The 107,344-nt window shown below is 48.7% G+C and overlaps 1 protein-coding gene across 1 annotated transcript; it reads right to left on the reverse strand.

Annotated features, from left to right (window-relative positions):
* Window positions 1-32,995: 32,995 nt before the first annotated feature.
* LOC119454608 (uncharacterized) lies at window positions 32,996-70,922 on the reverse strand. Its single transcript, XM_037716496.2, has 5 exons — window positions 70,751-70,922; window positions 64,952-65,101; window positions 48,286-48,501; window positions 37,907-38,040; window positions 32,996-33,579 (listed from the first exon to the last, which is right to left on the reverse strand). The coding sequence occupies exons 1-5, from the start codon at window positions 70,914-70,916 to the stop codon at window positions 33,526-33,528; spliced, it is 720 nt and encodes a 239-aa protein (XP_037572424.2). The 5' UTR covers window positions 70,917-70,922; the 3' UTR covers window positions 32,996-33,525.
* Window positions 70,923-107,344: the final 36,422 nt, after the last annotated feature.

Raw genomic sequence — 107,344 nt, forward strand, 5'->3', positions numbered from 1 at the left:
AGCAGAAGAATTCTATACTGACCTGTACAGTAGCCAAAACAGCCAAGCTACTTTCATTCGAAATAGTGATGAACCGGATACAGAAGCTCCTTCTATAACTAGCGATGAAGTTAGAAGGGCCTTGAAAGACATGACCAGGGGAAAAGCGCCTGGAGAAGATGGAATAACAGTAGATTTAATCAAAGATGGAGGAGATATCATGCTTGAAAAGCTTGCGGCCCTTTATACGAAATGCCTCACAACTTCAAGTGTACCAGAGAGCTGGAAGGACGATTCCTTCACGTGTGCCTTTAAATGTTTACATTCTTATTCTTGTTTTCGATCGCCCAGTTATCTGTATGTATTGTGTGCGTGTGAAAATAAAAATTTGTTGTTGAAAGTAGCGGTGTGTACGTGGAATTTTTTTTCTCCGTCCAGTCACGCTGCGCTGTGTTATCATGTATCCTACCCGACTAGCCCGCCAACATGCCTTACCTGACAAAGTGTTTGAAATTATGTTCTCACACACTCTGAAATAAATTGTGCTTGAAAATGCAATAATGACACCAACTTCAAGGTCACTGCTAGACTTGGTGTTCCTCTCAAATAAATTAAATGACTACACTCTGACAAGATGTACAGCCTCGACGTGTCTGTCCGAGCAACCATACAGGTAAGAGCTTTGTGCCAGTAAATATTAAGGAGTAGGCGAGAGCTAACAGCACTTCAATCAATTATTTTTTTGGGAGTCTCAGTTTTATGCTTTCGAACGTAGCTCTGATACTAACACAGTAGAGTAATTATGACATCCTTCTATATCTATGGTTACGGAGAGAAAAGACGTTTGACAATATATTTAAACGATAAATACAACGGACAGAAGACAGACATACAAGGAGAAGCCCGTGCGCACGACTATCGGCGGTCGTCGTCTTTGTCAGTCTTGTCATCATCGCTCGCTACTGCAGCGCCTCGTAGCATGACCCCCGGCGGCGAAGGCGCTCTCCCGGCGCGTTGTAGGTTCGAGTGATATCGCTTCAGTCGAGCGACGTCAACGATATCGGAGGAGGATCGTGGTTTGGAGGTATCGAGAGGTTGTATCACGTAGGTCACGTCTGTCACTTGACGCCAGACACGGTACGGGCCTGAATAGGACGAAATCAGATTCTCCCGAAGACCAACTCGCCGTGCTGGTTTCCAAAGAAGCACGATGTCACCAGTGTTGAAGTGGGCATCGCGGTGACGAGCGTCATATTGACACGTATACATGTTTATCTTTGACCGGTGGCCGCTTTCCAGATGTCACGTAGTAGTGACGCTGAAGGAAACAGTCGTAAAACTGTGTATGACGAAACTGATTCTTTATTGGGCGAACCTGTGCCCACAAAAGCAAGCTACACTCAAAGCACAACGAAAGCGGCGATCACAGTCGGCGGTCGTCGAAAATCTGATCTGCGGCGAAACGCGTCGGCATTTATACCTGAGTCACCGAAGGTTCCAGATTAATCCCTGATGCCCGCGTGTCTTCCAGAAAGTTCTAGACAATTCGCGTCGCTCATACGATCAGATTACATGAGTGTCGGTGACAATAGACGAAGAATAGAAGCATCGATAACGTTCGAGAAGCTTCCGATGCAGCCGCGTCCTGCGCCGAGCGATAACGTTTAACACTTGTTAGCCGGTGGAAAGCGGCCACCGGTGAAAGATAAACATGTATACGTGTCAACACCCTCCCCTACCCTCCCCAGTACCCTCCCCAGTACCATCCCCTCCCGAAAAGGGGAGGGGAGGGTACTGTCAATACCCTCCCCTCCCCTTTTCGTAATCTGACCGACGAAAATGTTCGTCCACTCCGTCAGATCCCGTACCGAGTTTCGGCGCGCGAACGCGAGGCCATAAGGCAACAAGTCGACGAAATGCTACGCGACGACATCATCCAGCCGTCCAAGAGTCCGTGGGCGTCCCCCGTGGTGTTAGTGAAGAAGAAGGATGGAACCCTACGTTTCTGCGTCGATTATCGTCGCCTCAACAAGATCACGAAGAAGGACGTATACCCCCTCCCACGGATTGACGACGCCTTGGATCGACTTTACAACGCAAAGTATTTTTCGTCGATGGACCTCAAAACCGGCTACTGGCAAATCGAAGTCGACGAGAAGGACCGGGAGAAAACTGCCTTTATAACACCAGACGGACTGTTCGAGTTCAAGGTCATGCCGTTTGGTCTTTGCTCGGCACCTGCGACTTTCCAACGCGTCATGGATACAGTACTGGCAGGCTTGAAGTGGCAGACATGCCTCGTCTATTTGGACGACGTCGTTGTGTTTGCCTCAAGCTTCGAAGAACACCTGCGGCGCCTTGAAACAGTTCTTCAAGCAATCAAAACCTCCGGACTCACGTTGAAGCCCGAAAAGTGCCGCTTCGCATATGAGGAGCTCTTGTTTTTGGGCCACGTCATCAACAAGTCTGGAGTGCGCCCCGACCCTCAGAAAACTGCGGCCATCTCCAACTTTCCTCCGCCCGCTGACAAGAAGGCAGTGCGTAGATTTCTTGGACTGTGCGCCTATTACAGGCGCTTCGTCAAGAATTTTTCACGGATCTCTGAGCCACTGACGTATCTCACGAAGGCCGACGTCGAGTTCAAGTGGGAGACTCCGCAAGTCGAAGCATTCGAAGAACTGAAGCGACGCCTGCAATCGCCGCCAATACTTGCGCATTTCGACGAAAATGCCGATACCGAAGTCCACACCGACGCAAGCAGCGTAGGACTCGGCGCCGTGCTTGTGCAGAGGACTGACGGACTAGAAAGGGTTGTAAGTTACGCTAGCCGGTCGCTATCGAAGGCGGAAGCAAATTATTCCACAACAGAAAAGGAGTGCCTCGCCATCATCTGGGCTACATCAAAGTTTCGCCCCTACCTCTATGGCAGGCCCTTTAAAGTTGTGATCGACCACCACGCCTTGTGTTGGCTAGCTAACTTGAAGGATCCTTCAGGTCGCCTCGCACGATGGAGCCTGAGACTTCAAGCATTCGACATCACCGTCACTTACAAGTCCGGGTGAAAGCACTCTGACGCCGATTGTTTGTCTCGCGCCCCCGTCGAACCGCCGCCACAACACGACCAGGATGAGGACACTTTCTTGGGACCCATCAGTGACGACGAATTCGCCGAACAACAGCGAGCCGACTCGGAACTAAGGAGCCTTGTAGACTACCTGGAAGGCAAGACCGTCATTGTGCCGAAGGTGTTCAGGCGAGGATTGGCGTCGTTTTTCTTGCAAAACGACATTCTCCTAAAGAAGAACTCCTCGCCTCTCCGAGCCAACTACCTCCTCGTGGTACCCTCAGCATTGCGTCCAGAGGTTCTGCAAGCTCTCCATGACGACCCAACGGCTGGACATCTCGGTTTTTCCCGCACTCTCGCGAGGATACAAGAAAAATACTACTGGCCTCGCCTCTCTGCCGACGTCGCCCATTACGTAAGGACATGCCGAGACTGTCAGCGACGCAAAACACCGCCGACAAGGCGAGCCGGACTTCTACAGCCAATAAAGCCACCTCGCCGACCGTTCCAGCAGATCGGGCTGGACTTACTGGGGCCTTTTCCGACGTCGACGTCCGGGAATAAATGGATCGTCGTCGCTACGGACTACCTCACCCGCTACGCCGAAACAAAAGCCTTGCCCAAAGGCAGTGCCGCCGAGGTAGCCCGTTTCTTCGTTGAGAACATCCTCCTGCGTCACGGTGCCCCAGAAGTCCTCATCACCGACAGAGGCACGGCCTTTACGGCAGAACTAACTCAAGCCATCCTGCGGTACAGCCAGACAAGCCATCGCCGCACCACCGCCTACCACCCGCAGACGAATGGCCTCGCCGAGCGCCTAAATAAGACCATCGCCGACATGCTGGCAATGTACGTCGACGTCGAACACAAGACGTGGGATGCCATCCTTCCGTACCTGACCTTCGCATACAACACGACCGTGCAAGAAACGACGCACATGGCGCCGTTCAACCTGGTCTACGGAAGGAACCCGGCAACGACGCTTGACGCCATGGTACCGGACGTCGCTGACGAAGAAAATCTCGACGTTGCCACTTATTTGCAGCGTGCCGAAGAAGGTCGACCGCTCGCCCGCCTGCGCATCAAGAACCAGCAGAGGACCGACAGCCGACACTACAATCTTCGACGACGCTACGTCGAGTACCAGCCCGGCGACCGTGTTTGGGTCTGGACTCCGATTTGCCGACGAGGACTTAGCGAGAAACTGTTGCGTCGCTATTTCGGACCATATAAGATAATCCGACGTATTGGCGAACTGGACTATGAGGTCGTGCCAGACGGCATTTCGCAATCACAGCGGCGCCGGGCACGACCTGAAGTCATCCATGTGGTGCGTCTTAAGCCTTTCTACGCCCGCTGACGACGTTAGGTACTTTGTTACTTTGTTATTGTTTTTTTGTTTGTTTATTACGCGTGCTTTTGTTTTCGCTTTCGTGTTTGTAGCATCGGGACGATGCTTTTTAAGGGGAGGGTATTGACACGTATACATGTTTATCTTTCACCGGTGGCCGCTTTCCACCGGCTAACAAGTGTTAAACGTTATCGCTCGGCGCAGGACGCGCCTGCATCGGAAGCTTCTCGAACGTTATCGATGCTTCTATCCTTCGTCTGTTGTCATCGACACTCATGTAATATGATCGTATGAGCGACGCGAATTGTCTAGAACTTTCTGGAAGACACGCGGGCATCAGGGATTAATCTGGAACCTTCGGTGACTCAGGTACAAAATCCGACGCGTTTCGCCGCAGATCAGATTTTCGACGACCGCCGACTGTGATCGCCGCTTTCGTTGTGCTTTGAGTGTAGCTTGCTTTTGTGGGCACAGGTTCGCCCAATAAAGAATCAGTTTCGTCATACACAGTTTTACGACTGTTTCCTTCAGCGTCACTACTACGTGACAATATGTGTGCCGCTGCTTTTCCTGGGAAGTGGTCAGACACAGGCGTGCAATCTCATGTGCCTCTGCAGCTCTATAGATATGGCATCACGAGCATATTCTGACGTTGTATGGAGAACGGCTGGGAGAATCGTGTCCAACGGTAGTTTAGGGTCTCGTCCCTAAAAGATAAAAAATGGGGAGAAACCAGCAGAATCATGGCGGGCGTATTGTAGGCGAATGTCACAAACGGCAGAGCGGCATCCCAGTCACGGTGGCTGGTAGAGACGTACATGACGAGCATTTCTGTGATAGTTCTATTGAGCCGCTCTGTGAGGCTCTTGGTCTGAGGATGGTACGCCGTTGTAACTTGTACTTTGTAGGGCAGGTGTGCAAGATGTCCTGGACAACCTGCGAGATAAAGTAGCGGCCCCGGTCGGTAAGGAGTTGTCGGGGAGCGCCGTGGTGATGTACCACAGCTTCGAGAAGGAAGTCAGCAACGTCGGTTGCGCAACTGGTAGGGAGAGCCCGTGTGATTACGTACTGGTGGTGTAGTCCGTAGCAACTGCTATCCACTTGTTCCCACTAAGCGACAGAGGAAAGGGCCAAGCATATCAAGACAAACGCGAAAGAATGGCTCAGATGGTACTTCAATGGAGTGAAGACGACCAGCTGGTAGGGCTGCTGGTTTTCTGTGCTGCTGACAAGATTTACAGGAGGCGACGTAACGGCAAACGGAACGGTAAATACCGGGTCAAAAGAAAGAACGCCGAACACGGTCATATGTCTTTCAGACAGCCAGATGACCGGTGGTAGGAACATCGTGCAACTCTGTGAGTTCAGTCTCACGCACATGCTTGGGAACGACCAGCGGCAGTTCGGGGCCATTAGGGTGCATGCTCTAACGGTACAATACGCCATCTTGCACTATCATCAGACATAGCAGACAAATGCGTTCCAATGCACATAAAGACAACAAAACAGCGAAGTCCTTATATTAATCAAGATATAGTCAACGAAAATAATTAAGAGACTGCGAAAAAAAAGCGCACCACATCAGTTGTCATATCCTGTCCAGTTGTCACATGCTACAAAAAATGCCTTAAAAAGTCGCAGTTTCGCCGGAAAGACGAAGCCTGGATTGTGATAACAATTAGTAGACAGCTATACGAAGTAAATATAGGAATTTTATCGGCCGTATAAACTTGTAAATACTCGCTTACTAACTAAATTAACATGCACGGTGTCACTCGTGCACAGGTAAACATGAACACATCTCGCTCGATGACCGCGGAAACTCGCTGTCAAAGACCTGGAGTGAGGAAGCACGGCAGCAGCAGCGATCGATTTGACCCTCATGCTGCCTCTCGCTTCAAAGCGAACTAAGCGGCGAGAACACCGCGCACACGAAGCTATCACCACTCCGTGCACTCTGTCCCCATCGCAGATCGCTTTCAAGATAAGGTCCATGCGGCCGCGCCATACGCATCCGCCGTCGTAGTAGAACGCCCCTCCCTCCCCTCTCCCCGGTGGCTTGTGCGCGACGGAAGATGGCGCGCTTCCCGTCCGCTTTCCTCCCTTGCGCGCGCGAGATTGAGCCACCATCGTCGGCTCACCCTCGCACGCTTTGACTCGTACATACCGCATACGGCGCGCGGCGACTAAGTTATCGCACTTGTACTTTATACGTAACATCACGGCGACGCCGCCGGCAAAAATTCGCCTGGAGTGTCTATATAACTGCTACTGCAATAAAGCAAAAGAAAGGCCGCAAGGCGTTCTGCGCGGCTCTATGGGGAACCATCGCTGGCCAGGAGGCGCTACGGCAGTTTGGGTGTGCAGCTGAAATATGCTTACACCATCCCATAGGGAGGCCACGAAAATGGTACCACATTTTGGATGATAACAGACGTGCGGCTGCATCAACGTTTGCTTTAGCCCTATGCATCCAGCCAAGCTCTGGCAATACGGTCATACCGATGCGCGCTGGAGAAGCGCATGCGCTCATGCGTTATAGCACGCCGGTTCCCAGTCAGGCCAAAATCTGGACACATGTACAGGGTCGTCCGGGATCGAATCCCGGCCACGGCGGCCGCATTTCGATGGGGGCGAAATGCGAAAAACACCCGTGTACTTAGATTTAGGTGCACGTTAAAGAACCCCAGGTGGTCCAAATTTCCGGAGTCCCCCACTACGGCGTGCCTCATAATCAGATCGTGGTTTTGGCACGTAAAACCCCATAATTTCATTTTACGAACACGGCGCCGCGTGGCCACGTAGGGTGCCTCGATGCCAGCGCCGCCGTTCGCGCTGGCATCGAGGCACCCTATGGCCACGCTCCGCGGAGCGCCAGCGCACACGTCGCGGCCGAGCATCGAAGCTAAGCGGCGCAGGCGCACAGGGGCTTGGAGGTGGGGCTTCGTGTCGTCTGCTAAATAGGGATGGTCGATTAAATGTTTTAATCGATTAACGATTAATCGTTCGTCGCTTTAGCGTATCATCGATTAATCGATTTCGATGCGGGGTTTTTCGTCGATTAATCGATTAATCGACTTTTTTTTTCGGGCGCTTTAAAAAGGCTGAAACACAGTTATCTATTAACGCAAGTACCTATTTTAACGCTTGAAAGGTGGAACCAGGAAAAGACATACAAGCGTATAAATTTTGATAAAGAATAATGTTTAATTTGTTAGAAGTCAACTATAATTGCCACTAGGGACTAGTGAAGGAATAAGCAATATACAGAGTGTTCATATCGACACGTGCGCTTGTTTATATCTTTCCCCGGTGACCGCTTTTCACCGGCTAACAAATGTTAAGGTGGTGGTCCCACTCCGGCGGCACCAGCCCCCCGTTTCGAGTACTTTTGGAGCAACCGTGGTGGCTCTTCTATATACTTAGGATATAAAGTTGTCGTATATGCCATAAAAAGCCTAATTATTGTAGATTCCAACTATTTATATTATAAACAAATTGAATAATGTGATTTAGAAATAAATGTTCAAGATCAAGCATGATATACATGGTTTTTGCGAAATGTGTCTCAGTTGTGACCATATTTAGAAGAAGCTACCGCATTTACTGCATTGCGGCTTGCTCTGTAGCTTTAAGACATATTTATCTATTTCCTAGACGCAGCAAAATAATGTTGAATTTTTACTTTTTGGATAATTTGCTTTTGAAGATTGCCAAATATCGCAACTTCTGTTGTAAACAGCCCGGCCACTACATGCTCTATAGAAAGCTAAATTTTGGACAATTAGAGTTCAAGGAATTTCCATGTAGGACGCTAAATTTCATTCATGTACCTTTATTAGTTTTACACCACACCTTCGTAGCTTTAGTACCTTCTCGCAAAAATGGGCAAAAGTAGGACCAGAATTCTAAATAGTGCTTATTTTCGGTCGCATTATTAGGAAAGCCAAGTAAGGTACATAAATGAAATTTTGCATCCCAATTGGAAATTGCTTGATCTCTAATTTGTCCAAAATTTAGCTTCCTTGAGCGTTTAGTTGCCGGGCTGTTTGCAACAGAAGTTGCGATATTTTGGCAAACTTCAAAAGCAAATTATCCAAAAAGTAAAAATTTAACATTGTTTTGCTGCGTCTAGGAAATAGATATGTCCTAAAGCTACAGAGCAAGCTGCAATGCAGTAAATGCGCTAATTTCTTCTAAATATGGTCACACCTGAGACACAGTTCGCAAAAACCATGCATCTCATGCTTGTTCTTGAACATTTATTTCTAAATCACATTAATCAATTTCATAATATCATCTATAGTTAGAATATACAAGAATTAAGCTTTTTTATGGATTATACCACAACTTTATATCCTAAGTAGAAGAGCCACCGCGGTTGCTCCAAATGTACTCAAAACGGGGGGCTGGTGCTGCCGGACCGCCACCTTAAACGTTATCGTTCGGCGCAGGAAGCGCCTGCATGTATCAGAATTTTCTCGAACGTTATCGATGCTTCTATCCGTTGTCAGTTGTCACCGACGCTTATGTAATCTGATTGTATGAGCGACGCCAATTGTCTAGTACCTTCTGGAAGACACGCGGGTACCAGAGATTGCTCTGGAACCTTCGATGACTCATGTATAAAAGCCGACGCGCTTCGCCGCTGATCAGATTTCGACGATCGCCGATTGTGTTCGCCGCTATCGTTGTGCTTCGAGTGAAACTTGCTTTTGTGGGCACAGGCTCGCCCAATAAAAAGTCCGTTTCGTCATTCACAGTTTTGCGACTGTTTTCTTCATCGTAACTACTACGTGACAACTACTACGGAATTTTTAAAAATCGCCTGTGGCAGGTAGCATAATTCTTATCGTTGAGCGGTGGACATTAGCAGCACGAGCAATCGAAATACATATTCAACCAATTAACAAAAATTGACTAATGAACTTCTTGGTTAATTACTTTATGACACATATCGCAATTTACGAATTGTAGCCGGTGAGTTTGCAAGACGCATCTACTTGAAATGAATTTCCAGGATGACACCAGTTTCGAGATACTATTTCTCAAAGTGTGGGACGAAATACATGGACGTTACAGTTACTTTTGTGCTTCAATGCATTTTGGTAAAAAATTAAGTGGAACAACAGTGCATTTTTACGGCGAGTATGATGGCGCATATCTCCAAACTGGTGTCATTCTGGAAATTCATTGCAAGTGGATACGCCTGACAAGATCACCGGCTACAATTCGTAAATTGTTATATGTGTCGTAAAGTAATTAACTAAGAAGTTAATCAGTGATTTTTTGTTAATTAGTTGAATATGTGTTTCGATTTCTCGTGCGAATTTGCGCCTCATCGAATAACCCAGCTCAATGATAAAATTATGCTACCTGCCACAGGCGATTTCTAAAAATTCCGCAAAACTTAAAAATGAACACCCTGTATGTTAAAAAAATGTGGTTGATCCCTCTTATATAGGAATCGGTATAGAACACGAAAGTGAAACGTGTCTTCACAGAAGTAGTGTAATGTTTATTGCACATTGATATATAATGTCTATTGGTGTTTTGTGGCTAAAGCGCCCTTAGGCGTTGATGCACCCACGCTGACGCCTGGTGGCACGTCTCCTCCATCACGACTGCCAACTTCGATGACCATGAGCAACCGTCGTGCATATGGAAGCTGCACTACGCTGCACACGCTAGCACAACGCGAAAGACGAAGCACGTAACTGACACACTAATACAACGCGCAAGACAAAGCACGTAACTGAATCGTCACCGAGTCAAATCAGCGCGTACAGCGCGTCGTAATTGCAGCCTCCGCGATCAACTTCAGAAACATTTTCAGAGCTAATTGCGGAGGCCACGCTCCGCTGTGCTGAGTACGGTGAACGCCACCTAAGTGGCGTTGGTAGTGCTTCTTGATGCCAGCGTCCCTTCGAATGCTGGCATCGAGGCGTCGTAGTGCTGAGACCACCGAAGCGTTCACTGTCGGTGCGCGTTAGTGTCATAATGCAGTACTTCTCTTTTATTGCGATAGCAATTATATGGACACTCAAAAGCAGATTTCTGCCGTCGGCGTCGCCGTCGCCGTCGCCGTGAGGTTCCGTATGACGTCAATGGAGATGAAATCGTGACCGCGCGCCGCCGAACGCTGTATGTGCGAGTGAAAGGGCGCGAGGGACGCGCTCTTTCACGGGGAGTGAACGCACGGCGGAGAACAAACGCGCGTTCCGCGCCGTGCTTGCTTAAGTGCTGCAGAAGTAGGCGTCTCTTTCCTCCTTTACAATCACCATATATGTGGAGCAAACGCGCCTTCTTCCGATGCGCGAGAGGCCGTGGGGGAGGGAAGGAAGGGGGAGCGAAGGGAGGCGACGTTTAGCTGCGGCACCAAGTGCCTATTTATATCAGAGGCTCCGGCAACAGTCACCAACGCCGCACGCATTTTGAGCGAACGCGGGCAAAACACCGACGGCGTCGACAACAGTTCTGCGCGTTGCCGGTGCTGCTGCATGTCCAAGTTTATACAGCTGATAAAGCTAATATCATTACTCCGTATAGCTCTCTACAAATTTGCTATCGCAATTGATGCTTCACCTTTCAGGTGAAACTGCGACAACTTTTTCTGCTCGTAGGCGGCGGCACCGCCCCGAGCAAGAGCGCGGGTACACGGAGGAGTGTTAGATATATAAGGCGCGTCTGTGTAGCTCTCTGCAAATGCGTTTGTGGCGCAATGGCAGAGAGCTACACGGAGGAGTGTTAGATATATAAGGCGCGTCTGTGTAGCTCTCTGCAAATGCGTTTGTGGCGCAATGGTTCGCCAAGGTTGTCCTATTTCCCCTCTCCTTTTTTGCATGTTTATTGAAAGCTTTTGCCTAAGTATTATAAACCGCAGTACAATTAGTGGCTTCAGGCTACATGCATCTGAAGTACGCGTTCTGGCCTATGCAGACGATATAGGTGTTTTTTGTTCAAATCTCGAAAGTATGGCGGAGGTTATTACCATTGTAAAACGTTTTTGTCAGGTAAGCGGCAGTGCAGTCAATTGGGGAAAATGTATTGGTTTTTGGCATGGCGATTGGGATCTCACGCCACAGTTTTTCCTAAATGTGCAGTGGGTAACAACCCCGGTGAAGTATTTAGGCGTACCCTTAGAAAATTACACCGACAGTGATCCCTATTGGAGGAGACAGACAGAAGAAATCCGAGAAAAAGCCGCGAAATGGAAGGGCAGAGATTTATCAATCTTTGCTCGTGCAACGGTTTGCAATTTGTTTTTCATTAGTAAATTGTGGTATGTGTTACAAGTGCTCTACTGTTCTCGAGTGAATGTGCAGAGACTTCATCGAGTTTTTGCCGTGTTTATATGGGGATCCACATGGGAACGAACAAGTCGGAGTGTTCGTGATGGGGGCTTAAGCTTATCGCATTTATTTCTGAGACAGCTCGTAAATCGTTTTTTGTACCTTCGAGATGTTCAGGATCCTTTCCTGCGCACAGTTTGCCAGGTACGACTGGTCAGTGCTTTGCCCAACTTTGTCATCTCTTCCAATAAAATGGAAGGTCGACTACAGGGTTACCTTAAAGAGGTTGTTGAGTCGTGCCGCTTCCTGGAGGCCCGTTTCTCGATTGAATATTTAAGCGCAGTATCTCGTAAAAAATTGTATAATGATTTATGTGATATTGTTCTCCCAATTCCATTGTATCGGACTCATTTCTCGGGCGGAAAGTGGCGCAAGGTGCTGAAACGTGTAAAAAGCATGCCTGTGCGTCCTGGGGTGAAAACCTTCTTCTTTAAATTACATGCAGGCGTTTTGCCAGTTAAGACTTGGCTTTCTGATAAGGGATTCTTCGTTCCGTGGGGTGACCACTGTTTCTTGTGCCGGAAACCTGAAACTATTGAACACGTGTTCCTGGAATGCTGGGATGGCGTGTTCTTCTGGGATGTCCTGCAAAGGACCTTAAAGAAGGATTTCCCTTTGGATGCACAGGGAATAAGGTACCTAATGGTTGATAACGAGGATGGTTTTCCATATGATATTACAATGTTAATGGCTCTGCATTGTATCTGGACGTCACGCATGGCTGTTCGCCATGCAGACGTTGATGCTCGCCCTGCAATAGAGTACTTTCGCGAGTCTGTAATTTCATTTCTCGAAATGGAAAAAGTGAAAAAATGTGTACCCGATTGGGTGCCCCGTATGGAAGGCTTGTTACACATGAAACAGTTCTAAAATTATGATTTTGTCACTACGTCGTTGACTGTTGTATCAATGCAATAAAGAAAAAAAAAAGCGTTTGTGGCGCAATGGGTTAAACGCTCGGCGATCTATCGTCGCGGACCGAGAGGTCGTGGGTTCGATTTCCAAATTTTGCATGTTTGTGGAACTTTTTCTTCTGGTTTCTTTCTTTGTATTATGTTCATGTACATTGTAAGCTGACGTATTTCCGTGACGGAAATACGTCAGTGAAGTCTTGGTGGACCCCGGCATAAAACACTTTCGTGTTAAAATGGCGCTTACTGAGGAGGGTGGGCATGGAGGAAGGAATAATTAGAAGAGAACATCGCAGCACGACTGACATCAAGAAGTAATGGTGCAACACGTGATCGCCACATCAGAGCGCGCGGTAGGTTTAATGCTGCCGGGTGCAGGGCAGCAGCGCAGCTGAACGGGTGCGCACTGATTTGAAACTGCTGCGAACCTAACATTATCGGCCAATACGTTGTCACTCAGGGTCACGTGTTGACCCTACTGCGAAGTAAAAAGCGAAGGAAGTCGCTTGACGGTGAGTTCGCTTGCCAAGACTGGCTGCCTCACGTAATGCTCTCGCCTAGTTTATTTCTTCCTCCACGGGGGCGGCCTCTCTCCGGGCCCCAGGCAGCCTGTGTGACGTGCGCGTAAAGCGGGGAAGCGCTTGGCCAGCTCGACATGACTCGGGAAAACAGTCGACAGTCGCTCTCGGTCTTCACAGCCGCGCGGTCAATGCTCGTACTCCGCATTCTACAGTACGATTTCAAAGTTTTCACGCCACTTTAGTCACTGTCTGGAAAACGATTAATCGAACTGCTTTAATCGATTAAACCGATTAAATTAAAGGTACACATCGATGACGATTAATCGTTTTGCGGCGTACTTTTAGTCGATTAATCGATTAATCGTTCATCGATATTACCATCCCTACTGCTAAAGTGCGCGAGCGCGCTGTGCTTTAGCAGACAACAGACAGCACAAACACAGCTCGCTCTCGCGCTTTAGCAGACGCCAGGAAGCCCCGCCTCCAAGCCCCTGTGCGCCTGCGCCGCTTAGCTTCGATGCGCGGCCGTGCCATGTGCGCTGGCGCTCCGCGGAGCGCGGCCACGCGGCGCCGTGTTCGTACTAATGGCGAATTCCATTGGGAGAACAGGAGCAGGGCGCCGCGCAGTGCGGAGGCGGGCGACAGCGCAGTGAGAGCAGGCACACTCGACCCGCCACTGGAATACGGCATGCATTCGGAGAGCAGGTGGGAGGGGGGCGTGTGAGGAGAAATGCACCATGTGACTAAAGCAATCGACGTCCCATTCTCTTCAGGAGAGCGGCAAAACACGCGTGATCGTCTTGTAATCTGTCGGGCGTAACCATGTCACCGTTTGCGGCCACGTACTACATACTTTTGTGCAGCGCCGACGCATCCCACAAAGTGTCCGCCTGCGAAGGTCATCTGAAACTGCAACTTGAATCTGAAGTTGAGCTCCAGCAGCTTTCGCTGCTGTCACCGTCGAGCGTCTCAAGCACTTCAGCAAGGCGACAACGCTTTGCTGCCGCTGTCCCCCGCGCATCCAACGAGAAGCAAGGCGGACTAGAAATGCCAGGATCTGTCGCTAAATCGCTGCGAAGCTCGCTCGTATCACCGACGTCAAAAACAGCGGTACCAAAACACCAACTACACTTGGCTGCCGCCGCGCGCGCTGGCTGAAGCAAAGTAAAAAGAAATGAGGAGGATATGACGGTTTAAGTCACGTGACTTCCTCCGTACTCCGCTTTTCAGGCGAGAGCAGTCCGGACTGCTCCCGGCTGCTCTCGGCGCAGCGAAACTGCTCTTGTTCTACCACTGGATGACGGCGCTCACACTCCTGTTCGACCACTGAAACACGTCGCCTCTGGAACGAGCACTTTCAGCGTGCTTTTGAGTGCTCCTGTTCTCCCAATGGAATTCCCATTAAGAGTGGGCGACCCTGTACATCAAAGAGTAGTGGTGAAATTGATGACGCGAAACCACAGCATGCGCAGCTGAAAACTGTTTCCACCGCTCGCTAGGTTGTGTGTTACGGAGCTGCTGCTGGCACGCGCAGTTTCAGCGCTGGTTGCCTCTACAAGGGCCAACAAGGGGAAAGACAGCAGGGCCACTTTTTTTCCGCTTCCAAGAGAATGAAAGGTATGCACCTTTCATGCAGTCGTTATGTAGTGAATATTCCCTAATCTTAATGAAGCGGCTATAAGACGAAAAGAAGGCTCTTCCATACGTGGTCTGTAGTGTGTAAAGACATTGAAGCTACTTATAAAAAGCAGCTCCTGAGTTCAGTGATAGTAACTAACCAGATGACGGAAATAGTCCGTCGTTATAACGTATCTCGGCGACTGCTGCTTTGTGTTCTTGAGGGCATAGAAACTTGATAATTTATTTCTGCTGGAAATGTTTCAACGCGTGCTACACGTCCGAGGTGGTTAAGCTAGAGAACACTGTGCTTGCCCGTTCTTGGTTAAACATTGCAGGCCGCCTGGAGCTTCGCGTGGTGCGGAAATCATTTAAAGGATCACTGCACAGCAGCAATAAACACTGCAAGCGCTGTTTTCTCGCGTTGTCTAGTACGGCGCCGGGCACATTTTACGACACGCATCTTCTGTATAACCGAACAAACAGCCTGCTTTTGTCTTCCTCTTTATGAGATGTTAATTTGATATATGCGATATTTACGGTTGTTAAATGAGGACTAAGCAGATAAGCAGATTTTGCTGAGAACGACCAAGTTTACCTTCGCAGCAAGTCGACGCTGTCCCGCAATGCATACGAGGGTGCTTAAGTCGGCACGAACCACGCGGCTCCGGTGAATTGAATTCTGGGTTTTACGTGCCAAAACCACCATTTGATTATGAGGCACGCCGTAGTGGGGGACTTCGGATTAATTTTGACTACCAGGGTATCGTTAACTTGGCCCCGCTGCACGGGACACGGGCGTTTTTGCATTTCACCCCCTTCTAGATGCGTCCGCCGCAGCCGGTATTTGATCCCGCGACCTCGTGCTTAGGAGCGTAACACCATAGCCGCTAAGCCACCGCCGTGGTTACGCGCTCCGGTGTTCAAGCAAAGTGTCTTCTCCCCGCGGTGTAGCACGAGTTCTTCTATAATAGGAAATGCTTATAGAAAGCTGACCAGTGGCTTCCAACTTTTGGATGCTAGTCTATCTGCAATAGTCATTCTGCAGAACGAGGAATACAGGGATTAAATATAAAGTTTAACAACCTAATCCGTCAGTGCTTCATGTACAAGTGTATGAGGAATTCCTGGATCAAGATAATTTGACTGTAAAAAAATGATAACAAATATTTTGAGACAGCTGTTGAGAAAGCAGCAGTGCCAAACCGGTTACTTCAATTTAGTAGCAGTTAGAATAACAACTTGGCTTGTTAAATTTCTGTGCCATATAATTAGCATAAATCCCGCAACAAAATATAGTGAGTTGACCCAAATGAATTCAAAGCGCTGTTTTGTGGAAACTGCTGAAATTTGTTCCAGCAAATTTGCTGTGTGAAAGAATGTAACTTATTACCTCCATCTTTTTTTCACAGCCTACAGCCCCAGCATGTGCAACTCCACCTCCCCTGAATCACTGTTTCGTCTGTGTCAGGATATGCGAAGTGTGCCGTCTTCATCCTTTCAAATGGTCTTGCCCACTGATAGTTTTATTACGATAGCAATTATATGGACACTCCAGGCGCATTTCTGCCGTCGCCGTTGTCGTGAGGCTCCGTATAATGTTCAACGGCGATAAAATAGTCACCGCGCGCCGTATGCTGTATGTGTGAGTGAAATCGTGCGAGAGTGAGCCGGCAATCGCGGCTCAATATCGCGCGCGCAAGGGAGGGAAGCGGGAAACAAGCGCGCCGTCTTCCGTCGCGTGCACATTCCGAGGGGACGGTAGGGAAAATTGGGGGCGGGGGGGGGGGGGGGGTTCTACTCCGAGCGGCTGCGAAAACACGGCGGACTGTGTCCCCGACGCAGATGGTTTTCAAGATACAGCGGCCCGCGCGGCCGCCGGGGCCGCCCGGTGTAGAAAGCGCCCCAGCGCTCCCTATCTCCCCCCTAAACCTTGCGGCCCGGGCGGGCCGCTGTATCTTGAAAGCCATCTGGCAAAATAGCGTGACCTCACTCCAGCGTTTCAACAGAGAGTTTCCGCGGTCATCGAGTGAAATGTGTTCATGTTTGCTAATGCGCGCGTGACACCATGCTTTTTTATTGAGTTAGTATGCCTATGTTTACCCGCCCGAGTCCGGCCCGGTGCGTGCATGGCTCAAAGGGAGACCGGCCCGGCCCGGCCTGGCCTGAAAAAAAAAAATTCTCCTACCGGACTTCCAGGCAGACGATGCTTCACGCTCCAACTGTCCGTACGTGTTTCCAGCAGTTCGAGATGTACGACTTTCCTCGAGGATACAGAAATTTCCTCACCCGCCAGCGTTATATCGCTAACCTTCAAAGAAAGGGCTTCAGCCCCGGTACGTCGGCAAGAGTGAGTACCACTCTTTACACAATGATAAAGGGTGTCGCGCCGCTTCCTGTCATAGTAAGTAGGTTTCGCGCACATTATCTACACTGTAACACATCTCTACCCCATCTGGCACGGAAATTTACGCGCACTCTTTCACCAACGGGTCAAGAATAAGTTAATGGGCGCACACTTGAATATATGCGCGCTATACAGGGTGATCAAAGTTGACAGGTTTCAACAGCGGAGCCGTTTAAGCTTGAGTTCCAGTCGTGTTCGGCAACCGCTCAAAACTCGGTGCAGCTATGCAAAGCGAAGTGGAGAGAAGGAAAGGCTGAGGAGCGCTCCTCGTGGTCCAGGTGTTTGGGTGAGGAGGCGACCAATAAGAGGCCGCAGGCGCAAGGAAAGGCGATGGGTATAGACCCTTTCACTGTTTGCAAACATAGGCCCTGCACGGCTTCTGGTTTTGCCCTCTGACGTGCTGCTAAGTGTAACTGGCAAAGACGCAACCATGCGTTAAACCATAGAAGACTGATAAGGCACGTGACCGGAAGTTTCTTGGGGGCGGCGCGCTCGCTGCTGTTATCGCGGGCATGAAACCGTCTATAAGAGAAGGTGTTTCTGTGCGGCGCGCCCTTTCATATAACGAACGTAGGGAGCCTACATTCAAGCGCTGTTTTAGGGTGGGGACAACACCAACATATTGACCGCTATTTACCGCCAAATTTGGTGGGTAGCCATTTTGATCCCCAGTCTTTCTGCCTTTTTTTTTTGTCACGCTCTGATGTACTCATGTTAGCACGCGATGTATTAAATTTCTTTAATTTAGTTTTGCGCCAATGCGCACAAGAAACCTGCATACATCTTTAATATACTAGTTGCATTTTCCTTTTATTTTAACACATCAAACTTACTTTTCTATTGCATGTCGTGCGACCCATGTAAAGCAACAAGTTATAAGGCACGATGGTGTGCATGTGGTAGCATTATCTCACGCCAAGAATGTGAACTGCATTAAGCATTGTCGTTGCCTTCCAGTTGTACATAATATATAAAGGGTGTTTTTCGAAGTGTGCTGCAATAAAGACTGTCCTTACTAGTCTGTTTAAGTAAAACGTAGACGTGCCGTGTACGGCACTCAGACGCACCATTTGTCTCTGGCTGCTGAGGCCAAAATTTATTAAAAGAAGTTAATTAATTTCACGTCACCAAGGGTTGCGAGAAATGTGGTCTGTCGGCTGGTCTTGCGCCATTTTGGTCCCCACATTTAACCCTCCAATTTAGCTGGCGGCGGCAAGTACCATTACAAAGGCTGTCACCACCCTAAACGGCGTTTCATGTCGGCTCCCTAAACGAACGCGCATTGCAGCACCAACGAGGCAACGCGCAGAGCTGCTGCCGACGCCGTCCGCGTTTCCCCGCGTTCGCTCAGAACGCACGCGGTGTCCGTGACTACAGGCGATGCCTCTGTTCGGCGGCTCGGCAGGTTTCGACCAGAGAACTGGACACTCGTCGAGTAGCGTCGGAAGTCGCTGTCTCTTCTCGCCTCGCAACGTTTCAATATAACTGCCTGTTGTAGATCTGTGTTTACTTATGTTTACGCAATTGCATCACGTGCCGCGTGCATCGTTACATGCACATGTAACACTCCGTGTAACTAACACAGCTTCACTGTTCGACCACGGAGTGGAAGGGCCGGTGATTCTTGTTTTTAAAGACGATAGTCTTTCTTGGGGAACTTAAACGCTGAAAATTTGGTCTGTATGTCTGTCTGTCTGTCTGTCAACCGATTCAGCCACCCGGCCAAAGTTGGACCACTTGCTTACCGCCCACACTACTTAAACTGGTACGGCTGTTCATACTTGTGAACGTTATCGATCAAAAAGTAAATATTACGCATATCTGAGGCGCAACATCACTAGGTAAGTATTAGGAGGTGTGTTCCTTTAATAGAAAATACATAGATACGTAACTCTAAAGACCCTAGTTTCTCAAGCTGCGCTGAAAATGCCATGCTATGCGCGCCGACGAACGACGTCTGCCACGAAGGGAGGGAACCCTCTGCACAAGCTCGTGTTTCCCCGAGTGCGCGCCGACGAGCGCCCTCTGCCATGGAGGAAGGAAACCCTCTGCACAAGCTCATGTTTCCCGATGTATTGCCAGATGGCGTCCATGTCTCACGCAGCGCCTCCTCAATTTTATCAATGCCAGCCAGATGCGGCCGATTCCGCCTCCTCAGTTTTATTAATGCCAGCCAGATGGGGCCGATTCAACATAAAGGAAGCGCTGTCTGAGGCAGGGCAAAACATAAATGGCCGCTTGATGAAATACAACCCACTCTACAAGACATGCCCAGACAACGCAGGGAAAAGACCGACGACCAAATTGCAGCGGAGAAGCGCCGGCGTGCCGACGCTCGTCGTCTGAAGCGTGCCCAGGAAACGTCCGAGCAACGAGCCGAGCGGCTAGCGCAAGGAGCTCGGCAAGCGAAAGCGAAGTGCCTACAACCCGCGGGTTGTAGGCACTTCGCTCCGTTCCGTTTGGAACGGCTCTCGACCCCGTCTTCCAACGCGGGCTAAAGAACGTGGAAGTACTGAAGTACGCCTCCTACTTCAGCGTACACAGACCTCTGCTCTGCTTGGTTGCCAATGCGTCGGACGACGAGGGATGTCATGGTGACACTCAGTGTGCCAGTGGTACCAGTGCCACTGTGGAACGTGATCGTGCCTCACACCCTGGCGTCACCGGAGACGGGAAGGCGTCTACTTCGGCGCACCGGAGACGGGAAGGCGTCTACATGCGCACAGCCATTGACCCTTCCACGCAATAAAATAAATTCATGTCTCACAAATGGTTCTTCTTTGCAAACTATCATGCTATACAGTATAGCACACGCGACCAAAACATTGCTGACATATCGTGGAGGTACGAACACATGGCATGCCAGCAGTGATAATGCGGTAAAATGAAATCTGTTCAAACAAACCTCCATTGCATTTATCATGCCAGGACGGAAATGGTACGAGAACAGCATCACGGGTGGCCGCGGATCAGACCAGCACTCATGTAGTACGGCCGGCAGAAGACTATCGTCTTTCGACGACATTTACAGCGAAGCACGCAGATACGCGGCCATTTTTTTTATTAGGCGCTGAGATGCGTTGCTGAGACGTACGTGAAGACCTCTACAGTAGGGTTATGTGGCGAGGGGGCAGTGGCGCACCCAGGATCTCTGCAAGGGGGGGGGGGGGGGTTGACAGTTTGCCATACCATCTAAACAGCACTAATTTCAGTTTCTTCACGGGAAATTGTCAAAAAATGCGCTTTTTGCGAGTGTACAGACGATTGCGCGTCTTACATCTTAGTTGCAGTATTCAAATGCGCAAGGAAAGAAAAGGGGTTAAACAAAAGGGGGGGGGGGTTAAGTCAGCCTGAGGGGGGGGGGGGGGTTACAAACCCCGAACCCCCCCCCGTCGGTGCGCCATTGCGAGGAGACACAAGGGAGATGATAAGTATCGCTGTTAGCAGTGCAGTTCACAAAAATTGCATAATGAACTTCTGACTGGCTGCAGTAAGCAGGCACGTTTGTATTGATATGTTAGAGGCAGGCATGTTTCTAAGAGTTCCACTTGGCAGAATTCTTATAGCGTATCCAGTCTTCAAGATATATCGAACTGCGAAGTTTAATTGCCGTTTGCATGATTACGCATGCGTGACGATCGACCGGTGCAAAGCTGCCGACCACTGCATTAAAAAAAGAGAGAAAAAAACTCGCCGCATATCCACGAAGTGAATGATGATGAGTGGGCGAAGCCTTGTGATCAATGCAGTAGCACGGCGACGCCGGCAAGCGGACTCAGAGGCGGCGAGAGTGCGGGAAGCGGCGGCAAAACACCGGAAGCGTTCTTTAGCTCAGGTTGGTGGCGCCCAAGGAGGTTTTAAAAAAAAAATGCTGGAGTGGAGCTGCCGTCTCAAAAGTGAAGCCGGACCGCCGCCATCTTACCATAGGCAAGCAATAACGCTAGGAAACAGTGAGGAATATACGAAGCACTTTCTTCCCACTCTGTGGTGTTTTTAGGAGGATAATTTATCCGTGCAGATATCGTTAGATATCTTCCTTTCTGTAACTGGTTTCAGAAGAAAGCCTTAAGCTATTTTCAAATTTTATGGCACATCATGATATTAATGCACAGCCAAATGTAATATTTTAAGCGAAAGGTTCGAGCTTTTAATTTCAATTTAGCCGAGCATTTGCAAGAACTGACCAAAAGAACGTGAGCTGCTAGCGGATTTCAGCTATCACGGCCCTCTTTCAGAGTAGAAGTATAGGCAAACTGTGGCTTCACCTGTGCTGGTAAGAAACTGCGGGGGCTGCCACTCCAGCAATTTTAAAGACGATAGTCTTTCTTGGGGAACTTAAACGCTGAAAATTTGGTCTGTCTGTCTGTTTGTCTGTCTGTCACCCGATTCAGTCACCCGGCCAAAGTTGGACCACTTGCTTACCGCCCACACTACTTAAACTGGTACGGCTGTTCATACTTGTGAACGTTATCGATCACAAAGTAAATATTACGCATATCTGAGGCGCAACATCACTAGGTAAGTATTAGGAGGTGTGTTCCTTTAATAGAAAATACATAGATACGTAACTCTAAAGACCCTGGTTTCTTAAGCTGCGCTGAAAATGCCATGCTATGCGCGCCGACGAACGACGTTCCCCGACTGCGCGCCGACGAGCGCCCTCTGCCATGGAGGAAGAAAACCCTCTGCACAAGCTCATGTTTCCCGATGTATTGCCAGATGGCGTCCATGTCTCACGCAGCGCCTCCTCAATTTTATCAATGTCAGCCAGATGCGGCCGATTCAACATAAAGGAAGCGCTGTCTGAGGCAGGGCAAAACATAAATGGCCGCTTGATGAAATAATGCGGTAAAATGAAATCTGTTCAAACAAACCTTCATGCCAGGACGGAAATGGTACGAGAACAGCATCACGGGTGGCCGCGGATCAGACCAGCACTCATGTAGTACGGCCTGCAGAAGACTATCGTCTTTCGACGACATTTGCAGCGAAGCACGCAGATACGCGGCAAATTTTTGATTCATCGCAACTTCAGCGCATCGGGAGGAAATGTGTTTTTCCAAATGACAGTTCATTTCTGTTTGAAAGCATGAGGTGCGCGGTACTGTAAAGGACATTTTTTAAACCTCCTTCGTGGCGCCGATACTCGGTTCAAGCGCGAGCTTCGCGAGCCCTCAGCTCCGGGTCCGCATGCCAGCGTTGCCGTGCTGCTACAGCTTCACGAACCCTCAGCTCAGGGTCCGTTGCCGGCGTTGCCGTTTTGCTGCAGCTTCCCGCGCCTTACACTCCGGACCCGCTTGTTGTCTGCGTCGCCGTGCTGCAGCAGCTTTGCGAGCCCTCGACTCCGCTTGCAGTTGAGCCGCCACTCTCGCCTTTTCATCCATAGCGGGCGCGCCGTTATCAGAAGCGACCGTTATCATCCATGGCTGAAGAGACAGAGCACGCGTCGGGAACGACCACAGCACCCCTAGCGGACTCCATGCAAACCAGAGCTACGGACGACGAGGAAGGGACTAGAGGTGTGCGCCGAGACGTCGGCGCGCCGCCGCCGACTGTTCTCGTGGCGCCGCCGACGCAAACTGATCGGCGCGCCGCCGCCGCTTTTTCTCGGCGCGATCGGCGCGCCATTTAAGTAGGAATAAAATTCTTTTTTAAAGTAAATGCAGCTTCATTTGAGATTTGTGTTGTCTTGTTTAAGTCTTTTCCCTGTCTCAGGCATAGAATCATAGGGGAGCAATGAAGCAACATAAAACAAACAAAAGCAACCCTGTTCTCCGCGCATCTGCGCATGCGTGTCGTCACCAGTCAGCGCAACGTGGGATTCCGAAACTCCTTTCAAAACCGCAATATAGAGCGACGAGAGGAAACAGCGGCCTCAGAACGTCGGAATGACGACTTGACAGTCATGGGTACTCTTGTGTATTCATGATAACTACAGCCTTTGCAAATCTTGCCTCTGAATGAAATTGTTCGATCCAATCATTGTTTTGTTCCCAGTTTGTTCGTTTCCTAAATAAAAATATTTCTACATGTCTAGTGCATGGTGCTGTTTCTTTGGAACATTCATATGAAAAATCGAATGCAACGACACCGATAGCTGCAGTGAATAATAAATCCGTTTCGACGTGCAAGTTAAAAAAAAAAGCTTTTTTTTCCCCCTGAAGTAATTGTGCATCCTCCCTGCATGTCTACTAATCCGCACTTGGTTCAATCAACCTGGTGATGATGAGTTATCAAATAGAGCAAATTTGTTTTGAACCGGATCATAACAAATCTCAGCTGAAAATATATTCACCTGAAGCACAAACAAAAAAAGTATTTTGATTCGTTTTTCTTACGGGAAAAAGGCCGTTATATGAAAAGTTACTTAAGCAAAGGGTCACTAATATTCAGAACAAGTGATTTCACTAACTGTCCGGTCGGGAATGTGTGTTATAGCATCTGGTCATTGGTTGACTGCTTAAGAATTGAACGCAGCAATAGATGGTCATAGAAGAGTTCTGTTCTATTATTTATTTATTTTTACATAAAGCATTCAGGACAAGTGGAAACAAGATTAACATATCTAGAGAGTGTCACGTGCGTCGGTGCTGGCTTAGCAATTCTAGACGAATTCACTGACTATTTGTTCAATGGAACAATATCTCATATAAACCGAGGCATAGCGAAAAAGAACACAATTGCAACTACGACGCAAAAAATAAGCAAGGTTCGGCATATTCGTGGGGGATGAAATATACAAATACACTTTACGCGCCTTCAGATATGTGCTCAATGTTTTTCCAAATGTGTTTGCTAAAAAGCAAAACATTATCAAAACGTTTTGTGTTTCTCACTTTCAACGCCTCTGTATTCGGTCCTCTCCACAATTATTATGAAAAGCCCAGAATTTCAATCAGTTTAGCAATGAAGGATGTAGCCAAACAGCTCTTTAAATTTGTGGTTTCGGTTCCCACCGCCAACGAAAAATGGAAGTGCGCCACTGCCGATCAAATACCCGGCGCCGCGCCGGATATTTCTAGAAGGCCCTAAGGTGCTTCGCCCCTAAAAAGGTACGGCCTGCCGTGTCAGGCGGGCTGCAATGGGAGCGAGCGTCCTAGCCGAAGTTGCAATCTCGGCCACTTGGCTGGCCCGAAGGCGCCACTTGCGCCACGGGCAACGGCGTTCCTCGCGCTTTTTCTACACCGTGTCCAGACAACAGTCCTTGACTGGTGGCTCCACTACAGATCACGCCGTTTTCGATGCACGCGGCAGGCCGCACTTTTTTTCTTATTCAGGGGCCACGCTTATACATCGATTCTATGGGGCACGTGGCGGGGCCGCGAAGGCGTCCGAATTATCGGGCATGTCCGAAGAACGGCCATCCGGAAAATCGGTCGCCGTCTGTAACATAATTACCCCGTTCCAGCATTGTTTTAGAAGGGGGCTTTCTGCAGACACCCAGCTGATACCAATTCATAGCTTTCTATCGATTCTGGATAAGTCAGGTCAGTTTTACGAAATATTTTTGGACTTTACGAAGGCATTCAATTTTGTATGCTATTCAAAACTATTTTTAAAGCTTCAACGTCTAGGCTTACCAGAATTAAGAGATACTTCAGATTCGCTGACATAATCAGCCTTGCATGCAGTGCACGCAACTGCATTAGAACTGGGAAGGTACCGCTCGTTACAAAAATAAGTAGCGCCACTTACTGGCTTAGTAAGTTTATTCTTCCGCAGCCGAAGGTTCATGCAACTTCGCTGCTCTTCGAGACAGAGACCACTGGGAATTACGCACTTTCACTGCAGTTCCCAAGATACAGTGAAATCTCGATGATACGAATCTCACGGGATCACGAAAAATATTCGTATTAGCCGAAATTCGTATAATCGAAACACAATTAAAACTAGCTAAATTAAAGAGTCGGAGGTGAACTCACTCAGGCACGCGCACATAAAAAGCATTTACAGTATAGATCACTTATAACGTAACTGTTTATAGTGCAGAACTGGCTACAACGGGACCTTTTGCAACTCCCGCTTACGCTCCCATAGAACTCCATGTATACGCATACCGCTTACAGTGCAGCCGCGTGAGACGAAATGCCGGTTATAATGCGGCTTCCGCTGGAAAATCTAGCCGACAAGGGCGGTTGCGAGCACGCTTCTCAACGAGGTGCGCCCACCGACGGGAGAGGAGATCAAAGAAGGCGATGCGGAGGAGGAGCATGAGATGTGGAGCATGAGTCCAAGGGCGATCGTCACCGCGCGCCGTATGTGTGAGTGAAAGCGCGCCTTTCGCGCGGGGGACGCGCGCCTTCACGCACGGAGAGCGAACGCACAGGGGAGAGCAAACGCGACTTCCGTCACGGCCGGGCGCGCCAGTCGAGCCCGGCCCTGCTTCCGTCGCGCGAAAGGCCGGGGGGGGGGGGGGGGCGACGCTGTGCTGCGGGGCACCAAATGCGTATCTTGCAACCGGGCGCAAGGGTAACTGGCGACGCAATCTCCCACAGAAAGGAGCAAAGCGGGAAGGCAGCGCAGGAGGGAGGGAAGGAGGGAGGGGGGGAGCTTCTACTCTGCCAACAAATGCGTTCTTGTACTTTGTACCTGTGCCGGCTGTCGGGGTTGTCGCGCGCACCGTATCTTGAAAGCGATCTCCACACGGCTCTGACCTTTGTATGCGCGGTGCTTACGCCCCTCAGTTTCCGTTGAAGCGATAGACCGCACGAACCTTCGCTCGCTGCGGCGGCCGCGCGCAAAAGCAAGAAAAGCGCCACCGCGTCAAACTCTTCGCGCCCAGTCGCGGGGCCTCCGCGCTGTCCGGCGCCGCATCCGCGCCTCCGCACCGAAAGAGCACCGATGCGCCTCCGCACCTTTCGCGGCCGTCGGTCGGGCGGCGTTTATTAGTATCAACCGACGCAGGTCGAAAATATATTCGTAACAACCGTTCTCTAGCACATTGCAAAGTAATGAGGCTCAGCCGGGACCACAGAAAAATTCGTATAATCCGGAAATTCGTATTAGCCGTGATCGTATCATCGAGATTCCACTGTATATAGACACTGCATGGACAAGCTTCTGTAACGGGAGCCCAAGCAGCCGCCTCACAGCACGAATATCGCTCAGCGCCATATTGACCCTTTTCGCGGCAATCCCACGGTCGCTGCCATGTTTGATCACGTGGTGACGCGTCCATTACTTGCCTCAGCTGCCTCCGTGTTTACAATGCAAGCGCGCCACGCCGGTGCGGCGCTGAAAACCTCCGTTTCGACGTAGACGGTGATTGTGTGGACGCCACGAAGCTTTGGCCACAGCTTTAGAGGACATGCAAGTGCTCATTAAGCCTTGTCCAAACAGTGCAAGCAGCTTATACGGTGTGTCCTTCCTTCTTTATTTGGCAAATATTTGTAAGCAGCAGCTTGTCATCTTTCTGACTCACTAAAGTTCCTCTGTTCCTCAATGCGACCCCTATATCAGCCTAATCGCTTGCGAGGGTGCTCTGCTGCGATTGATTTGTTCTTGCTGGGCACAAAGCATGGAATGTAAATGTTCTGTACTTCGTGGTAGCTTGTAGCAAAGACGTATTCTCGCTAACCCTAGCTTATTCTGTGGACTGTCACGAAATGTTCAGCTTCCAACATTCGTATCTTGTCCATGTAGTCGCCGTCACTCATGCTTCGGCACATTGATTCAAGTGTGTGCCCACTCATTGATACGTTGGCAATAGGGTGGGCGTAAGTTTGTGTGCGAGTAGGGGTGGATGTACGTGTGTAGATAACGTGCTATAAACTTACTAAGCCAGTAAGTGGCGCTACTTTTTGTAACGAGCGGTACTCACTCTTAAGTGCCGACATTCTGAAGTCCTTTCTTTGGAGGTTAGCTATACAGCCCCTGCAGATGAGTTCACTTTTTTTGAAGCGAAAGCTTCATTACGCTACCTCGGGCAGCCGTCGGCGACTCAACAGTTTTCAACTTGAGAGCTAGAGGTCAAACCACAAGAGAGCATTAAGGCGCGTTTATAGTCCGACGTTATTGGCACGTGGGCGAGCGCCATCAGACGCCGGGCGTGTCGGAGCGCATTGGCCGCGCGTCAGGTTACGTTGCCGGTGCCAATATGTCGAACCATCAGTCGAACTATAGCCGCTGTTGTTCTCGCCAACGTGACATAACATGTGCGCGTGTTCACACTACGTCGGACTATATTTAGGCCTTTACGGAGCCCTGAAAGGAGACATTGCCGCCATTGCCCAAGTAGAGTTCGGCCCGGCTGTGTATTGCAACCAAGTCTCACTACTTTACTGATCACCGCAGTGTCTTCATAGGCATAAAAAATGATGAATAAACACTGTATTCATTGCAAACATGCCTGTACATGATTGCAAAACCACACCTCGGCCACAGCTCGACAATGGGCCTAGCGAGGGCAGTGAAGCTTTCTATATCAACCAGGGTTAACCAAAGCTAAACCACACCAATTGTTTTTATCCTCGAGGAAAGCCGTGCATCGCGAAGGGCCGGCAACACAGGCAGTCCTTGTGTAAGCGGTGACACAGGTTGATTCCATTCCTTAATATGCTTATCACTATTTTTGCAGTTATCGCACACGTCTTCCCTTTATCGTCACACATTTTGCAGCATGAATTGAGCACAGTGCATTAGCGAACCCCTAGTTGCATTTCCGACAGCTGATCGCCCAGTAGCAGGGCAGAAGCGATAATGGTTTCGTATTCGTGCGCATTCGCTGAAGCAGCGTATGGCGCGCCGCCGAAAGCACCATCTCGTTCCTTTAGAGTAAACTGCTTCGCGAAAAGGGTCAATAGGCAGGTTCTCGTGGGCTAACACAAACACAGGCACTGCCTACAGGTGGGGGCTGGCATTTCCGTTGCGGTATGGGAGTTCCACAGTTTAAGCCATAGAGCAGGCATACGCATGTAACGGGAGACCTGGCAGCAACGTCACGCGTGAGTAAGATTCTGCGGCGTGTTCGTGGTTAGTGGCTCGGCAGTCATTTGCGTGTGTTCGCTGAGCATGCCATTGCACTGGCCAGCTACATCGAGGTATGTGATCTTGCAGCAAGATAGCCATGTGGCTTTCTTTGAAGTGTTGAGCTGCGTGTTCCAAAACCTGGACTAGAAAACTGGGGTGGTAACAGTTTCGATTGTTGATTGGGACGCTACTTAGAAAAGACATGTCACATATAAGAAGTGGAAGTCGAGTAGGTGAAAAATTTTTTTTTTTTCAGGCGAAGCTGGGCCGGGCTGGTCTTGCTTTGAGTCATGCACATACTGGGCCGGGCCCAGGCTGAGAATCACGGCCTGTGCAGTGCTCTGACGTGTCCCTTCTGCTGATAGTTAGTAGCCCAGAAAGGCGACGATGACTGCACCAAGAAGAATTCGTGGCTGCAGACGACGTCATCGATGAAGCGGTGGAAGGATTGTCCTGCGTTTCCAAGGCAGAAGCTCATGAACGGAAACTCGAACAGACCAAAGGGCGTAATGATAGCGGTCTTCGGGATGTCGTCCGGGTTGACAGGATTTTGCGAATAGGCCTTGACCAAATCAAACACAGACACGACAGGCAGCGTTGTATGTGGTGTTCAAAGCCCTGTACGTGACAAACGGGGTACATGTCGGGAATGGCGCGGGTGTTGAGGGTACGACAATCTCTGCAGGGTTGCCAGCGAGCCGTCTTCGGTATGAGGTGAAGCGGTGGGGGATTCCTTCGTCGAGCATAGAGTCAAACTCTGCTTTGGCAATGAGCAGGCGGTCTGGAGCTAGGCAACGGGTGTGGCAGGAAACCAGAGGGCAACCTTCGGTGGTCTGGATGTAGTGTACACAGTTGTGACGAACCACGCGTGGAAACCCGCTGTTATTAGCCAAGTCATAAAATTCGGCGAGAAGGATGTAGTAAGGCGATAGGTTTCCAACAGCAAGTACCTTGACGCTGCGCTCATTGGTCATATGCTGGCCTGGCGAAGAGTTGTGTCGATGAGGCGGTCGTGACAACAATCAGGTCGTAGGTTGTAGTATGCGAGGAAGTCGGAACCAATGATTGGCTTGTAGACTTAGGACTTTCAGAGGGACTAGTAGTATACAGTATAGACCACTTATAACGTAACCGCTTATAGTGCAGGACCGGATATAGTGCGGTCTTTTCACACTCCCGTTAATTTTCCCATAGCACTCCATGTATACATGTATTGCTTATAGTGCAGTTGCGGGAAACGAAATACCGGTTACAGTGCGGCCGCCTGGGAGTACGGAAGTCAGCGGAGACGGCGAACGCTCCCCTCAAACGGGCGCCCCAAGAAGTGCTCGAGGAAAAAGAATGACGAAGTGGAGGAGAAGGGCACGTGGTGCGAACGAACAGCCAGTGAGGCTGAAACCAGAATATTGAGTGCGAGTCGTGAAATATCACGGCGCGCATAGCGAGCGAGGGCCATGAAACTGCCAACACCGGCCGAAGCTCGCTTCACGATAACGGCAGTAAACGAAACTTCGGAGAGCGGGCGGCGCCGGCACAGCACGGCGAAGGGCACACGCGGCGACCGTGGAATGTGAGGGAGGAGGGCGCCAGGGAAGCGGATTTCGCCTCGGCAACTAACTTCGCCGCTTCGGTGGCTCCCCTCAGCCTCCCTCGTAACTCCTTCACTTTCGACTGTCATCGTGCGCGCTCGCCGCCGTGCAGGCGCCGCCGCTCCAGCCGGCCCAGTGCCAGCTCCCCGAAGTTTCGTTTTCTGCCGTTATCGGGAAGCGGGCGTTTGCCGGCGTGGGCAGTTTCGTTGGCCGGCCTGGGACAGCGCCACTGCTTCCCTTACGGCCGCAGCGTGCAAGGTCAACATGTCACTAGAAAGTAGAGGAAGCATAAAGGATAAAGAAGGGTTCACTGCCATTTTCTACGCGTGGCTAGGGTAGCGTGGCTGAGACGTCGGCAGGTACACGAATGTTCCGGCGCAACGCAGAATCGGCGACCTTGCGATTTGAGAGAGGGTGAAATTACCGCCGCATTTTTTTTTTTCCGCGCGCGACATTGAGGGGTCTCTCCTAAGCTTTTACTCTACAGGCCGTTTCACATGTTGCGACTGGAGCGAAAAAAATTGGTGCGATCGCACGCGTCGCAATGCGATTTTTGGTGGTGCCGAAGCAATGCCGGTCGGAGGCGCCGCCGCGTGAATTATTTCAAATTAACGAGATTCGACTGTAAATTGAAAGCAAACGTTCTAGCCGCATTCCTCGACTGTCGCATACGCGTGGCGGCTCGGTGCACATGTTTTGCATATGTGCGGGCCTTGAAAATTGTTGCTTTGGTTATAGTGCGGTACCACTTATAGTGCGGATATTCGCGACTCCGGCGACTTACGTTATAAGCGGTCTACACTGTATATATGACGATTTAAGAGCGAAAGAAAAACAGACCAAAAATGTGGGCAGCTTGCACTAGTGGTGCAAGGCTGAAGTAAACAGCGGAGCTGGTGATCGAACTAGCTTCTTCCAGGTTTTACTAGGCTTGGCTAAGTTTTGCTAGGAAATGCTAAGTGCTGCTAATCACGGTACCCCAAATCGGCTTGCCGCAGACGCGCAGATTCTCGCTTGGCCGCGCGATGCACTTAAAGATACAGCGGCTTCTTATTCGGGTGTCCAGAGCTTCTTTGTTCGTCCGATGTCACGCCACAGAGTCAACAAGAGTTCTGCCGCCGTCGCGGGGGATCCGAGCTTTATCTCCCCGGTGCCGTCATGGCCAAGCTGCGCCTCCACTCTTGCCGGGGCATGGCTGGTCGAAACCTGCCGAGCCGCCGCCTGAGGCGCCGGCTGCAGTCATGGACACCGCGCGCGTTCAGCGCGACTGCGGGGAAACGCGGACGGCGTCGGCAGCAGCTCTGTGCGTTGCCTCGTTGGTGCTGCTACAATTTCTTTCTCTCTCCAGAGCATAACGCATGCTACGCGCATGCTCTCCTTCCCTCTCCTTAACGTCCCATGTCAAGGCAACATGTGCACGGCACGGAGAGGAGGCGAAGCACACACCGCTCCGCGAGGTGATTGCTAGGGAACACGCGGCGACGTTATCACCAGATGCAGTTTTTTGTTCGCACTACGCGACCTCATCAAGAGCTTAAACAGCTCCACTGTTAATAAACATACAGACACACAAATAAACAGCTGACAGTAGTGCTTGTCAAATGTCTACCATTTTCTTTTGTAACGTGTCTGTTTTTTTGCGCTCTTAAATCATGTCGCAGACTTTGGTGATGACGAAGTTCCAACAAAAGCCTCGATGTATATTTTTGAGTTGGATACGCGAATTTGCAGTCCCTTGATGCACAAATAGTTCGGCTTCAATTGTTCCAACACAGATAGTTCAGCTTTAACATATTAGAGCGATAGCGTAAAGAGCCCTGTCACGCAGAAAGCACGGCGTCGCCGCCGTTGACTGAACAAAAATTGTCTACTAATCGCAGCGTGGTGTGTTTCTATCAAACACAGAGCAGTACACCGCTCGGTCCCTTGCAGCACCATCAAATGGTGCTTGCCACCGCGCATCTGCAGCACCGGCCATACGGGGAAAAGAAAATAAAGAACCAGAATGCTCGCCTTCGTGCATAGCATTCACCGCAAGCGATTTCCGGTAAAGATTACGGCTGCACAAGCTGCAGTTCCTGGAAGCATGAGAAGCAGTCGGGGACCTTTAATGCTATTGGGCCTCCCAGGGAAATGTCGACTGAACCAGAAAACGTCCCAGGAACATACTGGCGACCTGCACTTTCCAACAAAAAGTTGCTCCCTAAATTGTTACTCATTAATTTCTCGGCAACAGAAGTATAATTAACCGCTTTTTTTACTGTAGCATTTGGCATGTATGAGCTAAATTTCAGGCACCTACAACCATTGCAGATGGTATGTGCATGTTATTGGTATAACATATAGAGACATTACAGTCGAGATTCCTTCACCTTCACATGGACATAGTCATGCATTGGGCAGAGAGACGTTTCTCCCAGAGTTATGAATGTTCAACCACTTTTCATATTGCTAGAAAATGGCATCACTGCCACCTACAAAGTTTTATAGAGGAAACCATGACATTAGGATCATTCATCCCTTAAGCCACCATTGGAATCATGAGTTGCATGCTTGTGGCTTCAGATGTTTTTGCGTATCTCTTGATTATATTTTCTAAAATTTTTCAAGCAATCATATATATTTCTAAATGCATGAAGGGCGAGTTCATATGCACATGCTTAAATTGTGAATTGTTCAGGTTCTTGTAATGACAATAAAGTAGGAGGTTGTAGTATGCGTTGGAAGTCGGAACTGATGATTGGCTTGTAGACTTCAGCGATGACGAAGCTCCAGCAAAAGCCACGGTGTAGGTTTTTGAGTTGGCTGCACAGGACGACATATGTGTTTATTATGAGGGGGCAAGGTTGTACTTGCCAACTCCCCACCCCCCTAATAAAATAAAAATCGGCGAAGGCCACTGAGAAAACTTTCCAAGAATACTGCTGTACAATATGCATGTACAGCATATCGCAAATTAAGTTACACCATGTGGCCATCGCTGACAATGGCCAGCAGGCCATTGTCAGCTTTTGTGATAGGAAGTATGATGATAGGGAGCAAAAGCTTCAGTATGTGCCCATCTATTTTTGTATGATTACATCATGCAGAAAAAAAAGAGAATAAGAGTTTTAGGTTTTGCACACCTAAAATTATGGGACGCATACTGCTGAATACACAAAAGAACACTAGAGGAGTGCAAAAGAATGCAAGCAGGGCAAAGAAGCTTGGGTGCGCTAATTATTGGACAGGTCCAATGGAACTATGATAAACATCTTTATTACATAAAACCATACAACCATGTACAAAGTGTTAAACATGACCAGAAACAGTACACCAATATGCAACATTTTGTCAGTCATGTCATACGAGACGCAAAGTGTTGCAAATGAGCCTAGCAAGAACTGGTCTACCTGCAAGCATAGCTTGCTCTGCATATTATCGGTATATGGTTCCCCACCTCGGATGTTTGCTTTAAGTCCTTTCTTTCATTTTTTTTCTTTTGAAAATGGGAGGGAGGGGGGGGGGTAGGAGGGGAGAGAACCTTGTTATGCATGTAGCGTGCATTTCAGATTTCGGGTCCAACAAAAAACGAGAAAACTGGTCCACCTTATTTTGCGCAGAGGCAATGTCCTAGATGGGTGAGGAAGGGAGGTTCACTAAAGGAGCAGAGATGGCTACTAACGCAATCTACTGGGACAAGGATCTGCTAATGCATGTGGGAAACTTAGAAGCGGCCAAGTTACAAGCACCGACGTGTCTATCTTGTCTGTTCATTTACTCATGCTCAGTTTGTCTTCTTGGAACCCTCGGAGTAAGGCGGTGGTGGTCCTTCCGGCTGCTGCGGTTATGAGGATGAAAAAGAAAGAAAAAAAAGAGGACTTCAATGAACGTGCCAAGAAAGGGTTGGTTGCCAGAGAGCACAGCGTTGGGCAAAAGTCTGAAGACTACACATTATTGTACGAAACATTGTGGAGTGGTTCTATTGACCATATTGAAAAGCTGTTCCGTAAAACTACCCCCAGCCCCTACAACTGAATCCATGCAGCTTTGAAACTGGCTACATGCTTGGACCTGGTAGGGCATGTTGACATTCATTACTTCTTCCAAGATAGCATCCTTCGGTAAGTGTGGGTCTTGACCAACCAACAATTCCCCCGACATATATTAGTCTAATGGTTTTGAATGCTGAAAAATGTGAGACCATTAAAAGTGCGAACTGGGCACAGTAAGTTCACAGCAAGCCACTTTTCGGTAGCTCAGACAGAAGGATGCAAAGCCACCAGGTACCTATAGCATTCTTACAGTACAGTATAGACCACTTATAACATAACCGCTTATAGTGCAGGAGCGGATATAGTACGGTCTTTTGAGACTCCCGTTAATTTTCCCCATAGCACTCCATGTATATGCATACTGCTTACAGTGCAGCCGCGTGAGACGAAATACCGGTTATAATGCGGCTTCCATGGGAAAATCTCGCCGACAAGGGCGGCAGCGAGCACGCTTCTCAACAAGGTGCGTGCTGCCGGCCAGCGTATGCATTATTCAATGCAATCAAACTCTCGTTAATTCGGACTTATTTGGCCGCACATTGGTTAATTCGGACTACTTTCAGAGCTCGGTGAGCGCCGCAAATGTGCCACTCAAAAGAGCAAGAACGGTGCTAGAATCAAACCGAAACGAAGCGGCGGAGTCTGCATCGCCACAGCCATCAGTTGAAGACGTACGCATGATGTACATGAATGACAGCAATGCCGGAACGCTTCGAGCCTATTTGTGTCATTAAAGCCTGTATTCTTGCGTTTACTGCCGCGCATAACACCGCGTTGGCCGCGGGCTTTCGTAACTGCGTAGTCGTCATCCACGATCGTGTCGATAGCGGCCGCGGTTGTGGTGAACAGTAGTTTCGTTTTTACTCGGTACGTGCGTCGGCCGCGTGCCTAAAAAACTGCGTAGTCGCCATCGATGATCACATGGATAGTGACCGCGGTTTCGACGGCCAGTTGCAGCGACTGGACGACTCGGTGCCTGCGTCGGGCGCGTGGCTTCAGCACCGTAAAGTCGCAGTTCATAATCGCGTCGATAGCAGTCACGGTTTTATCCGCAGCGGTTGCGGCGAACAGTAGTTTCATTTTTACTCGGTACGCGCGTCGGCCGCGTGCCTAAAAAACTGCGTAGTCGCCATCCATGATCGTATGGATAGCGACCGCGGTTTCGACGGCCAGTTGCAGCAACTGGACGACTCGGTGCGTGCGTTGGGCGCGTGGCTTCAGCACCGTAAAGTCGCCGTTCCTAATCGCTTCGATAGCGGTCATGCTTTTTTCCGCAGCGGTTGCGGCAAACAGTTGTTTCGTTTTTACTCGGTGCAAAGCTGTCGAGCTTGAAGAGCACCGGCTACATCGCGATTATGTTTTCGCCCGCTGACTGGAGAAAACGTAATCGCGATGTGCGCGCGATAGTACAAAGCGTGTCTACATGCTTGGTCTACATGTTTTGCATACGTACAGGACTTGAAAATCATTGTTTTGGTTATAGTGCGGTACTGCTTATAGTGCAGATATTCGCGACTCCGGCGACTTACGTTATAAGCGGTCTACACTGTACAAGGAAAGCCAGACTACTGGCTCTGTTACCCAGAGCTGCTCGGCAGTGGCACTGACTTTTCAGTGTTGTCACACAGTCTGGACTGCTGCACAAACTCATGGAAGATGTCCAACAACTTGAAGTACCTCGTTCTCTTTACTACAGATGGTACCTCACTGCAAAGAGGCAGATTTCTGTCCTTGATAACAAAGAAATGAAGGTGGTTATTCTAAAGGCTGGTAGCTAAGGTGGCTAGAATTGCGTGAATATTCATGTTCCCCATTTGTCAAACTTGAATTGTAACAAACGTGCTAGATAAGCAACGATGGAATTGATAGACAGGTGTAATGCAAGTGAAAATGGCGATTCTAAAGTTGTGCCTTTAAACACCCCGTACACATGCTAGTACATGGACCCAGTTGACTACTATTTTGGAATCACTTAATTAAACTGCCAAAATTCACTGACCAGGAAAGAAATGGTGAGAGTACTCATATTTCTGAGCAAGGGCTGCACCCCTAAATTTGGTCCCCTGAACATTTCATAAACAACTTAACGTATCGGCTGCGCCGGTTTTCTCCCACACGGGCACCCCGCAGCTGTGCCGCAGTATCTCCACACGGCACCGATGCAGTACAAAATGCATGTCGTTCTCTTCGTAGGTTGCGATAAAAGTTGACAGTCTTCTGGCGGGAACCTTCCTGACATAACCATTGGCATCTTATGAAATTAGTTACCCGGTGCCCCATGCTTTGTGCCACCCCGTGTGTGCGAGGCATGTCATTCCCACGTAACCCAAAGAGTATGTAGCTGTTCAACTTATTCGAGTATGTAGTTGTTCAACTTATTCACGTTCTGCCTGACAACCTCCGGAGCTTTTCCATATGCAATCACCTTTGAACAGCGTGTTAGTGGCGTGGCACATACCAGCATTCAGTTGTTTGTTATGCCGGCTTCTCCTATCACGGTGCACATATGCATTTGTGCAACATGCCATTGAAGGTGTTGTGCACGGGCTTGGCACTTGATATGTATGGTACAAAGTTACGGTATGAATATCATAACATCATCAACCAAAAGCTTTGATGTGATCACCTCAAGGAGCTAGTCGGCCTTGGCACGAGAGAAGTGGTGCGCTCACGGCCTAATGGTTTGAATCCGAGGTTTGAATCCCGCTGCCGGACGCATTTGAGTTTGAGTGAATGCCGGGCTACTCGACATGAACCCGACCAATGACCGATCGACCGACCCAGGCAAAACTATAGAATGGCAGGCAAAGAAAGCTTCGCTTAAAATCTAGGCACCGAACAGCAAGACGCCTGGTAGCAAACATCGAAGCACCTAGAGTTAATATGCTGCCTGTATAGAGGTAAACCTGGTTGAAAAAAGTGGCAACTGTAAGGATGCCGCCATGTTGCTACCTCCAATTTTTTCTAACGCCAAAACTAATGAAAATATGATGCAAAAACAAGCATTTACATGCATCATGCACGTATGGACAATATGTAGTGACTCATTCGGCTTATTTTGAGAAGAATCCGAAGGTTATTTATAAAAATTTCTATCTAAAATTTACAGTGCGTGAAAGACCGTTCGAAAGCGCCTAAACTAGATGGTGCTGTAGTGCCCACTGACACCGCAAGGCTTCCAGGGACACTGTGGTCAGCGTTCTCAGCCGGCGCCTTTATGCCGGCTGCAGAAGAAGCGAAAAATAAAGATGTGCAGCGCGTGCTCCAGGCGCAAGCGCGGCACGTGCAGTGTTGTTCTGGAAGCTTGCCACGCTGGAAGGCAGCTGCCGCTCGACGCCTTCGCTCTTTCTTTCTGGGGTTTTACGTGCCAAAACCAGTTCCGAATAAGAGCCACGTCATAGTGGAGGGCTCGCGGGCCGCTGTCACGTCCTGCTACAGTGCCACCATACCGAGGAAGACTCCGGATCGTGTTGATTGTGCCCCTAATCTGAATCGCATCGTCTGTGCCTGCTCACCTGCCCAGCATGGCAAACATGGCGCCACCTTTGTAGTTACAGATTACAATGCAGGGGCGCTATGAGGAGCTTTGCCTCTAGAGTTGGCGATATTAACTCCATGCGCAGTGACTGCGGATGCCAGCAGACCGGCACGAAAGAGTGCTGGTTCAACTCTACGAGATAATAAAAATAGCGGCGGTGGTGGCTTTGGTTCCTAATGCAATTAGCATTCTTTGCCTACTCCAGCCATGTTGAGCCTATCTATCGATCTACCGACTTACGCGACCAAGTGGTCATCTGCCAACCGTAGGTTGCCGAGATATTCACCGTTGATCCTCCCTCATAATCCTATCCAGATTGAACACTTCTTCAAAGCATGCAGTGAATAGCATTGGAGAACTTGTGTCTGCTTGCATGACACCTTTCTTCATCTGTATATTTTAAAAGAAATCACCATGACGGCATTGCGACAACGAGCACATACCTAGTGGCCCACGCTAGTAGATAACTTGGTTCACTAGAACGACTTAAGATGCCAGACAGGTAGATTCAGAATGCCTAAGGCAGGCAAAGAATGCTTCGTATCAAAATATTACAAAGGCAAACTGTGGCTCACCGGTGGTGCACTGGCGTTGGCCTGGTCAAAGGATGGCGGGGGTGCGGCCGGCACATACATGTAACCCGGGTTGGCCGGGTTATAGTAAGCCGAGCTCTGCGATGCCTCAGCCGCCTTGGCCATGGCTGATGCCGCTGCGAGGAGATCACATCAATCTGTTGTGTTTTCCATTCAAAAGAAGTGGAGGAACATGGGGGAGAACATGCTAAAAGAATCTTCAACACTGTAAAGATCAAGCCGGTCCCAGCTGACAGAATAAAGCCATGAAAGTTTGCACAGTTAGAACACGGCCCCATACAAACATTGCCATTTCATAAACTTGCATATTGAATGGTTTACATATGCAAAGTACTCAAAGGAGACAAATACATACTTTACATCTTATTCTAGAGCTTCGTTTCCCTCATGTTTTCTTCTAGTAACAGCTAGCGCTTTGAGATGCCGAGTTAGACTGCACATCCTTAGGGAATGGCCCGTATTTTTGTCAGACAGATGCCTACAAGTTGTGGTTCAGACAGTCTATAATGCTATAACATTAAAAAAGATCACAATTTGGATCACAACCACTTCTACACACCAAAGAAACCAATTCATAGGACATCTCGTCACAAACACACAGACCAACAAGCACAGAAGACAATTGAAGGGACCACCTAATGACAAATTATGCAGCAAGGTAAAACTTTGCTTGTGTACCATCAGCAAACACTTCATCACACTGAATCAACAAACATGGAAGAGTACCGCTCAACCCCGATGTGACAAACAGATGTATTGAAGTAAATTTAAAATTTAGCTGGCCATGCTCAATTTCGATGGAGTACAGTCAACGATCAACTTTTTGAATGCTTTCACCGCACCACCATGTTCCCCATCGAGCCAATGCATAAGGACGTCTAAAATTTACAACACTGAAACCTTTTGCCATTCAATTTTGCAAACATTTTGTCGTGACCTAAGGTCCGAAATGCCATTATTCGAAGACACCACTGCCACCATTTTGATTATCTTGCAGCGTCGAGCCGCTGACAGCTGTAGCCACAAGGGCAAAGCTAGACCTAGCTGCTTGCACTTATATTTCACTGAAAGATTCGCCGCTGCCAATAATGGTGCCGACTCTGCCTTTGTCATCCTTGCGGATGACTTTGAAGCATGGAAAGTATGGCATGAGCCAAGCGTTGCACAAAGCAAAAGTCAGCATTACTGCAATACAGAACTGTTATGCGGTCAAGCATATGCAATGTAATGAGGGCGAAGCATACCAATGACAGAAAGAGGCCGGTGTCACGGGACACAGTATGTACAGTCAAACTCCAAAATAACAAACGCAATTTAATGATAATCGGGATGTAACTATTTTTCCTTTGCCTATCTTAATTTCATTGAAAACTGAATTTTTTTTTCACGTTTTACCAAAGTAATCGTGGCACAGTTTTGACTGAAATGAAGTTTTCAGCCATTTCAAGCATTGACTTGGAGCCAGTACAGCTGTTAAATCTGCCAAGAAACTATTAAAATGTTGGCTGAAGCAAAAATTATTTGCAAGCATCCTTCCACATAAAACACCATCGAAGCGCGTGGGATGCAGTACACAGAAAACAGCACTGCACCATTTGCTGCGTTAGTAAACAACTTGCAGAGGCCGCAGGGCACCCGGCACCACAAGAGCTGCCCAGCACCCAAAAGGAGAGCCGACGATTCCTTCAGCGCAAGGGGCATGAGGTAATGTGCGGTAACGAGATCAAGCACGTGCTGGGGGGTGAGAGGAGGGGGCCAGGAAACACGCCTGCCTGCCCTCTCTCTCCCTAGCGCACATTTCCGCCTCCACGCTGGTCGTGGGCCACATGCCCTATTATGGAGGTCATCCACAGCAAGTGCAAAGGCCAAGCCGAGATGGCTGGTGCCTTGATACGCACTGAGTTCGCGCTCGCATAATCTCAAGTTTCCGAGACACCGTGCTAAACGTTTGCTCACATTGTGACACCAAGTGTTCATCGAGTGAGATCTGCTCATGTTCGCCCGAGTGTGCGTGACACCAACAAAAATCTGAACCTTACTTCGTGTAGTTGTCCCTTTGCTATCGCCATCAATGCTCCGCCGTTCTGGTAAAACTGCAATGTTTTTTTTTTCTGAGACAACTCTTCTATTTACACTTTCGTTTTTAATTTGTGAGCACCATGTGATTACGACTAAGGGCACTAAGCTCGGTCAGCGAAGGTATCGATGATTTACAGCGCCACACAATACAACACATGTAAATCTCAGATGCCACGAGCCACACCAATGTATTGCTCTAAGCTTGAACTGCACTGTACGTGTTGGCACTCATACCCACGCTATTATGGCCTGACCTTGTGATTTGTTTACAATTGCTTACTGACGAGATACTGTATACGAGGAATTTTTTTGCATTTAATTACTTTAACCTCGAACTTTAACCTCGATTTGTGGTTTAATGAAGTTTGTGACTGCAAGCACAACTTAGTTCATACACGCATGCACCCACCCTCTCCTGTCACAGTTCGAGCACTAATATGCCTAACAAGTGTACTGGCAGGGCTTCAGAGCTATTTTGAGTGTGCTTGTGGCGATTTCTGCTTTTTTGGGCAGTAAAGGGCATGCATTCATTTTTTTCAGGACATTTTCCCAGCCCCTAGTGTGGTGTCCGGCCTATCGCCACAGTCCTTAAAGCGCAGGTGTGCAAAACGAACAAAAGACGTGCGCCGCGACCTCTGCAGGGGCTTTTCTCAACCAGCGATGCAACGACGAACATGTGGCAATAAACGTCGCTTCGACCCTGGAAACATGTCTGCTCCTTCGCATGAACCACGCAACACAAGAACTCGGGACCAGGATGGGATTTGAAGACGTCATTCTTCAGTTTGGAAGGCAAGTGTTTCCGAAATTCACTCAGTGAAGAAGACTGTCTTTTTGCAGTGTGCGGAGCCTGTGACTGTCGTCATGACTAGGGCCGAGGCAGCAGTGAAGCAACTTTGCTGGGCGACTGGGCTAGCTGGAACCCTTCGACGAGTCCGCCAGCGATTGGGCTTCATACGAAGAGTGGCTTACGTCGTTCCTGATTGTCAACCGAGTACACGACGGTGACAAGGTACACGCCTTCTTGAGCCTTATCGGTCCGAAGACCTACAGGTTGTTGAAGTCATTAACAGCTCCAGAACTGCCTTCTACGAAAAGTTTTGAAGACCTCAAGAAAGTTTTGAGCGACCACCTGTCCCCGAAGCAGCCCATCATTAGAGAGCAGGCCAAGTTTCACCGGTGGTGTCAACGAGAAGGCGAGTCCTTATCTAGTTATGTTGCCGAGCTTCGTAAACTGTCGCAAACGTGCGAGTTTAGAAGCGCCCTTGACGAGTCCCTTCGGGACTGCTTCGTGTGCGGCCTGCTACGAGAAGACATTCAGCGAGTCTTTTTCACGGAAGATAGCAAGCTTACGTTCCAGAAAGCGGTGGAGCGGGCTCTTGCAATGGAAGCGGCTAAGAAGAGTGCTGCTGAGGCACGTGGCACCGACACCGCGGTTGGCCATGTGCACGATGTGCAAGCTGAGGCGCAGAAAACATGCTGGTTTCGCTGTGGTTCGCCAAAACACATGAGCGAAGCATGCCCTTCACTTGGACGCAACCTGTTTCAGTTGCAACAAAAAAGGGCATATCCAGAGAGCCTGCCAAAGTAGTGGTAAGACATTTCCTAAGAAAAAGCACATGAAACAGAATGTGAAGATGCCGACGGTTGTGTCGCGGAAAGCTTCGACCCTCAGTCTAAACGGCGTGTCGGCAGCTCAGCGCGATCCTGTCACCGTACAGATGACCATCGACGGCGTCTTGGTGAACATGGAGCTAGACACGGGAGCGGCTGTTTCCGTCATGTCAAAGACGCAGTTCCGTCAGCTCTTTCATTCGGCTGTACTCGAGCCTACTACAGCTAAACTTCATATCTACACAGGGGCACTGGTGCGACCTCAGGAAGTCTCTTCGGTCAACGTGCAGCACGGCGACCATTCTGCAATTCTTCCACTCTATGTCGTAGACCACGAAGGACCACTTCTACTGGGCCGGGAGTGGCCAAACGCCGTCCAGCTGGAGTGGGCGAAAATCTGGAACCTGAACAACATTACAAGGTCAGACATTCCTACTCATATCAGCGTAAAAAAGAAGCTAGATGCATTGCTGGCCAAGTACCAACCCCCTTTCAAAGACCAGTTAGGCACGATAACGGAAGAGTGCGCTGAACTTTTTCTTAAACCTGATATGAAGCCGAGATTCCTAAAAGCCAGGAATGTTCCGTTCGCATTGCAAAAAATCTTTCGACGCTGAATCGGCTAAAATGAAACAACTGGGAATCATATCGCCTGTTACAACATCAGAATACGCTACGCCTGCGGTACCCGTATTCAAGCAAGATAGTAGCATACAGATTTGCGACGACTACAAGACGACCGTTAACCCGTGCCTTAATGTCGACCGCTACCCATTACCGAAGGTGGACGACCTGTTCACAGCCTTGTCGGGAGGCAAGCATTTCTCGAAGATTGATCTCAACCAGGCCCATCAGCAAGTGGTCATGTCTGAGTTGTCAAAACAATACCTCACGTTGAATACACAGAAAGGATTGTTTGCTGTTAATCGACTCGCGCTTGGAATTTCGTCCGCACCTGGGATTTTCCAAAGAATAATTGACACCATGCTGAAGGGCTTACACAGGGTTTGCTGCTACCTAGACGACATTCTGGTGACTGGTAAAAATGACGAAAACCATTTCATCAATCTGGAGGCTGTGTTAAAACGACTTCTAAGAGGTGTTCCTGTCAAGAAAGAGAAGTGTTCGTTTTCCCAACAGAACCTTCACTATCTCGGACACAGAATCAGCGCACAAGGCATCTCGGCAACGATGGAGAAGGTTGACGCACTCCTCAAGGCTCCAGCCCCTAATGACAGGCAGCAGCTGCAGTCGTTCCTGGGAGTCGTCAATTTATACGGCAAGTTCCTGCCTAACTGAGCAACGGTGGCGCAACCATTTTTCAGGTTGCTATGTAAAAACCCCCCGTGGTGCTGGAATGAGCATTGCCAGGAAGCATTCACTAAGATAAAGGGCTTGCTCACCGCCGACTTTGGCGCACTATGACCTGTGCAAACCATTGCAGCTATCATGCGACGCATCGAACTATGGTTTAGGCGCGGTTCTTTCCCATATGTTAAGGATGATGGCAGCACAAACCGAATTGCTTTCGCATCGCATACCTTGACCGATGCCGAAAATAAATACAGCCAGCTTGAGAAAGAGGCCCTTGCAATAATATTTGGTGGTAAGAAGTTTCACTTCTACATTTACGGTCGTTCGTTCACATTAGCTGCCGACCATAAACCGCTTCAAAGAATCTTGGGCCAACAACCGGCATTCCGACTATCGCAGCAATTTGCAGCGCTGGGCTGTCACACTGTCAGCTTACCGGTATTCACTTTTCAGAAAATCAAGCGAGAATGCTGAAGCCGATTCCTGTTCACGCCTCTCGCTATCGATTGTGAAAGACGAAACGCAAGAAAGAGAGGAAACGTTTTATTCATTGTGGTTGCAATCAATGCCAGTTTCAAGCCAGGACATTGCTCGAACAACAGCTCGGGACCCCTTGCTTTGTAAAGTGATAGATTTCATAAATGTGGGGTGGCCAGCGTCTGTGACTGAAAAAGATTTGAAGCCTTTTTTTGACAGCCGCAACAAGCTCACACTTAACCAAGGCTGCATCATGTTTGGGATGCAAGTGATCGTGCCGGCAAAGTTGCGCAACTTGCTGCTGGACAAACTCCACGAAGGGCACCCAGACATCGCGCGGAGCAAGCAACTGGCGCGCAGCTACTTGTGGTGGCCGTCCATCGAGGCGGACCTCGAGCATAGTGTCAAGGCCTTCGTAAGTTGTCAAGATTAATGTTGCGAGCTGTGCAAAGCGCCCCTGCATCCTTGGTCTTGGCAGACAGCACCATGACAGCGCGTACATATCGATTTTGCTGGCCCCTTTTTGCACGCATTGTTTCTTGTAGTCGTGGAAGCGCACTCCAAGTGGCCGGAATTGTTTATTATGCACTCGACTACGTCAGATGCTACAGTTGACAGATTAAGAGAGCTGTTTACACGGCTTGGTTTCCCAGAAACCATTGTCACTGATAACGGCCCGCAGTTCACTTCCGAAGAGTTGAAGCTTTTTGTAAAGTTGAAGCTTTTTGTCATCTCGTGCTTACAGTGCCGTATCATCCCAGCTCAAACGGGCTTGCAGAGCGTTTTATTCAGACAGTTAAAAATGCTCTTCATAAATCTAGCGGAGTGGACACATTACATCTAAGGCTTCACAAGTTTTTGCTTACCTATCGCAACTCGCCCCATGTGGCAACAAAGGAGTCACCAGAAAACCTGTTACTAGGACAACGGCTGCGAAATCGACTCGATGTTGTCAAGCCAACAGTGGGAGGAGGTTGCATATGATCAGTTCAAGCAATCCGTGGCTCGCCCACGTCATGATCGTGACATAGCAGTCGGTGACCAAGTGATGGCTCGCAATTATCGAGGCAGACCAAACTGGGTCCCTGGTGTTGTTGTGGGGCAGTTCCAGGCCCTTTGTCTTTTACCGTTCGTGCTACCACCACACCCAGATGCAGTTTCACCTGGCGTCGTCGTCACAAGGACCAGCTGCTCACGCCGACCACGGATCCGGACCGTGAGGCATCTGATCAGGAGGGATTCGAGTTCCTGGCGTTTCCACCAAGCGTCGACCCAGTAACATCCTCCACTCCTACCATCAGTGGTCCTGCCGCTTCGCAAGACATCCAGACGGCGGGTGCAAGACACTACGCGACTAGAGACCGTCGACCACCGGACAGATATCAAGCTGGAGTTTAGCTTGTTAAACTAGCCAATATAAAAGGGGAGGCATGTGGTGTCCGGCCTATCGCCAAAGTCCTTAATGCGCAGGCGCGCAAAACGAATAAAAGGCGTGCCCCGCAATCTGCGCGTGGGCTTATCTCGACCAGCCACGCAACGACGAACATGTGGCAATAAGCGTCGCTTCGCACCTGGAAACTTGTCTGCTCCTTAGCATGAACCCCGCAACAGAACACCTAGGGAGTTTGAAAAATTGGACGTTGATTGTATTCCCTCACTATAACAAAATGAAAAAAATGTCACAGTTTCCCTCTAAGGGCGAAGCAATGAATGCGATAGCAACACAGCAATGTCATACGAAGTAAGGTGAGCGGCTTTGGTAGCAATATGAATTGTAGTAAACATGAGCTGATTAAGTAAGCAGGAGTGCTGCGGCGTAAGTAGACCGACATGAAGAGAGACTCGATGACCACGAGAAGGCGCGTGTGAAACGGTGGTGTTGATGAGAAGCGCTTCCCGTGGGCAGCGCGCGTGCGAAGGGACACACCTGTAGCGCTGCACTGCCGATCCGGGCAGCATTACATGTGTAGCGTGCATTGGAAAATGTGGCCCGACTGTTACTAACTGAATGAACAAGCGTGGTGTGAGCGCCCACAAACAAACATGAATAGATCACACTGAATGACTGCAGACGACTGTCAAGACGCTGGCAGCAAGCCCATACGCTGCAGCGGGCGAAGGTACGTGCGGTCTATCGCTTCAACAGAAACTGAGCGGCGAATGCACAGTGCATAAAGGTCAGAGCCGTGTGGAGATAAGAGACGGTGCGGCGAGCGATGAGCGCGGTTGTTGGCAGAGTAAAAGTGCTCCCCCCCCCGCCCCCTGCTCCCTCCGGCGCTGGCTTCCCGCTTCCTTGCTTGCGCGTGGGAGAGATAAGAGACGGTGCGGTCGAGCGACGAGCGCGGTTGTTGGCAGAGTAAAAGTGCCCCCCCCCCGCTCCCTCCGGCGCTGGCTTCCCGCTTCGTTGCTTGCGCGTGGGAGATTGAGTGCGTTCGCTCTCCGTGATAGCGCGCGTCCCCGCACGCTTCCCGGAAGCTCGGGCATACGGCGCGCGGTGAAGATTTTATCTATACGGAACCTCACGGCGACGGCAGAAATCCTGTTGAAGTGTCCATATAATTGCTATCGCAATAAAATGTGGAATCTGACACGATATCGGAAATATAGACAAACCCACTTACAGTAGTATCTCGATGATACAAACCTCTCGGGACGGCGCAAGAATTTGTATTACCTGAAATATTTTATCACACAAAAAACGAAATAAATTGGGAAATTCATGGTTCGTGTGACAATAAGGTGGCTGACTTGCTCGAACTTTATTTTATATTTTTTCCGCAAACCTAAGACCTTCCTTTATCTCACGGCAAAATACAGGAACTAATGCGCAGCAGAAGTTGAGAAAACTGCATTTTTTTAGTGATGTCTTCGAAATTTGGAAGAAAATCGTGCTTTGGGAGGTGTTATCGCAACGCCATCTAGGTAACATCATAAATCGGAAATTCACATAGCCACAGAACTGTCTTTCCCCATGCAGAAATACAGTAAAACCTCATTAATTGGAACTCCAAGGGGCCCGCAGTTTATTCCAATAAAACAGAGTTCGAACCAATGACAGCCCCTTTAAATGTAGCGGCCAATCAATTTAGCGGTGCAGTGCAAAACCGTCACCGGGCTCGCAATGAAAAAAGTGTTCTTTTCTCCATCAGCGTGCAACATGTACCAGAAGATGTCTAGATTCTGTATAAAGTGCCAGTGCGACAAGATCGCGCCTCGTGCGCATTTGCTGTGGGTGCAAGAAAAAGCGTGCGAGGGGGAGCCGAGAAGGATGGTGGCTTGATGTGCACCGTAGAGCACTGCACGGGCCGATTTTTGCGGCCCGGGCCCGTTTTTACATTGGGCGGCCCGCCCGAGCCCGATCAAAACTTTTATGGCGAGACCCGGGCCCAGCCCGGGCCTGGAAATAATCTACGTTACCCGCCCGGCCCGGCCCGCCAACCCTTTACCTTAAGCCCGAGCCCAGCCCAAGCCCGACTCGAAACTGGCCCGAACCCGGCCCGAGAGCGAAAAATACATGTTTTTCAGAGTTGAGAAGCCCGAGAATAACTCGCAGAAAGCCCGGGCCCGCGTCAAAAAACCCGAGCCCGGCCCGGGCCCGGGTCAAAAAGCACACGCCGTGCCCGAGCCCGGCCCGAGACCGTGAAAAAACTGCTCTACCCGGCCCGGCCCGGGCTTTCGGATAAGCCCGACCCGTGCAGTGCTCTAGTGCACCGTACTCCCACGTGCCCAATATTGAAGATCACGTGATTGGGCATGCACTAAGTAGGTGAGCGCTCGCACGATAGCGTGATTAAGCACATGCTGGGGACTCCTTCCCGATTCTTTAAAGCCGGACTGGAAAGGAGGGCACACACTGCTCTGCTTGCTCCAGTTTCATCTCGGCTTCCAGCGTGCTTTTCCTCACCATTTTCATGGCACACAACAATAGGATAGCTAGACGGCGTCTCTGGCTCGGGTGTGTCAAAGCAGTGCATAGGAGTGAGAGGTCTTGTTCGAAATAAACATATGATTTTCAGAGCTGACATTTTCAAGAATTTTTCTCTATTCAAGTGCACAGGACTTCGTCAGGACCAAGTTCGAAATATCAGTCAATTTGAATTATGAGATCTTGAATTATCAGGATTTCACTGTAAAAGCAACAAAAGCGAGCACGAAAGGCAAAACTAGTGTCACAATTTGTTACTGCAGTCACGTGATGAACAGGAGCACTCTCATTAGCAGACACGCATTTGAATCACTGGTGCGCTTGTTCCACGCACATTTTGGCAGCAACGAGCTGTGCACTTCGCATGTTCCGAAGGCGACATTTCATGATCTGCCTAGTTATCTTGAATTTCTTTCTTTCCTGCATCTTAGCTGCTGTATGGTTTTGATAAGGACACGATTTGAGAAAAATAAGGAAATCTGTACTTTTGTTAGGGTGGAAAAGCTACTTCATATCATGCATACTTACGGGTGCAAAGGTAGCAATGCAATGTTTTGAATTGTTATCAGGTGCCAAAGACAACGAAAGGCGCGGAATACCGGGATACGGCTACCCATGGAAGCAAATGCTGCCAATCTTGCTGACGCAGCAAGACTGTGCGACGGAGCTGGCTTCCTCACCAGCTCCGTCGAGGATCGCACGGTGGCTTCATTGTTCATATCACATGCCGTGTTGCGAAAAGCAGTTCGCAACATAAGAAATTTAGCACAATGTAAGCTAATAAAATTAGGCCGGGACTTCTGGAAAATTTAAATCATACCGAAATTTATATGAGGCAATCGTGATTGTCTCACCGAGATTCTTCTGTATAACAACACCGGTTTCAACAATATGTAGGATGTAACAATGAGCAGCCGTGGCACCGCAAACTTTTATGACCGATCCTACTCACACTGGTATGGTCCAGCCGGCTGGGCGGGAGGGGGTCCGGAGTAGCCGGCAGCCTGGGGCACGTTGAAACCTGGCGCAGGTGCGGGAACGTTGGGTGGCACCGCTCCGTTAGGGTAGCTCGGGGGTGCTCCTGCTGGGTAGCCGCCAGGGTAGTACTGGGGGGGACCATTGACGCCCGGGTACGGGGGTGGCATGTCGCTCATGAACACCGAGTTGGCTGCACGAAATGCATTAGGGGTCAGAGCCACCAGAAGTGCATCCTCGGAGTGAGGCTGGTGTTACTGGGCCATGCCACTTTGGAGCAGCATTTGGAGCAGAAAAAATGTGTTTTGGAGCAGGTTTCAGAAAGCAATCGCAAGAATATTGCTGTAGCCTTTACATTGGGCAAGTTGTAAGAGCAATAAATGGTAGTTTTTCTTTACATCGATTAAGACATTCAAAAATGACATCACTGCTTTGTTGCTTTTCACTGTAGACTGTGACAAAGTAGTGGTGCCCAAAGGTGTTCGTAGAATGTTTGAAAGGTGCAGTCTATAGAACCCCACTTTCATGTGGCAAAGCATACATAGGTCAAACAGGGCGCTGCCTCTATCAAATTATTAAAAGATCATAAATGCATGCGTCAACAGCTGCTTGTGTCAAGCAACCGTGCTTCACACTGCAAAATTTGTTCCTGCACAAAAAATTTCAAAACAACTGTTGTCACCAGCCCTAATAAAAAACTCTAGTGAAATATTGGAAACTCGGTGCATACAGGCTGAGGCTGTCACGTGCATAAGTGCACCACCTATCTTGCTAACAGCACTTGATATAGAGCTTGCAAAAAACGTCACGTAAATAAATAAATAAATCATACACCTGACAACAGTTACTGATTTATTGTACGGGCTGTTGTGTCAACTTGTTCTTCCAATTTCGCGCTTTCCCTCTCATTTTGTCATCTTCAGTAGAACATCCATTTGACGTTCTGGCGCAGGCCTAAGTCCAATTCAGCACAGCAACAAGCACTTTTGAGACAGTGTCCAACACACATCTACAGTCGCCGATCGATAATTTGGACTCAACGTGGACACCAAAACGTCTGAATAAAAGAGTCCGAAATACTGGATTCCCCCATTATGAATGACTTTATTCCACAAGGGGCCAAAAAAGGCATGCCGTTTTCCCAGATCGTCACTCTTAAAGATACCTTCAATTTCACGTGACTACAGTGCAAGATACATCGCCGTCCTGAGTGGCAGCATTCTTGGCACAGCCCGCCATCTTATCACTGTGCGGAAACACTGGCGCCCGTCAACGCGTCCGGTGCTAGTCAAACGACATATTGCAAAAACAAAAGTAGCTTTCGAAAGTGATCCTTCATGAATACAGCCAAAGTTTGTCAACACAAGTTGCTGTGCAGACATGCACTTGCCCTTGGCCTATATATTCCTTGGCTGTGATTTTCTAGCAATGCCTTTTATGCTATTCCTTTTTAGGTTTTTTGTGCTTTGTCGGTGGTCAGGGTGATGTTCCGGATGCATTATCAACAGCATCAGCCGGCCATGAACAACGAATGATAAGAGTGGCATATAATCGAGCAGAAAAATCGCTGCCCGTATCTCGACCACTGTCCATGCGTTGCTGCCGACAGACGAAAGTACAGTCAGTGCATGCACTGAATTCTCATGAGCAACTACAGCTTAGATCACTTATAACGTAACCATTCTCAATGCAGAACTGACTACAACGCCAGCCTTTTCTGACTCACGTTTACCCTCCCATAGAACTCCATGCATACGCGTACTGCTTACAGTGCCGCCGCGCGAGACGAAAGAAAGGTTATAATGCAGCATCCGCAGGAGAAAAGCGTGGCAGCGAGCACGCTTCTCAGTGAGGTGCACCCGCCGATCGGAGAGGAGAGCCGTTGCTCGATGCGGAGGAGGAGCATGAGATGCGGAACGAACGAATCAACTAACGAAAAAAAAAGCGGCAGTGCAATGCGTGTGCGCAGTGGTTGCTTAGGCAATGAAGAAAACTTTTGCTCGGCTGCTTATCAGCAGTGTGCTTTGCACTGAGCATGGCTTCAATTTCTGTGCACCCGTGGGGATGCGTGACGTGAAGTGCAGATATCGCGCAAGCGGCACTGTCAGTTTAAGCAGTATTCCGCAAATTTAGTTTGGAGCTATTAGGCTTTATGAGCACTTGTGAGGTTCCACCGTTCGCACCAGTGTGTGCACATACAAACTTGGCAGGCATTCGTAGTAGCTGCCACGGCTGATTGCCCGAGGAACCAAACTCCGCTTCGTGCGTGTTGCTGTCAGTTCAGCCCGTGCGCGTGATCGCATGTGCAGTTTCTACACATGCACGTGCACCTGCCCGCGCATGTGCCTGTGTGCATGAGTAGTCTCTATGTAATCGTCTCTCGCAATGGCATGCCGCCCAGCACTCCTGCCAGCTAGGCCTAACCAGCGCGCCTCGTCGGCAACCAAAGTTGTCGTTTGGTGCTGAGTCAATGAAATGCGTTGCGATGGCTGTATGGCACACGGAAAGCAGAGAAACCACCTTGATAATGAAAGTGACGATGTGCACGGGTAGCACTCGAATGGCAGCAAATTGGTCCGCGGTCCCCATGTCTTCGACATAGTGCAGACACCGATCAGTGCGAGAAATCGGATGAAACACTGTCATCATCATCATCAGCCATTGCAGGACGAAGGCCTCTCCCTGCGATCTCCAATTACCCCCGTCTTGCGCTAGCCAATTCCAACTTGCGCCCGCAAATTTCCTAACTTGATCACCCCACCTAGTTTTCTGCCGTCCTTGACTGCGCTTTCCATGGCGAAGACAAATACATGAGTAGCAGTGCTTGTCTCCCGCAGGCTGACAGCAATAGACCGCACACTGGATGGGAGTGAGATTGACCACCTATGTGTAGAAATACTGCCATAGACAAGAAGGCACACAGCGTCTTCTTCCTAAACGAATATAGGCCACCAAAAAAGCTTGCTGAAAATTTTGATAACGTCATCAGATCGGCGCTCAAGGAGGCCTAAAACAACACTCTACTTTTCTAGGTGACTTCAACACGATGCATCCGACTTGGGATTACATTACATCACTTCAAAGAAAGGAAACTCCATCCACTCGCTCATTCAAAAACATGCAATTACACTCCTACCAGACCGACTCTCCAACCAGAGTGGGGAATATTATGTCAAAAGACAAGTGTCCGGAGCTTACTATGATCAAGAGTCACGAAAAGGCCATATGGAGAAATACGAAAAACGCTTGGTAGGGACCACAACATGCTGGAGGTTGCCATTTTGTTTAAGCATACACGCGAACGCATCAATCGGATCCTATTGACAGCATGGACGGCATTTCGGAAAAGCAAGAGTGCAACAAAATAAATCAAAGAAGGCTATCACATCACTACAACAAGGACGAGTGAACTCAGAGTCGATAAGACAACACTCGAAGCGGATGCAATTTACCACAGAAAATCCAGTGGTAGACCCACATCTCATGCATATGTGGGATGCTCGTAGATGCCTTTTGAAAAGATGGCGCAAACAAAAAAAATAATAGAAAACTAAAATTGCGCATAGCGGCCCTTACACAACAGGCGGAAGAATACGCTACTGTCTTGGTGCGCCAAAACTGGCAGCAAATGTGCGCCAGCCTCAGCTGAAAGCTCAGCTCGTCCAAAACGTGGGAAATCCTAAAGCACTAACTGGACCCAACCAAAAGCAAGCAACAAACCTCGCACACAATCAGATGCATACTTCGCAACCAACCGGGGTCGGACGAAGAGATTCTGGGAGAGCTAGGGGCAAAATACATTGGCGATCACACACGGAAACAAACATCTATACCAAACTATAGTGGGGAGCCAAATGAAGACCTAGATCGCCCATTTGAAATACCGAAGTTTGGACAGCGCTTCACTCCTTAACTCAAAACACAACACCCGGACAAGACGGGCTCAAAATCCTCAGAAACCTGTACGACGACTCAATAGAAGCAATAACAACAACTTTCTTTAATACCAATTGGGAAGCGGGAACACTACCAAAGGAATGGAAGTGCGTGCACATAGTACTTATACCAAAACCAGCCAAGCCTCCAGGCCTCACCAACATGCGACCTATATCCCTGACGACGTGCCTGGGGAAACTTTTCGAAAACGCGGTGCTCAATCGCCTGAAGCCCATGCCTTCCAACCTAGCAACATAAAAATTAGGGAGACCACTGCGCATGGCGCTAAAACAAATTTTTTATTCTCCCCCCCTTAAAACAAAACAAAAAAAAAACTATATTTTAAGCCACCGAGCGAAACACTCGCATCACAGGTGCACATGGTAAAGAATCCATACTTGTCTCCTTTCCGCGACGTGACAAAGCACGGAAACTCAGTCATGTATGATCCTTCCTCGCTTTTGCAAGCGTCATCGCTACCTCGATTCAAGATACAGTTAATGACAAATTCCCGAAAAACTTTGTTATAAAGAGGATTTCGTTATATGCAGGTCGGCACGAAAATTCGAAAAAAAAAACGCTGACCGTATTTACTTCATTCTAATGCGCCATCGACTGTAACGATTGATTTTCTGTTTTCGTCGAAGCACTCATCCTTGGAATGTCACACCAGGTAATGGATGCGTGGATGCATGTCGTTTTGCACAAGCGCGAGGCATCGGAAACGAAAAGCGAGCATCACGATGGCATCGTAGCGTCGTATAGCGTTACAGCAGAACCCCGCTGTTACGTTCCCGGGTGCTGCGTTTTCCCGGCTGTTAAGTCGTTTTAGGCCGGTCCCGGCACAGCTCCCATAGAACCCAATGCATTGGTAACCCCGCTATTGCGTCGCAACTGTGGGACCGTTCCCGCATCATACGTTGCGAACTGCCAACCCGCACCGGCCCGAGCAGCCATTTTGACTTTTCATGTCGCTTGGCTTGGTGGCTTGACGATGGCATTGGCGCCCAAAGTACCAGGGGTGACAACTATGACGCATTTTCGGTTTCCGCCAGCAAATGTGTGGCCCTTGAGATCCGTACTGGCTTTCTAAAGATGGTGTCTATGATGTGTTGTGGCCCTAAAATTGGTTTTGGCTCATAGATGCTCCATATAAAGTCCAACGACGATAACGCAGTTGCCGTGCGCCGTATGCTGTATGTGCGAGTGGAAACGTGCAAGGGGAGCCGATGACTGCGTCTAAATCTCGCAAGCCAAAGAAAAAAAAGCAGGGAGGAAGTGCGCCTTCTTCCGTTGCGCTCGAGGCACCAGCGAGGGGGGAGGGATAGCGGGCAGCATTGTGCTCTGGCATCAACTGCGTACTGCGCGGCGGCGCGCGGTCGCGTGGGCTGTATCTTGAAAGCGATCTACGTTGGGGGCAGAGTCTACGCAGTGTAGGTGCATCGGCGGCTTGTAGCTTTGTGCGTGCTGTGTATTCTCGGCACTCAGTTTGCGTTGAAGCGATTGACAACAGCACGAAGGTCACTTCGCTCGCTTCTGCAGCGGCGCTTATATTCCTCACGCCAGCGTTCCGCAGCGTGTGTCCGCACTCATCGAGTGTGATGTGTTCATGTTTGCCTGTGGGCGCTGACACCCTGCTTGTTAATGTAGTTAATAAGCAAATGTTTACAAGTTTATACGGACGATAAAACTACTATTCTTACTTTGTATAGCTGTCTACTAATTTGCTATTGCAATCGATACTTCGGCTGTCGGGCGAAACTACAACTTTTTTTCACACATAAGATATAAATTATATTGTGTGCAGTTCAACACTACTCCCATTTCTCAATTTTTCCTGTTTCCCGACTCTTACGTATTTTTTTTTTACGGTCCTGTGAAAAACGTATCACCGGGGTTCTACTGTACAAGGATTGCACTAAAACCTTGGTTCTCCACATGAAAAGTAGAAAGTTACCTATCCAAAAGGGGTCAGGCAAGAAGATACAATCTCTCGAATGCTATTCACTGCATGCTTAGAAGAAGTATTCAAACTGTTAGACTGGGAAGGCTTAGGAGTGAGGATCAACGGCAAATATCTCGGCAACCTTCAGTTTGCAGATGACATTGTCCTATTCAGCAACAATGGGGATGAATTGCAGCGAATGATTGAGGACCTTAACCGAGAAAGTGTAAGAGTGGGGTTGAGGATTAATATACAGAGGACAAAGATAATGTTCAATTGCCTGGCAAGGCAACAAGAATTCAGGATCGCCAGTCAGCCTCTAGAGTCTGTAAAGGAGTATGTTTACCTAGGTCAACTACTCACAGGGGACCCTGATCATGAAAAGTTTACAGAAGAATAAAATTGGGTTGGAGTGCATACGGCAGGCATTGCCAAATACCGACTGGGAGCTTACCACTGTCGTTGAAAAGAAAATTGTACAGTCATTGCATTTTACCGGTACTAACATATAGGGCAGAAACTTGGAGGTTAACAAAGAAGCTCGAGAACAAGTTAAAGACCGCACAAAGAGCGATGGAACAAAAAACGCTAGGCCTAACGTTAACAGACAGGAAGAGAGCGGTGTGGATCAGAGAGCAAACGAGGTTAGCCAATACTCTAATCGAATAAAAAAAAGAAATGGAGCTGGGCCGGCCATGTTATGTGTAGGATGGATAACCGGCGGACCATTAGACTTACAGAATGGATACCAAGAGAAGGCAACCACAGTCGAGGACGGCAGAAAACTAGGTGGGTGATGAAGTTAGGAAATTTGCAGGCACAAGTTGGAATCAGCTAGCGCAAGACAGAGGTAATTGGAGATCATAGGAAGAGGCCTTCGTCTTGAAGTGGACATAAATATAGGCGGATTTTATCGCGTCCGTTATCGCCTCGATAACGGATGGGGTTTCTTCCCCAGCGGTTGCGGCAAACCGTTGTTTCATTTTGACCGAGTGCAAAGCTCTCAAGGATGAAGAGCACCGGGTACATCGGAATGGACGGATCTGTTGGTGATCAGATCACTGGTGAAAAAATAATCGGCATGTGCGAGCTGTAGTGCAGAGTGTGTCGCAAATGAAGCTGTGAAAGAAGTCGCGAGGCCTCGATTGCCACTGCGAAAGCCAATGAGTCACGAGTTGATGAGAATTGCATCTTCCGCACTGCTTTTGTGCAAAATAGCAACAGGATTTGCTCATTCGTTCACTAAATAAAACCGTGTTGGCATAGTAACCATCTGCTTATTGTTTTCTGAATACCCTCGATAATTCAAACATTGTGTTAATTCAGACATTTTTTCCGTCCCCGTAAAATCCAATTAACGAGATTTTATTGTACTTGCAACGGGAGAAGGGAGCAACAGCAGGCATGTGGCCGCACTGCCAAGTTGTATGCGCCATCAGGCGAGTTGACGCGCTGCTGATATCACAGCCAGGAATGTGGTACAGTAAAATCTCGATATAAAGAAATTCAGGGGACCACGGTAAATGGTTTGTTATTCTGAAAAGTCGTTATAGTGAAAGTCCTGAAATTAAACATTCCGCCCATTAACTTATCAGTTCATAAGTTGTCACCATATGAGCTATCCATGAAGACGTCGCTGTTGGCTCTTGGCTCACGCTGTTGCTATTTGCCTTAGATTCCGGCGTACCGCACCACCGAAGCACCGTGTAATAAGAGTTGACGTGCTCCAACCAGACGCTGATGCTGAGAAAACTACCGACAAAAAGGAAGCTCCATGTCGCCTCCAAAGCGCAATGTTTCTTGTTTGTTTATTTTCACAATCCTTGCCGTGGACACCGGAACTGTCTCGCTCGAGGCAGACACCTGAACTATTTTAAAGCGCAAGTGTGCGTAACTGACACTGCCCGTAACTGACACTGCCCGTAACTGACACCGCCCGGGAAGTACGAAGTGTGACCGTGTGGCAACCCCGCGATTTACGCAGGTTACATTTCTCCGTGCGCGTAGCTATTACGGCCGCAGAAAGCGTGAAAGAGGAGCGCGGAAAGAAGAGCGAAAGAAGGAACAGACGCACCTTCGTTGCTAGGCGACACTTGTCTGGGCGGAACATGCGCTCGCAAAACCTGATGAGTCATTGCCTCAGCTAGTGTTCGAAGTCCTGCGCGTGACAATCACCAGTTCATGGCCTTCTCAGAAAGAACGGCTCACTTGGCTGTTCAGTTCACCCACTGTTACCCTGGCTCAGAACGAAAAAGCGCAAGTGGAGAGCTAAAGTATTTTGTGGTGATGCCCGACCCGATGCGCGCCTTCTGGCCCCGCTGGTCACGCTACTCTACTGAACTGCGCTGTTGGAATATCCATCCACGCGGGGCCTTCGGGCACACTGCGCCACTGTAGAGCGCAAGGGCGCCGTCCTAAACCAGGGACGAATCCATTGCAATGCACGCCATGTCATCTGAGGGTTGGGTGGTACAGAAAACGCGTGCGCAAAAGAACCTGTATGCGCGCGCGGGCGACAGCCACTTCCCTTGTGACATGCCACTGTCACCGATTCACGTGATCGTCACGCTGCTTTGGAGTCTTTTTCAAAACTCGTGGAGTGATTATCGTGCGTGGGCGATTGACCTGTCGAGAGGCGGCCGCCCCGCTTTCTGACGCGCCGATGCTGCGTGCCAGCATAGTTCTTTTTTTAACACCCTCAGGTGCCATCTCAGGTTTTCCGGACGCGTGCGCCGCGGCGTCCGCTTTCTGCGCTTTGTCGTCTGCTAGCCTCCTGTTTCGGCTGCCTTGACTGGATACATGGAAATCTAAGAAACCCAAATTTTGGAATACAAGTTCGTAGTACTGAGGCGTTGTTAACATGACACGGATACTATTTAGATGGTTTCAGTGACCATAAATTAATGCAGGTAAACCTTCAGGTCCCGTCCCGTTTTTCTGGTGCCACAACTAAGATAATTCACGACTATAACAGAGGAAATTACAGTGTTATTAACGCTGAACTAGAAACATTTCTTGTTAGTGTATTACTTCCTTGTTTCAATAACCGAGCAGTTCAAAAACAAGATAATAGCACTGGTTAGTCAACATGTTCCGTTAAGTAAAATAAAAAATGATAAACGCAACCCGTGGTTCAGTAAGTCACTTAACAAAATGAGAAATTAAAAGAAGCGATTGTACGCGGCCGCAAAACATGCATGCACTCCAATATCTTTGAAAAAATACAGCGACTTCTTGAAAAGCTACTGCTCTAGAGTACACACTGCCCGAGATTTCGCACGATTTGCCATCCCTGCTCACGACATAAAAAAATTTTGGGAATCAGTGTGTCCGGAGCGACAGGACAGCAACATTATCTTGCATGATAACGACCACATTCCAATTCCAGACCATGACTGTTCTAAAGCGTTCAATTCATTTTTTTTCATCAGTATACACCATAAAAGACGATTCAAACGTGCCTGAGGTACCTGATCTTGACTACCCCTTTTTTCAGCCCCTCGACATTCTGTCGATGGCATCACATCCAATATAAATACAGTAGAACCTCGGTGATATGAATCTCGCGGGGTCGCGTGAAATATTCGTATGATCCAAAATGCGTATCATCAAAACATACACAAAATGAAGAAAAGATGAATTTATTTCTACCAGAAAAAATTCCTAATAGTAGAACCCCATTGATACCTTCCTCGCTGCTGCGTTTTCCCAGCTGCTACGTCGCGTTTTCACGGTCCTGACCTAAATCCTACATTGACTTCCATGTATTAAGTTCCCCTTCATACGTTGCCAATCTATTTTCCTGTATCTTACGTTGCGTTTGAATGTTGCGGTCATCTAAATTTAGCGGTGCAGCCAGCTTGTACTTTGAAACAAGCGGCCGGCACATTGCCGATATGGCGCGGCCGCCGCATCACATGGCCATATCTTGAAAGCGATCTGCGACGTGCGCAAAGTGCGAGCCTGCGTGCGCCTCATCTTCAAAACGATCTGCGATGTTGACAAAGTGCACCTAGTGCCGGATAGCTTAGTAGGCGCTGTGCTTTGGACGTTTAGTTCGCGTTGAAGCGAGAGACAGCCGCTGTTGCCGCGCTAGGCCCTTGACGTTATCGGCACGCGGGCGAGCGTCGTCTACGGTTAGTAACGCTTTGCCAGTTGCGCTGCGCCAGCCAAGATGCCATCCCCGCTTGAACGCACGCGCCGTCGGCTGCTATCTTCGGAGCATGCGCAGAACCATCCTCATCCCGCGCCGCTTTGAACAGCTGTCTGCGAACGTCGGCGAAGCGGCATGGGCGCATTTCTTTCTTCGCACACGATGCATTGTGGGTTGGCGGTGCCGTCGACCCCGACGTGCAAATGGGTCAGGAGCATGACGGAAGAAAACCCAGGAGAGGACCCGGCCAGCACGGGTGTATTGGAGAACAAGGGTGGTTGCTTGGGCTAGTTGGTAATTCATGGTAAAAAAATAAATGTGGCGGAGTGCTGTTTTTCACAAAGGAGCACTGGGATGGGTACCTCAAATGTCAACGTTGCCATAGCAACCGCGCTCCTGAAGCTTTCGTTGGTGCTCTCAGTCTCTGAAAAGTGAGATAAGATTTTTCCGCCAGTGTATTTCTCGCATCTTTTGTTCGCGAGAAAAGCTGACTTTGGAGTGTGGTGTGTAAGCTTGAAAGTTGTGTTTTGGGTCTATAAGTCTGAGTATGAGCCAGCAACAGATCCACTCAAGCAGCCACGGCGCGGGTCTTCGTCGTCTTCTTCAACATGCCATGGAAAAACACAGGAGCGCGTCTGCTTCACTAAAACTGCTACAGAAGTTTTGTAGGCTTTGTATTGACGCACGCCGGCAGCACACACTTCCGGCGACTCGTAATCATGCAAGTTCAAAGTTCGCGCCCATCTGCTCCGGCGAGCTGCAGAACCCCTGATTGGAGGCACGAAGGGAGGTGGCACACCAGCATGGCTGCACTTCCCGCTTCAAGAACATGACATCAGGGCCTCTCCTGTTTTGTTTCTTTCCTCCATGGTCAGGAGCCATTTCGGCGCCGGGCCCATCGGAAGCCGCCGGTAACGTTGGCTGCGCCGATGCGCCCTCGTTTTCGCCAACGTGACATAGCGTGCGCGCGCCCGTTACGTACTTCAGCGGTGTCATCGAGTGAGATGGGTGCGTGTTTACTTGTGCGCGCGTGACACCGTAATTTAGTTAGTATGCCTAGGCTTACAAGTTTATACGGCCGATAAAACTGCTATCCTTCTTTCATGCAGCTGTTTACTAATTTGCTATCGCAATCATTGCTTCACCTTTTGATCAAAACGGCATTTTTTTTTTCGCGGTCCCTTGAAAAATGTATCAATGGGGTTCTGCTATCCGTGTGTGCTTTCTTCTTGCCCAAATCTTCAACGATCACCTTCTGGAAGGTTTAAAAGTGCGCGCACGTGATCTCGCGAATGTTTTCGCACGGGGCTGAACGGCTGAGCCCGTCAAGCGCAGGGAGTGTTTTGGCCGTCGTGGCTGCTGCCATGGTCGTGGTTGCTGCAACGGGCCGCGTCGTCTTTCTCTCTCGTCAAAGCATCAGCTAGGCTGTGATGTGGTCCGGCTCGCTCGACGTGGGGACCAATGAGAGAGTACGCAGCTGCGTGACGTGGCCGGTTGCTTGGAGACTATGGATCCCGCTCAGATCCCGCTCAGATCCCGCTGTGCTAGCTTGTCTGTGCCGGTCACTCCGCTGGCTCGGCCGCCGCCGCCGCTGTTGCTCACGCGTTCGTATGATCCTGAGCAGCACGGCAACGCGTTCGGAAAAGCCGATTTTTTTCATATTGAGAACTATGTATCACACCGAAATTCGTACCAGCTGTGATCGTATCACCGGGGTTTTACTGTAATCTGAAAGTGTCCACATCAGCAGGCGATGACGACATAAACTCAAAGATATTAAAAAACACGATTTCAGTCTCGAGTACAATATTATCTCATAGATTCCGGTAATCACTATCGACAGGAAAGCTTCCCCAAGACTGGAAAATCGCGAAGGCCATTCCCATCTTTAAATGTGGCAATAGAAATTCACCACTAAATTACAGACCCATTTCACTTACTTCCATCTGCTGTAAAATGCTAGAGCATATGATCACCTCCCATATTTACAATCATTTAGAGAATAAGTTTTTATTCGCAAACCAACATGGATTTAGGAAGGGTTTATCGTGCAACACGCAACTATTTGAGTTCGACTGAATTAAATTTTAATCTGGACAAAAACCTGCAAACTGACTGCATGTTTTTAGATATTTGAAAAGCCTTCGATCGCATAGCTCACTGCCAACTAATTTCTAAACTGGCTTCTTTACCCTTAGATTCACTAACGCTATCTTGGATTCGGAACTTTCTTACCAATCGGCAGCAGTTCACTGTGGTTAACAATTTTTTCATCACCGCTCTCTTACGTTTCCTCTGGTGTGGCACAGGGCAATGTCCTCGGTCCACTGCTTTTTCTGATATATATTAACGACTTACCGAATAACATATCTTCTCATATGTGGATTTTTGCTGACTCACGATTGTATAATTTACCGAGTAATTGCTAGTACTGATGACCACGTAAAAAATTCAAAATGATCTTGACCTTATTAGCAGTTGGTGTAGCATGTGGCTAATGTGCCTTAACCAAGATAAATTTAAAGTAATGTCTTTCACTCGTAAACATTTCCTTCCCAACTTTTCATACTATATTAATAACAAACCTGTGTCTGTAGTTACTTCTTTCAAATATCTAGGCACAAACCTGACAAACCTTTCCTGGACTACACATATCAACATCTGCGGGAATGCCTCCCCATCCTTGGGATATTTACATCGGAACCTTTGCAAGACACCGACTAATGTCCGTAAATTAGCCTATCTTACATTTGTTCACCCTAAACTTGAATTTGTTTGTTCAGTATGGTCCCCTCATTACATTTATTTAACCACTATGTTAGAATCAGTTCAGAATAGAGCCACTCGATTCATCTCACAAAATTACAACTACAACAAAAGCATAACGCAAATTAAAAACAATTTATCAATTCCTTCTTTGAACACTCGTCGTGATGTAGCACTTTTACTGCTGTTTCACAAGTATGTTCACGGACCAAGGCCATCACCAATAGCTCTGCAAGTCTCTCCATTCACCTCACGAAGATTGCATAATCATCTTTCTTTCACGCACATCTATGGTTAAACAAACGCTTTTAACTCATCTGCGCTTCCACGTGTAATCCGCTTGTGGAATGACCTTCCCGATATCCTGGTAGCTGAAGCTAACAAAGAAAAATTCCATCATGACATAAACATGCATTTCTTACTTTAAATAACTTCTTGTCTACATGCTTCTTGTATGCATTTTTTTTTCTTTTTTTGATCTGAGGGTTTTAGAGTTTGTTCAAACTTGAGTCTTTCTTGTTTTATTATTAGCAAAGTGCTTTATGTTCTGTATAATTGTATGCTACTTACGCTATGTAAAATTTTTGAAGCTCCCCTTACCCAATGCCCATTTTTTGGGCCTGTAAGGTATTTTCAAGAAATAAATAAATACTGAATAACGATCGTTGTTCTGAAAAGTTCGGTATTCTGAAAAGTTCGGTATTCTGAAAAGTTCGGTATTCTGAAAAGTTCGGTATTCTGAAGTTCGTAGTACTGAAATAATTTTACACTGAAACTATAAGAGGTCAGCAGGGGATTTCTGAAAAGTTGTTTAATCTGAAATTTGTTAATGTGGGGTTTGTAGTGACAAGATTTTACTGTAGTGCATTCGAATTACCCATCACAAACGCTTATGCATTTGAACTACCGGGTGTTTTCGCACATTTAAATACACTCGAACCCCACTTATAACGATCGCGGTTTCAACACCAGTATCAATACTTATAACGATACCAGTATAATGAAACCACTTCTAACGATACTGGCTATAACAATGAGAAGCTGCTGCACCGCAACATTTGTGTGTTTGCTATGGTGAAATAACCAAATTACTACAATGCCCCCCTGCCGCATTATCAACGATAAATCTGGCTGCTGTGTGTCCATGCCAAAAGGTAATGGAATCCGAAATCCTTGAAAAGAAAAAAGAAAAAGAGAAATTCGACCTAGCGCTCATACAACCTGTTTTCCAGCCTTCTCTGCATCACCAACGTCGCCATGCCTCTCTCCCGTCGCCTTTCCACCCCTCCGAACATGAATGGGCTGCGCCCATAACTCTATGCTGCGCACCCAGCTGCCAGATTGCTAGGTGGCCCCTCATTCTGTGCAGCTCTGCACCAACGGATTAGGTCGCTCGTGCTCGTCTTTGTTGGTTATGTCGAAGTCATTCCTGGCCACGTGGTTTCTGAGCCACGTTTGTCTCACCACCAAAATGGAAGATGGCCGATCCGCCTGCTGATCATCGCAATGCACGATGTTGTCAGTGAAAAGAAAGCGCACTGCTGTAGATTTGGAAAATAAGTACAGTAAAACCTCAATAATTCGACGCTCGTTAATTCGGAAAATCAGATAATTCGGACTAGTTATCTGGTCCCAGCCGGTGTATGCATTATGCAATGCAACCAAAACTCTCGTTAATTCGGACATATTTGGCCGCACATCGGTTAATTCAGACAACTTTCCGAGCTCGGCGAGCGAGGAGCGCCGCAAATGTGCGACGCAAAAGAGCAAAAACAGCGCTAGCACCCAACCGAACAAAGCGCTGAGTCCGCGTCGCCGTAGTCATAAGCGAAAATCGTACGTGAATGACAGCAACACCGGAACGCTTCGTGCCTATTTGTGCCTTTAAAGCCTTTATTCTTGCGTTTATTGCCGCGTATAACACCGCGTTGGCCGTGGGCTTTCATAATTGCCCAGTCGCCATCCATGATCGCGTCGATAGCGGCCGCAGTTTCTTCAGCAACAATTGCGGCAAACAGTAGTTTCGCCTTCACCCGGTACGCACGTTGGCTGCGTGCCTAAAATACAGCGTAGTTGCCATCCATGACTGCATGGATGGTGACCTTGGTTTCGTCCAAAGTTGTTGCAGCAAACGGTAGTTTCGTTCTGACTCGGTGCATGCGTAGGCTGCATGCCTTCAGCACCGCAAAGTCGCCGTTCATGATCGCGTCAATAGCGGCCGCGGTTTTCTCCACAGCGGTTGTGGCAGTTTCATTTTGACTCGGTGCGAAGCTGTCGAGGATGAAGAGCACCGGCAACATCGCGATGGACGGAGAATCTTTTGGCGATCAGCTTGGTGGCGAAAACATAATTGGGATGTGCGGGCGGTAGTGCAAAGCGTGTTGCAAATGAAAGCGCATGCCGCAGCCGTGCTACGAAGGAAGTCACGAGGCCTCGATTGCCGCTGCAAGAGCCAATGAGTCACGAGATGGCGAGAATTCCACCTTTCGCTCTGCTTTTGTGCAAAATAGCAACAGGATTTGCCCATTCATTCACTAAATAAAGGCGTGTTGACATAGTAAGCATTTGCTTATTGTTTTCTGGATACCCTCGATAATTCGACAATCAGCCATTTTTTTCGGTCCCGTGAAATCGGAATTAATGAGGTTCTACTGTACTTCTAACTGATGAGGCGATCGTCACGAACGTGCTTACATCAGATAGCGACAGCGACAGTGACAACGAAAGCAATGACGCGGTAGGGCAGGCCCTCGCTGGACGCCCTGCAGATGATTCAGTCCTTCCAAGGCTTCATTTTCGCTGTGCTACGTGGAGCACCTGGATGCCTTGGAGAAGGACGACAGCAAGCTTCGCATAAGGCAAGCAAGGCTGACGGACATGGGGTTTTCTCCTGCAAGCCAGTGAAGGCGATTTTGCCCCAGCATTTTTTCTGGATTTCTCAAACTGAGAGGCTGCCGCGGCAACCTTCTCGCATTTTTTAAAAAGACTCTTTTGGGGCCACCGAAGCATCAGAGCTAGCATGTCACTTGCCGCCTGTGGCTCCTCTTTGCAGTTGTAATAGCACTGCCATTATTGAATGCCGACAGCCGTAGCTTGTTACATATGATTGTGCAGGAAGCAGAGTTAACAGTTCAACGAGTCAACACAATCGGCAGCAAGATGAAGGAAGGTGGTGAGGAGGGGGCACTGGCCCACCCCGCTATTATAGTTTTATTACAACAGCTGCGTCATCCCCTTATTTTCATTTTTTTCATGCAACCCGGTTTCGAGGCACTTGAATATTGTTAAAGTGGGTTCAACTGTACACATAATTTTGAGAGGACAACCGTGTCAGTTTGAATTTAGCGTGTTCAAATTAGATTCCACTGTACTTTTCTCAGAGCAGCTAACACTATGTAGAAACTGTGCGATGCTGTACCGCCTTGATGATTGATGTCGAACAGATGTAAAAGTTTCATAGCCAGAGTGCAAACGCCATCGTTGTTTTAACATGCACCCCATGACAGTTATGTACATGATAGTTATGTACAGTTGTATAACATGATGACATCAAAATTCATATTTCTCTCGCTTACACTCATCCAGTACGTATGCAGAACACAACAATCGGTATTGTATGTCATATGCTCACGTCGAACAGCTTGCATCAGACACATAGCCGTTTGTCTTACACAACATGTCGATCTACCTGGGAACGCATTGCATAATCCGAAACGATGCTGGGTAGCCAGCTACCCGCAAAATGCTTTGCATAACATCGATTCCCACAGTGCATGGGATCTACTTCAATTTTTTAAATAAACAAAATAAAATTCAATAAATAAGTAAACTAAACCAGTTTACCTGGAGGTGCATCGGGAAACACGTTGTAGGGTACGTTGAAGCCGTAGTCGACACCCTGTCCTGGCGTGTATGCAGGCGGAGGTGGGCAGTAGTACGGACCCGGAGGCGGGAAGTATGGCGGAGGAGCCATTCCAGCCGCATGCTGCGACGCTGCAGTGCATGGATGCGACAGCCAGGTGAGACACAGCCATTTTGCAAATGAGGGGAGACGCACTCAGCAATGCCCCATTCACTACCCAACCCCCAAATGTGTTCCCACAGGGTCACTTCTTGTACAGAAACATAACAAACACAGACACAAACGCAAACCACGAGTAACCACAGGCAAGAAACCACTGCAAGCGGCACAGATGTCAAGTGGGAGTTGCATGACACAAATGCAGTAGGCAATGTTATCGGCATGGCACCATATATAAATACACCAAAAATTACTTATCTAAATGTGGAAAACACATTGAGAATAAGCATAATCCACGAAAAGAAAAAATATTTTGTAAAATTTTTCAGCAATAGGGGGGAAACACCAGGCAGCAAACTGGAAGTGGGCTTCACCCCAAGCCAGTATAGGCTTCGTTTGGAATTTGTACAGACAGCTCTCATCGTATGTGAACCATAGGTGCACATTTCATTTGCTTTACGTGACGTGTGACACTACTGCAGCCAAAGATATTGAATAGGTCTGTCTCCTCTGCGCATACTTTCTAAAGATAAAGTGAGTCGCGTGCCGAACTTCCTCCTCGTCCTGTGTTCTTGCTCTAAACCAACAAATGACCCTTACTGCCTGTGATTCAGGGTTGGCCGAACACATTCAGCCAGAAACTTCATACATAATACCGAAACTCATGAAGAAAAAACTAGGCGCGTGTGAAAACAGACTAGCACATTTCTAATCAAATTTAATTAAGAAAAAAAGTTAATTTCTAATCGAATATCAGAAAGTTTTTCATAAAATTTGATGCTTACCAATTTTGGGCAAGAAAACACGGTGATGCACATGCTAAGGAGTCTCCAAGCATTGTATAACAAGAATGTAGAAAGCTATCAGTAACTCGGGTACATAGAAATCAAGCCATACAGTATGGCCTACTCTTATTAAAAAGGCAACACCAAAGTAGCATGCCAGCACGGATTACAGCTCAGTTCTAGTATGGTATGAAGGTCTGGAATATGTTTTTTTTTTATGAATAGAATTTCCGTTGAACAGAATGAAGTGATTTTTTCTCTGAAACTAATGAATTAGTGATGCTGATTTCTACTGGCTTTCAACAAAGTTCTCAGTTTAAAGGGATACTAAAGGCAAATATTAAATTAAGCTAAAGATCATCATAGATTAGCGCTCGAGAATCTCTAAGGCATCAATATTATCGCGAACAGAGCCTTAGTAATCAAGAAATTGAGGTAAATGCAGGACACGATTAGAGACTCCCCCGGGACATTCAAGCACTTGCCTGAAGACGAAGGCACTCCTCATCTAAATTCTTTGACTACTACGCAGGAATCTGTGTCACCCGATATACAATACACAGGGCCATATAAAAACGAACTGATCAAAAGTGGTTAAACAACCGGTGCCCCTGGAGCTGATATACAATGCCACTCAAAAATGATTTGGAGACCTCACTGAGCATGCAGAGAATGTGCCCAGTTGGTAGCATAATGTGTATTTCAGCCACCAGAGATTCGTGTTACCTTCTGGAGGTTTGTGTAGTGCCCACATATTGCCCGCCTACGGATGTCCCGAGCCAAGAATGCAATGCTGCTGATGTATGAAGCTCCGTAGATGATGGCCATCATGTAAGGAGGCCATGCTGGCCAAAGATTATTGTATACAACGTAACCATACCCAGACAGGTTGCTGAAAGTGCTGCAAAAATCAGTTTATTGCTTATCACACTTAGTTTAATAGGCATCAGCTAATAGTTAATAAACACTAACTGTGCCAGTTTAATGCAGCACATAATGTTTATTATCTGTGGCAGTTGCGAGTGTGCATGGCAGTCCTTACAATAACCTCAAGCCCACTTAGGTAACCAGAGTGGACTGTGGGCCACAGCTTTAGCACCAGCAACCTACAGTTAAACCTGTTTATAACGAACCTCCATATAACGAATTCCTGGATATAACGAAGTTTTTATATTCCCCGCCGCTACTCCATAGAAGCACATGTATTTGAGACCTCTACGTAACGAAGTGGCAGCGGGAGACCCCCTCGATATAACGAATATTCCCCTCTGACAACCTAGAGATTTCGCCCCAAATTTCGTCATTATTGCGCGAGCAGCAACCGGAAGCACCTTCTCCGCCACGACGGAATGCGAAGTGTGCGTCCGTGCGTTTGCGACGCGGGCCTGCATCCCTCGATCTAGCGATCTTGCCGCCGCGGGTGTGACCTTTCCCCCTCCCGTCATTCAAGCCTGATCCTGCCGCTTGCTGCAGCTGGCCTAGCCCGCCAAGCCGGCACTCTCTCCTTTTCCGGTTGATGTTGCCGACGCGCTGGTACACGCCGTGACATATCACACTCGATGAACGCGGACACGCGCTCTCAAACGCTGTCAAACGCTGGCGGCGTGTGGAAGCGCCGCTGGAGAAGCGAGCGAAGTGACCTTCGTGCTGTTGTCTATCGCTCCAACGTAAACTGAGCGCCGAGAACACACAGCACGCACAAAGCTACGAGCCGCCGACGCACCTACACTGCTATAGACTCTACCCCAACGCAGATCACTTTCAAGATACGGCCCGTGCGACCGTGTGCCGCCGCGCAGTACGCAGTTGATACCAGAGCACAACGCTGCCCGCTATCCCTCCCCCCTCACTCCCTCGCCAGTGCCTCGAGCGCAACGGAAGAAGGCGCGCTTCCTCCCTGCTTTTCTTGCGCACGAGATTTAGAGGCAGTCAACGCGGTCGCACGTTTTCACTCGCACATACAGTATACGGCGTGCGGCGACTGTGTTATCGTCCTTGGACCTTATACGGAATATCTATGAGCCAAAACCAATTTTAGGGCCACAACGTGTCATAGACACCACCTTTATATAGCAAATACGGATCTCAAGGGCCATAGTTCAGCTGGCGGAAACCGAAAATACGTCATAGTTGTCGCCCCCGGCACTTTGGGCAGCCAATGCCATCGTCAAGCTACCAAGCCAAGCGACATGAAAAGTCAAAATGGCCGCTCGGGCCGGCGCGGAGAGGCAGTTCGCAACGTATCATGCGGGAACGGTCCCACAGTTGGGACGCAACAGCAGGGTTACCATTGCCTTGGGTTCTATGGGAGCTGTGCCGGGACCGGCCGAAAACGACCTAACAGCCGGGAAAACGCAGCACCCGGGAATGTAACAGCGGGGTTCTGCTGCAACACTATACGACGCTACGATGCCATCGTGACGCTCGCTCTTTGTTTCCGATGCCTCGCGCTTGTGCGAAACAACGCGCGTCCACGCATCCGGTACCTGGTGTGACATTCCAAGGATCAGTGCCTCGACGAAAATGGAAAACGGGTGCGCAGTCACAATTAAGGGCACGTTAGAATCGAGTAAATACGGTAAGTGTTTCTTTTTCGAATTTTTGTGAGAAACCTGCATATAACGAAATCCTCTTTATAACGAAGTTTTTCGGGAATTTGTCAATTTCGTTGTATCCAGGTTACTGTATATAGTAAAGTTATGAAGAGCCTCTTCATTTGCAAGCGATGTTATGCTCGTGGCATGGGTAAACAGCAATAAAAATTTGGCTAACACAACTAAATAGATATAAAAAATGTCGCAGTTTCGCCCGAAAGGCGAAGCATCGATTGCGATAGCAAATTAGTAGACGCTATTCAGAGTAGGGATAGTAGTTTTATCGGCTGCATAAACTTGGACACATTGGCTTACTAACTGAATTAACAATCGTGGTGTCAGCACGAACAAGCAAACATGAATAGATCACACTGAATGACCGCAGCCAATGACTGTCAAAACGCTGGCAGCAAGCGCAAATTCGCGCGGTCTATCGCTTCAACGGAAACTGAGCGGCAAATGCACAGCCCATACAAAGGTCAGAGCCGTGTGGAGATACGAGATGGTGCGGGCGACCGCCGGGCAGAGAAGTTGTTAGCAGAGGAGAAGCTGCCCCCCCCCCTCCCCCCCTCTTCCCGTTTTTTGCTTTCGCGTGGGAGATTGAGTGGCAAGATACGCGCCGGAGCACAGCGCCGCCCCGCCTCCCTCCTTCCCATACCCCAACGGCCTTTCGCGGGACGGTCGCGTTTGCTTTCCGCCGGCCGTTCGCCCTCCGTGATAGCGCGCGTCCCCCGCACGCTTTCGCTCGCGCATATGATGCGCGGCGACGATTTTATCGCCCTTGGAATCTATACGGAACCTCACGGCGACGGCAACGCTGACGGCAGAAATCCGGTTGAAGTGTCCATATCGCAATAAAACAAAGCTTCGTCATGAGACTCTGATGTACAAGAATGAGGATGTATTTTTAAACCGGCCCGGCCCGGCCCGGCCCGGCCCGGCCCGGCCCGGCCCGGCCCGGCCCTGCCCTGCCCGGCCCGGCCCTGCCCTGCCCTGCCCTGCCCTGCCCTGCCCTGCCCTGCCCTGCCCTGCCCTGCCCTGTCTGTCTGTCTGTCTGTCTAGACGCCTACGTCCTTGTGCTCTCGTGGTCGTTTCGTCAACTTGGTATGTACTAAAACGGGCATACTATGACAAGAGTATATGATGAATATAAATGGTATGTCATTACATGAATGTCCTGACATGCGTGTCATGTTGGTCATGAAACAGCTGCTACGTATTGGTGCTGTCATGGTCCTTCCGTAACTTGGTAGGTACCAAAATTGGCATAGTATGACAAGAACGTATTATGAACATAAGTGATAGGTCATCACATAAATGTCATGATGTGCGTATCATGTAGGTCAAGACAATGACTCGGTGAAAAAATTTTATTCAAGAACCACTGAAATGGGTTCGGATGTGGATACTAAGTGAAGGAAACACTAAAGAATGCTGGTAGAAGTCAGTCATGAGCATGACTCAGCATAAATGACAATGAATCAGCAAAAACAGATTACCCCTCAAAAACCACTGGAATGGGATCTGAAGTGGGTACTAAGTGAAGGAATCACTGAAAGATGATTGTAGAAGTCATAGTCATGACCATGACTCAGCAAAAATGAGAATCACTTACCGAAAAAGATTAACACTCAAAAACCAATGGAATGGGTTCGGATGTGGTACTAAATGAAGGTTGATGGTCCTAATGAAGGTTGATGGTACTAAAGGTTGATGGTCTCTTGGGTGTAGCTAAAAGGACTCCTGAGGAGTCATGACATGAATATCATGACATGCGTGTCATGTAGGTTATGAAAGAGCCACCCACGTCTTAGTGCTCTCATGGTCGTTTTGTGAACTTGGTAGGCTTCCCGCACACTGCTTCGCATAACATCGATTCGCACAGGGCGTGGGATCTGCGGGCTTTTATTTATTTTCCCATCTTTTATGGAATTAACGAAACCCTGACATAATGAAATTCTCGATATAATGAAGTTTTTCGCTGCAAGTACAACTTCGTTATATCGAGCTTTGGCTGTATCATACTTTCTCTCTTTTTGTATACAAGAAGTGGCTTTCTTTAGCATTTGTTTCTTTTGTTCTCTATAAATTTCCCAGTGGCATAACTGAGTAGTACCTGCACTACCCTAGCTTTAACAGTTTGCACATGCACTTCCCATTAATAAAATTTTAGTGCACACTCCACGCATCTTTTCGAAGCCATGAGAACAGTCCAGTGGAGCAGCAGAGGGGCGGTGCTCACCGATCTTGCCGGCCTCCATCATGGCCTGGCCAAACTCGATGGCGCCGCCCTTCATGAACTTCAGCTTGAAGGCGCATTTACCCGTCCAGTTCCCTGCAGACACAGAGGAAGACATCAAGTCTATGTGCAGCGTTGCTTTCTTCAAGCACATGATCATCTCACACATATCAATGGCTGCTGCACACATCATCACGCATGCGTTTTGACAGACACAAAAGACAGTGGTAAAGCTGGCCATTACTTGCGTGTTCTAGTCATGCATTGTTTGTGGCCTGAAAGAAACTGGTGCAACGTGGCTCTACTCCAGCAAATGCTGTTGCTACACAATGTGACGCCCGTGCTTGTCATGTCAAAGAGCTAGATGGTGTCGGCATGAGAGATCTATGCGCGTGAGTGCGCTAAATTGCTAAAGCACTGGGGTGTCCTGCTGAGAGGCCGAGGTTTAATCCAGCATCAGGCATGGTTTTCAGTTTTTTAAATGCGAAGCATTTCTTGGCAAACATTTGCCACTTCGACAGTATCTATCTATCTATCTATCTAGCCGTCTACGTCTTGGTGCTCTCACGGTCATTTCGTTAACTTGGTGTGTACCAAAATTGGCATAGTATGACAAGAGTATATGATGAACATAAATGATAGATCATGACATGAATGTCATGTAGGTCACAAAACAGCCGGCTTCATCTTGGTGCTCTCATGGTCGTTTCGTTAACTTGGTATGTAACTGGAATGGGTTCGCACATGGGTACTAAGTGAAGGAAACACTAAAGGACGATAATAGCAGTCATAGTCATGAGCACGACTAAGCAAAAATGGCAATGATTCCTTGAAAAGATATTAACACTCAAAATCCACTAAAATGAATTCGGACATAAATGATAGGTCATGACATGAATGTCATGACCTGCATGTCATGTAGGTCATGAAACAGTCGCCTACGTCTTGGTGCTCTCATGGTCATTCCGTTAAATTGGTCGGCTCCCTGCACTCTGCTTCGCATAACATCAATTCCCACACGGCGTGGGATGTGCCGGCTTTTTTTTTTTGTAAGAGGCTCAAATAGATACAAGACAGGAACCTGCCTGCCTACTGCAATGGGCCTAGAATGAGACAATGTTTTGCATTGATAATTTATTCAAAGATAATTTTAAGAAATTTTAGACTTTATCCTCATGAATAAAGGTAAAATTAGACGTTCCACAAGGCCCTGTGTTAGGGACAATCTTGTTTCTAATTTATGTTAACGATAGTAGTAACCACTTGTCTTCACCAATCAGACTATTCACAAACGATTGCGTAGTACACCGGCAGATTGCTAATACTGGCGATGTGAGTGCACTGCAATCTGACATCAATCAAATACAGTGCAGTCCACATATAACGATACCACATATAACGATATATCGGCTATAACGATGAGTTGACCTAAGAGTATCAACTTATGCATTGGGGCTATGAGAAAAAAAAACGTATATAACGATATATTACTTCACCACATATCGGATATAACGATTGAAATTTTGCTTCTGGGCAGTGCTTTTCATGCAGAATAATCGTGAAAATTGCGTTCCTACGTTGCCCTTAACCGAGACGGGGCGAAAAGTTTGCCTACGCGAATTCGTATCTGCCACCATTACCGCGCAGCGCATCCCGCCCGCGCGCCGATTGCGAAAGCCCCGGAGAGCATCGCAAGTTGGTGAGCGTGCACAAGATGGCGCCAGCTGCTTCACCCCCCGCGTCCCCGGCGGTCGCGCGAGCAGAGGGTGGAAGAAAGGCGATAAGCGAAGGCAACGCCTCCTCTGGCGAGGTGCGCCTGCGCTCCCTGCCGCGCTCTCTCTCAACGGAAGCAGCAGCAGGTGCACCCCTTAAGACGAAACTAATTTTGCAAGAGGGGGAGAGAAAGCGATAAGCAAGCGGCGCCTGCGCAGCCTATGCACCGCGGAAGCAGCGGGAGGTGCGCCGTCAAAGCGCAAAGCTGCGTCTCTCGAGACGAAGCTGCAAATTTTGCAAGACTTGAAGTACGAGCTCGCGCAGTGGATGATATGACGATTATGAAATACGGGAGCACCACGATCATGAAGGCTAGAAGCAGTGTCCATGCCGATCAACGGAAAAGGCGGGCTTCGTGCGCCACGACGAAAACCCCATGGGCGAAACCAACACGGTGGTGTCCGATCTCTGGGAGCACGTCGCTACTGACGATGAAATAGGTGGTGCTTCGATGGAGGAGCTGAGTGAAAATAGTGCTGCCTCGTTCTGCGAAGAGAACTCCGACGGGGGCGATCGTTGTCGCCACAGACGGCGGCGTTGTGCGACGGAGGCGATGACAGCAGCAGCAGTGACAACGAGACTGACAACTGCCCGCCTTTGACACCGACCCGAGGTTCAACCAAAGTGCAACATTATCGATCGAGTCGCTCATTGAATTCATGCGCGCTAAATTATAGCCGCCAGTGTTCGCGCAGCAGATGGACGTGATGCACACGGCGGTTGTGACTCCGAAACTTCCGCGAAAGCAAGTGCAGATTTTTATTTCAGCATGCCTAACGATTGGGACGCTATTTAGAGGTATGAATAAAAGTTTCATTTTTCACGGCCTACTTTCTACAACGTCGATTTTTTATCGCAAGTGTCAGTTTCGGTTTCAGGACTGCAAAGGTACATTCGGCATTTTTTTTTTTCGCAGTCCAGATATAGCGATAATCGGTTATAATGATTGGATTTCTCGTTTTTCTCGATATCGTTATAAGTGGACTGCACTGTAGCGCACTGCTTCCAACAACGGCAGATGGAAATAAATGTCTCAAAAATGAAGTATATAAAATTTACAAAGTCTAGCATCCCCGAGCCGCACTATTACGTAATTAACAATGTGGCAGTCGAAAATGAATCTACACTAACACATTTAGGCATCTTTCTTCTAACCTCTCATGGAATGCGCATGTTGATGCAGTAACCAATAAGGCGTCAAAAGCACTAGGACTTATTAAACATAACTTGCACTCTGCCAACCCGTCTGCAAACTTCTTGCCTACGTAACCTTAGTTTGCTCGAAAATAGAATACGCCGCCCTTATTTGGAACCCTAATCAGCTATACCTAATTAACAAACTTGGACCATTTAACATGAAGCAGCGTGCTTTATCACAGGAAAATAGTCACGCTTCCATAGTGTGACAGCTATCATAGCCTCATTGGATCTACCCACACTAGAAAAGCGAAGCCTTATTGCGCTACTCTCGCACTTTCACAGACTTTATTTTAGTGATTCGCCGTTTATACATTCACACATCAGACCAGCCCATCTCATTTTTCTGTGCTTGGATCACGTATATAAAATACAATCCATGTTTGCGCGCCCTAACTACCTTCGAAACTCAGCGCTGTTTCTTGCACTTTATCATAGAATTTATCGCAGCTGCCAAGCGATGTTGTAACTGTGCGCGATCATGACTCATTTGTTATTGCATTAAAACGCCTGTTCAATGTAAAGTTGTAATTAAGCTATATTTTCCTGAAACTTTTTATTTAAAGAAGTCTTGAGGCTCGACTCTTCCAAGCCGATGCCTTGTTTTTATAATATGTATAATGTCATGTCACACCATTCCTAACACTTGTACTGTCATATATATGTTGTACAGTGTAGACCGCTTATAACGTAAGTCACCGGAGTCGTGAATATCCACACTATAAGCGGTACCACACTATAACCAAAGCAACAATTTCAAGGCCCGCACATATGCAAACATGTGCACCGAGCCGCCACGTTATGCGACAGTCAAGGAATGCGGCTAGAATGTTTGCATTCAATTTACAGTCGAATCTCGTTAATTCGAACCAAATCACGCGGTGGCGCCTCCGACCGGCATTGCTCTGGCACCGACATAGAGTAAAATCTAGGAGAGACCCCTCATGTCTCGCGCAAACGCAAAAAAAAAAAAAGAATGAGAAAAAAACGTAGCCACGCGTAGAAAATGGCAGTGAACCCTTCTTTCTCCTTTATGCTTCCTCTACTTTCTAAGTCACGTGTTGACCTTGCACGCTGCGGCTACGGCAGCAGAGGGAAGCAGCAGTGCTGTCCCCAGGCCGGCCAACGAAACTGCCCCCACGCCGGCAAACGCCCGCTTCCCAATACGGTAGAAAACGAAACTTCGGGGAGCTGGCACCGGGCCGGCTGAAGCGGCGGCGCCTGCATGGCGGCGGGCACGCACGGTGACAGTCGAAAGTGAGGGAGCTACGAGGAAGGGCGAGGGGAACCACCGAAGCGGCGGAGTTGCTGAGGCGACAACCGCTTTCCCTGTCGCCCTCCTCCCTCACATTCCACGGTCTCCAGCGTGCGCCCCTCGCCGTGCGTGCTGTGCCGGCGCCGCCCGCTCCCTAAAGTTTCGTTACTGCCGTTATCTTGAAGCGAGCGTTGGCTGGCGTTGGCAATTTCGTGACCCTCGCTCGCTATGCGCGCCGTGATATTTCCCGACTTGCACTCAAGATTCTGGTTTCAGCCTCACTGGCTGTTCGTTCGCACCACGTGCCCTTCTCCTCCACTTCGTCTCTCTTTCTTCCTCGAGCACTCCTTGGAGCGCCCGTTTGAGGGGAGCGTTTCGCCATCTCTGCTGACTTCCGTACTCCCAGGCAGGCCGCACTGTAACCGGTATTTCGTTTCCCGCAACTGCACTATAAGCAATACATGTATACTAGAGTGCTATGGGAAAATTAACAGGAGTGTGAAAAGACCGCACTATATCCGGTCCTGCACTATAAGCGGTTACGTTATAAGTGGTCTATACTGTATTTTGTATTACAGTATAGACCACTTATAATGTACCGTATTTACTCGCATAATGATCTGCACCCCTAAATTGTGTCGTAAAAATCGATTTTTTTTCCCCGCGTAATGATCGCACCCCGAACTTGCCGCAGCGATATGTCCGTGTGCCAAGTCTAACTGATGATCATCATGTTTACCATCTGTCGAACGTTACGTAAATAACTCTTCAAGACTCACCAAGTGAACTGCACACACCAAACAGATTCCTAATTTTTGCCAACCCTTGACGGAAACGTGCCGTATTAGCATAGCAGTAAACACAAATGCCGTAGTTTTCACGACATGCCTGCCATGTGTTTCTACATCTGTGGCAGCTGAACGCGCCCATCTCTGTTTCTGTCCTCTAAAAGCGGACATGGCTATGCTGTTGCCGCAAATTTACCGATTTAAACGAAATAATTCATTATTTCGACGGAAGAAAACTGTTTTCACGCGCGTGACGCACTCAGAACCTCCATGACTCACGAGGAAAAACGCGATCGCTTAGCTCCGTCAGCCGCCATGTTTGTTTTGATCACGTGGTTTTGATATCCCGCAGTGTTACAGCGGCAGCCGCCTGTTGGTTGACTTGTTGTCATCCCGCAGCAACAAGCTGCCGACGTGTTCCCATAATTCCTGAAAAAGCCGCGTCTTTTCACCATTCCGTAGCGTGGTGGCGTGCTTTGGTGTTGCTTGTTGGAGTGCCGGTTCACGATGGGGCGATACGCGAGTTTCACTGCCGCGTTTAAGCTGAAGGCGGTTGATTACGCGCTCGAGCACGGCAACCGCGCTGCCGGCAGGCATTTCAGCGTCGACGAAATCAGAATTAGGTACTGGAAAAATCAGCGTGAGAAGCTCATGGCTACCAACAGCACGCGCCGGGCTTTCCGCGGACCGAAAACTGGCAAGTTCCCTCACGTTGAGAAGGCAGTCCTAGAATACGTGAAGGACATGCGCAAAGACGGTTGTGCAGTGTCGTTAGAAATGATACAGACGCAGGCACGCACAATTTCCCGGAGGCTGGGAATTGCCACAAAGGACTTCCGCGCTAGTTCCGGCTGGACGACACGCTTCATGCGGCGAAACGGACTATCACTGAGGCGGCGGACGTCGTTGTGCCAGCGACTCCCATCCGCGTACGAAGACAAAGTCATCGACTTCCACAGAGTTGTGACGAGAATACGCGAGAAGAACGGCTTCCTGTTGTCACAAATAGGCACCGCGGACCAAACACCTTTGACATTCGACATGCCTCGAAGCACTACCGTCACCGAAAAAGGTGCTCGTAGTGTCCTTGTAAAAACGTGTGGTGCGGAGAAGCAGCGATGCACCGTGCTGCTCGCAGTGACGGCAGACGGGCGGAAGCTGCCGCCATATGTTATTCTAAAGCGGAAAACTATTCCGAAGGGAAAGTTTCCACGTGGGATCCACATCTGCGCTCAGAGAAGGGGGATGCCGGCGGAAATCATGGTAGACTGGATTAGAACGGTCTGGGGACGAAGAGCAGGAGCGCTTCTGCTTGCCTTCACTGCTTGTGCTGGATAGCTTTCGAGGCCATCTCGTCGACAGTGTCCGTGTTTGAACTTAAGGAGCGGCGCACGGAGCTTGCAGTTATCCCTGGGGGTCTAACGTCGCTGCTACAGCCTCTGGACGTATCACTGAACAAACCGTTCAAGGACAACGTTCGGAGGCTGTACGCAGAGTGGATGGCGGCGGGCGGACCATGATTTCAAGCACAAGCGGGAAAATCAGGAGACGTCGTGGAAGTCCTTGCTCATGGATTGTCGAAGCGTGGAGTAGCATCTCCGACGAGGTGGTCGCCAACAGCTTCAAGAAGACAGGCATATCAACGCGCTCGACGGAACGGAAGATAACCTTCTGTGGGACTGCGATGACACTGCCGGTTCTGACAAGGAATCGAGCGGCGACGACACTGACGCCAGTGATGCTTCAGACTCTGAATGAAAGTTAGGGGGTCAGTGAATGAAAAAAATTAAAGGGCAATATGCAATGCATGTAGTTCCTGCGTAATGTGTGTGTTTATTACAAAGGTAAGCCTTACTCTACTTTTATTTTTGGTTATGTTCATGATAGCTATCGTAAGAATTCTGATACGCGACTTGTTTGCGTTTTCGGTGCTCAAAATATTATTTCGCGGAAAATTTACCCCGCGTAATGATCGCACCCCGAAATTTGCCTCAATTTTTTTTTTAAAAGTGCGATCATTATGCGAGTAAATACGGTACGTACATGCTTTCCTCTCGTCCGCCAACACCTTTGTGACTAGGACTGGAGCTCGCGGCACGGTGCCTTTGCCCGTGCGGGGAGCGCGTACTTGTGCTGACCCTTTTCCCGACGCTAAGCCGACGAGCGGTGCCATAGTGCTCGCGCGAGGTCGCACCACGCCGAGCCGCAGTTGCCGAAAGCCTAAGCCGAAGAGATTGCCCGTGCTCTCGCGAGTTGACCGATTGGTTATCGCCAGAGCAAGTAGCATAGCTGCCGCGACTTTCCCTAGCGGCGTGTCCCAGCTTGAGCCTGTGTTCTCGCAGCGACGTGCTATAGGCGCCTGTTTATTGTATTTTCACCCTGGTTCCCTGCTGTGGGGGCGTTTGTGCAGTGCTGGTGCCGTGACGGACTCAATAAACGGTTTTCCGTCAACTCAGGGACTTTACTGTGTTTTTGGTGTGCATTGCTCGGTAGCCCCTTGCGGCCTCTCAGCTCACGCACGAGCGGTGCTAGAGGCGACGGCTGACGCGGCCCTGTGGCTCGCTAAGCTCGAACCCGCGGTGGTTGGTCTCCTGTGAGAACACCAAGAACCCACAAGAGTAATCTCTGAGGCCATACTTCATGTGTCGTCGAGTTTGCCAGAGGAGATAATGGCGGTATACGCTACAGCCACAGACGGAGTCCAGATAATTGAATGTAGAGCTAGCGGCTCTCCAATATATCGGTGACTTTACACATAAAGGAAAAGGGAGACAAAACTTGAAATTTTACGAAAATGCTGAAAATGAATCCTCAGTGAGTGATTACACCGAAAAGAAGTAGTCACTTAGCTCATTTTTGAGCCGATGGTTTTATTTTGGGGTTTTTGCGAGCCCGCGCCTTGCACCTGACCCCTGGGAGTTGGAAAGCGTGACGTCACGACACCCTCGTCGGATAACGGCCGGTTGCGGTCACTTGAAGTGCGCCGACGCCACCATCATGAGCATGGATTCGAGTTCTGGTACCTCTACCAGCGATGAGTACATGTCTGAAGACGAGGACCATTCCAACCTTGCAAGAAATATTACCGCTTATGGTTATGAGCCTTCCGCGTCAAGCGACAAAGAAGAGCAGGCGGCCGTGGAAGTGCTGGTCAGGTTTTCGTGAACCGTAGGGCGAAGACTTCGCTCTGCACCAGACACTTGTGCAAGAATGATTTGTCATTTCCTCTGTAAACTTGCTTTTTCAAGAGCGCACGCAGGCGAGGCAGCTGCGGGGTACCGTATTTATTCGAATCTAGGCCGATAGCTTTTTTTTTTTTCAAATGATCATATACGAAACTCTAGGGTCAGCTTAGATTCGAGGATTTTAAAAAAACGTGCCAGTTTTAGTTAGCGCCATCTAGCAAAGTCAGTATCGCAGGCCGCTACTAGCCGTGCCAGTAGCCAACTGAAGTACACGAGGCTCCCGCCAGCGACAAGTTATCTTTTCGTCCACTTTCATTTCCCTTTTCTTCATTATTTTCTACATCCAATTTCAACTACACTTAATTTCCCCGACGCTTTCCTTGGCTTCGTTGTCTGTTGGCTTAAGGGGGGACGCGGGGATCAGATCGCGAAAATCACGAGAAAAATCGGTTTTTGGAAACCCGGCATTTCGATATCTGCAACGCCTAATCTACGCTGTATCAAAATGATTTGGCTGTGCACTAAAAGTGCCCGAAAAAAATTAATTTGTCAGTGCGGAGGGCGAAAAAACAGCTTTAAATCGCGCAAAATCACCGCAGTTCACGGAGCCATATCTCGTATTTCCCGCCACCGAGCGCCGCCATCTTGGTATCGTTCGAAAGCTCAAAGTTTCGCCGTTACGCTTCTCAATTCGTCGGTCTTCGCCATCTTGTAACAAACGCACAAACACAAAGAATCGCGGGTCTGCTAGAGGTAGTTGCACGGGCCCTCCGATGAAAGCGGGCCTGCGATTGGCTGCCGTGCTGAATGGCGTCTTCCCATTGGTTACTGCTGCGGCAGCGGGCAAGATGGCTACCGCAGTTGTTCGCTTCGCAAACCATGCCGGCGTCTTCACTTGACATGCAGAATTCGGATTTCTGAGAGCGCCCAGTTTAGTTAAGGATCGTCGCTTGTTGGAGAAGAAAGTTTGGACGAAGCACGTCTTCGGAATACGGAAGCGCAAGCCTCCTACAGCGAGAAACGTACGGCGATTAGCGGAGGAGCACCCGACTGAACGTGCCGCGCTACCTTGCACCGTGGATTACGTGCCGCGCTATCTTGCACCGTGTGACTCAAGCAGCGAAACCGACCAATCGCCCTGTTGCCATCGGTACCGATAACGCAGTCGACGGAAGACGCTCTAACGGAAGCTCCCGCGCCTCGGCGTACGTCCGCGCGAACCAGCCGAGATCGTATCGACGCGGTTCGAAGGTCACCATCGCCGGCGAAGACGGTTGTACTTAGTTTGATGCACTCGTGCGACATGAACACGCCGCCTTCTGAGCGAGCCCCAACCGTCGACGAGCTACAGTGTAATAACCGAAAATTCACCGGACAAATAGTCGCCCGAACGGCGCACCATTCAGACGCGCCTCGAGCGCGTTTCGCGTCAGCGGTGACGGCTGAATCGCGAGCATGCAGCGTGCGCGGACTCCCTTCGCGCGATGTCACAACTGAACGGAAGTTCAATTTGATGGACTAGCCAGGCTATGAAATTTTCAAAGCCCACCAAACGAAGAGGCAAAGGTGCAAGAAGATGCTTGGCAGCACTGATGCCAAAAATTACCGCCCTGATGCGTTCTAATAAACCTGCACTGCTTGCAAAACTTTGCAGGTCAATTTCTCAAGTGTTTTTTTTTTTTTGTTGGTCACCTCGCTCGTGGAAAGCATAGCACAACAATGGCTGGACCGATTTTGGTCCAGTTTGTTTTGCTGTGATCCATAAACTGTGCTGCACATCAAGACAGTCTTGAAATGTTCATTTATTTTTCCATTATTTAATTACTTCACAATTACTGCATGGCTCTATGCAGTCAAACACAAGTTACATGCATGTCATGTTGAGTAAAAAATTATAAGGGCACTAAAAAAAAATATAACACTGTCTTGATATAGATTAGACATCTGGGCAAACATACAAAGTATTCCCAGTTCCGTACCATGCTTCGTTGCTGTGCCAGGCTTTCCACGAGCAAGGAACTTGTAAACTTTTGTAAATTCTTATAAAACAAAAACTAATGAAGATATCTTAATGAAATTTTGGATTTGTCCCTCTATTGCAATGTACAGCGTGTGTGCTAAATTTCAGCCCTTTCTGCCAAGAAACAAAAAAGTTATTTTTCATCCCCTCCTCCCCCCTTAATGTGGTTATGACTAATAAAAAACGAGCCCCTCGGTTCCCATTCTTCCTTCGTATTTCATTACGAGGGTCTCGAATCTGACAGCCTATGTCATTAGGTAGCATGCGAGGATTTATTAGCCACGTGCCTGCTTTCCCAAGATCACGTGTATCGTGACGTCATTGGGCTAAAAAGGATGTTCCACATCCTCCCACCATGGTTCTGAGTGGCGCTGGCTAACACTCCTAGGGCTAGATCTAGTAAACATAAATACCCAAGTTAGTGGACGAATTGATGGCCGTCGCTGTAGCACAATTGGCAGTGAAACGCACGCGTAATGCGGAGGTTGCGGGTTCGGCTCCCGCCGGCGACAAGTTATCTTTTCGTCCACTTTCATTTCCCTTTTCTTCATTATTTTCTACATTCCAATTTCAACTTCACTTAATTTCCCCGATGCTTTCCTTGGCTTCGTTGTCTGTTGGCTTAACGTGCTTATGACTAATAAAAATCGAGCCCCTCGGTTCCCATTCTTCTTTCGTACAAAGTAAGAATAGTAGTTTTATTGTCTATAAACTTGTAAACATTCGCTTATTAACTAATTAACAAGCATGGTGTCAGCGCCCACAGGCAAACATGAACACATCACACTCAATGAGCATGGACACGCGCTGTCACACGCTGGCGTGAGGAATTAAAGCGCCCGCTGCAGAAGCGAGCGTAGTGACCTTCGTGCCTATCGCTTCAACGCAAACTGAGTGCCGAGAACACACAGCACGCACAATGCAACGAGCCGCCGACACACCTACACTGCGTAGACTCTGCCCTCAACGCAAGATCACTTTCAAGATATGGCACACGCGACCACGCGCAGTTGATGCCAGAGCACAACGCTGCCCGCTACCTCCCCCCCCCCCCCTCACTGGTGCCTCGAGCGCAACGGAAGAAGGCGCACTTCCTCCATGCTTTTCTTTCTTTTGCGCGCGCGATTTAGACGCGGTCATCGGCTCCCCTCACACGCTTTCACTCGCACATACAGCATATGGCGCGTGGCGACGGCGTTGTCGCCCTTGGACTTTATACGGAACATTTATGAGCCAAAACAAATTTTAGGGCCGCAACGCGTCATAGACACCATGTTTAGATAGCAAATACGGATCTCAAGGGCCATAGTTTTGCTGGCAGAAACCGAAAGTACGTCATGAATATCGCCCCCGGCACTTTGGGCGGCCAAGCAACTAAGCCAAGCGACATGAAGTCAAAATGGCCGCTGAGGCCGGCGGGGGGTGGCAGTTCGCAGCGCATGATGCGGGAATGGTCCCCCAGTAGCAATGTAACAGCCGGGAAAACACAGCACCCGGGATCGTAACAGCGGGGTTCTACTGTATTGGTGGCGGTGTGGATAGCAGTGTGCATTAGTGGAATGCATTACATACTGCTTTCAATACATTGTTGGAGGCATCGTGGCGGCTACTTTGAATTATCCAAATTAGAATTAACAAGTTGTGGAATTATGAGCTTGTACTGAACAACACGCCCCCAACCAACCACAGTTACAGGCGACCACCACAGTGACAGCCATCACGACATCACCATAGAAACAAAACAGCTTTCCTCACTTACTTGTAGACCTTGTCGTCATCAATACCGTTGTGCATGATGCCGTTGGCCTGCATCACTGCAGTTCGCCCGTCTGCATCTTTGAGTTTGCCCTCTTTTCCCTTCTTCACTTTTTCTGGATCGTTGGTCTGGGAGTGCAACCAATGCAAATAACAATCAGGACAAAAAGCTAACATTCAAGCTCCACATGTGTCCAACTGTAAAATATGCAAGCCTCATATGTAGTTTGATAAACATAAAAGGTTGTAGAACATAATAAAGAAGATAGCACACCTTGAAGCAAAGGTCATATGCAGGACCATCTATCCTTGACACACTGATTATTTACACTTTCAGCAGGCACCTCGATAATGTCGCCAAGCATGAACATGTACACCATTCAAAGGAACAAATCGTGACATGCTTATTCCACTGCACAAAGCCTTGTGAAATGCACACCAATCTCACCTTCTTGTGAGCTCCTTTTTCTGAAATGTTATGTTGTCTCTGCTCTATGTCTTTAGTCAGCATAAGCATTTCAAAGTGGAGCAATGATAAAAGTGCCGATTATTACTGCCGCAGTGCTTTGAGAAGCTTAACAGGTCCCAAACATTCATGATCATCACAGAGCCCAGCACTGAAAAGGTTAAGGGGGGACACGGATCTTAGAAACCGAAAAATCGCGGAAAAATCACTTTTTTTTTACCCTAAAATCGGATTCTGCAGTAACTGATACATAACCTGGCAAATTTTTGTGCACCTTGGATTGATATTTTAGCCGCAGTAGTGTTTTAGGTGACGTGTGTGACCAGAATATTCGTCAATTGACGCGCAAAAATTGGCATTTTTCCGAAACGCGCAGCTGCCGTTTTATGTTTCTGATCGCGGCCATCTTGGTCTCGTTTGAAAGAGCCGCGTTTCTTCTTTATATTTCGCGCCACCGCTACTACATACGCTAAGCGGCCACTAAGAAAAAGCCCGCGAAAAGTCGGTCCCGATACGCGATCCTATTCGTCTACGAACGCACGTGACAGTGAGCGCGCCCGCCATTGGCTGATTCCCGCTGTCGACTGTCGGCTGCTTGAGCGTGCGGACTATTGACATCGCGGTAGGAACGCAACCATGCCGAACTCATCGCCAAAGTTTGCTACGAAGCACAAATTCAGCGGACCAAAGAAGAAACGAAAGTTGTTCAACTTTCAAAAGAGGCGCGGAACACCGTCGGAAGTCATCGATGACAGTTTGCTTCCCGAGCCAAGTGCCACCGAAGACTCCGCCGAGGACTGTGGAATAGGCCTAGCCGGTGGAAGCGGCTCCGACAGCGGCCGTGTTCGACAGACGTTTCGGCACGACACCGTCATGTTGGAGCCCGCTGATTTGTTGAAGATTGAGAAGGATGCGGAGGAAAAACTCCGTAATCTTGCATCAACGCCAGCTACGAAGCGAAAATCGGAGCTTCTCGTTTGTGCTGCCGACGCCGCCGCGGCCTCGGACGCCGCCGCGGAAGGCTCGGATGTGATGAATACGCGCTTCGCTGTGGTGAGCCTTGACGCTATAAACGCTCTGCTGTCGTTTTTCAAGTGCAAAGTGTGTGGTGGCGATGCGTCGATGAGCAAAGGTGAACGCGATTACGGCCTCGCGATAAAGATGGTTGTCTCGTGCGAGATCTGCGGTGATAGCGTGTCGGTGTGGAGCTCGCCGCGCTCGCGAACAGCGGAACGACGTGCCAACCCATTCGTCGTGAACATTCTTGCCGCGCGCGCTATGAAAAGCACTGGCAATCAGCAACGGCGCTAAATGACATTTTCGCGATCATGAATGTGTCTACCCGCGGCATGCACACCAAGACATGGCAGGCGCACCAGAAGTCAAAGCTGACGCCCGCTGCGACTGCAGCTGCCGATAAATGCATGTCCGAGAGCGCGCTCGCTGTGCGCAATCTGTACAACGAACTGAAGCTCGGCGACCCAGGAAACATAGCCGTTTCCTATGATGGGTCCTGGATGACGCGTGGCCATTCCTCACATATCTGCGTCGGCGCCGTCATCGAGCTTTTTACGGGGTTGGTCCTTGACTACGTTGTTCTGAGCAATTTTTGCGCGGCGTGCGAACGAGGACTGAAAGAAGGAGATGAAACATATCAGTCGTGGAAGGAGAGGCATGTATGCCAAAAAAACTCAGGCAAAAAATCTGGAGAAATGGAAGTTGAGGCTGGACTAATGCTCTTTGAAAGATCACTGGAAAAACACAACCTCAGGTACACCACAATACTCTCGGACGGCGACAGCCGCACCTTCCTCGCCCTACAGGAAGCCAAAGTGTATGGCTATATTCCCATCAGCAAGGAAGACTGTGTCAACCATGTTGAGAAAAGAATGGGAACTGCGCTGCGTAACCTGATTTCCAAGCAAAAGGGGACTGGAACTGAAAGCCTTGGTGGCAGGGGAAAACTGACTGGTGACCTGGTTGCCAAGCTTACTTCATACTACGGCTGGGCTTTGAAGTCAAACAAAGGTGACATAAAGGCCATGCACAGAGCTGTCATGGCCACCTATCACCATGTCACCTCTAATGACCAAGTGTCAAATCACAGTTTGTGCCCAACAGGCCAAAACTCGTGGTGTCGGCAAAATGCAGCCCAAGCAAAAGGCGAGCCAATCCCCAAGCATCGCTATAACTTGCCACCACATGTCTGCAAGGCCCTTTCTCCCATCTACGAACGTTTGTCCGATGAGAAGCTTCTCAAGCGGTGCCAGAGGGGTAAAACGCAGAACAGCAATGAGAGTCTTCACTCCGTTGTATGGGCGCATTCACCAAAAGAGCGCCATGCATCGTTGTTTTCTGTGCAAGGTGCTGTGGCTGAGGCTGTATTGAAATTCAATGCAGGAAATGAAGCAGCCTCATCAGCAATCCTGAAGGAACTGAAGGTCAATCCTGGACTCCTAGTCACTAAACGCATGGCAGAAAAGGACCACCGCAGAGCAACAGCATCAGCTCGCAAGCGCGTCTCTGCAGAGAGCATGCAGCGGGCACTGAAAAAACGGCATTTAGGCGATTCCAAACAGAAGGACTATATGCCTGGTGCCTACTGACAATATTAAAATTGCAAATCATTGTAAATATTCTACAATTTTTGCTTCAGCTGGCTGAAATTAGACTTGTTTTGCTTTTCACTGATTTCTCAAAATCAAAATTTTGATGAAATTGCAAACTTGAAGAAACAATAACTCTGCCTTCAGAGCAGCTAGCACTGCTATTTTTGTTGTGACATGTAGCTCTATCTGTAGAGCACACAATTGTAGGAGTGAATTTTCAAAAAACGTCTCTAAATTTTTTTAATTTTCCACTAAATTGGAGCATAATGTGGGTGTGTCTGCAACATTGAAACTCAAACTGCTGCAACTCGGCTAAAAATCATCATATCAAAAAAGTACTCCTACCATTGTGAAGCTTATGCTTTTTAGTATCTAGAAATGTGCCAATAGTAGCTCTCTAATAAGAATTTTCTGTTGTTATTCCACCTTCAAACAATAGATAATTAATTTTAATTATCTCCAATACTAATTGACTTACAAAAAAAATAGTCACATTTTTGAAATCAGCATAAAAAACTCAATCATACTGTCAAGTTTGTTTTTTAATAGATACAAAAAATTAGACATTTCACTCTCAAGTACAGTGTCCCCCCTTAAAGGGCCCCTTACCAGGTCTAGCCATTTTGAGCCGACAAGCACGGTGCATACAGTGAGCGCTAACGATGGTGTTTGCCAAGTATTACATCCCTACATGCTGCAGAAAGAGCTTAAATTTCAAACCAAATGCTATTTGCCTTTCTGCTCCAGGCGCCGCTCTTCCAGCCAGAGTCGATGTTAATCATGCAAGTGCACCTACATACACGGCCGTGCTGTAATGTCACTCATAGCGACCCACGACTTGGACAATTATTCATGGCTACACCAGTCATTTGTTTAATCTGTTGCTTCAATAGGCAAATTAAAGTTTAGAGAAATTATAAAGCATACAACTGAATGTCTGCATCGTAGTTCATACAATAATTACAAGAGGGAACGCTGGCACTAGTGTCTATATGAGCTGCAATGGAGGTGGTTCAGCCAGCACGGGAATTATGGCAAGTACCCTATTTACTAGATTCTAAGCACCCCCTTTTTTTCATGATGGCGATGTCCAAAATGAGGGGGGGATGGGTGCTTAGATTCGAAAATCTGCGTGACCACTTGGCTCCGAGACGCTCGAGCTCGCTCCGCGCGAGCGTCACGAGTTTGCGCGGCTCTTCCACCATCTACCATAATACCCCCTAAACGGCGGCTCTTCCATGATCGATGCTCCCACAAGAGCCGTGCGCTCGTGGTGCGCGCAATCAAAATGTATGCAATACAGTAAATTATTACGCTACGCTTCTACCGTAACCATAAAAACGTGGGTGCAAAGTTGTAACCCCGCCGTAGCGCCCCCGATTTATCATTTCTCTGCCGTTACTAGCGGTCACGGTTCGGTTTCGATTCTAAGTCGACCCCCCAACATTGGATTGCCAAATTTGGAAAATGGGTCGACCTACAATCGTGTAAATACGGTACGTGGCCCAAGTCGGTGAGAATTCTGCACCACGCGCAGCCACCACCCAATTTGCTAAGGGTCGGCGATTACTACACCATTATCGGAGATAACGGTTCGGCAGCACTTCGTTTATTGCATGCAGATGCTGAGAAGGTTTGCAGTGATATTTACCTTTCGACATCGCATTTCTTTTTTTGCCTGAAGTGATATAGATAACATAATTTTATGGACTCTTGGGTGGCTTATGCACAGTCATAATGCTGAGACCTTCGCAAGAATGGCGGCATGCCAAAGCATTACAGCATCCCAAGAAAGTATGCCGAGTATGATACTGAAAAATAAGGCCGACGTTAGGCTAAGGCAGACAAGAAACCAGGTGCTACCGGAGCCCACGAGTATGGATGATGACCTAGGTAAGCGAAGGCAGAAAAATGTGCTTACTCGATAATTGCTTCTGCGCATCATTGTAAGGTAGGCGTCAGCAATACAGTAAAAGCTCGTTATATCCGGACCCTCGTTAACTCGGACTCGGGCGCCGTCCCGGCAGAACTGTGTATATTTCACTGGGGTCAAATGCTCATTAATTCAGAGGGATTTTAGCCGCGCACCGGTTATCTCGGACAACTCCGGCGGACTCCCGAGTCGCCCGATCTCGGCGGACTTGGAGGCTCAAGCCACCGCTTGCCGTAACGACGGCGGAATGGAAGGTTTGGAGAAACCAAAACCGACACGAACTGCAGCAGAATATGATCATGATGATAGTGAATGAGGGGAAGTGGCTAGGTGGCGTAGTCACCACCCGGCGAAAGCGCTTGGGCCACCGGGCATCATGTGTCTACTAACAGCTGCTCGCTACGCTAATGGTGTACTTCTGAATTAGTGACGTAGTTCTTGTGTTGCGACTCTCGCGTGTTGCGGCTGTGTGTGTGCGCTGTTGCCGCCGCCGCCGCGCTTCATACAATGGCGACCGTCACAGGAGTTAAGCGGCCACAGCAGCCAGCAAATGATCTTGAAAGCAAGGTGATGATATTGAAACGACGTGAACGCAGGTGTTTCTCGACAAGAGATAATGAAACAAGTACGATGGTTACGAGAAGCACCTTTAAGCGGGACTATGTAAGAACCACTAGGCAAAAATTTTCGAGGCGTTGACAGCAGGGCAAATTCACCGAAAACGAAAACGACTAAGGACGGCAAGCACACCCGAAGCTGGAAGACGCACTGCTGCGGTGGATAACGGACATGCGGAACAGCCAGCTTCCCTTGCAGTGGACCTTTGATCTGTCAGCAAGCTGAAAGGTACGCACTGAGAATGAACATCGAATCTTTCAGTGCGTATGAAGGCTGGTTTGCCCGCTTTAGAGAAAGGCACGGGTTGGTCTTTCGAAACGTGTGCGGGGAAAAAGCAGCAGTGGATGAACGGCGTATTGCTGACTGGAAGACAACTGAGCTTCCCCAGTACCTGGCTCGTTATGAACCTGCCAACGCATTCAATGCCGATGAAACGGCTCTCTTTTTTAAAGCCTTGCCGGAAAAAACGATCACGTTCAAGGGCGACCCATACGTTGGAGGGAAGAGGAGCAAAGAAAGGGTCACTGTGCTTCTCGCTTCAAATATGTCGGGCACCGAGCGCCTGCCACTGCTAGTCATCGGGAAGGCACGTAACCCAAGGTGTTTTAAGAACATTCACCACTTTCCTGTGCAATATCACGCCAATAGAAAGGCCTGGATGACCTCGGATATTTTCCAAGCTTGGCTGCGCCAGCTCGACCGCCGCTTCTCTGCTAACAAGCGCAAGGTTTTACTTCTAGTTGACAACTGCAGCGCTCATACCAGAGTGACAGGGCTGGAGTGCATCGAACTTGTATTTCTACCTGCAAACATGACGGCTACTCTGCAACCGCTGGATCAAGGAATAATTCAGCACGTAAAAAGCAGGTACAGAAAGCATGTGCTGGAACGGATCCTGCTGTGCAAGGAAGCAGGGCGAGAATATGACCTGACTCTCCTGACCGCAATTCACATTTTAGCGCATGTCTGGAACAAAACGCCGCCCGCGGTCATTGCAAATTTTTTCCGGCACAGCGGCTTTGTCCACCCTGACGACTCGAATATTCCTCCAGAGGCCACTCCAGAGGACACCCGCGAGCCCACTGGAAATGTGGATGACGAGGTGAATGACACGCGTTTTGACTCTGTCCTTCCTAGTGACGTCCAGATTTTAGACTACGTCACTATAGACTATCATGTTGCCGTTGCTGGTCCGCTGACTGACGATGATATATTATCGGAAGTGCTTGAAGAGGACCAAAATCACTGTTCCGATGATGACGGTCAAGATGAGCCGCCAACGCAACGTCGCCGCACCGTGCAGGAGGCCGCCGAAGCCCTCGCTGTCCTCGAGGAGTTCTGCGTTTGTTCTCGCGACAGTGAACGTGCGCACCACCACCTGATGGGATTAAATAAGATCGTTCTGTCAGAAATTCCGACGGCGAGGCAGACGAAAATAACGCACTTTTTCAAGAAATAAAGGTTTGTCTGTGCCGTGTACGTTTTCCTTTTGTTTTCATGGTCCATTCGATAATTCGGAATTCGGTTAACTCGGACATTTTCTCCGGTCCCGTGAGATCCGAGTTAACGAGCTTTTACTGTATTAACGGGAGTTGACTGTACTGCATTTAGAGTTTGTCGGGCCAGTGCTGAACGTCCAACACTGTTTCCTTTACATGTTAAATAGCAACACGGCCCAGGGCAACTTTGTTGAATGCTATTATGAGTTTTTGTTGCTCAGAATCATCAAACAGTTTCGAGTGGCGCCAAGTGCACCAATCTAGTCTGCGCCGACGAGGGCGGTGATTAAGTGAGGTAAGTACTAGAAGATGACTGTTTAAAAAAACCTGCAATCATTTGGCTGTCATAGTGCAACCAGCCTCTGCATAGGTTGCCAGGGGATGGAGCTTCAGTGCATGCATTGACTGTATTTTCGTCTATCTGTAACAACAGCATGAAAATGGTTGAAATACAGACTGACCAGGTCACAGGCAAGCAAATGTGCGTACAGCAACACATTCACAAGCTTTGTTGGCCGCTTGTGGAATAAAGACACTTAGTTCCTGGTGAACCCAATATATTGGATTCTCGACTACATTCAGACTTCTAGGCGGACCTCGTCGAGTCCAAATTAGCAGTCGGCGACTGCATATGTACCCATCAAAAACGAGGCACGATAAGTCGTGGGAATCTTGCTCATGGTGGCGCAAATCCCATTTTACATTGACATATTTTTCTCAGGTACAAAATCTTCATTCTCAATAAAGGTAACAATAAAAATCTCAGAGCACATTATCGCATATCTTCACTTAGCATCCCTTTAAGGAAATGCAGAGCTACCTGTGATGACCTCTACACGGCACTACCACAACAAGACTATCACGTTCCTTGCGTTCATGGGTGACCCTCCTAGTGAGCTCTAGTTTCAGCCTCGAAGTAGCTGAAGCTGTGGCACACAGTGCTGCTTTCCAAGTAGGCGGGCATTCCTAAAGGCACTTGCTGCTGTCTGACGCTCACATGTAGACAACATAGGTGGTCTGGCCCTCAGCTGGGACCGGGCCGTTCGGGTTGAGCGTGAATCCTGGGGTGTCGGCCAACTCGCCAGCTAGTGCTGCACAGAACACACAATAGAAAGTTTGAAATCAAAAGAGACATACTAGAGCAAACATATGCTCGAACACGCAAATGCGAAGAATACCAGTAGTGCCGTTTTGTGACAGTGCGTTCAGCAAAAGTGCAAAACACAACTTCTATTGCAATGACTGGTCATATAATGCTTATTTGATGGTGGGGAAGAATGGGTGGACAGTGAGATAATATTCTAAAAAAAAAACTTTTCGCTCCTTTTTTTTTTTTTTTCGAAGGCAGTAGTTAGTAGAATAAGACAAACCCACACCTTCTGCATTACATGTGCGGTGCTTTACCAATTAGGCCGCCATTGCACCATCCTCCTGTCCATTGTCTTGAATATTTGCTGGCGTACAAGATCAGCCCAGGAGTGTTAGCCACTACCGCTCACGGCCAAGGCGGCAGATGTGAAAGAACCTTTTAACCACATGCGTATCGTAGTACAATCAAACCTCGTTAATACGTAGTCGGCCGGGAACAGGGTGTCTACCAAGTTGACATTTTCAGATTCCCTGAGTTTTCCAAGTTTTACCCGAGTGATTTTGCTAAATTCCCTGAGTGAAACTGAACTTTCTTTTACATCAACACGGGCTGACACCATGTTGTCTGATGCTGTCACTCTTTAGTAAGCATGTTAAAAAAAATGTCGCAATTGCACCCAAAAGGCGAAGCATCAATTGTGATAGCAAATTAGTAGAGAGCTATACGGAGTAAGGATAGTAGTTTTATCAGCTGTATATACTTCGACATGCAGCAGCACCAGCAACGCGCAGAACTGTTGTCGAGACCGTCGCCGTTTTGCCCGCGTTCGCACCGAACGCGCGCGGCGTTAGTGACTGTTGCTGGTGCCTCTGGGGACGGCTCGGAGGTTTTCGACGAGATCAGAACGGGACACTCACCGAGCAGCGTTCGAAGCCTTTACCACCTTCTCGCCTCACAACATTTTTATATAAATACGCATTTGGTGTCGCAGCTAAACGCTGCCTTCCCTCTCTCCCTCCATTACCGCAACTTCGTTCCCTTTCAATAAAATTACAGCTAATTTTTAGGGATGGGCGAATAGTTGATTTCAGGGTCGCAGCAAATAGTGATTTGGTCGAATAATTTGGAATCGAATAGTTCAAATAGTATATATCACACATTACAGTGAAACCTAGTTAATTCGAATTTCACGGGATTGAAAAAAAAAATGTCCGAATTACCAGGGTATCCAAAAAACAATAAGCAAATGCTTACTACATCAGCACGATTTTATTAGTGTAATGGACGAGCAAATCCTTTCGTTATTTTGCACAAAATCAGTGCGGAAGCTGCAATTCTCCTCATCTCGTGACTGATTGCCTCTCGCAGCGGCGATCGAGGCCTCGCGACTTCCTTCGCAGCACGGCTGCGGCGCGCGCCATCATTTGCAATACGCTTTGCACTACTGCGCGTACATCCCGATTATTTTTTCGGCAGTAAGCTGACCGATACATCGCGATGTAGCTGGTGCTCTTCATCCTCGACAGCTTTGCACCGAGTCAAATCGAAACAACTTTTTGTCGCAACCGCGGCCGCTATCGACGCGATTATGAACGGCGACTTTGCGGTGCTTAAGGGTACAGCCACGCTAGCCGCAAAAAACGCGCGCGTCATGCCGCACGCGGCAAAAGCGGCAGGCTTTTAAAGCTTGCCGAGGGTGCCAAGAGCGACGAGGGTGACGTCAGGGAGGCGGAGGTCCGGTTTGGAGCTATGGAGCGATTTCTGGACGCTGTCCGATCGCACGCTTTTCGCTCACGGTGATTCCGCGTTCCGAGAGCGCACGAGATCATATCGCGCTGCTGCGCTGTAAAGACGCGATTGCCACGGTGGACTTCGCGACAAGGTGCTGGCATGCGGCAACTTGCCGCTCACAGCATGACGCGTGCCTTTTTGCTGCTAGCGTGGCTGCACCTGGCAGACGCACGCACCGAGTCAGAACGAAACTACCGTTTGCTGCAACAACTGCAGACGAAATCACGGTCGCTATCTATGCGATCATGGATGGCCACTACGCAGCTTTTTAGGTACGCGGCCGACGTGTGTATTGAGTCAAAACGAAACTACTTTTAGCGGCAACTGCTGCGGAAGAAAGCGCGGCAGCTATCGACGCGATGATGGGTGGCGACTATGAAATCCCGCAGCCAACGCGTTGTTATGCGCGACGGTAAACGCAATAAAGGCACAATAGGCACGAAGCGTTCAGTCGTTGCTGTCATTCACGTACGATTTCCGCTGCTGACTATGGCGATGCGGACTCCGCCGCTTCGTTTCGGTTGGGTGCTAGCGCCGTTTCTGCACTTCTGCGACGCACATTTCAGGCTCTTTAATGCAAAAAACGTATAGCCTTCGAGATTTATGGTTGATGTATGGCAGCCATGACGTGAAGCATATCCTCCGAGATGTGTACCGTCCGTCCGTGGCTTTTGGCTGCCTATTCGGGAGTGCCGAATAATTCGAAAATATAGAATACGTGAATTCGAATCGAAGTAAATAACAATATAGAATTATTCGATCGAATATTCGACAATACCGTTTATTCGCCCATCCCTACTAATTTTCCCTGATAGAGCAACAAATTCCCTGAGTTTTCCCCGAGTATTTTCAGAATATTCAAAATCCCTGAGAATTCCCTGTTTTCCCGGTTGGTAGACACCCTGGGGAACAACGTTTAGGTACGCACTAAAGATGTATGAATTAACTGCCAATGCCAGTTTAGCAGCTCCTTGCTGGCCGGAAAAGAACTACGTCACCATGCTGTCAAACACACACACACTCAGACAGGCTTTATTTGCGGGTAGGCAGCAAAAAATCAGTAATCTTCACTTGCCGCCGCGGCAGCCTTGCCAAAACGCAACATCTTCGAACTCGATAAGGCCACGAGCCAGTTTGTCCATGAGGCCCCGCTTACAACTTAATTAACAAGCACCGTGTAATGCGCACACAGGTAAACATGAACACGTCTCGCTCGATGCTGGAGTGAGGAGGCGTGGCCACAGCAGCGAGCATGCCGTCTTTCACTTAAACGCAAACTGGACGTCGAAAGCACAGTGCACACGAAGCTACCGGCACTAGTTGCACTTTGTCTGCAGATCGCTTTGAAGATAAGGCCTGCGCGGGTGCGCACTTTTTCCACGTCGCAGATCGCATTCAAGATACAGCGGCTGCCGCCAAAGTAAACTCCTCCCGTTCTCGCCTCCCCCGCCATGCCTCGCGCAGGAGAAGCGCGCTTCCGCCCCGCCTTTCTCCTTAGCGCGCGCGAGATTGAGTCGGCTGACCCTTGCACGCTTTCACTCGCACACACAGCGTTTGGCGCACGGCGACGATGTTTCCGTGTTTGGACTTTACACGTAACTTCAAAGGGACATCCAGGGTGACGGCAGAAATGCGCTTCGCAATAAAATGTGCCTCTGCACAGTTACTACTTGAATTGGATTCGACGGCAACAGCGAATTCCCACCCCTTACCGGCAGCTTCTCTGCGTAACTGGGAGCTAATCTCGAACGCATGCTTTTGTGTGCGGCAATCGACAACAGCTGTATGAGCAGGAAATACGTCATGATGGCCATGTTTCAAGTTCACTATCACTGGCGACTGTTGTCCAGGCGTCACAACTCGAAAATCGAACGTTTGCGCACATGAGCTTTTGCCGATTTTGTGCATGTGCGTGTAGAACAAGAAAGAGAAATAGTACGCACTAACCGTTTGGTGGGCAATGAGCGACTACGGCTTGAGCGGTCAGCCAATACATGGGGTTCAATGGGGGCTGGGCGGGGGAATCTTTGCGACTACGTTTAAAACGCAATCGCACATTAAGCGGGTACTTATTAACGAGGTTTGACTGTATGTAAGCTTAGAAGCAGGCAACTGCCCAACAAACCTATGCTACCTCATGGCATCAAGGCTGTAAAAGTCGAGGCCCTTGCTATACAATGAGCGAGATTGGGCACTGTGAATGACAAGCTCTCCATTGCACTAATAACTATAATATGTACCACGAGAGTCACTTATCGATCAATTTAAACAAATGGTAGGAAGCAAACAGAAAATGTTAATTAGGCAAGGATCAGGGGTACATATCTGAAATTTCGTATACGAATTGAATAATCCCTGCTATTCAATGCGTATGTGGCTCAAGAATTTGCTATTCAACATCGTTGAATAACTTATTTTTTATATTGTTATGGGGAGTATTTACTTAGCAGTAAACGGCTAGCGCTTGTCTAGTCAAAACTGCACAGAGCGCACAGGTTCCAGCAGGTTTTCAGTCCGACAGGAGAGCCTCTGACCCAGCCCCACTACGTCTTTGTCTTTGCCATTGCTCGTGACATTATCCCTGGCCGATGAAGCACCATGCCGGTGCTTGTTGTGGTCAAAATTGGTTATCAGAGTTGTAATGTATGAGGCGGGAAACATGTACGATGTCACTTCGTGGTGCGGCAGTCGATGAGGTGGATGCCATGGGAGATATCTCATAGGTGAGAGGAGTCACCTGGCACAGCACACGGTAGGGCCCGATGTACCGCGACATTAACTTTTCACAGAGGCCGACACGACGAGGTGGGAGTCAGAGAAGGACGAGAGAGCCTGATGAAAAATCAGTATCCTGGTGTCGATGATCGTAAATGGCCTTTTATGCGGTCTACGATGACGAGAGCCGAGCGCGAGCGACTCCGCCCACGACGAGCGCACGCGTGATGGCATCTTGCGCATAGGAAGTCATGGACGTGGAGGCCGGATCAGAAGGGAGCAAGGTGTCAAAGGGTAATAAGGGATGGCGTCCAAAGAGAAGATAGAAGGGGGAGTAGCCGGCAGTTTCATGACGCCATGAGTTGTATGCGAATGTGACGAACGGGAGCGCAACGTCCCAATCGTGGTGGTCATCGGAAACGTACACGGAAAGCATGTCGGTCAGTGTACGTTTGAGGCGTTCGGTGAGTCCATTGGTTTGAGGATGATATGAGGTGGTGAAGTTGTTATGAGTAGCTCATGGTTGAAGTAGATCGTCAACCACACGAGACAGGAAGCAGCGACCGAGATCTGTGAGTAGGTGACGTGGAGCACCATGTTGGAGGATAACGTCATACAGTAGGAAGTCGGCTATGTCTGTGGCGCAGCTGGTTGGCAACGCTCAAGTAATTGCATATCGCGTGGTATAATCTGTAGCGACTGCAATCCATTCGTTCCATAATCCATAAGGGATAACAACACTTATTCAAGCCTCGAGAGAGAAAGGATGATGAATGTGAGGACTGGTGCAGATGGTTCTGCTGCAGGATAGCTGCGGTTCTTCTGCAGGGGCACTGATTCGTGGGCGAGTGCACGGCGCACATTATGTCTGCTCAATAATTTGCAGTCATTCAATAAGAATGGCTCACATTTAGGCAGCATATGCAGTCGAATCTCAATACAACGAACACGGATACAGTGATGCTACTGCGGACTTCTGATTTGGAGCAATTTTCGGAGCATCAGAAATTTCATTTTGGAGCACTTTGGAGCAGGCAATTTGGCATTTGGGAGCAGCTTGGAGCAGCTGATTTTTCATATCCTGAAGTATTTCCAAAAACGTGTACATGCGACACACACACACACACACACACACAAATTGATATCGTGTCATATATTGCTAGTTTTTTCAGATGTCATTCCGTATATCCATAAACAGAAATGATGGACACATTGGCGGCATGCAGTTATTATAATCACATGTCATGCTGCGCTTCAAACAAGCGACAGTAGAACCCCGCTGTTACGTTCCCGGGCGCTGCGTCTTCCCGGCTGTTAAGCTCCCATAGTACCCAATGCATTGGTAGCACCGCTGTTGCGTCGCAAATGTGGGACCGTTCCCGCATCATGTGGCCTCTGGGCTGCTGTGCCTTTGTTCTGCGTTTTTCATGTTTGTATGGCATTCTTTACTGCTGCTCTACAAAGAGCATGGTGCCTGGGTTTCAAACCAAGTGAGGTGCAGAACTATGTGGGCATAAATATACAGTAGTTCTAGCGTTGTACCTGCAGACTGCCTCATTGATAGCAGCTGCAGTGCAGGCAGTGAGGCATTGTTTTCTTTTAGTAGAATCGACCATGTTATTGAATGAAGGCTCTCAGCAGCCTTCTGAATCATCTTCCATTGAGATGGAGGTTAGGAGAGTCACTGAGAGATAGGCAGCAATGCAGCTGCTAGGTGCTTTCCAGCCTGTACTTTTGTATGATGCCTCACTTCTGCAGCCAGGTGTATGTGCCAGCCCAAGTGGCCTAGAGAATAGAGCTCACGATGAGGTTCTCTTTATGAAGGGGTGGTAGATAGGTATTGTTACGACTCGAGATATCGTGGCATTACGATAATAGAGTCGGCACACGATGTGCTAAGTCGCGGGTCCAAATAATAGACGCTCGGTAAGCTGAATCGCGCAGTCGGAGGGGCCGACGCGCGAAATGCCTAGCCGCGGGTCCGAGGAATAAACGCTCAAGGTGTCGACACTCGATGAGCGATGTGCCGACGCGCGAAATGCCTAGCCGCGGGCTCGAGGAGTCGACGCTCGAGGTGCCGACGCGCGAAGTGCGTAGCCGCGGGTCCGACGAGTCGACACTCGATGAGCGATGTGCCGACGTGCGAAATGCCTAGCCGCGGGCTCGAGGAGTTGACGCTCGCAGGGCCGACGTGCGAAGTGCCTAGCCGCGGGTCCGAGGAGTCGAGACTCGCTGAGCGATGTGCCGACGCGCGAAATGCGTAGCCGCGGGCTCGATGAGTCGACGCTCGATGTGCTTAGTCGCGCAGTCGGAGGCGCCGATGCACGAAATGCTTAGGCAAGGATCCGAGAAGCCCGCGCGCGATGTGCTTGATCGCCAAGTCGGAGACGCCTACGCGCGAAAGGCTTAGCCGCGTGACCGAGGATTCCGTGCCCGAAGCTAGGTCGCGAATCCGCGTCGCCGATGCTCCGAATGCTTAGCCGCGGGTCTGAGACGTCTACAAAAAGCGGGATCGGCCACGCTACTGCGATGTCCACGTAGCGCCCGCTCTACTACTAGTCGAGATTACGGAAACTGCCCAGAGCTCGCGAAGAGACCGCAACAAGCGGTGCAGACGACGCCATCGCGAAGCGAGCACCGGACCAATGGCGAACCGCGCTGGAGTCACGTGGCGGGCGCGGGCAATTGGTGGCTCCGGCACGACCTTCAATCAATTGCTTTTTGTGTGCTTGTTTCTGTATGAAGGAGATAGCTGAAGCGGCAAATTTGAAGACGGAGAAATGCGCTTTCCAACGAGTCCAAGATGGCGGCTCTCGGCTGCGCCGTTCCGGAGATATCGTGGCTTGAAAAACGCCGTTTTTTTCGCGATTTCCGCGAAAATTTTCGGCACCTTGGCTGATACAACAATGTTTTTGAGCACTTCTACTTGGTTTTCAGCGATGATATTTCGGGATCAGATAAAATAAGAGTTACAGAAATTGAAAATGTGATTTTCAAAAAATCGATTTTTTAGCCATTTTTCGCGATGCGAAAGCCGCGTCCCCCCTTAATCGGGAAGCACGCGCTAGTGCTGTTTCGTATCCTGTTTGCAACTAAGGCTAGCCTTATCATCGCGTTGCACGTTTTAATTCCCCGTTGGTGCAATTGTCGGCGTTGACGCCGCCAAATCCGAGACAGTTTGGCGCAGTTAGGCGCAATTTTCGTCGATTGTATCAGGATGGCGCAGTAAATCCCATTTGGCGCACTTTGGCGTAGTTGGCGCAGCAGTGAAATCACTGCGGATATAATGAACAATCGGCTATAATGAAATAAGTACAAAATTTGGTTGGTCAAGCTTTATTTAATAGAGTATTCTCCTGCTATACTGAAATGTAAAATGCAGGATTTGACACAGTATCGGCTATAGCATAGCTAATTTTCGTTCGCATGAGACTCAAAATACAGTGGAACCTCGTTGATACTATCTTCGCGGGAACCAGAAAATAAAACGTATCCATCCAAAAATCGTATCATCCAAAGCAAGTCCCAGAATGTAAGAAAACAGGCTTACTTGGTGACAAACTCGCTTGCAAAGCTTCCTGCGGCGTCGAGTATACTGCTCCAAATAACACGCGCATTATGCAGAGCAGCATCAATCGAGATCACATGAACCGCAGCCAACACATTTTTATTGAGCAACTTTGAAATAGCTCATCAGGTTTCGCTGAACTTTTTTTTTTTTTTTCAAAGTCCGTAAGCAAGTTCTTTTGAAAGTTAAAAAACGAAGCCGCCGTTCCCTCACTCATCGCTTTACAAATCTGTTCACGCTTGCCGATGACGGCTTACAGTGTTGAAACCGCCAAACCAAGTTCGCTTGCCAGATCCGCACGCTTCTTCTTTGGGTTTTATTCGAACTTGCAGATGATATCGAGCTTTTTCTTTCAAAGTCAGCGCCTTGCGTTTCCTTGACATAGCCACGGAGGTCACAGTACCACGAGGCCAAGAATTCCGAAACCGTAGAGCAGCATGACACAACGAGCAATACGACTAGCGGACGAGGGCAGGGCACTTCCTTAAGCCACGTGACCACATGAATATCTCGCCTGAAAAGCCAACCAAAAGAAGCGTGAGCAGACGACACTACGAGTGCAAAATATAGGTCGGGTGGGTCCGCACGACACAAGTTTCCCGCACGTACGTCACTTCAGGGGCTGCTTGGTCTGCTTTGCTCGCGGCTCGTTTGCCGCCGGGGCGCGCGGCAATTTAAATCTGTCCAGGACTGATCTCTCCCACGGCACAAAAAATCTGCTTCACAGCAGCTTTTGTGGCACCCGTTTTACCATCCCGAAGAAGATGCTGACACTTGACCGAATTCAAAAACCGCAAATGTAAGCTTACTGAAGCCGCAAAAACAACAACCCGTCTCAGGCCATTTGGGCCCGACCAGTTCGGGCGTCTTGTGCTGCAATGATTCGTGTAACACTTCGCATTATCTAGATGTCAACTACATCGAGTCGGCCAAATTTTTTGGTGACTTCAGATAGTGCTTTTTTCCAGTTAATACGCTTTTTCTTGCGTTTTTCCTCAAAACATATGAACGAGGTTATACTGTATTCTATATTCTTTCGATATTCAGAGGTTGTTTCTTTCAAATATTTCTATTTGATTCGGTTAGGAAATTTCACTATTTGAATACCTCTAGTAAGGTTGTGTTAACATGGACAGGTGTCTAACAGCTATGTCGAATGAGAGCATATGGCACGGGTCTTCATATTCTTAAAAAGCGAACAATTTGCCGTCTTAGTCAGACAGTTACAACTAAACTGGACAAGTCCGTGCATGCGCTGATACCGACAGCGGCAATCAAGCTTAACCAAAATGCATCAAGTGGCCCATGTACTCACTGGTCAGGGTAGCGGGTGGGTCCACGGATGCCGCTTCAGCTTCAGCCGTTGTTGCCACCTGTGGGTGGAACATTCAGGAACGATCATTTGCTTGTTGATTGTATATGACAGCCGTTTAGCTGGTACAACAGATGTGGCTAAGCTATGCCGAATACAGGTCGCTGACCGTTGCTGGCAAGTAAGTGCTTGCGATAAAATGTCACATTGATAACTTTACAAGTACGACAATGGTCACAGAGTATAGCAAAGAAAAACTTCGGGACAAGAAACATGTGGACAGTTAAACAAAAAAAGAAAATTGGGCAGACACCCATTGGAGGATGATTCCCAAAGTTAAGCAATCACTTCCCAGCAGACGTGCTGAAATATGTTGCCGGGATGCTCACTGGTTAGCTCTATCGGTTAATGCTACGAGAAGAGTGGATACAGTGATATATGGATGACGCTAACGCTGCAAGTGTGGCTGGAATGCCCGCATAATTGCTACTACAATAGTCAATATGTGACAGGATATGCAGTCGCACTTGAGTGACCGTTGCCCCACAGAAACTGGACGAAAAGCCAAATTGGGGACTGACTGACCTGCACTGCTTCGGCAAGTGTTGTGGCCGCTGCGGCACTCTGCTGTGGTGGTGGGGGCAGCGTGGGGTCCATCCCGAGGCGCTTCATCTGCACGGCCATGTCAAAGAGGTAGTCGTAGCATTCACACCTGCAATACAGTCATCGAAACGCAGGTCACGACAGAAGCGACAATGTTACTTGTTAGGATGGGTGTCTTACAGGCGAACCTGGATTTAATAAACCAGATTTTTCTAAATACCGTAGGCTCCCGTTATTTCGGCTCCAGTTAATTTGATTTTTCAGTTAATTCAATCCCAGCCGAAGGCCTTGGCCGGCGTCCATGCATTTTTATGGGCCCAAACTTCCGTTATTTCGATCTCAAAATTGGCCTTTCGCCGAATAATTTGAATTTGACTGGTCAGCTTCGCCGCAATACAGCCATGTTATGCGGTAAAGCATACGCAATCTATTGCAGTGAAGCATACCAAGAATCGGAAGGGGACACTGTCAGGAGATACATTATACAGTGTAGACCGCTTATAACGCAAGTCGCCGGAGTCGCGAATATCCACACTATAAGCGGTACCGCACTATAACTAAAACAACTGTTTTATTGCGATAATGGACACTGCAGGCGGATTTCTGCCGTCGCTCTCACCGTGCTCTAGGTTCCGTATTCACTTACTAAATAAATTAACAAGCACGGTGTCACGTGCGCACAAGCAAACATGAACACATCTCGCTCGTTGACCGTGGAAGCGAACTGTCAAAATGCTCAAGTGATGAAATGCGGCGAGCGAATTGACTTTCATGCTATCATGCCTCTCGCTTCAACGCGACCTATAAGCAGCGAAAACACGGCGTGTGGCGGACTTTCCGTGTTGCACATTGCTTTCAAGTATCGCCGAAGTGGATCGTCGCAGATTACGACCTGCTTCGTTCCACTGAAACCGTTCCGCATTGCTTTGCTGGCGAAAATCCTCTGCTTCTGTTTGCGCCAGTCCCGAACGCAAGTTTCGGATTCTCCGAACGCTCGTGATGCGGCTAGATTTCCGTCCATCTCCGCACTCGTGACCACTTTCCTTTTAAATGCGGCATCATAATGAACTCGATACTTCACGCTGATAGGGCAGACGAAGAGAACGTAAAGACAAACGGTAGACGATTGTCTCAGCACGTGTACTGCAGCACACGGAAGCTGTGGTGCGAGGTGGCCATTTTGAAATCCCGATGGCTATATGGTATAACGCAGATTTAGTGTCGTACTCTATTCTAACGCGCACGCAATTTTTGGACCTGTTTTATTGGAAAAAAGTGAGCGTTAGATTCGAGTAAATACGGTATTTGTATCGTGAGGGGAGTGTTTGCCGTCTAGGTTGACTGCCTAACTTCCAGGCAGTCGCACTGTAACCGGTATTTCGTGTCACGCAACTGCACTACAGTATAGACCACTTATAACGTAACCGCTTATAGTGCAGGACCGGATATAGTGCGGTCTTTTCAGACTCCCGTTAATTTTCCCATAGCACTCCATGTATACACGTATCGCTTATGGTGCAGTTGTGGGAAACGAAATACCGGTTACAGTGCGGCTGCCTGAGAGTACTTCCGAACATTCCCCTCAAACGGGCGCCCCAAGGAGTGCTTGAGTAAACCAGAATCTAATTAATTTAGATTCTGATTTAGAGCGACCAGCACAGACAAGCCGGCACAGCAAGATCTGGGCGGGATCCATAGTCACCAAGCAACCAGCTACGTCACGCGGCTGCGCCATCTCTGATGGGGTCCCCGCATCGAGTGGACCGGAGCACATCACAGCCTAGCTGATGCTTTGACTAGCGAGAAAGAAGACGAGGACCGCTGCAGGAACGCCGACCACAGCAGCAGCCCCGACAGCCAAAATGATCCCTCCACTCGACGCGCTGAGGCATACAGTGGTATCTGAAAATATTGTGATATCCCGTGCACGCCACAGACGCGCACAGGTAAACATGAACGCATGTCGCTCGATATTCGTGGAATCTCGGTGCCAAAACACTGGAGGTAGGAAGCGTGGCAGCAGCAGCCTGCAAATAGACCTTCGCGCTGTCTTGCTTCAACGCAAACTAAACGTCGAAAGCACTGCACTTACAAAGCTACCAGCACTAGGCGCTCTTTGTCAACATTGCAGATTGTTTTGACGATAAAGCCCGCACGGGCGCGCACTTTGTGCACGTAGCTCTCAAGATACGACGCCTGCAGCCTGCGTTGCAACGTACAAGCTGGCTGCACCGCTAAATTTCCGTGACCGCCACATTCAAACGCAATGTAAGATGCAGGAACATTACAGATTGGCGACGTTCTAAGCGGAACTTAATACTTGGAAGTCAACAGGATTTAGGTCGAGACCGTGAAAACGCGACGTAGCAGCTGGGAAAACACAGCAGCGAGGAACGTATCAACGGGCTTCCACTATTACAAATTTTTTCTGCTAAAAATAATTTCAGTTTTCTTGATTTTGTGTATGTGTTGATGATACGAATCTTGGGTGATATGAATATTTCATGTGAATATTTCATGCGACCCTGTGCGATTCATATTACCGAGATTTCACAGTAATTACATGACATCTGTGAATTGCTTTTATGCGAAGTGAACAAGACAAACAAAAACACAGCTCATGTGATGGCCATTACATACAGTAGCCGACGGATTTTTCAGACTCCAAAAATTCGGACTTGTTGGATATTCTGGACTTACAGATGTACTGTCAGGGTTCTCATAGAGCTAATGCATTTTGGCGACCGATTTTTCGGACGAATCTAGGTGCCAATGTTTAATTTTCTGGGCCAAATCGCTCACTCCGAGCCACGCTACCTGATCTTGGGGCCGCCATGTTAGATTTTCTGCTGGCTTGGCGGGGCTTGGCTTCCAGTGGCCCCTTCTATAGCCTTCAAGATTGGTAGACGCGCGCTATCCTCCCGTAGCTGAGGCCATGCCCGCTCTTCCTTGGCCGACGAAACGTTCCAAAAAGCGGCACTTGCTTTTTTTTTTTTTGGTCAGCTTAGCACTATTGTCATAATCACTAAAGCGAGATCCGTTTTTTTTTTTTTAAGGTTTCGGTTGCAGTTTTGCACGTGGTGCAAAATCATGTGCAGGTGTGTCTCGAAGACATTGTTGTCACATCTTTGTGTGTGTTTGCGGGGCTTCACACTTGTGTGATCGGCGCCACCTCCTGTGCCTTCGCGTGAGCCAAGTGGTGCGAAGAAACGTGGCACGTTTCTTTGATCTTCATGGCGATCTGCGCCAACGGAGATCGCCAACACGGTGATGCTCTTGCGCGAATCCAAGCAAATCTGATCGCCTCCAAGCGATGCCCTGCCCTCCAAGGCAGCACATTATTAGGGATTTTATTGCGATAGCAATTATATGGACACTCCATGCGCATAGTCGCCGCCGTCGTGAGGCTCAACGTCCAAAGTCCAACGGCGATAAAACCGACGCCGCGCGCCGTACGCTGTGTGTGCGAGTGATAGCTTGCGAGGGTGAGCCGGCAACCGCAGCTTAATCTTGCGCACGCGAGAGAGGAAGGCAACCGGAAGCACGTGGACTTCGTTAACTCGCGGGGCACGGGGATGAGGCGACGGACAGGATGGGGGCTGGGGGGGGGGGGGGGGGTGCGTTCTGCTCTTGCGGCTGCTGCTGACGGAGCTGCCGCGCAGGCACCATATCTTGAAAGCGATCTGCTATGTGGCCGAAGTGTGCGCCCACGGGGGACTCATCTTCAAAGCGATCTGCGATGAGTACAAAGGGCATGCGCCGAGTGCCGGTAGTTTCGTGTGCATTGTTTTTTTTTTCGAAGTTCATGTTGCAGCGAGACAAGAGACAGCGCGAAGGTCAATTTGCCTGCTGCTGCTGGCGCGCTTTCTCACTCCAGCGTTTTAACGAGTTTCCGCACTCATCGAGCAAGATGTGTTCATGTTTACCTGTGCGCGCGTGACACCGTGCTTGTTTATTTAGTTAATAAGCGAATATTTACAACTTTATACGGCCGATAAAACTACTATCCGTACTTCGTGTACCTGTCTACTAATTTGCTATCGCAATTGATGCTGCGCCTTTAAGGCATAACTGCGACGTTTGTCTTCAGCTACTCTAAGCCTCACAATTGTTCTTTCCTAGGAGAGGGGAGGGGGGGGTTTTGGGCTGTTTGATTTTTCGGACTATTTTTCAGCCCCCACACAGACCGGAAAATCGGTCGGCTACTGTAATACAGTAGAACCCCGCTAATACGTTATTCCTGGGACCATAAAAAAAGAAAGAAATGCAAGAGCTGGGAAACGCAAGAGCTGAGAAACAAGAAAAATTTAGAAATGAGAGTAGTGGCGAACTGCACAAAATTTTATTTTAATTCTTACATGTGAAAAAATGATGCAGTTTCGCCTGAAAGCCGAAGCATCGATTGCAATAGCAAATTAGCAGACAGCTATACACAGTAAGGATAGTAGTTTTATCATCCGTATAAACTTGTAAACATTAGCTTATTAACTTTACAGTAAAATCTCGTTAATTCAACCCCCGTTAATTTGGAATTTCGGTTCATTCGGATGCGGCGTCTGGTCCCGTCCAAAATGTGCATTGTTGCATGACTGAAGACTCGTTAATTCGGACAGATTTGACTGTGCTTCGGTTAATTCGAACTCCCCACCGAGGTAGGGTTGTGACGGGGAAGTAGCAGCGAATTCCGCTGCAGCGGACTCGCACCCGAAATCGATGGCGCATCCAAACAACTTCGAGATTGGATCATGGCCTCCGAGATTTAGAATGAGGTACGAGCGAGTTTTGCATCTCGGAGGCACAAAAAAAAAAAAAACACGTGGCGCTAGTTCACAACCGAAATGACAGGCATTGCATCACTACTGTCACCAGCAACGGGCAACCGACGGATTTTGTTATTTCTTGTTGTCTACTTCGTGCGCGTCACCACCGCGCAAGCGACGCCGGGATGGCTTCTTCGTTTCCTGCCCAAGCCCCTGCAGCGAAGAGGGCGAAGTACGAAGCAAAGGATTTGGCTGCGAAGGTGCAAATACTGAAGGCGTTGCAAGTGGGAGCATCCCGAAAAGAAGTGATGGAAAAGTTCCAGGTCAAGAAAAGCACGGTGAGAAGTTACGTCAAGAACGAAGACCAAATTATGCAAGCGTATGACGGCGACATGTTCGGAGACAAGAGGAAGAGGCTCAGAACGGCAGCACACCCCAAACTACAAGAAGCGCTGTTGTGCTGGATTGCCGTCTCGCGTGATGCGCAGTTGCCCTTGAGCGGCCCCCTTATCTGCGCACAGAAATTCGCACTAAGCATGAACATTGACTCTTTCAATGCGTCGGAACAGTGGTTCGACTGCTTCAAGAAGCGACACGGGCTGGTGTTCCACAACGTGTGCGGTGAAAAAGGTGCCGTTAACGAAAGTGTTGTGCATGACTGGCGGTCTGGACTTTATGCCCGCCTTTCTCCGTACGAGCCGTGCAACATTTTCAACGCTGATGAGACAGCGCTGTTTTTCAAGGCTCTGCCTGATAAGAAAATCGTGTTTAAGGGGGACCCGTGCGTCGGCGGGCAATGCAGTAAAGAGCGGGTGACGGTTCTTCTGGCTGCGAAAATGACCGGCACAGAGCGGCTGCCGCTGTTGGTGATAGGAAAGGCAGCAAAGCCAAGATGTTTAAGAACATTAAGCAGCTGCCTGTCGACTACCGCTTTACCCGAAAGGATGACCACCGAAATATTTCAAGCCTGGCTGCGTCAGATAGACCGCCGCGTTGTGGCCAAGGCTCGGAAGGTTCTGTTCGTGCTGGACAACTGCAGTGCGCACACGAAGGTGTCCGGGCTCGAAAATATTGAACTTCTATTCCTGCCTCCAAATACAATGGCTTCCCTGCAGCCGATGGACCAGGGAATTATACAGTTTGTGAAAAGCCGCTCTCGACGGTAGGTACTCGAGCGTATGTTGCTCTGCATGGAGGCAGACAAGCAATGTGAGGTAAGCCTACTCAGCGCAATCCACGTGCTTAGGTACGTGTGGAACAACATGCCCTCGCCTAAAGTAGTCACCAACTGCTTCAGGCACAGCTTCGTGCCCGATGTTGCTGACCCGGATGTGGCGGCCAATGTTGAAAGCGGCGAAGAGCAAGATGGGCACTACGTTAACATCATGCCAGCCGATGTGCCCTGCACGATTACTTTGCAATAGACAATGATGTTGCCATTGCCGGCATAGTGACAGACAGCGATATCGTCACCGAGGTCATGGATGGGGAAGGGGAATCGGTGGACGAGGACCCCAACGAGTCAGACGAGCGTCCACGTCCCACAATGACTGAGGCTGCGCAGCGTTGACCGTATTAGAGGACATCTGCATGGTTTCCTTGAACAGTGTGCGTGAATTGAGTCATTTACGGGAACTTTGCAAAATTGTGATTTCGTCGC

Source organism: Dermacentor silvarum, chromosome 5 (assembly GCF_013339745.2).
Source record: "Dermacentor silvarum isolate Dsil-2018 chromosome 5, BIME_Dsil_1.4, whole genome shotgun sequence".
In the NCBI taxonomy this organism is placed as follows: Eukaryota; Metazoa; Arthropoda; class Arachnida; order Ixodida; family Ixodidae; genus Dermacentor; species Dermacentor silvarum.

Bases quoted from the DNA above. Each gene is read 5' to 3' on its own strand.
- LOC119454608 (XM_037716496.2), bottom strand. From the start codon at position 70,916: ATGTGTGAGATGATCATGTGCTTGAAGAAAGCAACGCTGCACATAGAC. The intron at 65,102-70,750 runs GTGAGCACCGCC...CATGCACTGCAG, and splicing joins GATGGAGGCCGGCAAGATCG to CGTCGCAGCATGCGGCTGGA. The intron at 48,502-64,951 runs GTAAACTGGTTT...CATTTCGTGCAG, and splicing joins GTTTCCCGATGCACCTCCAG to CCAACTCGGTGTTCATGAGC.